The sequence below is a fragment of the Arvicola amphibius genome, chromosome 10, assembly GCF_903992535.2.
Source record: "Arvicola amphibius chromosome 10, mArvAmp1.2, whole genome shotgun sequence".
In the NCBI taxonomy this organism is placed as follows: Eukaryota; Metazoa; Chordata; class Mammalia; order Rodentia; family Cricetidae; genus Arvicola; species Arvicola amphibius.
The window spans coordinates 46,096,491-46,240,669 of NC_052056.1; the positions used below are offsets into that span (position 1 = coordinate 46,096,491).

General features: G+C 39.5%; 3 protein-coding genes, 1 long non-coding RNA gene and 1 pseudogene across 4 annotated transcripts; 4 read left to right on the forward strand and 1 right to left on the reverse strand.

Annotated features, from left to right (window-relative positions):
• The first annotated feature begins 17,427 nt into the window (after positions 1-17,427).
• Positions 17,428-30,598, forward strand: LOC119824240 (cell surface glycoprotein CD200 receptor 2-like). The gene is made up of 5 exons (XM_042055813.1): positions 17,428-17,500; positions 24,803-25,120; positions 25,234-25,482; positions 29,874-29,988; positions 30,577-30,598. Exons 1-5 carry the CDS (start codon positions 17,428-17,430, stop codon positions 30,596-30,598), a joined length of 777 nt encoding a protein of 258 aa, XP_041911747.1.
• Positions 30,599-38,250: 7,652 nt separating this feature from the next.
• LOC119824241 lies at positions 38,251-55,718 on the forward strand (annotated as a pseudogene).
• A 6,394-nt stretch (positions 55,719-62,112) lies between these two features.
• On the forward strand, positions 62,113-69,242 carry LOC119824242 (cell surface glycoprotein CD200 receptor 2-like). The gene is made up of 5 exons (XM_042055814.1): positions 62,113-62,139; positions 62,296-62,464; positions 62,688-63,005; positions 63,119-63,367; positions 69,124-69,242. Exons 1-5 carry the CDS (start codon positions 62,113-62,115, stop codon positions 69,240-69,242), a joined length of 882 nt encoding a protein of 293 aa, XP_041911748.1.
• Positions 69,243-87,230: 17,988 nt separating this feature from the next.
• On the forward strand, positions 87,231-110,704 carry LOC119824244 (cell surface glycoprotein CD200 receptor 5-like; the record flags this gene model as incomplete). Its single annotated transcript, XM_042055815.1, has 8 exons — positions 87,231-87,303; positions 89,439-89,759; positions 94,203-94,337; positions 101,876-101,976; positions 103,412-103,487; positions 104,588-104,902; positions 105,016-105,264; positions 110,601-110,704. Coding segments are annotated over exons 1-8 (1,374 nt in total), but the record flags the coding sequence as incomplete, so codon positions are not given.
• Positions 110,705-111,201: 497 nt separating this feature from the next.
• On the reverse strand, positions 111,202-113,831 carry LOC119825530. The gene is made up of 3 exons (XR_005287229.1): positions 113,694-113,831; positions 113,451-113,586; positions 111,202-111,240 (listed from the first exon to the last, which is right to left on the reverse strand). It is a non-coding gene; the product is annotated as an uncharacterized LOC119825530 (long non-coding RNA).
• Between the last annotated feature and the right edge of the window lie 30,348 nt (positions 113,832-144,179).

Consider the following 144,179-nt stretch of genomic DNA (forward strand, 5'->3'; position numbering starts at 1 on the left):
CCCACACACATAAAATACGAAGTATTTTCATCTAAAACTTGTTTTTAAATAAAAATCATCACATTTATTGTTCCTCTGTTTTAAATTAGAGCAAGAAATTGAAGCCATTTCTAATTTGAGATTAAAAACATCTTAAGCCCATGCAACCCTGAGTGAACACCAGTCTGAGTTGGAGATTTTGAATGATAAAGCATCAGGGTAGGTGCATCAGCTACAACAAACTACCACACTAGTGGGATTGTGGGGGCTCCTGGTTATTACCTCTGTGAAGGCAAGAATTTGATGAAGAGATACAGATAGTTACGCAGAAGTAAATTTAACAAACCCTATTAAGCACTTCAAAGATAAAATGGGTGTAGAAGCACCCCGAGTCCCATATTTTGAGTGTTAAGGAAGTCTTATGAATATTTGTGAGGTGGGTGACATATTCACTGGGCAAGATGACAGTTGTCTCTACCGAATCTTGATGGAGCAGAAGGATGGTACCTTTCAGATACCGTGACCCTTGAGAAAAACCCACAATGGGCGAAGTGTCAAAACCACAATGTAAAAGACATAACAGTGAAGCAGAGGTCTTTTGAAGATTCAGAGACTTTGCTAGCACACATGTTTGGGAAATCCTGGGAGCCTTAGATTATGGAACAATTGGAGGAACAGGGACCTTTACTCTAACTATAAAGAGACACGGGTACCAAAATACAGGTGTAATTTTATTATTATCTCATGTATAGCTTCTCAAGACTGCTCAAGGTCTCATGACTGTTTTTTGATTAAGACATTTGCTGCTCATGCTAAAATGTTGTCATTTTAAAAATTGTTGCTTTATCACTAAACAAATGTGAAGGCCCAATAATGTGAACCTATTTCCAGCTTGTCTGATGGTCAGAAATTTTGGAGGTTGCTAAATTTTGTTATTTTTAACCAGGGCTACACATCCTGACTCCTATGTTTTCTGTTTTATTATTTTTATTTGCACCTTTGTCCACCTTACTATTTTTCTTATCCCTATGCCCCTACTCTGGCAAGAGGTATTTTTTGTGGAGGCAGATCCCCAACAATTGAGACTGGGGTTTTAGTATAGGGTTTCTGTCTGTGCATACTGAAATAAGGCTTGGGATGCTGTATATGAGTTGATTCTCCAAGTTCCACAACTTATATCTGTCTTCTCATGAGTAGGGAAAGCTGATGGTGGGGGAGTCCGTGCTTGTGAGGAGGGCAGAATATTAGAAATGCTTTGCACTTTCTACTCCATTGTTTACCATGAACTTAAAACTAAAATACAACTGCTTTCTTTCCCTTTGCCTTTCTAAAGAACTTCATTTTAGCAGTAATTTTCTGGCATATCAGAATATGTAAGATACTCAACAAATTAAAAAGAACCATGTTAAATAGAGAGAGATATCTACATAAAACACTTATTTTAATGTCTGAAGTACTGTCCTCTAAGTTTTCTCAAGATTTACATGAAATTTTTAAATTATGTATAGGTACTTGTGTGTGTGTGTGTGTGTGTGTGTGTGTGCGCACATGCGCACATGAGCGCTATTGCCCATGGTGGCCAGAAGAGGGCTTTAGATCCTCTGGAGCTGGAGTTATGGGATGTTGTGAGCTGCCTGACATGGGTGCTGAGAACTGAACTCAGGTCTTCTGCAAGAGCAGTGTAATTTTCTGATTGCAGAATCATTTATCCTGTTCATATATATTTTTTAAAAGAAAAAGATAACTTTATCAGGCACAATGATACTAAAGGAATTCTCTAAAAAACAAAAATAATATTCAAGCCATATTCAAGAAGTAAGTCAATGTACATTTGTACTACTGTGTTGTCACCTTGACACAGTGTCCATTGACCTTGTATCACTTAAGGTAAGACATTATTTTATTTTAGTTTTTTTTGTGTGTATGTATATTTTGCCTGCATCTGTGTGTCTGTGCACCATGTGTGTTCAGGTGCCTGCAGAAATCACAAGAGACTCTTAGATACCATAGCATTGGAACTGCAGATGGTTGAAAAATACCTGATGTGGTTGCTGGGAATCAAACTCAAGTCTCTTTGTGAAAGCAATACAGGCTCTTGAGTATCAAACCTTCAATTTTTATCCATCTGTCTGTCTATCTGTCTGTCTGTCTGTCTGTCATTTTAGTTTTGTAGTCTTTGTTACAGATCTTTAGGTAGATATAGCAAATCCTATTGGTGCTCACTTTGGTTCACAGTGTTTGTTTCTCTTTGTGATGCTACTTATTTAAAAACAGCGAGATGAGAAAATGCAGAGTTAATGGGGCTAGTATTCATTCTGAATGAGAGAAACAAAATAGGCCAAATCCCATTAGAACCAAATTCTAACATCATCAAAACCGTTTAGAGACATTAATAAGTTAAACATTATTTTTTTTTGTTAGAGGTTAGGAAGACATAGAACCTGCAGTATTTGAACAAATTTGCATGTGGCTCAGATGAGAGATGAACAAAGGGCAGTATAGTCTAAACTAAGCTGAGTCTAACAACCTCAAGCTGTCACAAGGTGCTAACCGATATCTGCTTTATATGTATATATGTGGTATTTTTGCTCATGAAATTAATGCCATTACATGAAATGCTTGTATTTTGTGGTGGAAATATTTGTGATAACATCAGCCTGAACAGGAAATCCATGTGGGAACCAAGTGTTGAATGCACACTTTAGACAAGCTGGTCAGGAAGGGTCAGAGGGCTGTCCAAAGCAGTGGGGGATGGTGGTGCAAGTTGGCTGTAAAGGAAGGCAGAGACCAGAGAACCTGACATGTTCAAAAAGAAGAAGGCAAAGGCATGTGTGGCAAAAGGTTGTCACCTTGAAAATGGATACATCTTCCATGTAGTAGGTGGTCAATCTATCATCAATATAAATAGCAGAGTTTAGCTACTGAGGACAGCTTGGCTTTGAGGGTCTAGAGAATGCAGATCATTGTCAGGAACTGTGGTGTAGAAATGGCCCTAAACCATTTCAGAGCAAATCTGTTGGGTCACATCAGGAAAAATATTAGAATCAGAAGCCCGGAAGCTCTGTCCCTCCATCGGCAACAACTAAGTTGCCCCCAGTACACACTATCAGAACTCTGAGACTCAGTATAAGCAACGAGAGGAGAGCTGCTGGACTTTGGGAAGAGAGAGTTTGGCATCTTAACTCACTTACCTTCCACTCCCCTCCTGACTGGCTAGTGACCACTGAACTGGAAGCAGACTCAAGAGTTCTACTTTGCAGAATTGTCTTTCATTTTTATCTGTCAGAAATACAAATCTAAACCACCTTGAAGCTTCATTTTATCCATGCCAGAATGGCTGAGATCAAATAAACAAATTACAAATGCTGTCGTGAATGTAGGAAAGAGGAACCTTTCTTCACTGCTGGTGAGAGCATAAACTGGTGTGCTCACTATGGAAGTGAAGTTATCACATGACCTAGCTATTCCATTCCTGGGCGTATGTACACAAGATACAATATCACAGCAAAAAGGTACCTGCATATCCGTGTCTATTGCTGCATTATCCACAATAACAAAGAATGGAATGTTGATATACATCAACAGATAAATGTAATACACAATGAAATTTTATACTACAAAGACAAATGAAATTTGCTTGAGTATGAATCTGGATAGTGGTATATTAAATGAGGTACCTTAGAAAAAGCAACAACTAGCTTTTAATGTTTATATGCATGTAAATAAGGGGGCATGGCTGTGAGTGTGTAGAGATAGGAGACTATGAGATGGGAACAGGGAGTATTGAGAATGTTGAGGGGGTCACATGTGACATAAGAGTAGAAAGAAGCCCACTGCGGGTGAGAAGGTAAAAGGGAGAATGAGGAAGAGGGTTGTGGGTGGGAACCAACAAAACAAATTTTGTCTGAAAACTGCTATAATGAAACATAATTCTTTATATAATAATAAAAATAAATAATTGTATTTCTGTGTTTGGCTTGTCTGGTGACTTTCTAAGGAATGGACTCAGGCTCTTGCCTTTATTGCTTCTATTTTAGAACCATTTTAGAGTTGAAGCAGCCCCCTGAGTGGCATTTGTAAAAAGTCACTGACAGGTAGCTCTCTGGAAGAGTGATTAAATATCTTGGATAAGCAGGAGACAGACCAAAACTATCGGATGGAAGAGGCTGGGACTGAGAGGCAAGCAGGAAGTGAAGTCCCAGGCAGACACATGCATGAACTCTCTAGTGTCCACCTGCAAAGCCTGGAAAATGCTTCTTGAGATGCAGTTGCCTAATGAAATCAATGTCAAATCAGTAGCAGATTAGCAAGCTTAGTAGAAATGTCAGCAGGCACAAATAATGAGGAGTATAAACTTTAAAAATTAGTTTAGAAAATTGGCTAAATAAAAAGTACTGACCACTAGCAACAAAAATGACCACAGAGAGGGGAGAATTCGAATTCCAGGCAGCTGCATTATAGTATAATATGCAAATGCTTATTTTTAACAATTGAAAAAAACAAGAAAGGCAAAGAAACAGAAAATCATGGCCTATATATAGGGAAAGAGGAAGTAGGAAGTGCCTCTAAGAAAACAATGATAACTTTCATAATCATTAAAAAGTTAATTTAAGTGTTTTGAATATGTTTAAAGAGCCAAAGAAAGCCACAGTGGAACAAAACCAGAAGAGTACAAATCCATATAAAAGGTTAAATGTGAGAGGATAATCAAGTAGAAATTCTGGAGCTATGAAGAACAGTAACTAAGTTAAAATATTTTCTAGAGAAGCTCCATAGTGAATCTCAACATGCCAAGAAAGCAGAGAACATGACGAAGTACTGCTTGAACTGAAGAAAAATGAAAGAGCCCTGGATACTGCGGAATAGCCTTTAAGGGGATAATCAGCATTCTAAAGGAATGGAGAGAAAGAATCTGGCAGGAAGAAGATCTGAAGAAATGAAAAAGTCCCCAAATTTGGGAAAGACTTGGCTTTTTACATTCAATCTATTGAAGGAACTCCAAATATTATAAGCACAAAGACATCCACATTGTGGTGTATTGTAACCAAACTGTCAAAAGACAAAGGGGCTTCTGAGAGTTGCTGAAGAGAATAGCTCATCACATGCAAGGCTCTTTCATAGAATAAACAGGGACCATGAAGCCAAAAGGGCAATGGGATGATGGATGTAGGTAACAGTAAAGACCAAAACCAATAATTTCATTAGAATTAATCCTGGGAAATCTACCATTCTAAAGAAGGAGAATTTAAGACATTTCTAGGCCAACATTCCCCAGAAACAATAACCCACACATACCTGAGGAAGTAGGAATACTGATGAAGACAGTGTATAAAACGTACTAATTTAGGAGACAAATATGGGAAGAAACAACAGTAAGTCTATGTTAAATTGATGCACATGTCACATTAGTGACAGTAACAACATAAAGGTGAAAGATGAACTTCTGAAGGAGCTGAGATTTTCTCTATTATCACAACTAAGTTGATATTAATTCAAACTAGGTGGTTATGAATACAAGTTATTAACATTTACTTCTTAATTAAAGTAAAAGTATTTTCCTGCATGTATGCATATATGCTCTGTACTCACCGGTGCCCACTGAGGACAGGAAAGCGTATACGATTCCCTGTAATTGGAGTTACAGATAATTGTGATCTGCTGTGTGGGTGCTGGGAACTGAACTGGGTCTGCTTCAAGAGCAGCAAGTGTTCTCAGCTGCAGAGCTGGTGTGGGAAATCCTTCTGTATATGGTTGCTTTATTGGTTAATGAATAAAGCTGTTTCAGCCAGTGGCTTGGCAGAATAGAGCGAGGCGGGAATTCCAAGCAGATAGAGGAAGGAAGAAGGTGGAGTCTGGAAGACGCCAACGCTCGTGCACTGATACTGTTAAAGCATGAGACTCATGGTAAAATATAAAATAATAGAACTGGGTTAATTTAAGATTTAAGAGCTGGATAAAATAATGCCTAAGCTATTGGCCAAGCAGTATTGCAATTAATAGTTCCTGTGTGATTATTTCGGGTCTGGGTGGCGAGGAAATGAACGAGCAGCCTTTGCCTACACAGAGACATCTCTCTAGCTCTAAAATTTAACTATAATTATCATAACCTAAACCTCTAAAGGTAAATGAGAAAGAAAATAACACTAGAAAAAAATCAAATAGAGAAGAATCAGAAAGGAGTTGAGAAACAAATGATGTATAAAACAGAGAGAAAACAAATGAAACAAGAACAAGAATTAGTTCTTCCTAGACTAAAATTATGTTAATGATTAAACTTTTCAGTTAAAGGTCAGAGGTTAGCAGGATTAAGGAGCACCTAACATGATCCAATTATTTGTTATGTATAATAAGAGCATAACATTAGAATAAAGATACAAATATATTGCAAATGGAAGAATGGAAATATATATTTATGTAAATAGCAACCATCCTGTTTTAGTCAGGCTTCTCTAGAATCACAAAATCTATATAATGAACCTGTCTCATCTATATCTCCATCAAATCTCTATCTACACTTATCTAGCTCTATCTATCTATCTATCTATCTATCTATCTATCTATCTATCTATCTATCTATCATCTATCTATCTATCTATCTATCATCTATCTATTATCTATCTATCTATCTGTTGTATTTATATGTATATATGTATGTGTAGTGACATTTCAATTGTATTTTAGTAAATAAAGACTACCTGAAAAATCTGAGAGTAAAACAGTCCCACTGATCAGCCTTACAGACCAGGATATGGTAACATACACCTTTAATTCCAGTAGCCACAATGACACATACTTTTAATCCCAGTAGTCACACTAGTTGCCATAGAAATTGGATGGTGCATTCCTTTAATCATGGTGGTGCACACTTTTAATCCCATCCCTAGAGAGTAAAATGGGAGGAACAACTCTCAACACACTCATTTTAAGATTTCTAGAGACAGGATCACCATTTTGGTCTGAGGTTGAGGTAAGAGCCAGTGGCTGCCTGTTTTGCTTTTCAGATCTTCAGCTTGAACCCCAGTTTCTGGCTCTGAGCTTTTGTCAATCATGCTTCATGTATGTATATATGTGAATATGCATGTATGTATGTATCTTTTCTTTCTTTCTTTCTTTCCTTCTTTCTTTCTTTCTTTCTTTTTTCTTTCTTTCTTTCTATCCATCTATCAGTTCTCTTTTCTTTTTGTGTCTTTCTGACTGCAATAGGATAATGCAACAATAAGGCCCCCATTAAATGCAATCCCTCAGTCCTAGGCTTTGTAGCATTTAGAACCATGAGACAAATGCAGTTATTTTCTTTATGTTACTTAGTCTCTGCTATTCTGTTACACTGGCATGAAATGAACAAAAGTAGCAGTGTCCAGAGGCCATTCATAGATCAAGAGGAAAGGTTATATCCAGTGTCAAAGTCTTAGGCTGGAGCAACATCATTTGCAATGTGGGACAACAGTATCAGTTTTAAGTGGATGCCAACTCAAATTGATATGGGTCTTGCTGCTGTGGTTCCACTGCATTGTGTTTTAGGGTTGCTATTACTGTGACCAAAGTAGTATTACCACGACCAAAGGCAACTTGTGGGAGGAAAGGGTTTATTTGGCTTACATATCTCACATTATAGTCCAATTTGGGAGCAAGTCAGTAAGCAACAGTCCTCCACAAGCTCTGTATAAGCTCCTGCCTCCATGTCCCTCCCACCAACATCTCCTGCCTCCAGTTCTTGCTGTGGTGTCCCTCAAAGTGATGGCTATTCTTAGTTGTCAACTTGATTACATCTGGAATTAACTAAAAGAGAGAGAGAAAGAGAGAGGGGCAGAGAAAGAGAGAGAGGGGCAGAGAAAGAGATAGAGAAATAGAGAGAAACAGACACACAGACCCCACCCACATACATACACATACAGAGAGACAGACAGATGGAGAGAAATATCTCGGAACACACAGCTCTAAATGGAATGTCTCCATCAAATCCCTTCCCTCAGTGCTCTGGGAACTCTGCTGAAGAGAAGATGGAAAGAGTGGAAGAGCCAAAGGGGATGGAGGAAACAAGGAGAACAAGGCCCTCTAATCCAGCTAAGCAGTCTCACATGACCTTACAGAGACTAAAGCAGCAAGTGCAAGGCTACAGGTGTCTGCACTAGGTCTTCTGTGTTTATAGTATAGCTTTCAGTTTATTGTTTCATGGGACTCCTGAGCATGTGAACAAACAGGTCTCTGATTCTTGTGCCTTCTCTTAGGACTCTTCCTTCTGTTGATTTCCTTGTCTAGCCTCAGTGTCAGGGTGTTTGTTTTATTTTACTATATGACTATGGTCATATCTCAGAAGCTTGTTCTTTTCTAATGAAGACAGAAAGGGAGTGGATCTGGTTGGGAACCAAGGTGGGGAGGAACTGGGAGAAATAGAGGGAAGAGAAACTGAAATCAGGATATATTGTATGAGAAAAGAATCACTTTTTAATTAAAGTGGGAAATATGGTCAACCATGCCCAGGATCTTGTGACATTATTCATACTAAACAACATTGTAGGCCTATCCCCACCCCTCCCCCTTTCTTTTCAGACATGAGCCATTCCTACAGATTCAGCTTGTTGTTGCCCTGTTGTTGGGCACAAGGCCTTTGTGATCCTACATAGCAACTTTCTCCTTCTTGGAGATGTGAGTAAGTAAGTAAGAGACTTTCAGCTCTTCAAGTGTGTTTGTGCTCTGGTTTGTCATCACAGGACTCTAAATTTTCTAATACAGGAAGGGTCTAGTCCTTGCCTGCTTTCTATCTTCTGCAGGCTGCTGGCATCTTTGTTGGTTCTTAACTAGTAGAAGAAACACACCTCTGTCTTCGCCATGAATGTATCTCTGTATGCATGGTTATGCCCATTCTCCTTTTCAAATGGATACCAGTTACACTGGACTGGGGCCTAACCTATTCAACAACACTATATAGTTTCATTTTAACTAATTATAGAAGAAATGACTTTATTTAAAAATAAGGCAACGTTCTCGGGTATTGGGACATGATTTTAAAATATAAAGGTGAGGGCAGGCAGGCAAGTTAACCCTTGACAGGAAGTATTTGTTTAAAGTCACACATATCCTATGATCCATCACCTTTATTTGTAGGTATATATCCAAACACACGGGTGTTCTAGAGACCAGGAAGTATGTGCAGAAGCCAAGGGCAATGACATGGGATTTGGACACTACTACACATACTGGCTTTGGGGGGGGGGGAGGGCTGGCCTGTTTGGATGCTCACCTTCCTAGACCTGGATCGAGGGGGGAGGAACTTGGACTTCCCACAGGGCAGGGAACCCTTACTGCTCTCTGGACAGGAGAGGGAGGGAGAGTGGAGGAAGGAGGGAGGGTAATTGGGAGGTGGGGAGGAGGTGGAAATTTTTAATAAAAAAAATTCAAAAAAAAAAGAATCAAGCAATCTTTGTGTTAGTCACCAAATAAAGCAACTCAAATTCACTGAGAAACTGATGAATAAATGATGATATGGTCTTTGGTAAGTCCAAACCAGTGTGAAGGGACGAACTCAGTCAAGCATTTCATTTGTGTGGAGCTCAGTAACTGACACAGTAGGCAAATGGTGACAGATGTCAGAGCTGTGCTTGCTTCTCGAGAAGGAAAACCAAGGAAGAGCATATTAGGAACTTAGAATTAGCAAAATGTTAGCACCTCAGTTTGGGAATTTTTCAAATCTTTTTCTAAGTTCATGTAGATGAATAGGTCATCAGCTGTCCACACAATATTTGCTCATTTTCCAGTATATGACTTATTCTTTAAAACTGCATTACAAAGCAAATTGTCATAAAATATATCTTAATGTTTTAATATCATGAGAAAAATGAGTAAAGCTTTGGTTTCTTTCTTTATCACTCAGCAAACATCGCTGTCATTTTTTCCTGTGCAAGCTTAATCATCCAATAGCTTGTAAAATGGAGATGAAGACAAAAATTGTCAAAACAAGGAATGAATGTCACCCTTAAATCTGCTGAACTGAGTACAAACAACATTGATCTCAAAGGAGAGATTCACTGAGTCCATCCAGAGCTCATGGTGATTTGTGTTTAACTAGAAACCACTCCAGATGAACGCTGTGGGGAGGACGTCAGTCTTCGGGTTACTCATCCCTGTCACTATTTTGGTACCTGGTAAGTGTGACATTCTGAGGTTATTAAGAAATGGAATCATTCTTCAGGATAACTTTGGACTATGGCAATCCTCCTGCCTCAATCTTCTGACTCTTGGAGTTACAGGCATATACCTTTGTAGCAGGCTAACAGAAAAACTTTAACACTCTACAGGTTACTTTTAAGTTGATTATCTTTAATAAGCAGGTTTCCTATAAATATTCCACCAAAGAGATTATTCTGTTAATTGTTATCATGACTTTCAAGATGACTACCTGAAAAGAAATGTTTTAGTAGACTTCTTGCTTGCCCCACCTTTAAGATTGACACGTAATCAGAAAACAAAAACAAACAAGCAAACCAATATATATGCACATATATGTACATGCATGTGTTCACGTGCACACACACACACACAAAACCAACCAACCAACCAACAACAACAAAACAAAAACCAAAAAAAAATCTCTGAGGAGGGAAGCAGTGGGATCCAGAATAAAGTGGAGACATTGAACTCTGATAGGAAAGAGACAGTCCTCCATACTAAGGGAAGGAGGGACAAGGTGTCCTGGATGCAGGTCAATTTATAGTTTGGTGTCATAGACTATGGAGGCTACCTCAAAGCATCTTATGTAAAGCTATTGGAAGTTGCCAGTGGGAAGATAAATCTGTGATCCACTGAGAAAGCTGCTGATAATCTGTTCTTATTCTCCTAGACTTATAACTTTATATTTTTTTATTTCTACATTTTTATTTTTGGAATCTACATTTTTATTTTCTTATTCTTGGACTCTTCAGTGTCAAGAACCGGCCTTGACAAAAATACTTCTTACCACCATAGGGGCATGAGAATTGAGAAAATATAAGTAAAGAATATGAAGATGCATAAAAATAGTAAGACAGAAAACATAGAAAGTATTGGGAGGGCATTCCAGTGACTAAATTTTGAAATTCACCAGTATTTATTTCCCACAGCTTTTATAACCAGTACAAACTTGGGGAGAAGGTAACAAAAGACTTTATTAACATGATACAAAGGATAACTCACACAGTCGATGGTTTTATCACTCTGAGACATCAAAACATTACATTCTGTCCTCTAGGTAACTAAGGCACTCTAGTTTACATAAGCTGAAGACCGCCCTTCTCTAGGTGACCTCATAGATACACAAGAAGGAGTAGAAGTACATTTACATATCCTGACCACCTATCAGGATGGCAGGGAGCTATCTTAATTTCAAAAGAGCCAGGCAACCTCCCGAGTTAAGAGGTGTGATTATGTCTGTTAGTTTCCAAACTCTGACCAGAAGAAAAGGTGGAAATGGGCCTGCAGTTTTTGGCCTCCACAGTATGGTTGAGCATCCTTTGTGTATATGTCCAAGAAGGGTATTGCTGGGTCTTGTGGTAAGTAGGTTGATTCCCAATCTTCTGAGAAACTGCCATACTGATTGCCAGAGTGGTTGTACAAGTTTCCGTTCCCATCAGTAAAGGAGGAGTGTTCCCCTTACTCTGCATTCTGTCCAGCATAAGCTTTTATTGGTGATTTTGATCTTAGTCATTCTGACAGGTAAAAGATGGTATCTCAAAGTCGTTTTGATTTGTATTTCCCTGATGGCTAAGGTTGCTGAACATTTCCTTATGTGCCTTTCAGCCATTTTATTTTATTTTATTTTTTAATACAATCTCAAATTTATTGAAATACTTTAAGATAAGTTTTCTATCTTTAATATGACTCTAACATATGAAAAAATGTTGGCTGTGAAGAGTTCTATGTAGCTTCTCTCTATGATAGTAAACCATAAACCAATGTTTAAGTAGCAAAGATCTTCAATACCCACTTCTCAGCAGGTAAAAGAATTGTCGATAAACGTATTTGGTGTACAACCCTTTATCACAGATGAATTTTCTGGAATGATTCTTGAAGATTGGTCAAGACCACAGCATTCATTGTCCAGGCTTTCATAGTCTTCACACTGACTATGTTTAAAAACCTTTGGGTTTATGTTTTTATGCATGTGTATGAAACTGTCCTTCTCGGGCAGCATCTTTGAGGAACAAAAGGTACAATAAAAAAGAAAGAATGAAACACTGTATTTACATTAAGGTTGCTGATAGGATTAGGAGAAGGATAGCAGACAGAGCAGCAATTTGTTATGCTACAAAGCAGAACAGTGTAAATGCCAAGATGTTATAAAAAATGCCTTTCAGCCATTTTAAATTCTTCTGTTGGGAAGTCTCTCTTTAGACCTATACCCCATTTTAAAATTGAATTATTTGATATTTTGATTTCTAATTTCTTGAGTTCTTTTGGAGATCAGTCCTCTGATGTGGGGTTGGTGAAGATCTTTTTCCAAATCAGTAGGCTGCCTCTTTTTTTGTTGTTGTTGGGTCCATGGGAGTCTTGCAAAGATGGGGACAGACCACCAAAGTCTAATAACCCAGAAACAAACTTTATTCCAGAAATCAGATTCCAGGAAAACCAGAAACAAACTTAAAAATAAAAAACACTGTGGAACATAGAAGCTTATCAGCTAGCTGAGACCACAGCCAGAGGTGGTGTTTGTTAGGCTGTGGCCAAAGGCTGGTTTCTGAATCCACCTTTTCATAGTATGGGCACCAAGCATTAGGTCTGAAAAAAGGAATTTTTATGATCTTGCTCTGACCAGTGGGCTAGTCAACAGAGACCCTAAGAGGGGGGAGTGTGTTCTAACATCAATAGGTAACTAGGCAGCTATCATGAAATATGTTTCAGAGGGGATTACAGTGAATGTCACTAATTGTAAGAAAACAGATTTCTTTAACAATTAGTTAGAAAAAGGGACTGCTAGTAATATCAGAGTGTTAATAAATTAGAATAATTGGTTCTTAGGCTGGGAACTTAGAAAATAGCAGAAAGGTTTTCACACTATCTCATGGTAAAACTCAGATACAGATACTTTACAACCTTCCTTATCAAAGCTCATTAGTTAAAGTAGTGTTTGTACCTTGTCCACTGTCTCTCCTGGAACCTCCAGGCAGTATATACTGGAGCCTCTTGCCTCTCCTTTGATGGTGCCAGTTTCCCATAACAAGACAGTGCCTAACCCAGAGGTCACGTATCTCTGTCTCCTAAAGGTTAACTCAGTTCACATCTGTAGTTTATCAAGGATAGCCAGGACACTACTCTCAGAGAGAAGCTCCGGCCTTGTAAATAGAACAGCCAGATGTAAAATGAGACGACTTAAACTGACAGAAGCTTTAGCAGCTTTTGCTCCTTCAGCCATCAAAGAATTTATAAAGACAACACAATAGCATGCAGTATCTAGACTTTCTGTGTATTTTTCATCTTTACGTGGCTTTATTTTAAACTCTATTTTATTTTTTATTTTTGCTTCTTTTTTTGAAAACAGGGTTTCTTTGTGTATCTTTGGCTGTCCTTGAACTCACAGAAGTCTAACTGCCTCTGTATCCCAAGTGCTGGGATTAAAGGTATGTGCCACCACACCTTGTGCTCATAGAGATCTGCCTGGCTCTGCCTCCCAAGCATTGGGTTTAGGCAGGGTTGTCAGGCAGAGAATATGAGTAGAAGGAGAAATCTTGGGAAAAAATAAGGAGGAAGAGTATAGGCAGAGGCTGTTTACTCATTTTCTGGCTGCCTTGAGTCAAAATAATCACATGGAAATTGTATTATTTAAAACATTGTTTGGCAAGTTATCTTAAGCATATTGCTAGCTAGCTCATATATCTTAAATTGACCAATTTCTATTATTTTATATTTAACCACTTGACTTGTGGTTTACCAGCCAGGTTCTGGTGCATCTGTCTCCTGTGGCAGCTACATGGTGTCTCAGTGACTCCACCTACTTTCTCTCAGCTTTCAGTTTAGTTTTCCTGCCTAGCTTTATTCTGCCCTATTATAGGCCAAAGCAGCTTCTTTATTCATTAACCAATAAAAGCAACACATAAATAGAAGGACTTCCCACACTATAAGAGAAGAAGGAGTTAAGATTAAAAGTAAAATATAAAGAAGAAAAGGAAAAAGCCCAGAGGAAAAAATCTAGTTGGAATAATTTAAGAAAAACTGGCAAGAAACAAGTCAAGCTAAAGCCAGGCATTTATAAGAAAGTATAAGCCTCCATGTAATTTATTTGAGAGCTGGGTAGTGGGCCTCCTAAAGAACAAAAGAGCTTCAAAAAGTAAAAAAAAAGTAAAAGTATAAAACAAACATTACAGATTTCAGCCCTGAATTTGATTATTTCCTGCCATCTATTCATCTTGGTTGAGCTTGCTTCTTTTTGTCTTAGAGATTTCAGGTGTTCTGCTAAGTTGCTCATGAGATCTCTCCAATTTCTTTATGTAAGCTCTTAGTGATATAAACTTTCTTTTTAGCACTGCTTTCATTGTGTTCCATAAGTTTAGTTAAATTGTGTATTCATTTTCATTGAATTCTAGGAAGTCTTTAATTTCTTCATTTTTGACTTGACCCAATAATCAATCAGTAAAGAGTCCTTCAATTTACATGAGTTTGTAGGCTTTATGTTGCTTCCGTTGTTGTTGGAATGTAGCTTCTGGTCTGGTAGGATGCAGGGGGTTATTTCAATTTTTTTTTCTCTTGAGACTTGCTTTGAGTATATGGTCAATTTTGGAGAACGTTCCATTATGTGCTGAGATGAGTGTATATTCTTCTGTGTTGAGTGACATGTTCTGTAGTTTTCTGTTAGGTCCATTAGGTTCTTAATGTCTGTTAGCTCCAGTATTTTTTTTTTTTTTAGTTTTGGCTGAAGGACCTGTCCATTAGTGAGAACACGGTATTGAATTCTCCCACTATCAAGGTGTGATTTTAGCTTTAGTAACTGTTCCTTTACAAACATTGGTGTCTTTGTGTTTGGGATATAGATTTAAGAAATGAAATGTCTTCTTGGTAGATTTTTTCCATTAATGAGTACGTAGTGTTCTTCCCCATCTCTTTTGAGTAATTTTGGTTTGAAGTCTATTTTGTTAGATATTAGAATGGCTACACCAGCTTGCCTCTTAAGAAAATCTTTTCCCCACATTTTACTCTGAGGTTTATCTATCTTCGATGTTGAGATGTGATTTTTGGATGCAGCAGAAGGATAAATCCTGTTTTTGTGTCCACTCAGCTAATCTGTGTCTTTTTTTTCTCATTTTTTTTATTACAAATTTCCATCTCCTCCCCTCCTCCCCCTCCCCTCCCCTCCACCCATACCCCCACACCCTCCCTCTTCAGGCCAAAGAGCCATCAGGGTTCCCTACACTATGTTAAGTCCAAGGTCCTCCTAACTCCCCCCAGGTCCAGGAAGATGAGCAATCAAACTGACAAGGCTCACACAGAGCCCGTCCATGCCGTAATCTGTGTCTTTTTTATTGGGGAATTGAAACTATGGGCACTGAGAAATAAATATCAATGACCAATGATTAGTGGTTCTCGTTATTTTGTTGGTAGTCATGGCATTAGTGGTGTGGTGATATATGTGTGTATATGTGTGTGTGTGTTTTTCATTTTTTGATTTTGCTGGTGTGAGATTGTTTCCTGTGCTTTTATGGGTGTAATTAACCTTAGGCTGGTATTTTCCTTCTAGCACAATTTGTAGGACAGAATATGTGAATAAATATTGTTAAAATTTGACTTTATCATAAAATATCTTGTTTTCTTCGTCATAGTGATTGAAAGTTTTGCTGGGTATAGGTCTGCACTGGTATCCATGGTCTCTTAGATTCTGCAAGACATCTGTCTAGGGCTTCTGGCTTTTAGAGTCTACATTGAGTAGTAAGGTTTAATTCTAATAGGTCTGTCTATATATGTTACTTGGTATTTTTCTTTTGTGGTTTTTAAATTCTTTCTTTGTTCTGTAGGTTTTGTACTTTAATTACTATGTGGCAAAGGAACATTGTTTCATGTTCTATTGTATCTGTTGTTCTATAGTCTTCTTCTACCTTTACAGAAACCTCCTTCTTTTGTATAGGAAATGATTCTTTTATGATTTTGTTAATAATATTTTCTTGGTCTTTGGCCTGGGATTCTTCTGCTTCTTCTACTCCTATTGTTCTTAGGATTGGTTTATTCATGGTGTCCCAGAATTCCTTTGTGTCAAGAAGTTTTTAGATTTAATATTTTCTTTGACCAATGTAACTATTTCTCCTATTCTGTCTTCAGTGTCTGAGATCCTATCTTCAATCTCTTATATTCTCTTTGTGAAACTTGCTTCTGTATTTTCTGTTTGAATTTCTAAACTTTAAATTTGCTGAATTCCCTCAGTTTGGGTCTATTTATTGCTATAATTTCTACTTTCAGGACTTAAACAATTTTATTCATGTCTATTAACTGTTTATCTTCTCTTGTCTGTCTTTAACACATTTATACATTTATTCTGACTGCTTGTGTGTGTGTGTGTGTTTTAACTTTCTTCAAGGGGTTTGTTAATATCCTTCCATTGCTTGTGTTTTTTTATTTCTTTAAGTAATTTATTAATTTCCTCTTTAAGGACCTCTATCATCTTCATATAGTTAGTTAGTTTTAAGATATTTTTCTTGTGCTTCAGATATATTCAAATATTCAGATATATTCAAAGTCTCTAGTGTCAACATATTGTCCTGGCTGTTACTGATTGTGATCTTAGTCTGGCATCCAGGCAGCTTGTTTGGGGGTGATTATAAGTCTAGGTGCTTATTTATGAATTTGTCTTTGTTAGATGGAGCTTTAGTTCTTTGGTTTCTGTTTATTGCTGGATTTTTCAGTGTGTGATATCTGTGTGTTGGCCTGTTTAGTGGCCTGCTTGGCTGGTGTTTACACAGGAATGCCTGAGGTGTAGGAGGCTGGATTGTAGCAAGGAGTGGGGAAAGGAAGGCTAGGAAGGCATGGTCAGTGGAATTCAAAGAAGGCTTAAACCTGGAGGATGGGATGCACTACCTAGTGTTCTGTTGCAGTGCTAGGTAGGAGCCTGAGGGATTGCTTCTCAAGGATCAGAGATTGACAGTTTTCTTTGTATCCTTTTATTTTTTTATTTAATATCTTATGTACTTTTGTTGTCTCTTGTTACTTAGCACAGGGGTTCTTTTGTTTTTATACTTGAGATGTGCATTTACAATAAGTTCAATTCTACTATTTAAAAAAACATGATGGTGCCTCATATTAGATAGCAGCATAAGTATGTCAGGATAATAAAATAATTCTATTATTTTCTTCATGTGTCTTTAATTATTTCTTGGAAAGCATCTGTCTTAGGCAGTGAAGAGACACTATGACCATGACAACTCTTATAAAGGAAAAACATTTAACTGGGACTTCATTACAGTTTCCAAGCCTTACTCCATTATCTCCATTGGGAGAATGGAGGCATGCAAGCAGACATGGCAGCTGAGTGCTCTATATTTGGGTCTGAATATGCAGGCAGCAAAAAGAGGTAGTTACTGGGCCTAAGTTGAGCTTTCACCCAGATCTACATATTTCTTCCATCAAGACCACATCTGTAATCCCTCTCAAACGGTGCCACCTACTAATGACTACTTGTTTAAATATGAGCCCCTGGGGGCAATTCATATTCAAGTCACCTCAGCATGAGACTATCATAGAAAAGATTTTTGGAAATGGAGTTTGAAGTTGATTAAGGCTATTTTTTTATTTCTTATCCTAAATATGGTATATCACAATGTAACCCAGGCTGACCCCCAAATTCAGTGTGTGGGCAGCTACCCTGAAATTCATGATTCTCTTGCTTCCTCCTTTGTCCATCCTTGCCTGGCTTAGGGCTATTTTATTGTGAGAAATTCTGCAGAACCCAAGGAAAGGATGAATGTAGGTTTTAGGAACCATATAACCAGAAAGTAGACAGTGGAAAGGACATCTACCCTGCTCCTACCTCTGTTTTGCATCATTTCTGCTGTTCAGTCACAAGGTTGAAATCAGGAAAAGAGAGGATGAACTTTTATGTCCCTAAAGGTGTTGAGAACGACTGTTTCTTCATCTGTATATTTATTATTAGAGCAAATTGCTTCAATTAGGTGATAACTACTGTTTTAACTTCAGCACAATGGCTGTGCTTTAATCTACTGACATTCAGCCAGCATTTGCAACTTCTTGGTTACTGGCCTGCTTGTCTAGCAGCATCTTGGCCACTCAGGGTACAGCCTGGCAGGAGGCTTGTTCTCAGAGGCACTGGTTCTGGCACTGCCACTAAAGGTAGCTTTAATGAAACCTTTATCATTCTATTTATAAATAAGACTGAAGATTCAAAGGCTGGATTGAAAAAATGCTAGCTCAGAGAGGCTGGGTTATAACTATCTAACTTTCTTTCCTTGTTGGCATTTCCATAAAGCATGAGTCCTTCTCCACCAAAATATAAAAAAGCTTTGCCACTCTATCCCTTCTACTTCCTGTGTCTCTCTATCTTCACTGAATGCCCACTGATGCTCTATGATTAATTTCTGTATACTAGTTGCTAACTCAGTCTCCTGACCCATGATTAATTTTACTTAATCAATGCAAATGCAAACTTGGGGTTCACAGTGTAATCAAATAGTCCCTATCACTTCCTCCCTTTTGTCTAAATAAAAACAAAGGGTTTTAACTCTAATGCACTAAGAACATGTACAATAGCAATTATGAAATGATGACTATGCTCAAAATTCTCAGTTTACTGTATTTGGCAAGTTCAGAAAAGCGATTCTATTATCTATCCTATTGTGGGGAGTTCAATTTTGTTCCTAATTCACCTTCTATCTTAACTTGCCTTACCAACCCAAAACTATCTTCTTAGACCTCAAAACATTTTCTTAGATAAGTATTTTAAATTTATATGTTTCTCAACCTTATATAATTTATGCCTCTTTTGTGAGTTTCTTTTCTAAATATGGTAACAAGGAAAACTGTAACTCTAACTATCTCATCTTCAACTTTATCAGAGACCCGAGAAGGATTTAATATTACCTGAGTAAATAGGAAGTGCAGTGCAAATAACTTCCAAAGCTATAGAAATGACAGAAGCTGTTGACTGCCTGACAGTCTCCCAAGGTTTCTCTCTAACTTTGGGGCATCCATCTTTGGCCTTCAGACCTACAATGCATCTGACAGACTTTTCTGTGAAGCAGAAATTTTGAAGGACTGTGCTACCTTTATTGGCAAAGTTCAGCAGTCACCTTTTATGTCCTGATCATCCAATTTAGACAGCATACTCTCAGCAGTAGAGGCAAGAGCAATCTCATGGCCAATGGCCAACCTTGTCTCAACAAGAGCAATCTTAATGTGGAGGTTCTTTGAAGTTCATCATTCTTTTATGAAGTATATTGGTGCCTCCAGGATCAGACAAGTCTTATTGTCACAAAAATCCTTAGGTTATTGAGATATCTTAAATGCCATATTCTGTAGATCTCTGAAATATTTAAAGACCACCTATCTAATATATATATATATATATATATATGTATTATATATATATGTTTAACATTGAAAACATACTTAATATAACTCTGATTATTATAAATGACTAACTACTGCTCTATATTTCTTAATTACACATTACATTTTATTTTTTTTTATTTTTTTATTTTTTGTTTTTTTTCGAGACAGGGTTTCTCTGCAGATTTTTTTAGAGCCTGTCCTGGAACTAGCTCTTGTAGACCAGGCTGGCCTCGAACTCACAGAGATCCGCCTGCCTCTGCCTCCCGAGTGCTGGGATTAAAGGCGTGCGCCACCACCGCCCGGCTACACATTACATTTTAAATGATCTGTATAGTACTGTGCCTTAAACAAGAGTAAAAACATATGTACAGTATAAGAAGATAACCTTAATTTTCTATCAATATACAAAAATATCTTATACAAGAATGTAAACATATATAGAAAGTGTGTTCTATCAGAAATAACCTTAAATTTGTAACAAAATACAAAATCCATACTACTATAAAATATTGTATAGCAATAGATACTTTTTAGTTTAAAGTGGATTCTATAATCTATCCTTTAATTCTATCCTTTCTGTATCCTTTATCATATCCTTTCCACCCTTACATTTTTGAAAGAGATCCTTGAATCCAATGTCCCTTGCTTACTTTGCTCCCTTACCATGACCTATAACAATTTACAACCAATCTTCCTAAATGATGACAGACATTCAAAATTCACTGAGTGACCACCCCACCTTTTGGGAATGTGGGATTCATACTCTTAACATTTCTTCTGCTGTCTGGTGGTAATGGACTCTTTAGAAAGCCTGGAGAAAATCAGGATAATGGTTAAGTCCTGGAAGAGCTAGTTGTATTTATTTTTTTTAGTCTGTGGGCTATGAAAAGTGTAGGACTTACTTGAAATCTCAGATGGATAATCTGTCAGCCTGGACAATCTCAACTAACTGCCTTGAAATTGGCCTGAGAAATTTGTATTTCAAATTCAATTTTTGTGTGATGTTTGTTAGCTTAATGGTGTTATCATAATCCAGGTAGAATTGTCATTGTGGGGTCTCATCATCTTTGGGGAGACTTCAAGTGTCATATTAGGATTGGTCATGGTTCACTGCAGAAAAACATTTTAAAAGTCATATGCAGCAGATCTCAGAGAGCTTAAAGAGCCACAATCTATTAAGTATTCCAGGGTACACAAACTTAATTCATAGTTACCTAATTCAGACTCAGCCTGTACATGAAGCTAGATGAAGCCTATTTCTAGAATTAGTTAGTACTCTATATGACCATTAATATCATGACATAGTTTTAAAGATATATTTTTAACTTATTACTTTATATATTATTAACATATAATATATTATTAAATAAATAGTAGTATATAGATAAAATTAGACAATTATATAAAGTATATTATACGTGTTTATAATATATTATATATAAATTACAATATGTATAGTAATCTTATAGCTTTAGAAGTAATATTTATGCCTTAGTGATAGATAATAAAATAGCCCCTTAATTTTGGCTTTCTTTTGTCCCATATCAGGTGGCTTTTCTTACATGAGACAGAGATTTTGAATTTTCCTTTAACAATGTTGCTTGGGTTTGGATAAAGAGGAAGCCATGTTCCAACCCCAAAGCTGGCTTTGATTTTTAATTGAATTAGGACCATCAATAGACCATTTGACTTTTATGTTTATAGAGAGCATCAGAAACAAATATTTGGGAAGAATTATGAAATATTATCCTGTTAGAAATATACTATACAATTAGGACAATTTTATTCTTTTTCTTGGTACATTTTTCTCTGGACAATTCATCCTTCTTTTTCAGATGTCTCTTGTATCCAGTGATCTTCAGCTTCCTTAGTTGGATGCTTTTATTCTCCTGGACAGACAAAAACAAAACCTTTTCCCAACCCTAACTTTAGGGAGTTTCTTTTTTGTCAGGTTATATCTCTGTTAAGACAAAGTAGCCTTTTGGCAACAGGAACAGTGTTATATTTTAATAATAAAAGTTACTTTTATCATTATTATTTTCTTACTTGACCAAATGAAGGCATTTCTTAATTTTAGAAGTTATTTTTGATTGAACGACCAAGCTGTTCTATGAATCAGAGGTGTTGCCAGGCGGTGGTGGTGCATGCCTTTCATCCTAGCACTCAGGAGACAGAAGCAGGCAGATCTCTATAAGTTCAAGTCCAGCTTGGGCTACAGAGTGACCAGAATAGGTTCCAAAGTTACATAGGGAAACACTGTTTCAAAAAACAAAAACAAAAATAAATAAATGAATTAATTAATAAAGAGGTGTCTCCTGTTGGAATACGATGTATGTCAATCTTGATGGTATCCATATAATTTCTTCTCCTGTAGAAGCAAAAGCAATCATAAGACATCCTGCTTTCCATAAATTTTGAAAAAAGTTCTTAGAGCTTGAATTCTTAATCCAATTGTGGGCATAGCCAGTTAATATCTCCCAGCAAATTTTGAAAATAATTAAGAGTTTGCAATTGATCTTTCCTGATTTGTACTGTTGTGGTTGAATTTTCTGTAAACTTGTCTTATGTACTAAATAATTAATAGATTCTCTTCTTTGAGTTTTTTCAGGAGCAATTTGTAATCCCCAACAAGGCAAAATTCTCTTCATTAAATGTTTTTTTTCCCAAAGTATCTGTTTCTGGAAAGGCAAATTACAGATTGAGGAAACTGTTTACAAATTAGTTCTAATGGCTATTGTTAAAATATTGGCACAAGTGAGGCTCTTTAACATTCCCTGTGGAAGAATCTTTCAATGGTATATTTAACAGACTGGGAATTATAGGTAGGCACTGTGAAGGCAATTTTTTCTTTATCCTTTTCTTCTAAAGGTATAGTGAAAAAGCAGCCCTTTTAATCAATCAGCATAATAGACCACCCTTACATAATAATGAGGGCAAGGGAATTCCAGGCTGTAAAGAGCCCACTGGCTGAATCACCTTATTTATGGCTCTTAAATCTGTTAACATGCTTCATTTCTGAGATTTCTTTTTAATAAAAAATATAGGAGAATTCAAATGACTAGTCAATTCTTCAGTATACTGAGCATTTAACTGCTCCTGTACACCAACTGTTCTAATGCCTGTAATTTTTCTGATGTCAGAGGCCATTGTTCCACCCAACAGGTTTGTCATTTAACCATTTTAAAGGGTGGGCTGTTGGTAGGAAAGATCAGCAGCTGGTATGCCCTGCTTATGTACAACCTGCATAGTCAGTGACTCTTTTTGATAAAACTTTTTAATATTTCTCAGAAGCTTTTTGTTAATTTATGCTTTGTTTCTGAGATAGAAAAAGGAATGTTACTATGTGTTTCCCTTTACTGCAACAAATTATGTAACCATAAACTCATTGCTATGGTAGCCACATATGGTTTTTAATTTTCCTATCTGTCCTTCTGGCTCTATACACTCAGCCCATCTTGCACTTTGTTTTGCATAAGATAAAGTTCCAGTTCCTAGAAGTTGACCATTTACATGAAGAGGCAAATTTGGCTGCCAAGATTTTGGTGGAATCACTGTTACATCTGCACCATGTCTAACAAACCCTCAATTTCAATGCTATTTAATTTGTATTTTTATCTTAAGTCTTTGATCATCTGTAGAAGTTTCTCCAAATACTTGTTTTATGGTTTCTCCTGACTATTTTGTTTTATCTACCAAAACTGTTCTGTCATCCAGAGAAGTATAGCTTTTACAATAGGTATTGAGTCTTTTAATTGCTCTGTGGAGGGCTTTACCCAATTCTGACTGGGAATGATTGAACCAAATTTCACATTGGTGCCTGCAAGATGCTTCATAAGGCATTTCCTTGTAGCATAAGGGCTGGCTTGTTGGGTTTTCTGTCCTGCCCGGTACCCCACAGCCGGCAAGCCCCAAAGAAAATCACACAGAGATCTCCATAAGTTATAAAACTGATTGGCCCATTAGCTCAGGCTTCTTGTTAACTCTTGTAGCTTATATTAACCCATTGTTCTTATCTATGTTAGCCACATGGCTCGGTACCTTTCTCAGCTGGATAGATTACATCTTGCTTCTTCTGTGGTCTGGCAGGACTGGTGAGGACTGGGCTTCCTCCTTCCCAGCATTCTCCTGTTCTACTTCCTGTCTGGTTTACCTGCCTATACTTCCTGCCTGGCCAATCATCATTTATTTAAAACATGATTGACAGAATACAGACAATTCTCCCGCACTATTTCCTGATAACAAAGGATTTCTTTACCTGATCTTTGTGGATCTGCATTCTTTAGTCCAAATTAGTGCATGCCTACACTGGACCTGGCAAGGAGCTAAAATAAGGAAAGCAGGGTTACCATACAAACTATTTGACAAAATAAGGTCATTCATAAATGGGAAATAATAGATTAATATATTTAAAAAGCAACATCCAAGGTTTCAAATATCAGTGATGATTAAACTTTTAATTATTTCCTTACAATGATTTACATATTTAAACATTCTTATTTAATATTTTCTAGAGTCAAGTTGTATGAATGGGAGTCAAAAATCACAGAGTGGTTCACTCTGTGAGGCAGAAGGTACTGTTCCTCTCTATCCTGTGGCCAGTGCTGGGGGAATGGAGAGCTCACCTTGCTTAGAAACCGTACCTAATGCTTTAGCTTCTAGATAGACGTAGGATGAATGGGAGAATCTGGTGATGTGAGAGTTATGGCAGGAGAGACCTGAACGATGGCCTCTGCACCTTTGCTGTCTTAAGAGTAAGAAAGGCTATGGGATTAGCATCCTCCCGAGTCTGTGCTAAAGGACCCTTCGTTATCTAATTAGCTTACCTTTATTTGACGTGACTTGTCAGGACCTGAGGACCCCAAAGAGGCAAGTGACAATGAAATTGTACAGTTGAGATGGTTGATACAATGCCTATCAGAGTCAAGGCTCATTCACAGCGACTTCTGCTCCTGTTAAGGTGGTGACATCACTGACTCTTTTGTCACAGTGACTATAACAGATAATTTTGTTGAGTAATCACCACTCAGTAAACCTGTATCCATCATGGACTCTAAGTCAGTACACAGTTATTGGAGGTTTTTTGGTGAGAAATGCATGTAGCCCACAGGCCTTGAATTTTTAGTTTAGAAAGTGGATAATGTATTTAATTTTAATAGATTGAACATACAGAAACAAGAAATTTGAGAAAAATAATGTATTTCTGGAATACATTCAAAAGTCAAGCAATGCTCTAGTGTAACTTCATATACGCTGTTATGGACAAACTTAACACATGTTTCCTTTTCCTGTTCTTTTTGTGTGTGTCCAGTTAGCACTACACTGTTTGCACAGATGGGTGCAAAGGTTCTGCTGTGCTGCCCTGCTATTTCAATGACAGAAGCACTATTAGTAACATGGTTCATAGCCCTCAGAGGCCAGTCTCCCTGCAGAATATCCTACAGAGTAGAAACAAAGGAGATCAAGGAAACCAACTGTACAGACAAGAGAATCACCTGGGCCTTCACACCTGACCAGAGTCCTGACCTTCTGATCAATGCAGTGGCCCTCGATCATGACGGGCTTTATTCATGTGAAATAGTAACACCTATGGGGAATTTACAAAAAAGACATGACCTCCACGTGCTAGGTAAGTGACATGGTCACATATTGTGCTATTTCAGGTCACTAGATTGTAGATAGAAACAAACAACTTTGTAATTTGTTACCAGACTGAATCTTTTCTCCCTTCCATCTCCACAGTGCCTCCAGCAGTAACCCTGCTTCCGGGGGAAAACAGAACAGCAGTTTGTGAGGCAATTGCAGGCAAGCCGGCTGCGCAGATCTTTTGGACTCCAGATGGGAATCACGTCACTAAGAAGGAATCACACAGCAATGGCACCGTGACTGTCAGGAGCATGTACCACTGGGAACAGAATAATGTGTCTGCTGTGTTCTGCTTTGTTTCCCATCCGACTGGCAACCTGACTCTGTCCATAGAACTGAATCACGGTAAGTATCACCCTTTTTTCAATAATAAATACTTGATATTTAACTTTTTAGTGATCTATCACTTGCAGTTCTTATCAACTAGCTATAAAGTCAAGATGTTTTTATAAATTGTATATCAGGGTCAGTGATTTGGTAGAATGGTTCACAGATTTTAGGATGCTTTCTACTTTATCTGCCTCCTCTCTCTGTCCATCTATTATTCTCTCTCTCTCTCTCTCTCTCTCTGTCTCTTTCTCTTTCTTCCTTCTCCTCCTTTACCACCCTTCTCCTCCTTCCCCTGTCTCTTTGTCTCTATCCCCATTCTCTCCTTCTCTTCTGCTTCTCCTGTCCCTCTTTCCCTTCCCCTTTTTATGTTCCCTTAATAAAATTCCCTCCACCTGAGTTCTGTGTTATGGTGTAATATTTATGCCACTTTTTAAATCATAACAATAACATCTTTAATAAATGGTGTTGGGATAAATCAAAAAATCTTAATTGGTCAAGGGAAAAAAAAAGAAACCTGTCTCAAAAAAAAAAAAAAAACAGAAGATCTTTTGGTAAATTAAGAGTTCAGAGGTCAGAGGAAGTGACTTCTGGACATGACAGTGAGGGTCTCTAAACTCACAAGCTCCCAGCAATGAGTTTCCAGCACAAGCTGAAACCAATCAATGTTTATCATGGAGTGGAAAGGCACTCCTGAGTCCCTGCACTGACAAATGAGGAGCTAGGGACAGTTAACGGGTTCTTGAGGAGAGAGAGTCAGCTACCTTTGAGGCTGTTGTTCCTCTCGGCCCCAACTCAGGAGTATGTGGACAACAAAGCAAAGATGAAAAGTTGGTGGGGAAACAAAGCAGGGTATGCATCTGGTAGGAGTTAGGAGAAGGAATTGTGGGTCAATATGATCAAAATATATTGTATGAAATTCTCAAAACTCTTTTTTAAATAAAAAAGAATAATGCCTTTCAAAAGTCTAAAGTTTGCATGGGATGCCCTTCAGACAGAGGACTCAGAAGGCCTAAGGTGGATTTGACTTGAAAGCCTGCTCCCTGAAGACTGACATTCATAGTCACCAAAGGGGTGTGCAAGGTGCACCAAAATGGAAACAACTGGTAGTACCACCTAGCTAGGAAGCTTATGAACCACAACAATGACTAGCATGGCTGGTCACTAAGGTTGAGTAGTGGTAACCACATCTTGGTAGCAAACAAAAGCTGTCCAAATATATGCAAGGCCCAATCAATAGGAGGAAGATCATGTCTGGTACTAGAAACCTAGCCAAATATCCAAGTTATGTGAGGTATTGATCTTAGAGATGAGTGTACTACAGCCCTTCATTAAACATGAGTGATGTATATCTAAATTCAAAATACCCTATGTCCACCAATAAGTGTGGCTCTTAATTCTTTCCCAAGAAGGTTTTCTTTGTAATACAGAAAGACCATTACAGGACATTACAAATGGTCAAAATGCAGAGAACAGTGATCATAGGATGTCCAGTCCCCATGGATACATATAAAACACTATTCCTATACCTAATGCTTGGGGAATATTATAGAAGAGGGGGAAAATATTAAAAGAGCCATAGGACCAGGAAATCTACTACATGATTGTGTCTCCTCAACTTTCTGAATAGAACACCAGTAGCACAGACACTAAAGTTGACAGTTAGTAAATGGGACCTCCTGAAGATGAAAAGCTCTGTAAGGCAAAGGACACTGTAAATAAGACAAAGCAGCAGCCTACAGAATGGAAAAAGATCTTCAGCAACCCTACATCTTATAGAGACCCGATCTCCAAAATATATAGAGAACTCAAGAAACTAGACATAAACAAACCAAACAATTGATTTTTTAAAATGGGTACAGAACTAAACAGAAAATTCTCAACAGAAGAACCTCAAATGACAGATAAACTCATAAGGATATGATCAATGTCCTTAGTCATAGAGAAATTCATGTCAAACTGACTCTGAAATTCCATTTTACACCTGCCAGAATGGCTAAGATCAAAACCAGGAAGGACTGCTTATGCTGAAAGGATATAGTATAAGGGGGATATATCATCATTGCTGGTGGGAATACAAACTTATAAACCCATTTTGACAGAAAACTGGGAATTAATCTACTTCAAGATCCAGCTATGTCACTCCTGGGCATATACCCAAAGGGTGCTCAATCATGCCAAAAAGATACTTGCTCAACTATTTTTGTAGCAGCATTATTTGCAATAGACAGAACAACCTAGATGCCCCTCAACAAAAAATGGATAAAGCAAATGTGGTACATTTGCATAATGGAGTATTACTCATCTGTTACAAACAATGAGAAATAGGAAATTTGAAAGCAAATGGATGGAAATAGGAAAATATTCATTCTGAGAAATGTAATCCAGACCTATAAAAAGAAACAAGGTATGTACTCACTCATAAGTGAATATTGACTGTAAAAGAAAGCATATTCATGCTGTAATCCACAGACCCAGAGAGGCTAGGTAACAAGAAGGACCCAAGGTAAGACACATGGATGTTCCTGGGAAGGGGAGAAAGAAGAAATGTCATGGGTGGACTGGGCTTGCTTAGGTATGGGAATTTGAGGGATTGGTTTGGGGAGTAGATGGAAGTTGAGAATACTGAACAAGAACACTGGAAAGGGTGGCATTTGGGGATCAGGCAGAAATCTGATGCAGGGGAAAACCCCATGAATCTACAAGGATGATCCCAGGTAAGACTTCTAGCAGTAGTGGATACATAGTCTGACCTGGCCTTGTCCTATGGTCATATTGTTGACTACCCCAATTGTTATCAGAGAGCCTTCATTCAGTAATTGATGAAGACAGATATAGAGATCAGCAGCCAAACATTAGGCTGGGTGTCAGGAATCCTTTTGAAAAGAGGGAGGAAGGAGTGTAGAAGCCAAAGGGTACAAAGACTTCAAAGAAAACCCACAGAAACATTTAACCTGACTTATAGGATCTCAGAGTCTGAACCAACAACCAGGGAGGCTCTTTGGGACTGATCTAATATGTGACTGTTGTGTAGCTGGGCTCTGACACTGGGAGCATCACAGTCCCTAACACTTTGGCTGACTGGAGGAACCTCTTCCTCACACTGGATTGCCTTGTCCAACCTAAATACAAGGGAAGGCACTTAGTCTAATGGTAGTTTGATATGTGATGCTTTGATGATACCCATGGGAAGTCTGCATCTTTCTGAACAGGAACAGAGAAAGAGTGGTTTGGGGGGAGGTAGAGAGGATCTGGAGAGTAGGGAATGGGAGGAAAGGAGGGAAGGATAAACTGTGATAGTTATGTAAAATGAATGAATGAATAGATAAAAACATTTTTTAAAAAGATTGTGTTTCCTGGAACTGACAGGAAAGTTTCACCCATGAAACCTCAACAAGTCAACTGTCAATAGATATACAAGCAAGATAGCAGTAAATCTCATGGATCCTCACCCCTTGTGTTTGTTTGAATGTAATTGGCTCCCATAATGTCATAGGGAGCAGCACTATAATGAGGTGTGGCTATGCTGGAGTGAGTGTAGTCTTCTTGGAGGAAGTGTGTCACTGTGGGGGTGGACTTTGAGGTTTCCTATGCTCAGGAACCATCCAGTGAGGCAGCTGACTTACTGTTGCTTGCAAGATGTAGGACTCTCAGACCCAGCATCACATCTGCCTGCATGCTGCCATGCTCCCTGTCGTAACAAAAATGGACCAGACCTCTCAAACCATAAACAAACCACTCTAATTAAATGTTGTCTTTATAAGTGTTGTGATGGTCAGGTTGTCTCTTCACAGTGATGAAGACCCTAACTAAGACACCCCTAGACAAATTATAGATAACTAAGGGGTGCTGATTCAGGGGAAAAGTAATATTCCCTCAGAAATGGCCCCCTAATTGGTTATCCAATACCAAGTGGCCAGTTCTGAAATCATGTACATTCAAGCAACATAAACTAAGCAGATTTCATTTGCATATTATGTAAAAATAGGCAAAGAAAACAATTAAGAAAAAAGGGTTTAGGAATTTAAGAGGGAGCATTGGAAGGTTGGAGGAAAGAATAGGAATGGATAGAAATGATGCAATTATATTTTCATTAAAATAAAATAAAGTTTACATGTGAACTTTTTCCTTATATAACTGGGAAGTATTAATAATAATACTTTGCATGTATTCACTGTAAAATATTTGTTAATGCCTATCAATCATAAAATCTGGACTAGGTTACTAAATTTGATCATGAAATAATAGTATATGAGTGGTATTTGAAGTATAATAGATAATATTTTCTGATTTTGACATTCCCTAAAACTTTAAGAATACTGTAAGTGATTTTATAGTTGTTTGTCTTAATTCCTTCATTAGAACCATTATTGAACTGACTTGTCCTTTACCCTTTCCTGTAGTTACAGGTGTCACCATCCCGCTGCATTCTTTACTGATCATTCTCTATGTGAAACTTTCCTTTCTGGGGATTATTCTGCTCATCCTAGGATTTGTTTTCTTCCAGAAAAGAAATTATTTCAGGTAGGAACAGAAAACTACAATGTTAAGACTCCTAGAAAAGTTTGAGCTCACAGTGGACTGGGAAAGTATGTTATATGGCCGCATCATGGTTGTTCTCTCAGTTCTTCTTCAGCATGGGGTTTTCTTTAAATATTGGAGCACAGGCACAGAAAACCACAGTGCTAGCTAGCAAAGTTCTGTCTTGCTGAAGTTCTGAGGAGGGACTTAGCCTAGCCTTCTCTTTCAGAAACCAATGGTAGAAATGAAGTTGCAGGAACTTTATAAATTGATTTACAAGTTTCTTGACACCCGTAGGTTTCTGTTCATTTCTGCTTAATTGTATTTTATAAGGTTTATTTTGTTTATTTCTAGAAAATGAAAATATAGATTTCTGAAGCCCATTAGTCTGATGACACAGCACAAGAAAACAGCCATTTGCCATCAGCTTTCTCATTGACATCCATCTTACCTGCTCCTGATGTCTTCATGGTTGTTACATGTCGTATGACAGCCTGCGGTCATGCAGTATAAATATACAGACAAAAGCTTGGATCTTACCACCATACATGTGTGAATGGCTATCTACTATCTCCCTTCCCCACATTGCAGGTCAGAGAAGAAGAAGGATTAGCTAGTGGTGATCAACAGTGCTGACTGGATATTCTTCATCCACATCCTCCAGGAATAGCTTCTATTGATCTCCTGTTCCTAGATCATTTTACATGATTATAAATGTTACACTTTCAGATACCATGACAAGCAACACCTTCAAGTCAGCCACTAGCAGGCCTTTCTTGCTTTTTTGCTACCAAGTAGCTAGACAGTTGTCTTTTGAATTAATCATTGAATATATATGATGTGGGATTCCCCTCTGTATGCTGTCAATATGCTTTGTAACCATTTGTAAATAAAGAAACTGTTTTTGGGCTTCTTGCAGGGCAGAATAGAGATAGGAAGACAAACTAAACTTAATGCTGGGAGTCAGAGAGATGCCATGTAGCTGGCAAAGGAGACAGATGCCAGAACTTTACCCAGTAAGCCACAGTCTGTATGGTGACATACAGCATAAAAGAAATGAGTTAATTTAAACTACAAGTGTTAATAAGAAGCCTAATCTAATAGGCTAAACAGTGTTTTAATTAATACAGTTTTTTGCGTGATTATTTTGGGTATTGGTAGCCCAGAACGAAAAAGCAGTCTCTGCCAACATATATAGCTAGGAGCCATTTGTTTTTGTTGGTATTTCTGCATTAACAGTAGTAGATGTTAAAATTTGAGCCTCAAGAAAGCACTGCCAGTGTTATGGAGATAACGCTGAAAAACCCCTTACTCTTTTTTTTTTTTTTTGGTTTTCCAAACCCCTTACTCTTTAGAGCCCCAGTGTCTCAATCCCCTTGGCTGTCTGCACTGTGACTTACAGGGATTAGGATGAATCAGTGAGGGTAAGGGTATGATACTGGTGAACCCGAATAACTGTAAACCAAGACCTTGTCTTCACGTGACACAGATAGTAGTCCTATAATAAAAAATAAATTTTTAGTTAAAAGAATTATTTCTTGAGTAAAGTGGCAAGTGATTTGTGGTATTACCTTTATTTTTATTAGAAGTCTAGGTAGAAAATTAGGGACGGATACAAAAAGATACCTGAATCATAGCCTTAGGTAGTTCTTTAAAATTTTAAGCTTTGTCCATTGCACACTCTCATGTTGATCATGCCAGGGCAGAGAACAAAGAGGTGCTGCTCTAGGCTAATATTTTATTCTACAAACCTGTTCTCAGAGTAGTTTATATTCAGGGGTGACTAGGGAGATGAGAGGATTGTATTTGGGATAATTTATGAGTTTGTCCATGTCCAGGAATAGTAAGCCCACCTGCTCAGTCCTATGACCACACTAACTTGTAAGAAGCCTAGACAATGTAGGCTAGTTTTTTTTAAAGGAAAAAGTGTGTGGATTGGTGAACACTTCACAAATCTCTGCACACAATAAATGGCATGAAGTTTTATTGTGTTATTTTGTTGTAGAATATTTGTTAAGATGCGTTAACATTTGTTTATTCTCTGGAACATTTGTTTAATGATGCAAAAATGTGTTGCATTCTGTAAAGGTGTGTTACTGTGCCTGCCTCAATAACCTGATTGGTCTACTAAAGAGCTGTATGGTCAATAGTTGGGTAGAGAAAGGATAGGCATGGCTGGCAGGCAGAGTGAATAAATAGGAGGAGGAATCTGGGAAGGAGCATCCAATCACAGGAGTGAGAAAATCAGGGGAGGAGGACATCTGAGGCCAGCTACCCAGGTACACAACAAATGATGCATTCAGAAGTAAAGAAGGGATATAGGAAGGTAAATGCCCAGAGGCAAAAGGTAGACAGGATTTTTTAGGTTAAGAAAAGTGGGCTAGAAACAAGCCAAGCTAATGCCGTGCATTTATAAGTAATAAGACCCCATGTGATTTCTTGGGAGCCCACAAAGTGCAAAGAGCAAAAGCATAAAAGTAAAAAATACTAACAACAAGGAATAGTGCTAATATCAAAATTAGTGCCTATTTTGATAGTAGGTAATCAGTATGAGTCAAGCAATAAATAAATTCATAATTGACACTTAAACACATCTAAGGGAAGTTCTTTTTATCTTTTATTTTTCGTTCCAACTTCTTCATGTTTAAGTCAGTGCTTTAAGATTTAAGAGATCTAGTACTATAATTTTGTAACAGACTGGGAAATACAGGGTCAGAGATTACAAGTGTCTTGGTCATTGTCTCTCTTCCTAGTTCTACTTGTGAAAGATAATTCTCTTCATGACTGAATCTTCACCCCACCTCTTTTGTCTTGTTTCTAGTAGATGTCAAAGTTCTTTCCATAAGGAGTTTATGGACAGTCTTCATTCACTCCAAGTAGTTTACTCTGGCCAATAAAAAGATATATAAATGATAGTTTGTCAGTTTTGGGTTTGGGTCTCAAAAGATCCTGAGTGTTTCTGCTTTTTATTCTGTGGGAATATGTATGATCTACCCGCTGGAGGATGAGAATAGAAAGCAGCTGGTCCATGTCAGTCCAGCCTTTCCTCTCCCTGTTGAGTCAGCTCAAGGATCCAGGAGTGATCTTTCCTTCAGACTCTTGAGCAAGTTGAATCATGATCATCAAACATAATCCTGTGCTAATCCTAGACAAATGAACAGTCATTGTCAAAGATTTCCTGTGGTTTCTTATCAGCTAGCACATTTGTGGCATAAAGTAACTCACACATTACTCAATACCATAGCTCTAATTTTATAAGAACAGATATAGCTAAGAGCCTCTTTCTGTTTTCTTGCATTTGAGTCTGACCATTAATTAGGTCTGGCAAATAATATGGGTGACATTTTCATAACAGCCCTTTAAAGAGATAGGAGATTTTTTTTATTGATTTCCAGTGTATCTGTGCAATTGCAGTACTGGTGTGAAACCTGGAGGTCACAGAGTTACATAAGCCATGTATAGTTCTGTGAATGGAAGTTACTAATTGAACTAAAAAAAATGGAAGAACTTGGGCCTGATGGCCATAAATTTGCTCCACTAGCCCTAGACCATCCATTTATTATCTTGGTGTAATAGAGAATGAACCATGTCTTTCATAGCAATGCTATTTAGAATTTTACTTTGCACATAATTGATATTAATTCTAATTGAAATAAATACTTAACTGGTCGATTAGGAAGTTTACTATCATTATAATTGGTGGTGTTCTACTCATGTGCATATTTTGGATTATTTTTGCTTTTCTCTTAAATGTAATGCTCTTAGTGTTCCTGTTGCTGTGAAGAGATACCATAACCATGACAAATCTTATAAATTAAAATATTTAGTTGGGGTGGTTTGCTTACAGTTTTAGAGTTTCCGTTCATTTTCATCATTGTGGTGAGCATGTAGGCATGTAGGCATGTAGTGCTGGTACTAGTAAGAGCTGAAAGTCCAACATCTTGTAGACAACAGGAAGTCAACTGACACTGAGCAAAGCTCAAGTAAAAGAGACCTCAAAGCCTGTCCCCACAGTCACATACTTCCTTTAACAAGGCCATACCTACTCAACAGTGCTACATTTCTTAATAGTGCAAGTCACTTTAGAATTATGATAGCCAATTACATTCAAATTACCACATTCTACTCCCTAGCCCCCATGACAACACCATAGTGCAAACATTCATTAATCCAACTTTAAAAGATTTTTAAAAAATATCACAGTCTTGGCAATGTTTAAAGTTTTTTTTTTGTTGTTTTTGTTTTTTTTTGGTTTTTCGAGACAGGGTTTCTCTGTGGCTTTGGAGCCTGTCCTGGAGCTAGCTCTTGTAGACCAGGCTGGTCTCGAACTCAGAGATCCACCTGCCTCTGCCTCCCGAGTGCTGGGATTAAAGGTGTGCGCCACCACCGCCCGGCCAATGTTTAAAGTTTTAATGTTCAAAGTATTTTCTGAGATCCATGCAATCTCTTAACTGTAATCATCTGTAGATATCCAAACAAAAAAGCAGATCACATACTTCCAAAGTATAATGGTATGGCATAAACATACCCTTCCAAAACAGAGGGAAGGAAGCATAGTAAGGGAATACTGGACCAGAACAAAACTGGAAACCAGCTGGGACACTCCAAACTCTGCATCTCCATGTCTGATGTCAAAACACTCTTCAGATCTCCAACTCTGTTCAGCTTTGTTGACAGCAACATACATCTTTCGCTTGGGTTGGTTCCACTCCCTGTTAGCAGCTCTCCTTGACAGGTATCCCATGACTCTGGCATCTTTGACATCTTTCGTTCTCCCAGGAAATCTATGCTTCAACCTCACAGCTTCACACAATGGCCTCTCTACTAGGCTTCCATTCAGTTATACCCTTAGTATATTCCTGATCTCAGTAGCTTTCTGTAGGTATGGAGGCAAATTCTGTAACCTGTTTCTTCTATCCTTAACTCTTTTTTTTTTTTTTGTTCTTCGAGGTTTGGAATCCATACCTGAGGCAGAATATTGATGTGGCTTTTTTTTCCAGTTTATTTATTTTTTATTAAAAATTGCCATCTCCTCCCCTTCTCCTCCCCCTTCCCTCCCCTCCCCTCCACCCACACCCCCACTCCCTCCCTCTTGAGGCCAAACAGCCATCAGGGTTCTCTACACTATGTTGAGACCAAGGTCCTCCCAACTCCCCCCAGGTCCAGGAAGGTGAGCAACCGAACTGACAAGGCTCACACAGAGCCCGTCCATGTCGTAGAGACCAAGCCCATCGCCATTGTCCTTGGCTCCTCGGTCAGCCTCCACCATCAGCCACCCTCAGAGAATCCGATTTGGTCGCATGTTCCATCAGTCCCATTCCAAGTGGACTTGGTGGTCTCCCATTAGTTCTGTCCTGCCGTCTCAGTGGGTGAACGTGTCCCTCATGGTTCTGACTTTCTCATGATCTCTCTCCATCCGCTCCTCATCAGAACTTTGGGAGCTCAGTCCGGTGCTCCAATGTGGGGCTCTGTCTCTATCTCCATCCATCGCCAGGTGAAGGTTAAGGCTCACAGTGAGCTCGTCCATGCTGTAGAGTTCACATTCATTGTCGTTGTCCTTGGTTTCTCAGTCGTCCTCCACCATCAGCCACATTCAGAGAGCCCGGTTTGGTCCCCTGTTCCATCAGTTCCATTCCAACTGGACTTGGTGGTCCCCCTTTAGATCTGTCCCACTGTCTCAATGGGTAAACGCACTCCTCACGGTCCTGACTTCCTTGCTCATGATCTCCCTCCTTTTGCTCCTCATTGGGACCTTGGGAGCTCAGTCCGGTGCTCCTATGTGGGGCTCTGTCATTTTCTCCATCCAATGCCAGGTGAAGGTTCTATGGTGATGCAAGATATTCATGAGTATGGCAATAGGATCTGGACATTTCTGGTAGATCCGTGTCTATCACCATGCACAAAACTCAAGTCCAAATGGATTAAAGACCTCAATATCAATCTGAACACACTGAACCTGTTAGAGGAGAAAGTGGGAAGTACTCTACAACATTTGGGCACAGGAGACCGCTTCCTACGTATAGCCCCAGCAGCACAGACATTAAGGGCAACATTGAATAAATGGGACCTCCTGAAGCTGAGCAGCTTCTGTAAAGCAAAGGACACTGTCACTAAGACAAAAAGGCAGCCTACTGACTGGGAAAAGATCTTCACCAACCCCACAACAGACAAAGGTCTGATCTCCAAAATATATAAGGAACTCAAGAGACTAGACTTTAAAATGCTAATGAACCCAATTAAAAAATGGGGCACTGAACTGAACAGAGAATTCTCAACAGAAGAAGTTCGAATGGCCAAAAGACACTTAAGGGCATGCTCAACCTCCTTAGCAATCAGTGAAATGCAAATCAAAACAACGTTAAGATACCATCTTACACCTGTCAGAATGGCTAAAATCAAAAACACCAATGATAGCCTTTGCTGGAGAGGATGTGGAGTAAGGGGTACACTCATCCATTGCTGGTGGGAATGCAAACTTGTGCAACCGCTTTGGAAAGCAGTGTGGAGGTTTCTCAGGAAATTTGGGATCCACCTACCCCAGGACCCAGCAATCCCACTCTTGGGAATTTACCCAAGAGATGCCCAATCATATTACAAAAGCATCTGTTCAACTATGTTTATAGCAGCATTATTTGTAATAGCCAGAACCTGGAAACAACCTAGATGCCCTTCAGTGGAAGAATGGTTGAAGAAAGTGTGGAATATATACATGATAGAATACTACTCAGCGGTAAAAAAACAATGACATCTTGAATTTTGCATGCAAATGGAGGGAAATAGAAAACACCATCCTGAGTGAGGTAACCCAGGCCCAAAAAGATGAACATGGGATGTACTCACTCATAATTGGGTTCTAGCCATAAATAAAGGACATCGAGCCTATAATTCGTAAAAATCCTAGAGAAGCTATATAAGAAGGTGAACCCAAAGAAAAACATATAGTTATCCTCCTGGATACTGGAAGTAGACAAGATTGCCGGACAAAAAATGGGAACATAGGGGTGGGGTGGGATGGGGGGAGGGGGGATGGGGCGAGAAAAGTGTGAAGTGGAGGATGGGAAGAGCTTGGGGGAATAGGATGGTTGGGATATAGGAAGGGTGGATATGGGAACAAGGAATTATATATCTTACTTAAGGGAGCCATTCTAGGGTTGGCAGAGGCTTGACTCTAGAGGGGTTCCCAGGTGTCCAGGAAGACGCCCCCAGCTAGGTCCTTGGGCAGCTGAGGAGAGGGTGCCAGAAATATCCTTAACTCTTAAGCCAGAACCACATGACAAATTTGCCAAGTTCTGTTGCTCACTAGGACTGGAACATGGCTTCCTCATTTAATCACATCTGTTGTAAAACAGAATGAGAAACCTTGGCAGGTAAGAGCCAGAAGACTCCAGTAGGTGTGGGAGACAAACATGCCATGCAGGGGAAACTTAAGTAAGGAGTTTATTGAGAGAAGGGTAAAGGAGAGGGAAGAGGGAAAGGGAAAAACAGAGAGGAAGAGGAAGAAGGGGCAAGGACCAGCCTGCCTCTTCAGAAGATCAGTGGGTAAAAGAGAGAATGTGGGAGGAACTTTTCTCTTAAAGAGTCCGATGCTCATACAGACTACATAGTGATGTAGCAGCCATAGGAGCTTGGGCTGGATAGGTTACTGCCTGGGTTCATCCTACCAGGTGACAAGGGCCAGAATAATGACTGAATCCTAACTACATCTTCACCAGCTTTCTGTCCTTCAGTGCCTTAGCTTGGCTGTTCTGAAACTTCCTCTGTAGACTAAGATGGGCTCAAACTCAGAGATCTCCATTCTTTGCCTTCCCAGTGCTGGGATTAAAGTTGTAGCCCACCATCCCCAACTCTAAGCTTTCCTTTAGTTCTTTTTCACAATTTGGAAATGTAGCTGGGTGGGATCTTGCCCTGAATACACCACATCCTTTATTCCATTTCTTAATCTGTCTATCTTCTTAAATGCAGATTTAACTCCCTTCCACTTTCTGGTATACTTTTACTTCTCAAAGCAAGTTGTGATAAACATTTTAATATTTAATACTATAGACTTCAAAACAAATCCAAAGAAATGGGGTAGGACACTAAATATGCATCTAAGGGAAAATCAGCTAAAAAGACATTTCAGGTCTTAACATCTGTGTCCCAACATAAGTGCACCCACTTCTCAAAGAAATTACTACAGTTTAAATCATATAGTGACCCTCACACATTTATAGTGGGAGACTTCAATAGAGTCAAGTTGTATGAATGGGAATCAAACATCTCAGAATGGTTCATTACCTGAGACAGAAGGTACTACTCTTCATCTTGTGGCCAGCACTGAGGGAATGGAGAGTTCACCTTGCTTAGAAACAGTAACTAATGCTTTGGCTTCTGGAGAGACTTAGGATGAGTGGAAGAACCTGGTGATGTGAGAGTTATGGCAGAGGGACCCTGAATGATTGATGGCCTCTGCACTTTTGCTGTCTTAGAGTAAGAAAGGCTATGAGATTAGCACCCTCCCAAGTCTGTGTTAAAGAACCCTTCATTATCTAATTAGATGACCTTTATTTGATGTGACTTGTGAGGACCTGAGGACCCCAAAGAGGCAAGTGACATTGAAATGGTATAGTTGAGATGGTTAATACAATGCTTATCAGAGTCAAGGCTCATTCACAGCGACTTCTGCTCCTGTTAAGGTGGTGACATCACTGACTCTTTTTTCACAGGTGACTATAACAGATAATTTTGTTGATAATCACCATTCAGAAAACTTGTATCCATCACAGACTCTAAATCAGTACACAGGAGGTGGGAGGTTTTATGGTGTAAAATGCATGTAGCCCACAGACCTTGAATTTTTACCTTAAAAATGAATAATATATTTAATTTTAATTGATTGAACATACAGAAACAAGAAATGTGAGAAAAATTGAATATTTCTGGAAATCATTTATAAGCCAAGCATTGCTCTTGTGTAACGATGCTGTGGACAGACTTAACACAGGTTTCCTTTTCCTGTTCTTTTTGTGTGTGTGTCCAGTTAGCACTACACTGTTTGTACAGATGGGTGCAAAGGCTCTGCTGTTCTGCCCTGCTATTCCAAAGACAAAAGCAGTATTAATAACGTGGCTCAAGGACAATGACACTGGATTTGGACCATACTACACATACTAGCTTTGGGGGTCCTGGCCTGTTTGGATGCTCACCTTCCTAGACCTGGATCGAGGGGGGAGGAACTTGGACTTCCCACAGGGCAGGGAACCCTTACTGCTCTCTGGACAGGAGAGGGAGGGGAAGTGGAGGAAGGAGGGGGTAATTGGGAGGCGGGGAGGAGGCGGAAATTTTTAATTAAAAAAAACAATAAAAAAGGAAAAAAAAATAACGTGGCTCATAGCCCCCAGAGATCAGCCTCCCTACAGAATATTTTCCAAAGTAGAAACAAAGGAGACCAATGAAACCAACTATACAGACAGAAAAATCACCTGGGCCTTCAAACCTGGCCAGTATCCTGACCTTCTGATCAATGCAGTGGCCATCAATCATGATGGGCTTTATTCATTTGATATAGCAACACTTAAGGGTAATTTCCAAGAGAAACATAACCTCCAAGTGCTAGGTAAGTGACATGGTCACATATCGTGCTGTTACAGGTCACTAGATTTTGAGCTAGAAATAGATGCCTTTGTAATTTGTGACAAGACTAAACCTCGCTTTCATCTCTACAGGGACCCCAGAAGTTACCCTGCTTTTAGGGAAGAATAGAACAGCAGTTTGTGATGCAATTGCAGGCAAGCCAGGTGCACAGATCTTTTGGACCCCAGATGGGAATCACGTCACTAAGAAGGAATCACACAGTAAGTCACCTTTACTGTCAGGAGCACATGCCACTGGGAATAGAACAATGTTTCTGTTGTGTTCTACTTTGTCTCCCATTCCCCTGGCAAACAGACACTGTCCGTAGAACTAAACAGAAGTGGTAAGTAAATCTTTAATTTTTATGCCTTTCTTTCTTTGTTTGTTTCCTTCTATTTATTGTATTTGTGCATGTGCCATATAAGTATGTAGATGCCAGAGGACAATTTGTTCTTCTACCATATGGAATAGAACTCTGGTCCTCAGACTTGAAAGCAAATGTTTTTACCAGATAAACTATCCACAAGCCCATATACCTTTTTTTCTCTTCTTCTTCTTCTTCTTCTTCTTCTTCTTCTTCTTCTTCTTCTTCTTCTTCTTCTTCTTCTTCTTCTTCTTCTTCTTCTTCTCCTTCTTCTTCTTTCTTTTTTTAAAAACTGAGTTACTCACTATTACATGTATTTTCATGTAATGCTTGCTGGGACTTTCCAGTGTGGTACTCACCTTCTTGTATTAGTGAAGTACTTCTCTGGAAGAGTGATACTCTAACTCATGTTCAAGATGGAAGGGCAGATTTCTTCCCCACAAAATTCTTGGAAGAATATTTTGTTTTCCCCAAACTTTCTATATTCCATACCATCCATTACAACACTTTGAAAATACTGATGTTGATATTTATAGAGACTTAATACATGCTAGAATCTTGTGTGTTCTACATGCATTAATTCACTTAGCTATCGTATTTCAAGAAGACAATTAGTTTCAGTTTACAGAAAGAAAACTAATGCGTACAGGGTGGTGGTGTCATTTTTTATTGCTCCTAAGATGCATGTAGTCCCTGCTTTTTAGTATCTTCAGTGTAGAATGAGTATCAGTTATCTCATATCTCAGTGAAAATATACTCTAAAAATATATAGTCAGATGCAGAAGATGTGACAAAAAGAAGTTAAGCACCAGGAAAAGGTGTGATATGCTATCAGTGCTGTATTCCAGGCATGAAATGATCATTGAACTCTCAAACTCACAACAACCATGATTACATGGACAAGTAATCATCTACACAAGACTGGGAAGATCAACAGACTGTAATCGAAGGGTTAGGGCATCATAAGGTCCCACTTCTCTGTAAGGATGGATATGCAGCTAATGACTACTAAGGGAGGAAGCAATATTTTCCTTTTCAAAAGTTTATTTATTTTTGGTACATACACATATGGTGTGTTAGTACGTGTATATGTATGTGGTGTATCTATATGTATGCAGATATGCTTCTCCACATGTACACATGTGGAGGTTACAGGCTGTCTACAGATATCTTTCAATTGCTCTTCACCCCTTTTATTTGAGGTAGGGTCTTTCAATGAAACAAGAGTTTGATGTTTCAACTAGATTGGCTGATTAGCAACCCTGGGGATTTGCCTATCTCTGCCCTCCCCACTACTGCTCCAGTGCCATCAGAGTTGATCAGATTAGTGACATACAATGTGACATCTCAACAGGAGTAATATTGTGACCTCACTTTCTTCTTATCTGCTGGTCTATATTTACTGTCAGTTTTCTGCTAGTGCTGCTAATGGGTCCCCTTCTGGGTCACAGAGAAGGATAGAAAAAAGGGTTTGGGGAATAGATCTAGACAGACAAACAAGGTATTCCAGAACAAAATGTACCTTAAGAGAAATATCATGCCATGGATAATTGCCAAGGTTTTTCAATTACTTCTTTATATAATTAACATATTAATAATCAACCGTATCACTCAAGTCACAGGAAGTAGTTGTGGCAGAGATTGAAGCGAGATGTCTTACTCTATACTCTAAGCCCCTCAACTCAGGCGTTAATAGTCCTCTGTCACTATTCATAAGTTGCCCACTTTGTAAAACCCTAAGCTAGAAGTGTTTTTCTGTTCTTGCGCCTGTCATCCCTGGAGGTCTCACCTATCTCAGAAAAGGAGAGCCGTGTAAGTATATGTGAACAGAGTGATGTGTACAGCAAGCCAACTATGTAGCTCTAGCCCACAGGAGGAAATTGCATCACTGAGCAGAGTCGCAAAATGTGACTGCTAAGAGCGCAGATAACCGGCAGATCTGCTCTCTTGGTGATTTGTTTGGAGCAAGAGTCTGATCACTGGTAAGTAGGCTGGCATTTATGGTTTCAGTTATTGAACTTTTTCACTCACTGAATTATCTCTTCCAGAATCCAAATCGACTTAGATTGTATTTTCTCATTCTCCTCTCCATCTACTTCACTCCCTCTTTCATGCTTCTCTTCTCCAGATGTTGCAACGAGATTGGTCTCAGATCAATCATCTTCTGTCTTATTAGATAACATGGATCCACTGAAGAACTGGACTGCAATGTATAATGCAATAAATGCCATTGGTTGACTGATGCCTTTTGATAGGAATTACATTTACTCCTTTAAAGAATGGTAACCCCATCTTCTTTTGATTTCGCATTTATTTTGAAATACTCATAGGCACACACATTTATTCTCATATAACGCTAAACTCATCAATTTCTTCTTGGTTGTCTCCGGTCTGTTGTTAATTAATCATTGAGATTAACTTAAATGATTACATTTCTAAAAAGTTAGTTCTTTTATTTTTTCTCCTTTTCCTCTTAAATCATAGTAACTATGTGTTATTTGGGGGCAGCCTTTCCCCTCCTCTGTTATTTTTAATGACTGTTTTGACATTTCTCCTGTGGCCTGCGGTAGCAGAACTGTGGACTTGTAGACACAATGGCAGATATATGGTGAATGGAAGTTTGTGTGAATGCAGGATCCAGAGAGAGCTTCAGGATGTCTGTTAGGTATTCAAAGATTTAATTCTGATTATAGTAAGAGGAGGGCACTTTAAATGAAGGTGCCTACATATGAAAGGACGTAGAATTATGAAATTTCTCGTGGGCTGCAGAAGAAGTACAGTGGGGGTTGACTTGAGTAGAGCAGACTGACTGAGGAGTGTTAGGAGTGAGTGCTCCCACAGATGACTTCATGGAGGCTTAGTTTTTGATATAAATACATTGCTACTTTTAGCCTTAACTAAATTTTCTACTTCTTGTACTTTAGCTTATGAATCTGAAATGTTTACTGGGTTCTTCTTTGGGGATTTGAAACTTTCTCATTGATTTTCTTTCTTGTTTCTTATTGATTTTTCAAAAATACTTTCGTTTTCATTTTGACTGGATTTAGCATCACCCAGGAGACTAAGGTATCTCTAAGAGGGTTTCCAGAAGATTAACTGATAAGAAAGCCCCATCCCGACTGCTTATAGGTGGCCCCAGAGCATTGACTGAATAAAAGAGACAGGAAAAGCAAGTTATGTGCTGACATTTCCTTTTCCTCCAATTTCTGACCCACTCACTGTGGCCTGAATTGTTCCACTCGGCCACTCCCTTTTTGCCCTGTTGTGTTTGCTCCTCTGAAATAGCAAAGCATAAATAAATCTTCCCCATAATGGTTACTTTGTGTCGCTGTGAAAGAATATGGACAGGACAATTGAAGAGAAGAAAGGTCCATTTTGCCTCATTGTTTCAGAGAATTTCAGTCCATCTTAGCAGAGAAAGTGTCCTTCACAGTAGTGGGACTGTGTTGTGAAGAATCTTCATATCATGGCAGAGTAGAAAGGAGAGAAGGGACCAGAACATGGGTCCTGTTACACCCTTCAAAGCACTACCCGTACTGAAATGATTCTACCAAGTAGGCTTTTCCTCCTGAAACCCATTAGACCCCCCCAAATAGTACGCCAGCTGGGGAATAAATCATAGAAAACCTGAGCTTGGTGAGGACATTTTAGATTTATGCCACAGAACTCTCTTAAACTGTCACTTACTACCCTGTTATAGTGAATACAAGACTCTGTTATATAGTTATAATAATCACTCACATTTACTGTAGAAATGTTTACTAGTGGTTCTTTAGGAATTTAATTTTCTTATTTTTTAAGTGACATTTTATTTTTGTGAAAATGAGGCATGTGTTTTACATGAACTTCAAGCAATACATAAAACCATAAGTGCTTCAATAGTTTTTGGTCACATAAACTGTTAGAATTAGATGAATGATTTTCCATGAATATACAGGTAGGTTTATATCTTACATGGAAGAAAAACATTAAAAAATGCTTTCTCTCTGTGCCTGGTAAGATAGCTCAGTGATTAAGAGGACATTCTGATTTTCCAGAGGACCTGAGTTCTATTCCCAGAACCCACATGACAGCTCACAACTGTCTGCAACTCCCATTCCAGGGGGATCCAACACCATCTTCTGCCCTGCATGGGCATTGCACATGAGTGTGGGGAAAAAACATGCATGTAGGCAACACACCCACACACATAAAATACGAAGTATTTTCATCTAAAACTTGTTTTTAAATAAAAATCATCACATTTATTGTTCCTCTGTTTTAAATTAGAGCAAGAAACTGAAGCCATTTCTGAATTTGAGATTAAAAATATCTTAAGCCCATGCAACCCTGAGTGAACACCAGTCTGAGCTAGAGACTTTGAATGATAAAGCATCAGGGCAGGTCCATCAGCTAGAGCAAATGTAGTGGGGTTGTGGGATCTCCTGATTATTGCCTCTATGAATGGAAGAATTCAATAAAGAAGCACAGATAGTTACACAGAAGTTAATTTAGCAAACTCTAAAAAAACACACCAAAGAGAGATTAGAATGGGGTGTCCCAACGAAGATAAGCGTAGAAGCATCCTGAGTCCCATATTTTGAGTGTTAAGGAAGTTTTATGAATATTTGTGAGGTGGGTGACATATTCACTGGGCAAGATGACAGTTGTCTCTCCTGAATCCTGATGGAGCAGAAGGATGGTACCTTTCAGATACCGTGACCCTTGAGAAAAATCCACAAAGGGGGGAGTGTCAGAACCACAATATAAAAGAATAAACAGTGAAGCAGAAGTCTTTTGAAGATTCAGAGACTATGCTAGTACACATGTGTGGGAAATGTCCAGGAACCTTAGATATGAAACAATGGGAACAACCTACCTGTAGCCTCAGGGACCTTTACTCTTTCTTACTGTAAAGAGACATGGGTATCAAAATACAGGTGTACTTTCATTATTATCTCCTGTGTAGCTTCTCAAGGCTGCTCAAGGTCTCATGACTGCCCTTTGATTAAGACATTTGCTGCTCCTACTAAGAAATTCTGTCATTTTAAAAATTGTTGCTTTATCATTAAGCAGATGTGGAGGCCCCAAAATGTGAGCCTATTTCAAACTTGTCTGATGGTCAGAGAGTTTGAGGTTACTAAAAACTGTTGACAACCAGGGCTACACATATTGACTCAGGATGTGGTTACTTGCTTCTTTTGACAGTAAGATAGCCCATACAGGTAGATCCACTCCTTTCTGACAGATGGTCAGCATATGCAAGAATACTACTGCTCCTTCTTTTGTGTGTGTGTGTGTGTGTGTGTGTGTGGGTATTCCATTCAAACATTTCCACTTCCTCCCCTCCTCCCATTCCCCTCCCGCTCCCCCACTTACCCTCCTCCCTTCCCCTCCAGTCGTAAGAGATGGCAGGGTACCTTGCCCTCTGGGAAGTCCAAAGCCCTTCCCATTCCATCCAGGCCTAGGAAGGTGTGCATCCAGAAAGACTAGGGTCCCCAAAAGCCAGTACATGCAGTAGAAACAATTCTCGGTGCCATTATCAATGGCTTCTCAGTCAGCCCCCATTGTGAGCCACATTCAGAGAGTCCGGTTTGATCACATACTCATTCAGTCCGAGTCCAGCTGGATTTGGTGAGCTCCCATTAGATCATACACATTGTCTCAGTGGGTAGACTAACCCCTCGCAGTTCTGACTTCCTTGCTCATCTTCTCCCTCCTTCTGCTCTTCAACTGGACCTTGGGAGCTCAGTCCATTGTTCTGATGAGGGTCTCTGTCTCTACCTCCATCCATTGCCGGATGAAGGTTCTATGGTGATATTGGAGATATTCATCAGTGTGACTATGGGACAAGGCCAGTTCAGGCACCCTCTCATCTGCTGTCCAAGAACCTGCAGGGGACATCCCCATGGACACCTGGGATCCCCTATAGAGCCAAGTCTTTTGCCAACCCTAAAATGGTTCCCTTAACGAAGATATCTTCTTCCCTGCTCCTATATCTGCCCTTCCTCCATCTCAACCCTCCCACTCCCCCAAGCTCTCTCCAATCCTTTCCTTCTCCTTTCTCTCTCCCCCTCTCTCATTCTCCCACCCCACCCCCACCTCCACGCTCCCAGCTTTTGCCCAGTGATCGTGTCTGCTTCCAATTTCCAGGAAGATCTATATATGTTTTTCTTTGGGTTCACCTTATTATTTGGTTTCTCTAGGCTTGTGAACTATAGGCTCAATGTCCTTTGTTTATGGCTAGAGTCCACTAATGAGTGGGTACATACCACTCATTATCTCACTGAGGATAGTGTTTTCTATTTCTATCCATTTGCATGCAAAATTCAAGATGTCATTGGTTTTTTTTTTTTTTTTTTACTGCTGAGTAGTACTCTAATGTGTACATGCCATCTTACACCTGTCAGAAAGGCTAAAATCAAAACACCAATGATAGCCTATGCTGGAGAGGATATATTGCTGGTGGGAATGCAAACTTGTGCAACCACTTTGGAAATCAGTGTGACGGTTTCTCAGGAAATTGGGGGTCAACCTACCCCAGGATCCAGCAATAACACTCTTGGTCATATACCCAAAAGATGCCCAATCATACCACAAAAATATTTTTTGTTCAACTATGTTCATAGCAGCACTATTTGTAATAGCCAGAACCTGGAAACAACCTAGATGCCCCTCAATGGAAAAATGGATAAAGAAAGTGTGGAACATATACACATTAGAGTACTGCTCCTTCTTTTGTAACAGGAGGTTTGACATAGGGAATGGCTGCCTTTGGGATACTTGAACTAGGGTAGCTTAGCCCCATTAACAACAGAATGCTAATGACTTGATGTTTGAAAGTGTTAAAGCAATTAACTCTTTGAGTTGTCCTTTGTGTCATGTTAAAGAAGTCTTTTGTTGCCTTAATCCCCCTTTTTGGGGGGTATAAATGTGTATAAAAAATTAAACATTGGGCGATTTCAGTATTCACTGAAACTCCCTCTCAAAACTATCTTATGTCTTCTGTTTTATTTTTGTTGATGTGTTTGTCCTCTTTACTATTTTTCTTAGCATCTTGCCCCTAACCTGGCAAGAGGTATTTTTGTCGAGGCTGTAACCCAACAAGCAAAGGCTGTGGTTTGATTATAGGTTTTCTGTCAGTGTGGACAGAAACAAGGCTTGGCTGCCATATATGAGCTGATTCTCCCAGTTCTGCATCTTACATCTGTCTTCCCATGAGTAAGGATGCTGATGGTGATGGAGTCTGTGCTGGTGAGGAGGGCAGAGTATTAGAAATGCTTTGCACTTTTCACTTCATTTTACCATGAACTTAAAACTAAAATACAACTGCTCTCTTTCCCTCTGTCTTTCTAAACAACTTCATTTTAGCAGCAATTTTCTGGCCTCTCAGAATATGTAAGATACTCAACAAATCAAAACGAACTGTGTTAAATAGAAAGAGACATCTACATAAAACACATATTTTAACGAGTCTGAAGTACTGTTCTCTAAGTTTTCTTAAGATTTATTTAAAAAAATTAATTATGTATAAGCATGTGTGTGTGTGTGTGTGTGTATGTGTGTGTGTGGCATGCGCACATGCGCACAAGAGTGCTATTTTTCATGGATGTCAGAAGAGGGTTTTAGATCCTTTGGAGCTGGAGTTATGAGATGTTGTGAGCTGCCTGACATGGATACTGGAAACTCAACTCATGTCTTCTGCAAGAGAAGTGTAATTTTCTGATTGCTGAACCATTTCTCCAGCTCATATATATATGAAAAACATAACTTATCAGACTTGATGATACTAAAGGAATTCTTGAAAACACACGACAATAGTGAGCCATATTCAAGAATTAATTCAATGTACATTTGTTTGACTGTGTTTTCACTTTGACATACTGTTATTGAGCTTGTATCACCAAAGATAAGACATTATCTTATTTTATATGTATGTGTATTTTGCCTGCATGTGTGCATGTGCACCATGTGTGTTCAGGTGCCTACAGAAGCCGCAAGAGACTCTCAGATGACTTAGCACTGGAATTGCAGATGGCTGAAAACCACCTGATGTGGTTGCACGGAATCAAACTCAGATCTATTTGGGAAAGCAGTATGCGCTCTTGAATGTTGAGCCATTGATTTTTATCTATCCATCTATCTGTCTGTCTATCTATCTATCTTAGTTTTGTTCTCTTTGTTACAGATCTTCAGGTAAGATACAGCAAATCCCATCAGTGCTCACTTTGGTTCATTTCACAGTGTCTGTTTCTCTTTGTGATGCTATTTATTAAAACATGGTGAGATCATGAGACAATGGAGAGTCAACAGGGCTGTGCTCATTCTGAGTGAAACAAAATAGGCCAAGCCTCAGGAACAAACCAAATTCTAACTTATCATCAAAACCATTTAGAGGCGCTAATAGGTTAAACATTATTTTTTGTCAGAGGTTAGGAAGACATAGAACTTGCAGCATTTGTACAAATTTGTATGTGGCTCAGATGAGAGATGAACAAAGGGCAGTGTATTCTAAACTAAGATGAGTCAAACAACCTCAAGCCATCACAAGGTGCTAACCGATATCTGCTTTATACGTATCTATGTGGTATTTTTGCTCATGAAATTAATGCCATTACATGAAATGCTTGTATTTTGTGGTGGAAATATTTGTTATAACATCAGCCTAAACAGGAAATCCATGTGGGCAACCAAGTGTTGAATGTGCACTTTAGAGGAGCAGGTGAGGAAGGGTTAGAGGGCTGTCCAGAGCAGTGGGGTCTGGTGGTGTAAGTTGGCTGTGAAGAAAGGCAGAGACCAGAGAACCTGACATGTTCTAAAAGAAGGTAAAGGCATATGTGGCAAATGGTTGTCACCTTGAAAATGGATAAATCTTCCATGTAGTAGGTGGTTTATGTATCTTCAATATAAATAGCAGAGTTTAGCTTCTGAGGTCAGTGGGACTTTGGGGTCTAGAAAATGTGGATCGTTGTCAGGAACTGTGGTGTAGAAATGGCCCTAAACCATTTCAGAGCAAATCTGTTGGGTCACACCAGTAAAAATGGTAGAGTCAGAAGCCCAGAAGCTCTGTCCCTCCATCCAGGCAACAACTAAGCTGCCCCCAGTGCACATTATCAGAACTCTGAGACTCAGTATAAGCAATGAGAGGAGAGCTGCTGGACTTCGGGAAGAGAGGGGTTGGCATCTTAACTCACTTACCTACCAGTCCCCTTCTGACCGGCTAGTGACCACTGAACTGGAAGCAGGCTCAAGGGTCTTACTCTGCAGAATTGTCTTTCATTTTTATCTGTCAGAGATACAAATCTGAACCACCTTGAGGCTCCAGCTAATCCATGCCAGAATGGCTGAGATCAAATAAACAAATTACAAATGCTGACGTGAATGTGGGAAAGAGGAACCTTTCTTTACTGCTGGTGAGAGCATAAACTGGTGTGCTTACTATGGAAGTAGAGCTACTACATGACCCAGCTATACCACTCCTGGGCATATGTCAACAGGATACATCATCATAGCAAATGATAGCTGCACATCCATGTCTGTTGCTGCATTATTCACTATAGTAAAAATGGAATGTGTCTAGATGTACATCAACAGATAAATTTAATAAAAGTGATATATGTATACACAATGGAAGTACACAGAAATTTGTCTGAGTATGGATCTGGAAAGCAGTAAAATAAATATCTAACTTAGACAAAATAAGCCCTAAATTTTAATGCTTATATATACGTAAAGAAAGGGGCATGGCTGTGAGTATGTAGAGATAGGCGATTATTAGAAGGGAACAGGAAGTATTGAGAATGTGAAGCGGGTCACATGTGACATGGTGTAGTGTGAAGCGGCGGGGCTGCGTCCCGCCACCCGCCACCTGGCTAGCTTTACCCAAAATAATTACAGGGAAACTGTATTCTTTTAAACACTGCCTGGCCCATTATCTGTAGCCTCTTATTAGTTAATTCTCACATCTTCCTTTAACCCATATTTAGTAATCTGGGTAGCACCACGAGTTGTGGCTTACCAGGAGAGATCTTAACCTGCGTCCATCTCGGAGAGGAGCAGCATGGAGACTCACCACGCGACTGCCTGAAGCGTCTCCCCAACTCTACTTCCTTGTTCCCACAATTCTGTTCTGTCTACTCCACCTACCTAACTCTCTGTCTCTTAAAGGGCCAAGGCAGTTTTCTTTATTAATTAACCAATGAAAGAAACATAGACAGATAACTCTCCTCCATCAACATGGGAGTGGAAAAGAGATTACTGATGGTGGGAGAGCAAAAGGGAGGATAAGGAAGAGGGGTGTGGTGAGGGAGCCAACAAAATGAATTTTGTCTGAAAACATCCACGATACTAGGTCTCCAAATCACCCCTCAAATGCCCCTCAGTTCTAGTTGTCTTTCCCAGAATTCCATGTACCCTACCCCTCCCCACCTGATCCTGCTGCTCCCATTAGCCCTGCCTCCAGTCCACCCTTAAAATCTATTGTATTTTCTCCTCCAAGAAAGATCCACGTTTCTATAACTAACCTCGCTAGATCTATGGATTATAGTTTTCTCCTATTTATTTAATATCTAATACCCACATATAAGTGAATAGAATACATACCATATATGTCTTTCTGAGTTTGGGTTACTTCACTCGGGATGATTTTTTTCTACTTCTACCCATTTGCCTGCAAATCTCATGATGTCAGTTTTTTAAGGAGAGCTGAATAATGCTCCATTGTGTCAATGTACCACATTTTCTTATCCTGTTCCTCAATGTAGGAACCACCTTGGACATATACCAAAAGGACACTTCATCCTGTCACTAAGGCTCAACCATGTTTATTGTTGCTGTATTCATAATAGCCAGATACTGGAAACAAGAAAACTATAATTCATAGTCCTAAGGGTGGTTTGGAAACCTAGTATTGTGGAAACTTCCTCTGTGCTATATAGTAGGCTTCATTACAGAGATTCAGTGATAGTTCAACATATGAAAAAATCTGTCAATGTAATCCACCATATAAACAATCTGAAAAAAAATAACATGATCTTCTCATTAGATGCTGAAAAAAATCTTCTCATTATATTTTGAAAAAGATTAGGGATACAAGGAATATGCATAAACATAATAAAAACAATATACAGCAAAACAACAGCCAACATTAAACTAAATGGACAGAAACTCAAAATGATCCCACTGAAATCAGAAACAGGACAAGGCTTCCCACTCTCTCCATATCTATCTCCATATCCATCCCTGACTTCAAACTTCATGATAGAGCTACAGTCATAAAAACAGGTTGATATTTGGCATAAAAAAAGACAGGAGGACCAAAAGATTGAAATCTAAGACCTGGATATCAGCCAACACAACTAAGTACACCTGATTTTTGATAAAGAAGCTAAAATTATAAAATGAAAACATCTTAAATGAATGGTGCTGTCATAACTGGATATTGACATGTAGAAGAATGCAAATACATCCATATAATATCCCTATGTACTAAACTCAAGTCCAAATGGATCAAAGACCTCAACATAAAACCAACCACACTGACTCTCATGGAAGAAAAAGTGGGAAGTAGCGTTGAACACACAGGTACAGGAGAGCACTTCCTACATATAACTCCAGAAGCACAGACACTAGAACAACAATTAAGAAATGAAACTTCTCTAAACTGAGAAGTTTCTCCAAAGTAAAGAACATGGTCACTAAGACAAAATGGCAGCCTACATAATGGGAAAATATCTTCACCAATTCCATATCTGACATAGGGCTGATCTCCAAAATATACAAAGAACTAAAAAAACTAGGCATCAAAAGAACAAATAATCTAATTAAAAAATGGGTCATACACCTAAACAGAGAATTCACAATAGAGGAATCTCAAATGGCCAAAAGACACTTAAGGAAATTCTCAACATCCTTAGTCACCAGAGCAATGCAAAACAAAACAAGTCTGAGACACCATTGTACAGCTGTTAAAATGGCCAAGATAAAAAACACTAATGGATGACAATTTATGTTCAGAAAGGATGTGGAGTAAGGAGAATACTTCTCCATTGCTTCTTGAAGTGCAAACTTATACAACCGCTTTTGGAATCAGCATGGTGATTTCTCAGAAAATTGAGAACCAATCTACCTCAAGACCCAATAATACCACTCTTGGGCGTATACCCAAAGGATGCTCAATCATAGCAAAGGATATTTGCTCAATTATGTTTAGTTCATGTCAGCATTATTCATAATAACCAGAACCTGTAAACAACCTAGATGCCCCTCAGTGAAAGAATGGGTAAGGAAAATATGTTACATTTACACAGTGGAGTATTACTCAGTGGTACAAAATAATTTTTTTTAAATTTGCATGCAAATGGAAGGATCTAGAAAAAACCATACTGAGTGAGGTAACCCAGACCCAGAAAGAACATTATAATATGTACTGACCCATAAATGGCTTTTGAACATAAAGCAAAGAATAACCAGCCTACAGTCCACAACCCCAGAGACCCTAGACAACAATGAGAACCCTAAGAAAGACATAAAGTATGGGTCTGCCTAAAAGGGAGGAAAAAAAAAACAACATCTCTTGAGTAAGTCGGGAGTCCTGGGGGCAAAAGGGAAGATGGAAGGGGAGTGAAGAAAATGTTAGCTCAAACAGAAACAAAAAATAAAATCAAATTAAAAATATTTCATTAAAAGAGGAACTGCCATAAAATATATCTTAATGTTTTAATTTAAGCTTTTCCTTCTTTCTTCATCACTCAGCAAACATCACTGCCTGTGCAGGCTTAATCATCCAACAGCACAGAGAATGCAGATGAAGATAAGGTAGGGAAAATGTGGAAGAAAAGTCACCTTTAAATCTGGTGAATTGAACTCAAAGTTGACCTCAAGGGACAGATTCACTGAGTTTATCCAGAGCTTATGGTGATTTGTGTTTAACTAGAAACCACTCCAGATGAATGCTTTGGATAGGACCTCGGCTTTGAGGTTACTGATCTTCTTCACTATTTTGGCACCTGATGGGAATGGTAAGTGTGACATTCTGAGGTTTTTAGGAAATAAAATTATCTTTCAGCCTAAGACTGGACTATGACAATCCTCCTGCCTTTGTCTCCTGACTCTGGAATTGCAGGTTTGTTGCAGGTAACATAGCTACTCTAACATTCATACTTTAAAACCTTTCTTTTATTTTCAATTTTTTATTTATTTTACATACCAACCACAATATTCCCCCTGCCTTTCCTTAGGCTTCCTCCTCCTCCTCTTTTTTACCCCCTCCCCATCTACTCCTCAGAAAGGGCAGGCCTCCCATGTGGAATTACAAAGCCTGGCATATCAAATTGGGGAAGGACCTGCTTCTCCTCCCTGCATCAAGGCATCCCAGCATAGGGCATGAGATCTATAAAGCCATAAAGCTGATTATTTTCAATAAGCAGGTTTTCTACAAGTATTCCATGGAATAGATTGTTCTGTTACTCATTATCATGAATTTCAGGACATGAAACTCCCTAAAATAAGTATTTTACTAAGATGTCGTCTTTGTCCCATCTGTAAGATTGACAATATCCAAAAACAAACAAAAATGCAAACAAGCAAGCAAACAAACAAAAAATGAGAAAAATCTCTAATAAGGGAAGCACTGGGATCCAGAGTAAAGTGGAGGCACTGGACTCAGGTAGGAAGGGACAGTACTGCATTATAATAAGGGAACAAGGGACGAGTTGGCCAGGATGCAGGTCAATTTTCTGGGTTGGTGTCATAGCCTATGGAGTCTGTCTTAAAGCCTATGAGGTAAAGCTGTTGGAAGTTACCAGTGGAAAGAGGGGCAAGATAAGGAGCGGAGTCCATGAAATGACCATTTCATAGATGAGAAAGGCCGGGCTGCTAGCTAAAGAGGTGGAACTCTAGTCTGAGTTCTGCTTCACCAGAAACACAGATTCTAAGCAGACCAATCAGCATGAAAACAAATTAACTTTTCTCCCAAGAGAAAAATACCAGTGTATTTCCTTCTATGTCACAATGTATAATGCACAAGTATGACATAAAATATGAAATTTAATAGTCCATTTTCAACATTAAGAAAACATGAGAAGCATTTACATGAAGTAAATTTAACCATCGTCAAGTTTTTAAAAACTACTTACATATGTATTTAGTGTGTGTGTGTGTGCACCCAGGACACAGCACTTGTGTGAGGGTCACAGGACAACTGTAGGAGTTTGTTCTCTTTTTTCTACTTGGGTTCCAGGGTTCAAGTTCAGGTCATCAGCTGTGAATGCATATGCCTTTACCTGCTGACTCATCTTGATGGCCCCTAACCTTCTTATGTACTATGATCCAGGAAAAAAATCAACTTTGATAAATGTACCTGGGTCACTTGAAAAAATACACATTATGTACATTGGAATTGTTTTTATGAATGTCTCTTTGGTCACTATAATTGGTACTATTATTAATATGTTGTAGGTCTATACTACTTTTTAAAGTTCTGATTGCTTGGTCCATTTCTGAGGAAGAGGTGTCAAAACCTCCATGTATGATTGTGAAACCATCTATATATGTCTTTAATTTAGTTAAATTTTGCTTTATGTGCTTTGACATTTCAGTACTAGGTATGTACTTAATCACAACAGTTAACACTGTACAAATTTTAAAATGACTAGTATCCCTTTGTGCTTTTGAATAATTTTCCTTTTATTATTACAGACACAGGTTTCTTTCGTTCCCTCTTCTTCCTTCCCCTCTCCCATGTTTGTGCAGCTAATATTTTGCTGCCAGAAGCTTTTGGTGTAGTTACATGACATTTCACATTATCACCATTGATCCTGTAACTCCCTGTCAGACATGGTTAAAAGAATGACCCATGGGGAAGAGTCAGAGGCTAAAGGAAGAAAGGCCTTTTACCTCAGGTGCATTTTGTTTCCTGGGTTGTTCTTGGATGTGATTTCATGACTCTAGTGTTAAACATTTATATTTAATTTATGAGACATGTTTATTCTTGTTAGATGTCAGATCACAACTATATGATTCACAAAACCAATTTGGTGAAAAAATTGCTGAGTGCTGTCCTCAGTGGTCCCCGAATCTGGATATAACCTTCTGCCTTGCTTTCATGCTTTCCCAGATACAATCTACAATATGTGTCAGGCATTTGTATTTAAATTAGTCTGTCCTAAGAAAATTCTGGAAAAGGTCTGCTTTGTCAATATTTATTATGTGCTTACTGGCAATTATTTGCACGTTTTTTTATGAACTCAAGCAGTCTTCCCAAGATCCCTATTTCTTTGTTACATTAGTATATGAAAGTATATTCTTCCTTCCTTCCTTCCTTCCTTCCTTCCTTCCTTCCTTCCTTCCTTCCTTCCTTCCTTTCTTTCTTTCTTTCTTTCTTTCTTTCTTTCTTTCTTTCTTTCTTTCTTTCTTGTTCTGGCAATGCTTAAGCGTCTATGAGCAGCCTGTTTATGGCAGTTCTCCAGTTGTTCCTATCCTGGACTCTTTTGATATAGGGGTGACAGGAAGTTGAGGTGATAATTAGGACCAATATTTTAGGATCTCTTTGGAAAAAGGGTATAGACTCAAGTCTGGCTACTTCCTGCGGGCATGGGGCGACATGGGGGCGAGAGAGCTGGGTGTTGGTGGGTCCATGTTCAGTGGGAGGTGTGGCTGGAAAGGCATCCTGTTTGCTGTCATCACGAAGATGCCAGGCATTTGTTTCGTGAGAGAAGTAAGAAAGCAGGTGTCTAGGAGGAAAAATCTTGTTCTCATTGGCTCTATGAAACGGGGCTAGCCATGGGATGAGACGTAATAGCAGAGGAAACCAGATTTTAGTTAACAGGTGTCCTTGATCCACAAGAGTCGGGAGGTGTCCTTGATCCAGGAGAGCTGGTACCAATGAAGTCCTAGGAGCTGGTACAGGTGTTTTGGTGTTGTCCTGGGAGCATTTTGTAGGTTGTTCTTGATGTAGGCAGCAGTAATAACCTGGAAAATATACTTAAAACTGGCTGGGATTAAAATTAAAAACCTTGGATTTTTACCAGACCTGATTTTGGTGTAGTGATAGAACTTTTCCAGGTACCTGTAAGAGAAGTGGAACAGATTTTATGTCTTGGTGTCATAAGTTAGAAGGCTATTAGAGGAAATTGGGAACTCGGAACCTCTGAAGGTTGAAACCTGTTAATCATGGACAATGAAGCCTGTTAAAGAACAGTACCTTGAGCTGTCAAATGCCTTTAGACAGATCTGGGAGGAATAGGTGAGCAAAAAAAGAGATGGCTTTTGGCTAGCAGGCAATCCCAAGTCCTCTCTTGTCCTTGGAGAACATCAGTCTTTGAAGCAATATTTGCCATTAGCTGTTGAGTGCGAGAGGCCCTAAGATTTTTCCTGTGAGGGGAAAGATTTACTTAACCTGTCTTGGCAAGATAAGTAGATCGATTCCCTGGGTAAAAGGCCTCGTTTTGCTTCTGTGTGGGTGGCTTTGCAAACCCATAGCAAGCCTGGGGATGGCAGGTCTTCTGTCTTCTTGGAGAAACCATAGGGTGCTCCAGAAGCTGGCATGTCTCTGTGTTAGAAGCTCTATTATTGTTTAAATGCCATGATCTCAGATCTATAAAGGCACTTGAGAGCCAGGTACCATTACTGGGCATATAAACTAAACTTTTAGAGCTGTTTTAATCTGGAAGCATTTAAACACTGCCTGGCCCATTAGTTTCAGCCTCTTACTCACATCTTGATTAACCCATATCCAATAACCTGTGTAGCACCACGAAGTTGTGCCTTAATTGGGAAGATTCTAGCGTATGTCAATCTTGGGCCGGAGCTTCATCGTGTCTGTCTCCCTGGGGAGAGGCACGGCAGTCTGACTAACTTCCCAGCATTCTGTTCTGTCTACTCCACCCACCTAAGGGCCGGCCTACCAAATGAGCCAGGCAGTTTCTTTATTAACCAATAAAATAAACTCAAACAGAAGACCCTCCCACATCACACATACACAAAACTTAAATTCACATCACAAAAACCACAGTTACACACTTATAGAAACACATTGTGGCCACATTATTTTAACAGAGAAACAGATAGGATAGCTATAGGCGCCTGTGTCAAGGCGTTGCAAGAGAGAACAGAAACATAAGGATGTAACATTTATTTTGTAGAGTGGAAGGATGGGGTCGGGGGAGCGGATTTGCTGTTAGCAGAGAAGGGCGGGGCAGCAGTGGAGATGCCAGAGTGGTCTGAGCATGGATGGCAGAGACCAGGGAAACAGCTATGGAGAACATAAGGACGAGCACCCGGCCTGTGTCGGGGCCCATTAGAGCCTTGCTGTCTACCAGAACCGACAGAAGTTGGGGTGGGACTAAAGAGCTGTCAGTGAATGAACACACACACACACACACACACACACACACACACACACACACACACAGAGAGAGAGAGAGAGAGAGAGAGAGAGAGAGAGAGAGAGAGAGAGAGAGAAAGAGAGAGAGAGACATAGAGAGAGAGACACAGAGAGAGACACAGAGAGAGAGACACAGAGAGAGACACAGAGAGAGACAGAGAGAGAGAGAAGGAAGCAGGGGTGGGACAAAGCTCATGGTCGTGAATGAACAAAGAAAGAAAAGTGGAAGAGGAGGGAAAGAACGGGAAGAGGAGGGAAAGAAAGGGAAGAGGAGGGAAAGAAAGGGAAGAGGAGGGAAAGAACGGGAAGAGGAGGGAAAGAACGGGAGCGCCATACTTGAAAATAATGCAGGCTTTGGAGCTTTATTTGCTTTAAGTTAGATTGTTGCAATTTAAAAAGGTTTTTAAGTGCCCACTTAAGGACATTTGAAATCTGCTAGGAATTGCAAGGAACCCACTTTAAACGCATGCCTGTGACATGAGCCCATTGCAGTGCGTCCACTGGACCGGCACTGAGTCAGGAAACCAGGGTACATGAGAAATTGACTGGGAACATCTTCCATCACCCCCCCCCCCTCCAAAAAAAATCTCTTCTCAGCAGGAGGCCTGGCCTCTGCCATGTGTGTCAGGCTTTTGGCACAGGCCTTGTCTTCAACAAAAGCCCGAAAAGCAAATGGGTCACCCCAAAACCCTACCCGCTTGCAGTTTAAAAGGGGAACTCACAAAGTGAAGCCCAACTTGCCTGGTGGAGCAGGTGCTCAGGAAGGCCCATTTTCCAGCGTGGCCCTGGACTCCAGGCCCTAGGGCCTGGGCCCACAGGAAAAATTAAGGCCTCTCGGTGGACCTCCATCTTGTTAGGAAAAACATCCTAAGACGGGCGGCTCCACTGGCACAAAGAAATCCAATTAGGACAGATCAACTAAGTTAAAATGCCCATCGTTTTATTGACTACGGGGCTCTCGGGTGGCTGAGCACATGGCGGGGAGACAGGAAAGCAGGGAGCACATGCAAACCTGGAAACATGAGTTCCTCCTCTGGGAGCCCCCTTAAATACCCTGTGGGAGTGCTATGCTGGGATTTGGAGTCCAGATCAATGCAACTTCCAGGCCAGGGGCCTGGGATAGATACCAGGGGCTGGGGTTATGCTCCCAACTTAACAGTTACTAATCTTTCCCATGTGTCTACTGGCTATTTGACTATGGTTATTTTTGTAAAGTGTTTTCCCAAATAATCTTTCTAGTTTTTTTAAAAATGGTTTTTAATGCAATTGAATAGTTTATTGAGAGTTCTTCATGAATGCATGTTATATTATATCAAACAATTCTTTGGCATCCTATGACTTGTTGCAATGAGTCTGAGTGTCCAACCAGCCCTGGATCCCTGAGATAAATCCCACTTGTCATGGTTTATTACCCTTTTATAAGTTAGTGAATTTGACTGGCTAATAATTTGATGAACTTCTAATCCTTGGCCTTCTAACTGGAATTTACATGCCAAGTTACGATGTCCAGAGCCATGCAGGACTAGGGAACTGAACCCAAAACTTTGTGTCGGCTAAGCAAGCACTCTACCTAAGTCCTCAGCTCTGGAAACTTCATGCACTGAGTGATAGTGCCATTTCCAAATGTGACATAATATATTTAATTTCTAAAGAATATCTTGTTACTTTCCAATTTTTTGTCACTTACTATGCAAGCTCATATATATAGTCTAAGCAGCAGTGGGGAAGGGCTCTCTTTTCCCTGTATCCTTATCTGCATGTCTAATTAAAATTTCAATGTTTTACTTAATTAAAATATTATTACAATATTTCCCACTCCCCCTCCTACCTCTGGCCTGTAATTGTTTTCTAACTGGAGTAATATTTAATCTCAATGTATTTTCAATTTGCATTGCTATGATGGGTAGTCATATTGAACATTTTCATATGTTTTTTGTTCATTTACACTCCTTTTTTTAAGAATTGCCTGCTTGTTTCATTGACTCATTTGTTAATTGGGTCATTCGATTTTTTTGTTACTTTTTTGAATTTTTAAGTGTTCTCTGAGTTAGTCCTCCATTGGATATATAGTTAGCAAAGATGTCTCTTTCAGCCTGTCTTTTCACTCAATTATTTCCTTTGCTGTACAGAAACTTTCTAATTCCTTCAGTTGTCTTATTGCTCTAGCTGGTATTTCAAGTACTATATTGAATAGGTTTGCAGAGTGGGGAACTTGCCTTGTTCCTGATTTTAAGGGAAATACTTTGAGTTTCTATTCATTTAATTTGATATTGGCTACAGGCTTGCTGTAAATTGCTTTTATTATGTTTAGATATGTCCCTTATATTCCTTATTTCTCCAAGACTTTTTAAATGAAGAGGTGTTGGATTTTATCAAAGGCTTTTTCAGCATCTAATGAAATGTAGTTTTTTTTCTCTCAGTTTGTTTATATGGTTGATTTCATTGGCTGATTTTCATAAGTTGAACCATCCATGTAGTTCTGTGCTGAAGTCTATTTGATCATGTTTGATGATCTTGTTTATGTATTCTTGGATTTCATTTGCAATTATTTTACTGAGTATTTTTGCATCTATGTTGATGAGGAAAATTGGTCTGTAATTCTCTTTATTTTTTGAGTCTTTGTGTGGTTTGGGTATCAGGGTGAATGTGGCCTTGTAAAATGAGTTGGATAATGTTCTTTTTGTTTTTATTTTGTAGATAATTCGAGGTGTATTGGTGTTAGCTTTTGTTTAATGTTTGGTAGAATTCTGCTCTAAAACCAGTGCCCACAATCAACAAAAAGTACCCTAGAAAATTACACCCACATTGCCACAATATGGATTATGGATATTTTTCTTCATTTAGAGTATTGGTTACAAGTGTTTCTGGATAATGATCAGGAAGAAAGCTAAACAAAGGAGATTAGATTAGAGTTTTGTTTTAAAAATAAAACAAAAGAGGATAGTGCTGTGGGACAATGGTCTTGTAGACTGTAAATATTTGTCACTTGTATGGTTTAATAAAACGCTGATTGGCCAGTTGCCAGGCAGGAAGTATAGGCGGGGTGACCAGGCAGAAAGTAAAGGTGGGATGATAAGAACAGGAGAATTCTGGGAAGAAGAAAGGTGCAGTAGCTTCTTTTCTAAATTCCTCTGTCTGTGTGTGAATATTTTTACTTTTCTTTAGTAGATTTTTCTAAAGCTCGTATCTTTTCCATAGAAAAGACTTGTATTCTACCAGCCAAATTTTTCTTATTTCTTATTTATTGGTTAAGTCTGTCTAAAGATTTTATCTTAATCAGTAGTATTTCTAAAGCTTATATCTTATTAATAATAGGCTTATATCTTATCAATAAAATTATCTTATTTGTCATAGTCATCAAACTACATTTTTAAAGATAAAATATTAATTACCACGCTGATAGTAATTAAAATCTACAGTAGGTCAATTCCTGCTAAAAAGTGTATCCCTTCATTTAGATTTTACATTTTCATAACATCCATGGTAATATTACACAGGGTCCTCATGCCCTGCATTGTGATAGTCCCCATTTTTAAAGTTGGAAATACTTTTCTTTTTAATATTATTTAAGTATTCTTAAAGGACTTCACAGGTATCTCACCAAATCTGCTGACTTTTCACTTGTGATTGTTGTTGGCCAGCAAACTCAAGTCCCTCCCACAATTCCAAAGAAGGAGTCTCCTTTCCCAGAGTCCTGTCAAATGGCAGCTGACTCTTGTGAGTGCTCATGCAGAGAGACTCAGACAGCAACTGCAGCAAAATCAGCAGGCATGACTTCTTTGTCCCTGTGATCATGCCACACATTGACTCATCAAATGTTGGTTAAATTTCTGCCCTGTGTCTGCACCTTAATCAACTGCTATTTCAGCCAACAATTATTAATCCAGAAATACCGGCCTACTTTGCAGCAGCCATTAAGGTGGTAGTCTGGCAGAAATTCTGTTCCCGTGGGCACTGGCTCTCTCACTGCCACTAAAGGTAGCTTTAACAAAATCTCTACATTCTGTTTATAAATCAGACTCAAGATTCAAAGGCCAGGTTGAAAACCTGATAGCTCAGAGAGTCTGGGTCACAAATGGATAATTTCTCCTTGCTGGTGTTTCCAAAAAGCCCAGTCCTTCTGCTCTTGCAAAACAAACAAACAAAAATAGCTGTGCTCCTCCAAGTACCTCCCTCCTGGATGCTCTCTAAGGCTCTATGATTACTTTTTGTCAACTTGTTGGTAACTCAGTCTCTTGAACTATGGTTAATTTTATTTAATCAATGCAGATGCAAACTTCAGGTTCAAAGGGTGATTAAATATCCCCCAATTCTCCATCTGGAAAAAGGAGTTTAATCAAGTCAGCTCATGTATTATGCCTACTAGGCAAGGGGTTGGAAGACGGCAAGCAGAGCTACTCTACAAACTATTTGACAAAATAAGGTTGCTCATAAAAGGAAAATAATTGATTAACATGTAATAAATCTATTTTTAAAAGATGTTGAGAAAGATGTTGACATATGATGATACAACTTCTAATTAATATTTTATAATCATTTAAATATTTAAAACTCTTATTTAAATATTTTCTAGAGTCAAGATGCTCATGTATAGATTGGAATCAAATGACACAGAGGGGTTCATTACCCATGACAGAAGGTACTACTCTGCTTTATCTTTGGCCAGCACTGAGGGAATGGAGAGTTCACCTTGCTTAGAAGCAGTACCTAATGCTTGGGCTTCTGGAGATACTTAGGAGGAGTGGAAGAATCTGGTGATGTGAGAGTTATGTCAGGAAGGACCTGAACGATGGCCTCTGCACCTTTGCTGTCTAGAGTAAGAAAGGCTATGGGATTAGCACCCTCCCAAGTCTGTGCTAAAGAACCCTTCGTCATCTAGTTAGATGACCTTTATTTGAAGTGACTTGTGAGGACCTGAGGACAAATGACATTGAAATGGTATAGTTGAGATGGTTGATACAATGCTTATCAGAGTCAAGGCTCATTCACAGCGACTTCTGCTCCTGTTAAAGTGGTGACATCACTGACTCTTTTGTCACAGGTGACTATAACAGATAATTTTGTTGAGCAATCACCACTCAGCAAACCTGTATCCATCATAGACTCTAAGTCAGTACACAGGAGGTGGGAGGCTTTATGGTGTAAGATGTGTGTAGTCCACAGACCTTGAATTTTTACCTTAGAAAGTGAATAATGTATTTAATTCTTATAGATTGAACATATAGAAAAAAGAATTGTGAGAAAAATCAAGTATTTCTGGAATACATTCATAAGTCAAGAAAAGATCTACTGTAGCTTCATATACGCTTCTGTGGACAGACTTAACACGAGTTTCCTTTTCTCGTTCTTTTTGTGTGTGTCCAGCTAACACTACACTGTTTGTACAGATGGGTGCAAAGGCTCTGCTGTGCTGCCCTGCTCTTCCAGTGACAGAAGCACTATTCATAACGTGGGTCATAGCCCCCAGAGGCCAGTCTCCCTGCAGAATATCCTACAGAGTAGAAACAAAGGAGACCAATGAAACCAACTGTACAGACAGGAGAATCACCTGGGCCTTCACACCTGAGCAGAGTCCTGAGCGTCAGATCAATGCAGTGGCCCTCGATCATGATGGGCTTTATTCATGTGAAATAGCAACACCTATGGGGAATTTCCAAAGAACACATGACCTCCAAGTGCTAGGTAAGAGACATGGTCACATATCATGCTATTTCAGGTCACCAGATTGTAGACAGAAACAGACGCCTTTGTAATTTGTGACAAGACTGAATCATTTTTTCCTTCAATCTCCACAGTGCCTCCAGCAGTAACCCTGCTTCCGGGGGAAAACAGAACAGCAGTTTGTGAGGCAATTGCAGGCAAGCCGACTGCACAGATCTTTTGGACTCCAGATGGGGATCATGTCACTAAGAAGGAATCACACAGCAATGGCACCATGACTGTCAGGAGCACATACCACTGGGAGCAGAACAATGTGGCTGCTGTGTTCTGCATTGTCTCCCATCCGACTGTCAACCGGACTCTGTTCATAGGACTCAATCAAGGTAAGTGTTCCCTCTTTTAAAGAATAAATAATTTGATATTTAACTTGCTCTTTCACGAAAGAGAAGTGTTCTAATTTCATTCTGTTTGTGACAAATACTGTTGCCAAAACTACCTAGGGGAGGAGAGAGGAAAGTCAAGACAACTTAAGCAGGAACCATGGAGCTGCTTATCAGCTCATTGGACCTGTGTTACTATCTCACCTGCCCAGGGAGTGGGGCCACCATAGTGTCCTGGCTTCTTGGGCAGAACTAGGCAGTGTCAAGTAGACAGTTAATACTAACTAGGACATCAGATCTACTTCAGACACCAGTAACAAGTTTTCAGTTATCTATCACCTGCAGTTCGTATCAACTAACTAGCTATAAATTCAGGATGTTTTCATAAACTGTGTATCAGGGTCAGTGATTTGGTAGAATGGTTCACAGAACTGAGGATGCATTTTGCTTCATCTACCTCCCCCATCTTTCTTTCCCTCTGACTGTCTGTCCCCCAACTCTGCTTTTCTACCTGTTTCTTGGTCTTTCCACACTCTCTCTGCCTCTATCTTCTGATGCTACTGTCCATATGGTCAGTCCCTCCTCTCTTTCCTTCCGTCCTTCCTTCCTTCCTTCCTTCCTTCCTTCCTTCCTTCCTTCCTTCCTTCCTTCCTTCCTTCCTTCTATCCTTCCTTTTATGCTCCTTTTCCCTTAACAAAAATCCTTTCACATGAGCTCTGTGGCATGGTGTCTTTCTTGTGCCATGCACTGAAAAATGAGGAATTAGGGACAGTTCACGGTTTCTTGAGAGTCAGCTAGCTTTAAGGCTGTTGCTCTTCAAAGACCCCAACTCAGGACATTAATGGGCAACATAAATTGAAGCCTGTGTGTTATAAAAACAAGGATCAAAAGTTGGTGGGGTAACAAAGCTGGGCATGGATCTGGTAGGAGTTAGGAGGAAGAGTTGTGGGTGAATATGATCAAAGTACATTGTATGAAATTCTCAAGACTTTTTATTACATGGCTCTTTGGCTTGGAGAGGGAGGGAGTGGGGGTATGGGTGGAAGGGAGGGGAGGGAAGGGGGAGGAGGAGGGGAAGAGATGGAAATTTTTAATAAAAAAATGAGAAAAAAATTAAATAAATAAATAAATAAAATATTCAATTGAAAAAACATACTTTAATGGTCTGTGTAATGATCTGTTCTATCTCTTTAAGATACAAGCCACACCCACTCCCTCCCTTGCCCAATGAGGCAGGCAGATCTTTCTTCCTGCTTGCAGCCTGAGTCTCTTCCTTTTCCATCTCCCTCTCAAAGAGGCAGCTTCTGCCTCTCCCCACTTCTCCCCTTACCCCTAAAAAAAAAAGAATAATGCCTTTCAAAGGTCTAAAATTTGCACGGGATGCCCTTAAGACAGAGGGTTCAGAAGATCTAAGATTGATTTGACCCAAAACTGTCTTCCTGAACTAGTTTTCATAGTCACCAACGTGCTGTGCAAGGTGCCCCAAAAGGGAAGCAGTTTGCGGTGCCAACTATCTATGAAGTTTATAAACCACAGCAATGACCAGCAAGGCTGGTCCCTATGGTTCAATAGTGGTAACCACATCTTGGCAACAACAAAAGCTGTCCAATTTTATTCAAGGTCCATTCAATAGGAGGAAGATCATGCTTGGTACTGGAAACCTAGCCAGCTACTCAAGGTTAGTGAGGTCATTGATCTTAGAGACAAATGCACTACATCCCTAAGTTGAACCAGAGTAATGCTTATCTGAATTAAAAATACCCTTATGCCTACCAATAAGTGTGGCTCTTAACCCTTACCAAAGAAGCTTTTCTTTGTAATAGACAAAAACCATTACAGAATGTCACAAATGGTCAAAATGCAGAGAACAGTGATCATAGAATGTCCAGTTCCCAAGGATACATATACAACATAATTACTGTAGTGATAAGCAGTGGGCCGTGTTCCTACTGCCCCGCTCCCCGCCTGGCTAGCTTATGCCCCGAAATAACAACACACAAACTGTATTCATTTAAACACTGCCTGGCCCATTAGTTTCAGCCTCTTATTATCTAATTCTCACATCTTGCTTTAACCCATTTCTAATAATCTGTGTAGCACCACAAGTGGTGTCTTACTGGGAAAGATTCAGCATGTCTGACCTGGCGGCTGTCTCCATCGCATCTCTCTCAGAGGAGAGGCATGGCATCTGACTGAGCCATCTGCCTCACTTCCTTCTTCCTGTTCTGTCTACTCCACCCACCTAAATCCTGCCGTATCAAAAAGCCAAGGCAGTTTCTTTATTAACCAATGAGAGTCCTCCATCAAATTACTATGCCAATATTCAGTGAATAGTATAGAAGATGTGGAAAAACACTAAAAGAGCCATAGGACCAGGAAATTTACTATAAGTTTCTGTCTCCACAACTTCCTGAATATAACACCAGTAGCACAGACACTAAGGTCAACAGTTAATAAATGGGACCTCCTGAAATTGAAAAGTTTCTGTAAGCCAAATGATACTGTAAATAAGACAAAACAGCGGCCTACAGAATGAGAAAAAAAATTTTCACCAACCCCACATCTGACACAGACCTGATCTCCAAATAAATAAAGAACTCAAGAAACTAGACATCAACAAACCAAATAATTCATTTTTAAAAATGGGGTAAAGACCAAAACTGAAAATTCCCAACAAAAGAATCTCAAATGACTGAGAAACATCTAAGGACATGAATAATAAATATCCTTAGTCATAGAGAAGTGCAAATCAAACTGACTCTGAAATTCTATCTTACACCTGTCAGAATGGCTAAGATCAAAAACAGAAATGATTGCTTATGCTGGAGAGAATGTGGAGTAAAGGGGTACATAATCATTGCTGGCAGGAGTGCAAACTTATACAGCCACTTTGGGAATCAATTTGGCAGTGTATCAGAACACTGGGAATTAATCTATCTCAACATCCAGCTGTATCACTCCTGGGCATATACTTAAAGGATGCTCAATCATGCCACAATGACAGATGTTCAACTATTTTTGTAGCAGCTTTATTTGTAATAGCCAGAATCTGGAAACAACCTAGATGCCCCTCAACCAACTAATGGATAAAGAAAATGTGGTGCATTTGTACAATGAAGTATTACTCTTCTGTTAAAAACAATGAGGAACAGGAATTTTGAAGGCAAATGAATGGAACTAGAAAAACATGATCCTGAGAGAGGTAATACACACCTAGAAAAACAAACATGGTATGGATCCACTCATAAGTGGATATGATATTAACTGTAAAATAAAGGATAACCATGCTACAATCCACAGACCCAGAGAGGCTAGGTAACAAGGAGGACCCAAGGTGAGACACATGGATGTCCCTGGGAAATAGAAGATATATCTTGGGTGGACTGGGGGTGGGTGGGCATGGGCTCTTGAGGAATTGGCTTGGAAAGTGGGTAAAGTTTGAGAGTACTGAAAGAGAATACTGGAAAGGGTGGCTTTTGGGTATCAGGCAGAAACCTGATGCAAGGGTAACTCTCACGAATCTACAGGGATGATCCCAGCTAAGACTCCTAGCAATAGTGGATACATAGCCTGAACTGGTCATATCCTATGATCAGGTTGGTGACTACCCCAATTGTTATCAGAGAGCATTCATCCAGTAACTGATGAAAACAGATATAGAGATCGATAGTCAAACATTAGGCTGGGCACCAGGAATTCTTTTTTTAAAAAATTTATTTATTTACCAGGAATTCTTTTGCAGAAAGGAGGAAGGATTGCAGGAGTCAGAAAGTTCAAGGACATAAAAAAAACCCACAGACACATGTAACCTAGCTTATAGAAACTCACAGAAGTGAGTTGGGCGATAGCTCAGCCCGTTAAGCGTGCGGCGCTGGAGTGAGTGTGGTCCCGAGTTCAAACCCCGGGTCTGTGTGGTTCTGTTTCTGGGGCTGGAGAAATGGCTCAGAGGTTAAGAGCATTGCCTGTTCTTCCAAAGGTCCTGAGTTCAATTCCCAGCAACCACATGGTGGTTTACAACCATCTGTAAAGGGGTCTGGTGCCCTCTTCTGGCCTGCAGGCTTACACACAGAATATTGTATGCATAATAAATAAATAAATATTAAAAAAAAAAGAAACTCACAGAGTCTGAACCAACAACCAGGAAGACTGCATGGGACTGATTTAATATTTGACAGTTGTGTAGCTTGGTCTATTTGCTCAGCTCTGAACACTGGGAGCATGACTGTCCCTAACACTTTGTCAGGCTCAGAGGAATCTATTCCTCTCACTGGTTTGTTTTGTGCAGCCTAAATACAAGGAGGGGATCTTAGTGTTATGGTAACTTGGTATGTGATGCTTTGATGATACCCAGAGGAAGCCTGCCTCTTTCTGAACAGGAACAGAGGATGAATGGATTCAGGGGAGGTAGAGAGAAGCTGGGGAGTAGGGAATGGAAAGAAAGGAGGGAAAGGTAACAGTGATGGGTATGTAAAATGAATGAATGAATGAATGAATGAATAGATAAAAACTTTTTTTTTTTTTTTTTGGTTTTTCGAGACAGGGTTTCTCTGTAGCTTTGGAGCCTGTCCTGGAACTAGCTCTTGTAGACCAGGCTGGCCTCGAACTCACAGAGATCCGCCTGCCTCTGCCTCCCGAGTGCTGGGATTAAAGGCGTGCGCCACCGCCGCCCGGCAGATAAAAACATTTTAAAAGAAGTTTGTGTCTCCTGGAAATGACAGGAAAGCTTTACCCAGTAAACCATTAATAGGTATACAAGCATGGTAGGGGTAAAATCTCATGGGTCCTCACCCCTTGCGGTAGTTTGAATGTAATTGGATCCCATAATCTCACAGAGAACAGCACTATAAGGAGGTGTGGCTATGCTGGAGTGAGTATGGCCTTATTGGAGGAAGTGTATCACTGTGGGGGTGGACTTTGAGGTTTCCTATGCTCAGGAACCATCTACTGAGGCAGCTGGCTTACTGTTGCCTTCAAGGTACAGAACTCTCAGCCCCAGCACCATGTCTGCCTGCATGCTGCCATGCTCCCTGTCATGACAAAAATGGACCAAACCTCTGAAACCATAAATAAGCCACTCCAATTAAATGCTGTCTTTATAAGAGTTGCTGTGCTCAGTTTGTCTCTTCATAGCAGTGAAGACCCTAACTAAGACACCCCTAGACTAAGAATTATGGATAACTAGGGGTTACTGAGAAAGGAAGTATGCTTCTCCAGAGATGGCCCCCTAATTGGTTATCCAATATCAAGTGTCTAGTTCTGAAATCGTACACATTCTAGCAACACTAAATAAACAAAGCAGATTGCATTTGCATATTATATAAAAATAGGCAACTAAATCAATTCATAAAGAAGAGGCTAGGAATTTAAGAGGAAGCATTGAAAGATTCAAAGAAGGAGTAGGAATGGATAGAAAAAATGCAATCATATTTTTATAAAAATGAATTTAAGTTTGCATGAAACCTTCTTCCTTATATAACTGGGAAGTATTAACAATACTTAGTGTGCATCTATTCACTGTAAAATATTTGTGAGTGCCTATTAAGCACAAAAGGTAGACTAGGTTACTAAATTAGATCATGAAATAATGATATCTGAATATCATTTAATTTGAATTATAATTGATAAGGTTTTCTGGTTTGGGTATTCCCTAAAACATTAGGAGTACTGGAAGTGATTTTCCAGCTGTTTGTCTTAATTCCTTGAATTAATTAGAACCATTATTGAACTGACTTTTCATTTACCCTTGCCTGTACTTACAGGTGTCACCATCATGCTGCATTCCCTGCTGATCATTCTCTATGTGAAACTTTCCTTTCTGGGGATTATTCTGCTTATTGTAGGATCTGCTTTCTTCCAGAAGAGAGATTATTTCAGGTAGGAATAAAAACTGAAATGATAAGACTCCTTGGATGAAAACATTGTCAAAAGTTTGAGCTCACAGTAGACTGGGAAAGTATGTTATATGGCCCCATCATAGTTGTTCCTTCAGCTCTTCTACAGCACAGGCTTTCTTTAAATAAAGGAGCACAGGCTTAGGTACCCACAGTGCTGGCAAAGTTCTGCCTTGTTGAAGTTCTGAGAAGGGACTCAGCCTGGCTTTCTCTTTCAGGAGCCATTGGTAGAAATGAAGTTGCTGGAACTTTATGAATTTATTTACAAGTTTCTTGACTTCTGTGGGTTTCTGTCATTCCTGCTTAATTGTATTTTATAATATTTGTTTTTGTTTATTTCTAGAAAATGAAAATCTAGATTTCTGAAGCCCATTAGAAATCTATACAGTACAAGAAAACAGCCATTTGCCATCACCTTTCTCACTGACATCCAGCTTACCTGCTCCTGATGTCTTCATTGTTCTTAGAAGTCGTATGACAGCCTTCAGTCATGCAGTATGAATCTACAGATAAAAGCTTGGGTCTTACTGCCATACATGTATGAATGGCTATCTACTATCTCCATTCCCCACTTCTCAAATCAAAGAAGAAGGCTTAGCAAATGGTGAGCAACCATGCTGGATAGATTTCTGTCACTCACATCCTCCAGGTTAGCTTCTATCAACTTCCTGTTCCTAGCACATTTTATGTGATCATAAATGTTACACTGTCAGATATCATGACAAGCAAAATCTTCATGTTAGCCTCTAGCTAGATTTTTTTCCTTGCTTGCTGCCAAGTAGCTGGACAGTTGTCTTTTTTTAAAATTAATCATTGAATACATAGCTAGGAACCATTTTTTTATAAGTATCTCTGTAGTTTAGTAGATGTTAAAAGTTGAGTCCAGAGAAAGCACTGCCAGTGTCATGAAAATAACACTGGAAATCCCCTTACTGTTTAGAATCTCAGGGTCTCAATCCCCTTTGCTGTCTCCAATGTGATTACAGGGTTTGGGGTTGCCAGTGAAGGTAAGGGTAACATACTGTTGAACCATAACAAATGTAAACCAAGACCTTATTTTTATATAAAACAGATAGTAGTCCTATAATAAATTTTTTTTTTCAGTTAAAAGAATTATTTCTTAGGTAAAGTGGCAAGTGATTTGTGCAATTACTTTTTATTAAAAGTCTGGGTAAAAAATGAATGCCTGATACTAGAGGATACCTGGATGTCAGCCTCAGGTGCTTCTTTAAAAGTTCAAGTCCTGTCCATTTCACACTCTAGTGTAGTTGATCATGCCAGGGCAGAGAACAATGGGGTGCTGCTCTAAGCTACTGTTTTATTCTACAATTCTTTTCTCAGAGTTGTTTATATTCAGTTTTGACTAGGGAGAGGAGAGAATTGTATTTGGGATAATTTAGGAGTCTGTCCAGGAGTATTAAACCCACCTGTTCAGTCCTATGAACGCACTAACTTGTAGGAAGCCTTGACAATGCAGGCTAGTTTATTTGAAAAAGAAGTTTATGGATTGGTGCACACTTAGAAAATCTCTTCACATAATAAATAGCAAGAATTTTTATTGACTTGTGGAATATTTGCTCAGTTGTGTTGAATTTGTTTCTGCTCCAGAACATTTGTTTAATGATACGAAGATGTGTTGCATTTTTTTTTTACATTAGGCTAATTCTGTGATTAATTAATTCATTTGGTTAAATCTGTGTTTCCTGCATGAATAACAAGATTGGTCTACTAAAGAGCTGAACAGCCAACTGCTGGATAGAGAAAAATAGGTGGGACTGGCAAGCAGATTGAATAAATAGGAGGAGAAATCCAGGAAGTCGCATCAAAGAAGTGAGAAAATAAGGGAGGAGGACATGAGGGGCCAGCCACACAGCTACACAGCAGGGATGAAATAAGAAGTAAAGAAAGGTGTCTAGAAAGGTAAACGCCCAGAGGCAAAAGGTAGACAGGATTATTTAAGTTAAGAGAAGTGGTGAAGAAACAAGCCAAGCTATGCCCGGGAATTTATAAGTAATAAGACTCCATGTGATTTATTGGGAGCTGGTTGGTGAGCCCCAAAAGTACAAAGAGCAAAAACATAAAAGTAAAAACTACTAACAATAAGGAACAGAGCTCATATCAAAATTAATGCCTAGTTTAATAGTAGGAAATCAGTATGTGTCAAGCAGTAAATAAGTTCATAATTGTCACTTAAATACATCTAAGGAATGAGCTCTTTTTATCTCCTTTTTCATCACAACATCTTCATGTTTAAATAAGGACATAAAAAGTTAAGAGATCTAGTACTGTAATTCTGTAAGAGAACTAGGAAACACAGGTGCAGAGATTACAAGTAGCTTGGTTTGTTTTCTCTCTTCCCTGTTCTACTTGTGGAAGACACTTCTCTTCATAACTGAATCTTCACCCCACCTCTCTTGTCTTGTTTCTAGTAGATCTCAAAGTTCTTTCCACAAAGAGTTTATGGACAGTTTTCATTCACTCCAAATAATTTTCTCTGACCAATAAAAAGACACACGAATGGCAGTTTGTCAGTTTTGAGTTTGGGTCTCAAAAGTTCCTGAGTGTTTCTACTTTTCATTCTGTGGGAATATGGATGACCTACCTGCTGGAGGATGAGAAGAGAACACAGCTGGTCCATGTCAGTCCAGTCTTTCCTCTCTCTGTTGAGTCAGCTCAAGGATCCAGGAGTGAGCTTTCCCTCAGACCCTTGAGCAAACTCATTCAAAATCATCAGACATGATGATTCCTGCTAACCCTGACAAATGAACAGTCATTGCCATAGAGTTCCTGTGATGGCTTATCAGGTAGCTCATTTGTGGCACAAAGTAATTCACAAATTGCTCAATAACATCACTCCAATTATGTAAGGACAGACACAGCTAGTAGCCTCTTTCAGTTTCCCTTGCATCTGATCCTAACCAGGAGTTTGGGAACTAATAAGTGTGACATTTTCAGAACAGCCCTTTAGTGAAAGCAAAGGGTTTTCTTTTGCTTTCTAGTGTTGTCTGTGAAACTGCAGCACTCATGTGATGCCTCCAGGTCCCAGAGTTACTTGATAAATGGATTATGTTGAGGATGTAAGCTACTAATTGAAGAAAAAAATAACAGGAAACTGGAAGGACTTGGGCCTGATGACCATAGATTTGCCCCACCAGTCCTACAACTATCTTAGTGTAAGAGAGAAAAACCATGTTTTTCACAGTACTGCGATTTGATTTTTTACTTTGCAAATAGCTGGGATTAATTCTAATTGAAATAGTAGTTACATTGTCAGTTTGGAAGTTTATTATCATTAAAATTGGTTATGTTCTACTCATGTGCATATTCTGGATTATTTTTGTTCTTCTCTTAAATGTAATTCTCTTAATGTTTCTATTGCTATGAAGAGATACCATGACAAATCTTATAAAGTGTAACATCTAGTTGGGGTGGTTTGCTTACAGTTTCAGAGTTTCAGTTCATTTTCATCATTGTGGGCATGGTGGCATGCAGGTAGATGTGGTGCTGGAGCAGTAGCTGAGAGTCCTACATCTTGTAGACAACAGGAAGTCGACTGACACTGAACAAAGCCGAGTAAAAGGGACCTCAAAGCCTGCCCCACAGTCACACACTTCCTCCAACAAGGCCATACCTACTTCAACAATGCTATACCTCTTAATACTGCCAGTCTCTTTGGAATTCTGGTGGGCAATTTCATTCAAATTCCACTCCCTGGCCCCCATAACAATACCATAGTGCAAAATTCATTAGTCCAAATTTAAAAGACCCCATGGTTTTTGAAAAAAGTACACAGTCTCAACGAAGTTTGAAGTCCAATGTTCAAAGCACTTTTTGAGGTTCATGTAATCGAAGGGAGCATAACAAGGAAATACTGTACCAGAGCAAAATGGAAATCAGCAAGGCAGCTCCAAACTCTGCATCTCCATGTCTGATATCAAAACATTCTTCAGATCTCCAACTCGGTTCAGCTTTGTTGACAGCCACACACTTCTTTCTCTGGGGCTGGTTCCACTCCCTTTTTGCAGCTCTCCTTGACAGGTCTCCCATGACTCTGGTATCTTTGACATCTTGACAAGGCAATCTAGGCTACAACCTCACAGTTTCACACAATGGCCTCTCTACTAGCCCACCACTCAGTTACACTCCTGACACATTCCAGGGCTCATTGGCTTTTTTTAGTCCTTCCAGTGCTAGGATTAAAGTTGTATCCCACCACACCCAACTGTAAGCTTTTCTTTAGTTCCCTTTCACAAGTTGAAAGCTTAGGTGGGTGGATGTTGTCCCCAAATCACCACACCCTTTATTCCATTTCTTAATCTGTTTATGTCTTTGAATGCAGAATTTAGCTCCCTCTGTTAGGAATTTTTTTCTATGTTAAGATTTTTTCCTAAAGCGAGCTCTCTGCCAACACAAATATCCCAATAAAGCCAAATCATAGCAAGCCAAATTAAAGGAGATTCAAGTGTAATAGGATTCCTGTGCTCTCAGGTGGCCCCAAGGGAAACTGGGAAGCCACAAACGTGATCACTTGAGGAAAGAGAAAATACTATGAGGGGATTTTCTGGGGGAGCAGTTTAAATAGACTGGGGGAGTAGTCAAGATTTTGTTGGGCTACCTTGACCCTCCTCAGGGGAGGGGTCAAGTTTTTGGCGGGCCACCTTGACACTTCTCTGGGAAGGAGCCAAGGCTTGGTGGGCTGCCTTGACACTCCTCCAGGAAGGGGTCAAGGTTTGGTGGGCACAGGGGTGGGGCTTCCAAAGATGGAGGCCCAAGACCGGGACTTACATTCTAGACTGCTTGTATAAGGGGTGACAGGAAGCTGAGATGATATCTTGACTATCATTTAGGCTCTCTTTGGAAAATGGGCTTTGACTCAATTCTGGCTACTTCCTGTGGCCATGAGCCAACGTGGGGAAGGGGAGAGCTGGGTATTGTTGGGTCCATGCTCAGCAAGAGTTGTAGCTGGAAAGGCATCCTGTGCACTGTCATCCTGGAGACACCAGACAACTGTTCCTTGGGGGAGGTGAGAAGGCAGGTGTTGTGTGAAGTCCTGTCCATTGAAGTTTGAGAAACCTAGAAGTTAGCTACAGATATCTTGACACAGTAAATGTGCTGGGCAAGCAGGTATCACTGAGAAAGAATAAGAGAAAAATTGTCTTGCAAGAATGTAGGGCAGTGGAAAGTTTTAAGTGGGGAGGAATGGGTCCCGTCTACCCCCATAACTGAAAACGGTGAGGAGAAAATAAGGCCCGAGTAAAATGTTAGAACAGAAAAGGTAGCTCCCCTGTCCAAAAGAAAAGTAATGGACTTACCTGCTACCTGAAGCTTTACCTTAGGCTCGCATAGGGTTACGGGATATACCAAGTCTGGACAGCATCAATCCTCTGCAAGGATAAGAAGTTTGAAGGCTGGCACAGTATCACTTATCAATGTTGGTGAAGCTGGACCTTCATGAGGTAGCATAGAAGACAAGCCCGCATGGGGACATTGTGATTTCCAGTGTCCAGGTTGCTGGCAGATAGGTCATAGCCTCATAGGAGGCATAGTGCAATATCATGCCACATGGCCATTTAGGCCACACTTGCAATAGTCTGCCTGTGAGGTTGACTTAGGCTGGGCTCCATCAGGGTAGAGCCTTGTGATTGGCTTCCCTTGTCCCCCTTCCTTTGGCCTTAGGGCAGCTGCTAAGGTCTGAGCTGGCAGATTAACTGCCTTGTCTGTCCGGAAGACTCACCGTTTCTTCTTGGGCATTAAAAATTTTAAAGGCCATTTTCATTAATTCCCATATAGGAGTTTGGGGACCCTCCTCAGCCTTTTTTTTTTAAAAAAAACATTTTTCTAATGCCTGGTGCTGACTGAGAAATAAAATGGGTAGCCATGACCATGGCTCCTGCTGGGGAGGCTGGATCTAGACTGCCATACTGGACAATGATCTCTTGTAACCGATTTTTAAAAATGGCTGGATTTTTAAAGTTAACTACTTTTTTTCTGAGACCATTTCCATACCCTGAAGGAGGCAATGAAACATAATGTCTCTCCTCTGTAATGGAACTCTTTACTATATGCAGAAGAATTAGTAGAAAAGGAACCTAGCCACTTTTCTGAGTGAGATTTGGAAGAGAAAAGGGAATATGAACTTTCATAATGCTATTGAATCCCACAACTTCCCAGAGAGGGCAAAGAAGGGTGGAGCTGTGATGGGATCTGGTATGGAAGGAGACTGGGGAGGATTGGAAGGGGCTAGCCCAGTGCACAAAAGGTTTCCAAGGGTGGGAAGATGAAGTATCAGCAGGAGGGGGGAGGAAGGTGGGTAAGGTGGAAGTTGGCCTTAAACTTCTGGATTGGCAAGGGAGGGGGTAGAGAGGGATGGAAAGAAATGTAGAGAATGTTGTTCCACAGGATGGGGTTGGGTAGTGTGGGTTTAAGGGAGTGGGGGAGGGCCAATGCCTCTGGCTGCATGGTCCATCTGGAATTGTGGAGGTTCCATTTCCAGATGACTGGGAATTTGGAGGCATCACAGCCATAGAAACCAAGACTGGTGCTGCAAGACACTGGCTACTGAGGGAATGATGAGAGCACAGAACCCAAAAATCATAGACATATGTAAGCTCTGCCCATTTGTCCCTATGGCAATAAAAATTTACTAGGTCCCAGAGGACAGTAAGCTCAAGGCTTCCTTCTGGTGGCCATTGTGTCCCATTGTCAAGATAGTATTGAGGCCAAATCTTAGTACATAGGGAAATTAACCATTTGGGACAGATTGTATTGGACAATCTCAATTTATAAAGGTTTTGTAAGAGTCAGTCCAGGGATGTCAGCAAATCTGGCTTAAACTGCAAGTGCCCATTTTAAAATCTATGTCTGACTATGTGGCTTAAGTGTATTACAGCACATCTGCCAAAAAAACCTCTTAGGCCTAAATGGGGGCATGGAAATTGAATGATAGGCTTCCCTAAAGCAAAGAAAATCCACCTCATTTAGGCCTGGCCTAGCCACTGACATGGGACTCTTGGCTCGGGCCCACAGCTTCAACAAGAGTCCCATAATTGACAAGAGCAAACATGAATGGGTCCCCCAAAACCTTATTGCATAGACAAGAAAAAGGAACCCACCAAGACACAGGCACTGTAGTCCAGGAGCCGGTTTTAGGATGATGTAGATAGCTCAGATTGTAGACTAGGGTGCTTTTGACATGTGGACATAGGCCATGGAGAAAGGCTGCCCTATCTCGGTGGGACCTCCAGATGTTAGGAATTTGTTTCCTAATGCGAACTTTCTACCAACGCAAAAATCCCAATCAAGCCAAATCACAACAAGCCAAATTAAAGGAGGTCCAAGTTTAATGGGATTCCTGTGCTCTCTGGTGGCCCCAAGGGAAACTGGGAACCCATGAATGTGACCACGGGGGGCGGGTGGAGGACAGAAAGAGAAGAGACTATGAGGGGACTTTTCTGGGGATTAGTTTAAATGGACTGGGAGAGTGATCAAGTTTTTGGTGGACTTCCTTGATCCTCCTCCATGGAGGGGCCAAGCCTTGGTGGGCCACCTTGACACTCCTCCGGGTATGGGGCAAGGTTTGGCTGGCACAGGGGCGAGGATTCCAAAGATGGAGGCCTGAGACTGGAAGTTACACCTTCCACTTTCTTGTGTGCTTTTTCCCCTCAAAACAAGTTGTGATAATCATTTTAATTTATAACACTATAAACTAAATCAAAACTTATCCAAAGAGGTGTGTAAGAACACTATAAACACATCAAAGGGAAAAATAAACTAAACAAACATCTTAATTCTTAACGTTAATGCCCCAATTTGTCAAAGAAATATTATTACAACATAAATCACATAGTGACTCTCACATATTTATAATGGGAGACTTTAATACCTCTCTCTGACCAATTGACAGGTCATCAGAAAAAAACTAAGCAGAAATACTGGAGCTAACAGACATTATAAACTAAATGGATCTAATAGATATTTATAGACCATTTCACCAAAATACAAAGAATATGTCTTCTTCTCAGTACTTCATGGAACTTTGTCTAAAATTGACCACATACTCTGACACAAAGCAAATCTCAATAGATACAGGAAAACAGCAATAAATCCCTGCATCCTGCTGGATCACTACAGACTAAAGATGGATATCAGCAATAACAGAAGCAACAGAAAGCTTACTAACTCATGGAAACTGATCAACTCTCTACTGAATGGAAAACGGATAGAGACGAAAATACAGGAAGAAATTTAAGACTTTTTAAAATTGAATGAAAATGAATACACAACATAACCAAACTCATGGTTCACAATGAGTGTGGTCCTAAGAGGAAAGTTTATAGCACTAAGTACCTACCTAAAAAATCTAGGGAGATCTCACACTAGCAACCTAACAGTACAACTGAAAGCTCTATAACAAAAGGAAGCAAGTTAAGTAGAGTGGAGTAGATGGTAGGAAACAATCCAGCTGAAAGTCAAAGTCAATAAAATAGAACCAAAGAACCAATGCAACGTATCAATGAAAGAAATGTTGGTTCTTTGAAAAAAATCACTAAGACTGATAAACTTTTATCCAAATTGACTAAAAGGCATAAAAATGTTCAAATAAATAAAATCAGAAATATAAAGGAGTATGTAACAACAGACACCAAGACCATATTTAAAGGCTGAGAAAGGTGGAGCCTGTATCTAGAACTGCAGCTACCACACAGCTTACCATGAAAAAAACCACTCCATGTCAGAAAACAATTTCAGATACACAATAGGTGAGAATTAGATATAAAAGACCTCTACATGAGACACAGGGTGTTGAAATAATGTATGTAGTCTTGGGAGAGAGAAAAGAGTAAAGACAGTTATAAAAAGAAATAAATATTTTTTGGTTTTTTTTGTTTTTTTGTTTTGTTTTGTTTTTCGAGACAGGGTTTCTCTGTAGCTTTGGAGCCTGTCCTGGAACTAGCTCTTGTAGACCAGGCTGGTCTCGAACTCACAGAGATCCGCCTGCCTCTGCCTCCCGAGTGCTGGGATTAAAGGCGTGTGCCACCACCGCCCGGCTAGAAATAAATATTTTTAAACAGTAAAACAAAGTCTTTAAATAGGCAATAAAATAATATAAAACAAATAAGCCACATAAAAATGAAAATGCATGGCAAGTCTGGATTTTCCTGCAGTAATCTTTGAAGTTTCCAGGTAGAAGTTGGGGCCCCACAACAGCAAATCCAACTGGCTGATATGATGTCATGATGCTGATAGCACTACTACAAGACCTGTTTTTGGTTGCTCAAGGTGGTTCAAAGTTGGTTAGCTGAAATGGTGCACTTTTTTTTACAATATTTTGGCCAGACCTTCAAATTGGAACCTCAGAAAAACCCTACCAAATACTCATAGATTATTTGCAATTATACCAAACAGTAATCTTGAACCATAAACACCATTTTATTTTCACAGGATCCCATAGTAAGAACATCACCCCCATGACAGCTGGAAGTAATTTAGAAGACGATGTCCCCTCTCCCTACAAAGTTTGTCCTCAGGGTTAGGGACATCATTTAGGGGTTGATTATAATTGGTATAGGGTTGGAGGTTGGGGGGTAATTTTATAGGCTCAGGCATCTCTTTGAAAAAAAAAAGGCGGGAAATTGTTACCTAACACTATTGCATCTAAGTTTGTGACTGCTGTGTTTTGAACACCTGGAGGAAATACTACAGAAAATAAAGTTGCTTTATGATTTATAAAAGTAACTGAGTCAGCAAGATAGTGGGATAATTTGCTGTGCAAGCAGCTCCCAGGGGGTTGTGAAGATCATTTGCATTTTGCCAATTTTTTTTTTACTTTTTGTCATTCAACATAAAACCAGAAGTTTGTGTTTTAAATTTGTGTTTCAAAAGCTGTTCCAAGTATACAAAGAATCACTTCTAAGAATGCAGCAAACTCTTTTACTTGAGCATTGACATGGAAATTACAGTTTTCAGATTAAATGATACATGATTATGGTGGTTTGAGATAAAAAGCCTAGCTACTGGATAAGTTATAAACACAAAGCAATACAGACTGCCACTGATCAATGCATTTCTGAATCTGGTTTCTTTCAATTCTTTACTAGAATAAAAACAAGAGTGAGATTCTAAGTCAAAGTCTTGGCTAATAATGCTTTTAGTATTGCCAGCTGTGACGAGATAAAGATCCAAACACACTGATAAACTATCAAAATAAACATCACTTAAAATCCATTAGGTGTTTTGTAAGATTTTTTTCAAGTTTTATCTATTAAGTATAAACTTTCTTTATATAAAGAAAGTAATCCCTAGACTGGGAAGATGGCTCAGCCAGTAAAATACTTGCTGAATAAGAATGAGGATCTGAGTTCAGGTTCCCAGGAACCACATACAAGGCCAGACATGAACATTTGCATACACCACACACACACCAAAAGCAGGAGAAGGAGGAAGAGGAGTAGGGTGGAGAACAATCAGAAGAGTAGAGAATTACAGGCTTTATTTACTTCTGGTTTGCCTGATATCTTGAGCTTTAGGATGGATGATTAAAGGTTTTTCTTTTAAACCTCCCAGGTAGTGAATTTTGTCAAATGCTTTTTCCACATCTAATGAAATGATCATATGGTTTTTTCTTTCATTTTATTTATATGATGGATTACATTGATAGATTTTTGTATGTTGAACCAGCCCTGCATCTCTTGGATGAAGCCTACTTGATGATGATGGATTTTTTTATGTGTATTTGAATTTGATTTGCCAGTATTTTATTGAGAATTTTTGCATCCATGTTCATGAGTGAGATTGGTCTGTAATTCTCTTTCTTGGATGAGTCTTTGTGTGGTTTTGGTATCAGGACAACCTGTAACTTCATAAAAAAGAGTTTGGCAATGAGCCTTCTGTTTCTATTATGTGGAACACTTTGAGGAGAATAGGTACTAGCTCTTGAAAGTTCTGGTAGAATTCTGCACTAAAACCATCCAGCCCTGGGCTTTGTTTTGTTGGAAGGTTTTTGATGAGAGCTTCTATCTCCTCGTGGCTTAATAGGTCTATTTAAATTGCTAGACTGGTCTTGATTTAATTTTGGTAGATGGTATCTATCTAAAAAATGTCCATTTCTTTTACATTTTCCTATTTTGTGGAGTACAGGTTTTTGTAGTAGGACCTAATGATTCTTGGGATTTCCTCCCATGTCTGTTGTTATGTCCCCATTTTCATTTCTGATTTTGTTAATTTGGATGTTTTCTCTTTGCTTTTTGATTTGTTTGGATAAGGGTTTGTCAATCTTGTTGATTTTCTCAAAGAACCATCTCTTTGTTTCATTGATTCTTTCTATGACTTTCTGTGTTTCTCTTTTGTTGATTTCAGCCCTCAATTTGATCATTTCCTGTCTTCTATTCCTCCTGAGTGAGTCTGTTTCCTTTTTTTCTAGAGCTTTCAGGAAAGTCATTTTAGAGGGACAATGAGTCTTGCTTTACTGCCACAGGAATTATCCACACTGTTCTGGACAGAGAAAAGGAATGTGTTGTATAAAATGCACCATAAACAGGGTGCCTCCTTGGTCAGCAGTGCAGCTTCTAAGAGCTCCCTAGACTGTGTTCCCTGGTGTGCTTGGGGTACATGGCTACTGCTTGGCTAAGTTTCTTAAATCCAGGAGCAGTTTGTTCATTCACACTTGTATCTCCCACCATGGTGGCTCATCTGTTTGGGTCAATGAATACACAATGACTACAATAACTGGAGTTTGACATTCAGTGAATATTATCAACCTCTGAGGGAAAGATTTCTCAATTTCTCTCAATGACCACAAATGCACCGTTGATACAAACCAAGCCTTTTCATTTGGAATTATATAAGTTCCTTTTGTTAAAAGCTAGTGATTAATTGTGGGCTGGGACCCTACAGCCTCCCAGCTATCTAATTTAGAACTTTTCCATTTCCTACTTTACTGCTTAATCTAGACAACAACCACATACCAAAAATGGAAGTTTCCTTTAATTGGTATTCACAATCTCATTTTGCTTAGAACTTTAATATTTTGAAAAAACACGTAGCCAGTGCTAATGGCGATCGTGTTCCATTGAAGACATCTACAGACTGAAGAATGAGGCCCTGTCCTCCTCTGTTGGTGAAGTGCATCCTGTCACTCCTTCTCTCCATTACCTCAGAGAAGTCTTCACTGTTTTCACATCAGTGAGCATTCTCATCTTACCGTGTCATGGTGGGGTGGAGGTGAGGGGCTTCTAAGATATACTACACAGAAGTATTATAATCACGTTATGAAAAGGGGACATGTATGCTTGCCATAGGTACTTTTAGCATGAATTTTCAACCTGATTTGTTCAAAATCTAAACCTAAAAGGCTGGAGCAATTTAGATTTCTTTCAAGTTTAATTGTTCACTTTGAGAAAAACCTCAAGGTCTTGTAAGAATGGTAGCAGGGCGGAAGGAGAAGCAGGGACCAAGCGGCTTTGCACATCAGAGAGCCTGAAAGTGAAGAGCAGATTGGATGAGAAGCAAAACCACAGCACAGAGTCTCTGTTCACTTGCTCTCACGGAATCACTTAGGCTCTTCATCCTGTCCTCTCCAGCAGTTCTCCTGATTTTCCCCCTAAGATACTGCTGGGGCAGAGAATACCACCCAGCTCTGGAGATCCCTAGGAAGGAAGAGGAGCCTTCTGCTTGAGGAGTCTGCCCCTGCCTGATAGGTGCTGAGAATGAAGACACCGCCTGCCATGTTTGGGATTCCAGGGTTGTTTAGCAAACTGTTAATCCTCTATGTGGGCTTCTGGAGCATCCTTGGTAAGGCACCTCCTAAGAGGATTTCTTGTTTTCTTCCTCAAAGTTCATGTCGGTGATGGTTTTCCTTGTTGACCTTGCTCAGGGGACAGGGATGTTTATGTCCAGCGTATAGCTCAGTAGTTACCTTTGCTTCCTGAAAATACTAGAGGGTGCAAGTGAACTTAGAATATGGGGTTCACCTTCCTACAGAGCAAACATGGAATCCATAGCTTGGCCAAGTTTCCTGGAAGTCTGTCCTGATGCTAAGTAAAGATATTTTAGCAGACGTTATAAATGCTTAAGTACGAATTTGTCACCACTGCTTATGAAATCTCTCTGGCGTGTCATACTAATGGGAAATAAATCTCACGTTCTCTCCACATGGATGTCAGCAGGAAGCCGTGGCGTTTAATTGGGTGGGAAAGGTGTTGGATACTTGAGTTCATAGCTGTGGCTATGGTTACTCTCAAATAATGTTCAATCTAAATACAATCCCTCCTTGTTTTTGTGGGATGAACTACGAAAACACTGGTCAAGCATCACACTGTGAAGTAGAGCAGTGAGCGATGGTGGTGTTGCTTCATTGCTGAACGAGGTGATTCGTAAGCGGTTGCCAACTGAACATAGAAAGTGATTCTCCATATGTGATGCTGGCTCATCCCTACATAGCCATTTTGTTATCAAAACCTGCAGTTAGTTCTTTATCTTGCCATCTCTTGACACTCTGCTTCTGCACAGCAACATGCCCTTGAGAAGGGGAAAGCCTGTGGAGTGGTTAGCAGAGGTTTCTTGTTCCTCAGTTAATTCTGGGTTCAAGCATATTATAAGAAATGACCTCCCACCAGAACACAAGTTTCTTTTTTAAGAGAATTTTTTAATGATTTATTTAACTTTATTTTATGTGAAATGGTGTGAAGGTGTCAGTTTGCCCAGGAACTGGATTTATAGACACTTACGTGCTGTCATGTGGGTGCTGGGAATTGAACCTGGGTTTTCTGGAACATTAGTCACTCTTCTTAGCTGATGAGCATTCTCTCCAACCCCCATCCCTCTGAATGTGAGTGACAGTTGCATGGCTGTGGCAGACTGTATTTTGAATTCTAGAATTATGAAGTTTAGAATTCATCTCTGACGTCACCAGACCACCTATTTGCGGGAGAGTAAAACATCGCCTCAGTCATCTAAGCCCCTACTTATTATAGTCCATTACCTAGCTACAGCTGGAGTCAAATATTAAACTGAGTCTATTTAATTCTAAGGGATCAATTATGCACTGACCTCTATGGAACAAAGAAAAAAATTAATTCTGCATCACAATTGGGCTGTCCTCCATATTCCATTCTTCCACCCAGTGGAATTCATTCATTGTATTCATGCACATAAACTTGGTTACAGAATTGGATTCTTTAGTGACTCTGCCACCTACATTATAGAAACAGTTAAGTTTCTTTTCCATTCTCAGCCCTACTTTCATTTAAAAACATATAATAATTATACCTAAATGATGTGTCTTTGTTATGTCTATACTGACTAGCTAAGGTAAGTACATGAAATTAAAGCTTGATAAATGTTAATGGTAAGTTTGCTAATAGTTTTTTATCATCAGTACCTCCCACAAAATACAATTAGATGAGAATTAAGGTTTAACATAAGCACTTTAAGTAGTTCTGGTTTTAAACTTTTCATCATTTTTAAATTGTCAAGTACTATATGTATGTGTATGAAGTATGATACAGGCAAATATTTTAGAATGCTTAAATCAAGTGAACTAACTTGCCTATGACCTCACATACTTAATATTTTAAATCTATCTAGGTATTAATTTTAAAATAATAAGCTGCAGTTACTGTACTGCTACTGAAACTTTTTAATTCTGACAAGTGTTAACTTGATGCTCTGTGATCAATGTTTCCTAATACTTGTTTCAAAGGTAAAATAATAAAATACCTTGTATGAAATTTTTAGACCCAAATGTAATGAATGAAAATATATATAGAAAATGAAACAGAAAGATTTAGACAAGCGCTGTCCAGGTGTCTTATACAGCAGTTGATAAGGTGGATTACAGAGCTGCTAGGGAATGAATGGATTAGTGGATTACAGTGTCACTCTGAATTACGAATATAGACTGGATGCTGGGGGTATGACTCAGTGGGTAATGGGTAGAGGTGCTTGCTGTCAAACCTGAAAACTTGACTTCATATCCTGGGCTGCACATGATAGAAGGAGAAAACCAACTTCTGCATCCTGAAAGTTATCCTTTGACCTCTATACATGGGTTTACACATATACACACCTGTGCACACACACCTGTGCACAATACACACCTTGCACACACACAAACACTAAATAAATAAATGAAATAGAATAAATTTTAAAAGAACATAAGCTGAGAAAGGAGCATCTGGTGAAGTTTGAAAGTGAGGCTAAGTGGCAGAGTGCTTGCCTAACTTTGTGAGAGCTTAGGCTTTATCCTCAGCAACCTGCTGTCCCCTTCCTCCAAAAGGCGAAAGTGAAATATAATCTTTGGTAAAATATATTATTCTGAACAAAACTTATGGCAGTTCCATTCCTTAAAATTATACTAATGGCATAAAGAGCCTTTATATCTTGAAGAATTCCTATGACTGTCAACACCTACTGAGTAAAGTAGTATGTTCTCAAACTATTTATGGGTTGAATATATTTCCCCAAGTTATAGCAATGTGAAATGCTCAAGAGCTGTGCTTTTTGTGTTCCTCAAAAAAAGAAAAGAAAACAATAGAGGTGCTCTCCCCCAGTTTTAAGAATGCAATTTCTCTCCTGATGGAAAGAGTATAAACACCTGTGTCTCATGAGGCTAGAAAGTTCTGAGTGCAGGTGGAGATTGCTCCATCTTTGAGGGCCTGAACCACTCATTTAGTTGCAGTGCGACTGAAGACTTCAAATTGTGTGTGCGTGCAAGTGTGTGTGTGTGCTCATGTGTGTGCATACATGTGTCTGCATGGGTGTGCCCTCCTGTTTGTGCACGTGCATATGTGTGCATGTGTGTGTGTGTTTGTGTGTATGTTTTTGATCTGGAATAAAGGAGGTAGAAAATCTTTGATTGATCATTGATTATTGTAATAAAAATAGTCATAAGAAGGCCCAGTAAGGAGATAACATTACAGCTTGGTTCCTTTGAGAACACAGTGGCTAGGATCATGTTGCCTGCTTGGCCTTGCCTGTGTCTTCTTTCTCCTGAAGGTGAGCATTATGATGTTTCTGTGTGAAGCCACTTTTAAATTGTGTCAGAGCAGTCATACTCCAAGTCAGTCTACTATCCCTTGACAACGTAGCATGTCCTCACCTCACTTTACAATGTTTTCAGTTTTAAATTGTATTTATGTTGTATGGATGGATGTATTGGCATATGCATGTTGTGTGTGCCTATAGAGTCCAGAAAAAGGCATTGGATCCTGGGGAGCTTAAGCTACAGTGGCTATGAGCTTCCTGAGATGGATGCTGGGATCTGAACTTGGGACCTCTGGAAGAACATCAAGTGCTCTTATCTGCTGAGTTATTTCTGCAGTTCCTCTCTGTCTCATCTTCATGGTTCCAGTATTCCTGTTGAAATGTTCACATGAAATACTGGAAGCAGAGCTGCATCTTTCCCCAAATTCCAAATAGCTTTTGTGTATCAAAAAGTATCTAGATACTTATGCAAATACCTAGAAATACTTTCCTATGCTTCAGGATTTCCTGGATTGAGCACAATCAGATTAAGCTATGTGCTGATTGCCTCCTTAAATTGACTCAGTAGCATCACAGGGCTCTTTAAGTTCCTGTTACTTCCTTTACCGCACTATAAAATTGTCCTCTATTGTGTTACTGAAGTTGATTTGAAACTATCACCAAACATCCATGGTACTTTCCTACTTAACTTCCATTAACTGGATGCTTTTCTGTAACTTGGAGTTTGAACTTGCTGAAAGAAAAATGTTGAAAAGTATTTGCAATCAGGTTCATATGATGCGATTGACCTTCTGCTTGCTTTCTTGAACAATCTCTGTTGTGCAGTGGTTAAGAATGGGTGTCTAAAACAGCTTTGTCAGTAGACCATGGCTGTTATTGGTTATGAACAGCAGCTCTAGTCTTCAATTCCTCATCTAACAAAAGAAAACAGTCACGTGTTTCATTGAGGTGTTATGCCGACTAAGTGCCTTTTTTCTGGACAAATACCCAGAACGTTGAAGAGCATAAATACTGTGTCAATTTAGTTAAGAGTGATTATTTGTTATTGTTTTGTGTTATTTCAAACTTTAATTAGCTTTATTGTTTTCTTAAGTGGTATTGGGAAGTGATATTTCCTTCCAGCCTGGTTCCATGTCATCTGTTACCATCTTCAGTCGGAATGAGCGCTACTACGCTTACCTTTGGCGAGTTACTCAGTTTCTCTCACAGTGTCAGTAAGGGGAAGCATTTGTGATTTGTATTCACTTTTCTCAAGTTCTCAGTTCTCTTACCTTGAAATTACTTAATATCATATCCCTGTCTTATTGCTCTTGCCCTTATGGTTTATGTGTTCATCTCAGGATAGGAGTGTCTCATGTGCTTGTGTTTGTGTACATGTAGGGATGTCATTCTCTGCATCCTCAGAGTCTGACATGACATCCCTGTTAAACACGGATCAGGGAAATATCTGATGGACCAGGTAGGACAGTCACAAACAAAAACAAGTTTATCTGATAGGTCACTCTAATACCATTTACTCTTGCCTAATTGCCAAGTTCATCCAATGAACAGCCTGGAATTCACACCTATTACAAATAGTCTATGGTTCAGAAAACATTGGCAGGAGATTCATTCAGACTTTAGCTGGGTGGTCATGGCTCATTTCATTTTCTTCTGTAATATTATTAGAAAAGGAAAGTGAACTCTGGGGAACAATAGACAGTTTTGTTTTGTTTTCCCACAAACCATGTTTTCCACAGGTCAACCATGTCTGGAGTTTGAGAGGCACTGAAGTTCAGTGTGCTCTTTCCGTAGCAGACTGTATTAGGGAAGTGAGGAAATATATTGCAGGGAAGTGAAAGTGGACTTCACTGCACCTTTCTAAACAAAGTCTTACTGAGCATTGCAAGGAAACATCTTTCCCTGACATTTGTAAAACACAAACTGGTTTCTGATAGAATGAGAGGAGCTCACCAAACACTACTGTCAATGGCTTCTCTTCCTGAAAGAGATCTATGGACCTGGCATCTCTGGAAGATGAGGCCCTCTTACACCAGGTGGTCAGGGTTCCCTTGACTAGAAGCACCTGTAACTTGTCACCATGAATCTTTCTTCCTGGAGTCACCAAAAACTTTCTGTTGTCCACTGGAAATATTTATATATTATCTACCGACCTGACTGACAGACATTCACCATTGGAACATAGGATGGACAAGGCTCCATGAAGTGGCATGCATGTGAACCCTGAACTGTGGAGCAAAGACAAGGAACAATAGGGATGAAGGTGACATTTGCTACTGGTAGACTTACAATGAAGTACCAAGAGCCACCTTGGAAAGAGAGCCAAAGCTCTTTAGTTTGTAGTTGTGGCAAGCCTTGCTGGTCAGTCTTATTCCATAGCATTTCTATTTATATGAAAGAATTACATTTGTACAGCATTCCAGTTTCAATCTCTCTGTTTGTTTGCCTGGCACAGACCCACTCATCACAGACCACTGTTAATCCTGTGAAAGTAGCTAGGGTTCACTTTTCAGAACAGAGGTACTCGGGAAGTCCTTTGAAATTTTGTTTTGGCTGAAAGACTTAGAGTTTTTTTTATTGACTTTTGACAATTACTCAACTTATATGTCAGTTTTGTAAATCCATTTTAATATAAAACACTAACACTTGGCATTTATTGTTGTTAAAGTAAAATCTAAGTGTAGTGCCAAGAACTTTTCCTACATATTCCCATTCACAATAAATTTTTGGATAACAGCCTATGCCTTGGAGTGAGTAGTGTACCTGGGTTTAAATTTTAGTCCTGAGTCTGTCTCCCAATAGCTATCTATGATAGACAGCTTATTTGTTCTAGAATTCAGTTTATTCAGCTTAAATGCAAAAATAATACCAGTGATTATTTCACAAGCATTATTGTGATGGACTGAAGCAACACTCTGGGTGATTCCTCAATTAGGATGGTTCAGCTTGTAAATTATCAAAATTTTACAATGATTTGTAAGTGATATGAAATCAGTAGAAAATACACTTCAATCTTTGAATGTTGGTATTTTCCATGCTAGCAATGTGTGTTGCGATAGCCTTTTGCATTGTTGGCAATATCCCTGCTCAGCTATGCAATCACTATGGTAAACAGCCAATACCATCCAGTATACCATGTTGCCATCATTTTTGGTTGAGTGTATTCTAAACTTACATGAAGTACCAAAACTTTACTGAAAGAGACTTTATGTTACTTTATTTGGGCTAACTGCAGACTAATATATTTTGAATAAGTTTAAGGAAGGTTAGGTTTAGATCTGGTGCTTGGTAGACTAGGTTTACTAAATGATTTTGGCTTACAATAATGGTAAATCATGATGGGTGTATCAGGTCATAATTCTATCATAAGGGGTACTTCCATATATGACTCCCAAAAGTGCTTAGCACATAGTAAGAACCTGCGAATTGTTTGCCATCTTTCCTTTTGCCTGTTTTTGCCCTGGATGTGGGAAGGGTATGTGCACACTGATAAGGAAGGGTTAGTGCACTGTGTAACGAGTTATGAATGAGTAGAGGAGGTTCCGGAAATACCTGCCAAACATAGCTTAAACGGCACATCTGCTGCCTGGATGACCACTCAGGTCTCTGCTTGTCCACTTTAAGTATTTCTAGGGGAAGAAATACCACAGACACCATTGAGTATTTAAAGGCAAGTGGTATTGTAATGGATACACTTGTCCTATACAGCTAAATTTAAGAGATAGTCTTTAAATTCTTTTCCAAAATGACATGTCACAGTATCTATTGTACACTCCAGCCCTAGAAGAAACTATGTTCTTTAAAAAAACACCATGTGAAATCAAATTTAAATGTTTCACTAATTAACTAATTGTATGTTTGTCTTTTGAGACAAGGTTTCTCTGTGTAGCTCTGGCTGTCCTGGAACTTGTTCTGTAGAGCAGTGTGGCCTCAAACTCAGAGATCTGCCTTACTCTGCCTCCAGAGTGCTGGGATTAAATGTGTGCGCCTCCAGCACTCAGTGAAGCAATTTATTTTTAAAGCAAATATTGATTATGTGCAGCTATGGACCACACTGAGCTAGCAGAGATAAAATACTGAAAAATAGTATTGAGGAAGATTATGGAATTCTGCCTGAGAAATATTTGGTGGAAATAATTGCTATGGTATCTATCGTTCTTCAGGAAGATCATACTCATTCCAGTTTTCTTTTTGTGTTTTAGGTGGAAGGCCATGTCCAGTACAACTTAGAGTTCCCAGGCATTCGGAATATGCCACAGTGGGAGAGTACTTTAAAATGGAATGTCCTGTGATATATTGTGCTCAGAGACCTAATGTGATGTGGTGCAAGTACAGTGGAGGACACTGTTTACCTCTTGAGACTGGACCTTGGCAACATACTGGTTGGGAAGACAAGGACCAGGGTTCAGTTTTTACTCTCCATTTTGAACCAGTATATCCCAGTGACAATGGATCGTACAGTTGTTCTATATACTTTAATTCTGAAGTTATTAATAGCAACATAATAGCCCTGCATGTGACAGGTGAGTGCTCCACCCCAGACCATCTATAGCTTTTCCATCCTGTTGCTGTGAAAGAGGCAATCCCGACTTTCAGACACTGTGGTAAAAGTTGGAACACTTGTATCAGATCCACAGTCTACCTCATCTTCTAGGCTATGACAGTAATGAGGACATAAAGTATTTGTATAGGGGGAGAGAAGGGTGGGGTCAAGAACAGTAGAGGGAAAATAATGGAAGTTACTGGTTTTTTTATGGGGTCTGGCTTCCCTAGAGCTCTCTTTGTTGCCTAGGCTGTCACGGAACTCACAGAGATCCACCTGCTTCTGCCTCCCTAGTGCTTCCATTAAAGGTATGTGCTGCCACAGCAGGCCACTTACTGACTGTTCTTGTCATTAGAGATTAAAACATTTACTTGACAGGTTCAAAAGTGATCACAATGATGTTGTTTTCTTTTTCTTCATTGTTTTCCTGTTTTTGGTTGATTAGAATTTGCAGAAGTTATGTTCACATAAGCAGTAGATTTGTAGCTTGAATAAACAAAGAAATTAAGATGTAAAAATACCTGATTGTCATCAGCTTGGAAGACTCACTATTATAATGATGACATGCCCCAAGATTGAACATCATCTCCAACAAATCAAACTTAATTCTAAAATTCACATCATATTGTGTAACAGACCCCAAGTATCTAAAATAATCTGCATAAAAAAGAAAGATTTCTCTATTCCAAATTTCAGTATTAAAATACAGCTACTTAAATATTGTGGTGAGATCGGCATAGTAGAGCTGAGAGTGTAGAAAAAAAATTCTGTCTATGATTAATTGACTTTTTCTATTATTGTTATTTTTTGTGCATGGGTGTTTTAGCCGGCAATTATGTCCATGTACCACATACATGGCTGGTGCCTCTGGGACTGGAATTACACATGGTTTTGATCTTCCATGTGGATGCTGGGAATCGGAACCAGGCCCTCTGGAAGAGCCAATGCTCTCAACATCTGAGTCATCTCTATAGGCTCTCAATTTACTTTTGGTTGTTGTTGGTTTTTGTTTTGTTTTTTGTTGTTTTTTTGAAACTGTGTTTCAGTGTGTAGTCTTTTCTCACTTGAAACTCGCTGTGTAGACTAGGCTGTGCTGGAGCTCAGAGATCCCCCTGACCCTTTCTCAAATACTGGGTTTAAAGGTATGTGTCACCTTGCCCAAGACCCTCAACTGATTTAAATATAGGAAACTAACCTAAAAAATTACTTTTACATCAACCATACATCTGCATAAAAAACTAAATCTTGATCTTGGATTTTGTAAACATTTCCTAGATATTATTACAAAAGCATAAAACAACAGCAAAAGCGGGCAGAAGAGACTGTCACAATTCAGTATGTTTCTGCATCAAAGATTATTATCACAAATGAAAAGGCACCTCACAGAACATGAGAAAGTGTTTGCAAATCTCATGCTTCATGCGAGGCCGTTGCCCAGAATGTGTAAAGACTCTCCGGAGCTTTCTACCTACCTTCTTGGATCACTTCAGGGAGGAACCTTTCCAAGCTGAACAGTGCTGCTTTCCATTGCCCCATCTTTGTGTGTGTGCACATGCATGCAAGTACACATATATGTGTCTGCACATGTGTATATGTGGAAAACAGAGGTTGACATTTGGCGTCTTCCTCAATTGCTCTCTACCTTATTTTTTGAGACAAGGTCACTCGGTGAACTTGGGACTCGATGGAATTGTTAGGCTGGCTAGTCAGTGAGAAACTGAGATGCTCCTATTGCCACCTTAGCACTGGATTAGAGACAGGACCTGTCATCTTCTACCTCGTATGTGGATACTGAAGATTCAGCAGAGGTCCTCAAGCGCACACATGTGACTCATCTTCCCAGGTCCAGCCTTATCTCATATCCATCATCATCATTGCTATGCCATTCCCATCTACTTCAGAATATCCACTTTTATATCTATCATAATGATACTTTTCCTCTGTAAGGTCTATGTCCATCATTTATCACACATTTCCTTTCCCTGTGTGTTATATAAAAATATGTCCAGTTCCATCAAAACTTATAATACCTTACAAAATAGAAATCATATCTTGCTTTTGGGGATTGTTGCTCTTTTGTAGAAGTCAAATACATTTCTTTTTAGGATTAATTTAAATTTTAGATAAATATATAGTCTTCTTTAGGGAAATGGGTATTGCTTGGAAAAAGCAAAAGTATTTCTTTTATTTTTGAGCCCAAGAGTACTCAGGGAACTGCCTATGAAATGTGGAAAGAAATATGTTCTGGAACTATAACAATGCTTATAATTAGTAAAATTTGGAGAAATGATAGAAGTATTTTATTTTTCCCCTTGAAATATCTTTCTGAGGGGATACTTGGAATGCCCCCGATTTTGCATACAATTCATCTTTGCTTTTTATGTTCATAATAGAAATTGGTTTGTGTAAGGACCAATGTGTACAGAAGGAGGTTTGGGTGTTTTTGAGAAAGCATTTGTCTCCTAGAATGAGGAAAGGCATTTTGTAAAACAAAGCAGAGTACAAGGAGATTATCTTACAGAGCCAGGAACAGCCAGCCCGATATATATATATATATTGACTTATAGCTCTATGCTTCTCAATTGTCCTAAGTCAGTTTCTGATTGGGGACATCAGAAAAATGCAGAGGTCATTATCTGTGCAGGAAGATGCGTGTTGTATGAGAATGCAGGAAGTGAGAGGCACAGTCCAAAGACTGTTTCAAAATAAACACCTAGAATATCACCCCAAACTTCTTTTTTCTGTGGTCATCCACAGTCTCAGGAGCACCTGGAGGTTGAATATTATTATATCACAGGTTTCAGAGGTCACATATGGTCTATGTGTCCTTATGCCTGAAGAATGAGGAGGAGAGAATCAAAGAAGTCAGATGAAGGTTATACTGTGTTGACAGTAGTCTTTCTTTAGGCTTGGAAAAGAACTCCTTTGCTTTGTGTGCCATGATCTCAGAGTGAAGTTCCATGAATTATGCATGCTGAACTCGGCCTGGATTATTGGATTCTCTGTTGTGACAACAATGAAGTCCTCTCTAAATAACTCTGACCTTAGAGATAACTTTGAATACCACCTTAGTGTTTTCTCAAGCCATATTAATACTTAGTTTTGTTTTCTATTTCAGAAAGGACTCAAAATGATCCAGAACACCATCTAATAAGTAAGTATGAAACCAATCAAAATTAGCAAGTTTGTTTGATGATTAGATAAATAATGGAAATAAGGTCTTCTTAATTGGGTTTGTTTGTATTAGATTCTCTATTGTTTGCCATCAAACTGCCTCCCCACAGACAGCTGTGTTTGCTTCTTGGCTGCTTGCCCAACCTAAACAGCAGCTGCAGTACATTTGCTAACATTCTGTACCATTAAACTATATGATCATTGTATGTCCTCCTCAAATTACTCCTGATTGTTTATAACCTCAAAGAATGTATCTGGGGTCTGTGGGTGGGGGGATGTCACACATACAGTTCAATAATTTACTTCTCTGCTTTTGACAAATTGTTAATAGTAACCCCAAAGAAACAGTGTATCTTACGAGCAGGGTTAGGCCTGGTTAGTACTTGGAAGGGTGTGCAACATTTTCTTTATCTATTTTTCTGTTGATGAATATCTAAATTGTTTCCAGTTTCTGACTATTGTGAATAAAGCTGTTATGAATGTAGCTGGACAAATGTCCTTGTATGGTGGAGCATCCTTTGAGTATATGCCCAGGAGAGGTATAGCTGGGTCTTGAGGTAGGTCGATTCCCAATTTTCTGAGGAATCACCATATTGATTTCCACAGTGGCTGTACAAGCTCCATAGAATTCCTTCCAGGCTAATGTGGTTTGATGGAATAAGACCCATTGAAAGGTCTCTGCAACCTCAAAAAAAAAAAAAAAAAAAAAAAAAACCTTCCCCAGCTAAAAGCAGGAAGAAGTTTGGAGAGAACTTATGTGGAAGCCCCCTTTGTATGCTGTAATTATCATTAATGAATAAAGAAACTGCTTTGGACCTACAGTAAGGCAGAACTTAGGTAGGCATGGAAACCTTGACTGAATGCTAGGAGAAAGAAGGGCAGAGTCAGAGAGAAGCAATGGAGCTGCCACCAGAGTCAGACATGCTGAAACTTTGTCAGTAAGCCACTGTCATATGGCCATATACAGATGAATAGAAATGGGTTAAATTAAAATGTAAGAGTTAGCCAATAAGAAGCTAGAGCTAATGGGCTAAGCAGTGATCTAATTAATACAGTTTCTGTGTGATTATTTCATGTCTAAGCTAGCCTGGCAGCTGGTAACTAACAAGTGGCCTCCATTGAACAAACTGGTGCCAACGTGGTTGATTAAAATCCACTTAAAACCTAAGAGGGCTTGAAAAGGAATTTTAGACAGAAAAAAAACAGAGTATAACACAGCTTCTTGCTGTTTGCTGGCATCATGTCACAGATCCTTTAAGAGAAGTTTCACCTGTATCAGAAAAGAAACCACACTGTTTTGAAATGTTGGCTTTCTGGGTCATGCTACCAGTACAAACTTTGACTCTTTCAGGCAAGAGGTTCAGCTGCAGAGCATTTGAATGGGGTTTGTGAGCAGACTGCTGCAGTTTGCAAAATGGCAACATAGACTGGCTGTGTGCCTGAGAATGGGGCCATGTGCATGGCTCTCAGAGGTGCAGTGGCTCCACCATGCTGTTCTGGGCTGGCAAGCAAAAAGTACTGTATATACCATAGTAATGGCACAGCTTAAGTTTTAAGAGTGCTTAGCATTTTAAAAAGTGCTCCTGGACAGTAAAAATATTACAGATATGCAACAAAGAAAAATCCAAATGAGTCATAGTGTTAGATAAATTCACGTAGGCTTGGAAGAGAGAAGAAAAACAGTATTGAGAGTCATAAAATAAAGTTAATGATTTTAAAAAGGGTAAAGTTTTTAAAGAGAGAGAATACAGGTAGTCATAGATTAAAAGGAGTAAAAAATTAAACCATGTAAAAATGAAAAATTCACAGAGAGTCTGGATTATATATATTATTGTGTTATCTTTGAATTTTTGACTGTGAATGAACTAAGTACTGATGTAGGTGTGTCTTCTATCTATCTTATGATTTCATTGGTTAATTAATAAAGAAACTGCTTGGCCTGATAGGTCAGAACATAGGTAGATGGAGTAGACAGAACAGGATGCTGGGAGTGAGGCAGATGCCTCGGGCAATCACCATGCCTCTTTTATCTGGGTCAGATGCCCTGCCTCTCCTCTCTGAAACAGATGTAATGGAGCCAGCCACCAGGTCAGACATGCTGAATCTTTCCTGGTAAGACACCACTCGTGGTGTTACACAGATTATTAGATATGGGTTAGTCAAGATGTGAGTAAGAGACTGAAACTAATGGGCCAGGCAGTGCTTAAATGAATACAGTTTGTGTGTTGTTATTTCAGGGCATAAGCTAGCCAGGCAGCTGGGAGCTGGGCAGGAATGCAGCCTGCTGCTCTCCTCACTACAAAGTACAGAGAGACATTTCATTGTATGGGATACTAAGCTAAACCAGCTTGTATATTATAAAGGTATCATGACTTCCAAATTTGGGTCTAAGGATATGCTGCTTTGGAAAAGATGTTCTTCTCTTGTTTCCACAAAGGTTGAGAACCTGTGAATTGCTTCCAGACTGGTGTGATTTTATAGAACAAGACCCCCTGAAGGTCATTGTGAGCACCCCCTGCCAAAAAATTACTATGCCCAACAATCAGCAGGAAGCAGTATAGAGAAAACTATGCTGCTATTCCCAAATATTGTCCATAAATGTTTGTTTACATTTAAAGGGGGACATGATATAGATATGAATAATTTGCATTTGTATGGATCTTGGTTTAGTGACACAAATACAAGGTCAATTTTGTTATATATATATACTTCTGCTCTTGATTAAGGTATGGTGTTTGTGTTGCTCATTTAAGAATGTAATGTATAATTAAGAAATATAAGTTATTAAATATTCATCTATAATAGTCAACCTCATAGTCATGTTATTTAGATTTTCTAGATGTATAGAGTTATATTTCAGATAGATAGGTTTTCTTAAAATCTTTCAGAGTCTTTCAGAATATGACATTTTAAATGTTTTAATAATTTAAGACTTTTCATGACAATGAGACACATCTCCTCCCACCATTCTGTTCTGTTTACTATGCCTACCTAATTTTCTGTCCTATCAAAGGGCCAAGGCAGTTTCTTTATTAACCAATGAAAGTAACACATATACACTCCTCCATCAAGTGACAGCATCCTTTGACTTACAGAAGCTGGTCAGTTTCATTAGGTCCCATTTACTATTTTTGGTCTTAGTGCTTGTGCTATTGGTGTCCTATTCAGGAAGATGTCTCGTGCCAGTACATTCAAAGCTATTCCCCTCTATCTCTTCTATTAAGTTTATTGTGTCTGGTTTTATGTTGAGAACTTTAATCGATTTGACCTTGAGTTTTATTCAGGATCATAAATGTGGATCTATGTGCCTTCTTCTATGTGCTGAATCCAGTTAGGCCAACACAATTTGTTAAAGATGCTTTCATTTTTTTCCAAGTATATTTCTGACTTATTTAGCAAAAATCAGGTATCCCTATAAGAGTATATTTATTTTGGGTTTTTGGTTGAATTCCATTGATGAACCTGCCTATTTTTATTATTGTCATTTGAAATCAAGAATGGTGATATTTGGGAAGTTTTTTTTTATTGTACAGGACTGTTGCAAGGGAGAGGGTGCCTTGTTTGTCCCTGCCTCTCAGCTAGCTTACACCCAAAATAACCACACAGAAATTGTATTAATTAAAACACTTCTTGGCCATTAGCTCTAACTTCTTATTGTCTAACTCTTACATATTAGTTTAACCCATCTCCATTAACCTGTGTATCACTACCGGAGATCCTAACTGGCATCCATCTCAGGCAGAGGATCCATGGCTTCTCTCCTACTCTGCTTTCCTCCTCCCAGCATTCAGTTCTGTTTTTTCCTGCCTACTTAAGTTCTGACCTATGAAAAGTTCAAGGCAGTCTCTTTATTCATTAACCAATGAAAGCAACACACAAACAGAAGGACCTGCTACACCACAGGACAGTTTTAACTATCCTGCGGTGTTTGTTTTTCCATATGAAGTTGAATATTGTCCTTTCAAAATATGTAAAGAATTGTGTTAGGACTTTGATGGGGATTTCATTGAATCAGTAGATTCCTTTTTGTAGGATGTTCCTTTTTACTATGATAATCCTACCAATCCATGACCATGGGAGATCTTTCAGTTGTCTGAAATCTTCTTCAACTTCTTTCTTCAAAAGAATCAACTTTTTGTCATACAAGACTTTCACTTGCTTGGATAGAGTTACCCCAAGTTATTCTGTCTTATATAAGATTATTGCGAATGATATTTTCCCCTGATGTCTTTCTTAGTCCATTTATCATTTATACAAAGGAGAAATACTGATTTTTTTAGTTAATATTGTCTCCAGATACTTTGTAGAAAGTGTATATCAGCTATAAGAGTCTTGGTGGATTTTTTAGACTCATTTATGTCTACTATCATATCATCTGAAAATATAGATACTTTGACTTCTTCCCTTCCTATTTGTGTCCCCTTGATCTCCTTCAGTTATCTTATTACTCTAGCTAGAAATTCAAGTACTATATTGAATAGGTGTGCAGAGAGTGTAGAAACTTGCTTTGTTCTTGAATTTATTGGAATTGCTTTGAGTTTCTATCAATTTAATTTGATATTGGCTATAGACTTGCCATAAATTGTCTTTATTATGTTTAGATATGTCCTTTGTATCCTTTCTCTTGCCCATATTTTTTAATGAAGGGGTATTGAATTTTATCAAAGCCTTTTTAAGCATCTAATGAAATGATCATGTAGGGCTTTTTTCCCTCTCAGTTTATTTATTAGGTTGATTTCATTGGTTGATTTTCATAAGTTGAATCATCTCTGTCCTTCTGGGATGAAGCCTGTTTGATCATGTTGCATGATCTTGTTGATGTATTATCGGATTCAGTTTGCAAGTATTTTACTGAGTATTTTTGCATCTATGTTTATGAGGAAAATTAGTCTGTAATTCTCTTTATTCTTTTGAGTCTTTCTGTGATTTGGGTACATCAGGGTGACTGTGGCCTCATAAGATGAATTGGGCAATGTTCCTCTTGTTTTTATTTCGTGGAATGATTTGAGGGGTATTGGTGTTAGCTCTTGTCTGAATGTCTGGTAGAATTTTGCTCTAAAACCATTTGGTCTTAGGCTCTTTTTTCGGTTGTTGTTGAAAATCTTTTAATGACTGCTTCAATTTCAATAGGTCTGTTTAAATTGCTTATCTGATCTTGAATTAACTTTGGTAAGTAATATCTATTGAGAAAATTATTCATTTCTTTTAGATTTTCCAGCTTTATGGAGTACTAGTTTTTAAGTATAACCTAACAGTTCTCTGGATTTCCTCAGTGTCTGTTGTTAAACCCCTTATTATTTCTGATGGTATTTATTTGAATAGTCTCTCTGATTTTTAGTTAGTCTAGATACTGGTTTGTTTATCTTAATGACTCTTTTCAAAGAACCAACTCTTGGTTTCGTTGATTCTTTGTTTTTTATTTTATTGATTTCTGTTGTACAATATTATTTCAAGGTGTGTTGCTTTTATTTATATTTTCATTTGTTTAACTCTGTGAAGCTGTGATTCTTTGTCAAAAACACCTGATGGTCTAAAAAGAGCTGAATGGCAAATCACAAGCAGGAGAAAGGAAAGGGGAGCTGGCAGGCAGAAAGTATAAATAGAAGGAGAAATCTTGGGGAAGAAAGGAGAAAGAGAACAAGATGAAGAGGATGCTAGGGGCTATCCAACCAAGCATAGAGTAAGCATGAAAGTAATATATTAAGAAGGAAAGGAAAAGCCCAGAGGAAAAATCTAGTTGGCATAATTTAAGTTAAGGAAAGCTTGCAAGAAACAAGTCAAGCTAAAGCCAGGTATTTATAAGAAAGTACAAGCCACTGTGTGATTTATTTGGGAGCTGAGTGGTGAGCCTCCTAAAGAACAAAAGAGGCCCAAAGAGTAAAAAGAATAAAAGTAAAAAACAAACAATTACAGATTTCAGCCCTGAGTTTGATGATTTCCTTCCATCTACTCCTCTTGGGTGAACTTGCTTTTTTGTTTTGTTTTTAGAGATTTCAGGTGTGCTGTTAAGTTGCTCATGAGATCTCTCCAATTGCTTTATGTAAGCTCTTAGTGCTATGGCTTTTCCTCTTAGCATTGCTTTTATTGTGTCCCATAATTTGGTTATGTTGTGTATTCATTTTAATTGAATTCTAGGAAGTCTTTAATTTCTTTATTTTTGGCTTGACCCAATAGTCATTTGGTAAATTGGCCTTCAGTTTCCAAGAGTTTGTAGGCTTTGTGTTGCTTTTGTTGTTGTTTGAATGCAGCTTTAATCTGTGGTGGTCTGGTAAGATGCAGGAGCTTATTTTAATTTTCTTTTATTTGTTGAGACTTGCTCTATGAATGGTCAATTTTGGAGAATGTTCCACATGGTGCTGAGAAGAATGTATATTCATCTGTGTTGGGTGAAATGTTTTGTAGATACCTGTTAGGTCCACTAGTTGTTAAATCCAGTGTTTCTTTATTTAGTTTTTGTCTGAAGGACCTGTCCATTAGTGAGAGCAGGGTATTGAATTCCCCCACTATCAATGTATAATTTTAGCTTCAGTAATTTTTCCTTTACAAAGACAAGTGTCATTGTGTTTGGGGTATAGATGTTCAGAATTAAAATGTTTTCTTATTAGATATTTCATTTGATGAGTATGTAGTGTTCTTCACCATCTTTTTTGATTAATTTTGGTTTGAAGTATATTTTATTCGATATTAGAATGGCTACACCAGATTGCTTCTTAGGTAGTTTGTTGGGAAAATCTTTTTCCCACTTTTTACTCTGAGGTATATCTGTTTTTGGTGTTAAGATGTGATTCTTGGATGCAACAGAAGGATAAATCCTGGGTTTTTTGTATGTCCATTCAACTAATCTGTGTATTTTTATTGAGGAATTGAGATTATTGATATTGAGAGCTATCAGTGACCAATGATTGTTGGTTCCTGTTATTTTGTTGGTTGTCAGGGAAGTATTGGTGTGATGTGTGTGTTTCCTTTCTTTTGATTTTGCTGGTGTGAGATAGTTTCCTGTGTTTTCATGGGTATACTTAATCTCTTTAGGTTGGAGTTTTTCTTCTAGCACCTTTTGTAGAGCTGGATTTGTGAATAATTATTATTTAATTTTGACTTAATCTTGGAGTATCTTGTTTTCTATATCTATGGTGATTGAAACTTTTGCTAGGTATAGGTCTGGGCTGGCATCTGTGTTTTTTTAGATTCTGCAAGGTCTCTGTCTAGGCCCTTCTGTCTTTTAGAGTCTCCATTGAGAAGTAAAGTTTAATTCTAATAGATCTGTCTATATATGTTACTTGTGGTTTTTTAACATTCTTTCTTTGTTCTGTAGGTTTTGTATTTTAATTATTATGTGGCAAGGGACATTGTTTTATGTTCTATTTTATCTGTCATTGTGTAGTCTTCTTCTACCTTTTCAAGAAACTCCTTTTGTTTAGGAAATGATTCTTATATGATAGTATTGAAAATTTCTGTAACCATCTTCTTCACCATCTGAGTTCTTTGCCATCTCTTTTGATTAATTTTGGTTGGAAGTATATTTTATTTGATATTAGAATGGCTACACCAGCTTGCTTCTTAGGTAGTTTTCTGGGAAAACCTTTTCCCCACTCTTTACTCTGAGGTATATCTATCTTTGGTGTTGAAATGTGATTCTTGGATGCAACAGAAGGATAAATCCTGTTTTTCTGAGTTTTTTACCTGTGATTCTTCTCCTTCCTCTAGTCCTATTGTTCTTAGGTTTTGTCTTTTCATGGTGTCCCAGATTTCCTTTGTGTTAAGAAATTTTTATATTTACATTTTCTTTGACCAACATAACTATTTCTTCTATTGTGTCTTTAATGCCTGAGATTCTCTCTTCCATCTCTCATACTCTGTTGGTTTAACTTGTCTCTATAATTTCTGTTCAAATTCCTAAACTTTAAATTTGCAGAATTCCCTCAGTTTGGGTCTCTTTATTACTTTTATTTCTACTTTATGTTTTGAACAGATTTATTCATATCTGTCAACTGTTTATTTTCTCTCGTCTTTCTTTAATGGATTTATTCTATTACTCTGACCTGACTGCTTGCATGCATGTGCTCATGTGTTTGTGTGTGTGTGTGTGTGTTTGTATGTGTGTGTGTGTGTATGTATGCGTGTGTGTGTGTGTGTGTTTAATTTTTTTCGTTTCCTTCCAAAGTGTTTTCCTGGATTTCTTTAAGGAATTTATTCATTTCATCCTTAAGGACCTTTATCATCTTCATATAGTTAGTTTTTAGGTCTTTTTCTTGTGCTTCAGATATGCTCAAATATTCAGGGCCTCCTATCATAGGATAGTAGGACTTTAGTGTCGACATATTGTCCTACATGTTAGTGTAGAAGGAGCAGTGGGGCTGCCTCCCGCCACCCGGCTAGCTTTACACAAAATAATTACACGGAAACTGTATTCTTTTAAAACACTGCCTGGCCCATAGTTTCAGCCTCTTATTGGCTAATTTTCACATCTTCCTTTAACCCATATTTAGTAATCTGTGTAGCACCACGAGGTGTGGCTTACCAGGAGAGATCTTAACCTGCGTCCATCTCGGAGAGGAGAAGCATGGAGACTCACTATGTCGACTGCCTGCAGTGTCTCCCCAACTCTCCCAGAATTCTGTTCTGTCTACTCCACCTACCTAATTTTCTGTCTCTTAAAGGGCCAAGGCAGTTTTCTTTATTAATTAACCAATGAAAGTAACATAGACAGATAACTCTCCTCCATCATGTTAGTGTTTGTAATCTTAGTCTGGCATATAGGCAGCTTTGTTTAGGGGTGATTATGGGTCTAGGTGCTTAGTTACAGGTTTGTCTTTTTTGAGTGCATATTATGTTCTTTGGTTTCTGTTTCCTCCTGTATTTTAAGAAAGTGTGATGGGTGTGTGTTGCCCAGTTTTCTGGCCTGCTTAGCTGGTGTGTTCACAGGGAATGCCTGCTGGTGTGGGAGGCTGGGATTCAGCAAGGAGTGGAGAAAGGAAGGCCAGGAGGGGATGGCCAGAGGAATCCAAACAAGGCATAAGTCTGAGGTAGGGGAGGCTCTACATGCTGTTCTGTTGCAATCCTAGGAAGGACCATCAAGAATTGGTTCTCAAGAAACAGAAAAAAACAGTTTTCTTCGTATCCTTCTCTGTTTTTAATTGAAGATCTTATGTGCTTTTGTTGTCTCTTGTTACTTGGCATAGGATTTTTTTCTTTTATACTTGAGATGTGCATTTACAATTAGTTCAATTCTACTATTAAAGAACACGATGATGCCTCATAGTAGCATAAATATGTTAGGTAACAAAATAATTTTATTCTTTTCTTCCTGTCTCTTTAATTATTTCTTGAAAAGCATCTGTCTTAGGCAGGGAAGAGATACCATGAAGGTAGCAACTCTTATAAAGGAAAACATTTAATTGGCCCTTGATTACAGTTCCAGAGCCTTACTCCATTACCTCCATCATTGTTAGAATGGAAGCAGGCAGGCCGACATGGCAGCTGAGTGTTCTATACTTGGGTCTGAATCTGAAGGCAGTAGGAAGACATAGTCACTGAGTCTAAGTTGAGCTCTTGAAACTCCAAAGTCCACCCACAGCAACACACTTCTTCAAACAAGACCACATCTTCTAATCTTTCTCTAATAGTGTGACCTACTAATGACTACTCGTTTAAATATATACGTGATCTTGCTGCACACTGGAGCACCAAATGTTGGTTAAATTTTGGCTCTGTGTCTGCACCTTAATCAACTGCTATTTCAGCCAACAACTGTTACTCCACAGTTATCGTCCTGCATCTCCATCTGCAGCCACTAGGGTGGCAGCCTGGCAGAAAATCTGTTCCTGCAGGCACTGGCCTCTCACTGCCACTAAAGGTCACTTTAACTAAGTCTCTACATTCTGTTTATAGATAAGACTCAAGATTCAAAGGCTGGGTTGAAAACCTGCTAGATCAGAGAGGCTAGGTCACAACTAGATAATCTCTCCTTGCTGGTGTCTCCAAAAACCCCTGTCCTGCCCTTCCATATCAAAACAAAGAAAGATGTGCCACTCCAAATCCCTCCCTACTACTTCCTGTGATTCTGTTTCTTTTCTTCGTGCCTTCTAATGTTCTATGATTACTTTCTGTCAACTAGTTGCTAACTCAGTCACCCGAACCATGGTTATTTTTATTTAATCAATGCAAATGCAAACTTTGGGCTCACAGTGTGACTAAATATCCATGAGTAAATGACATCTGGAGAAAGGAGTTTAATCATGTCAGATCATGCATTGTGCCTAACCGGCAAGGGGCTGGAAGAAGGAAAGCAGGGCTACTCTACAAATTTTTGACAAAATAAGGTTCCTCATAAAAGGTAATACTTTCTTAGTATGTAATAAATCTATTTTTAAAAGATGTTGAGAAAGATGTTGACATATGATGATACAACTTCTAATTACCATTTTATAATCATTTAAATATTTAAAACTCTTATTTAAGTATTTTCTAGAGTCAAGATGTTCAGGTATGGACTGGAATCAAATGACACAGAGTAATTCATTACCCATGACAGAAAGCATTATTCTTCTCTATCTTGTGGCCAGTTTCTGGCTTTAATTAGAGGATGGCATGCGGAGGAAGGAGTTTAACCAAGCTATCTTATGTGGTATGCGTACACTCGAACTGTCAAGGAGCTGGAAGAAGGAATGGAAGGTTACTCTACAAACGATTTTTACAAACTAAGGTCATTCATAAATGGGAAATAATGGATTAATATCTTAAAAATGTAATTTCCAAGGTATTAACATGTCAGTGATGATTAAATTCTTGCCTTATAATTATTTAAACATTTAAACATTATTATTTAAATATTTTCTATAGTCAAGTGGTATGAATGGAAGTCAAACATCACAGAATAGTTCATTACCTGAGGCAGAAGGTACTGTTCTTCTCTATCTTGTGGTCAGCACTGAGGTAATGGAGAGTTCACCTTGCTTAGAAACAGTAACTAATGCTTTGGCTTCTGGAGAGATGAGTAGGAGGAGTGGAAGAATCTGGTGATGTGAGAGTTATGGCAGGAGGGAACTGAACGATGGCCTCTGAACCTCTACTGTCTTAGAGTAAGAAAGGGTATGGGATGAGCACCTTCCCAAGTCTGTGCTAAAGAACCCTTCGCCATCTAGTTAGATGACCTTTATTTGATGTGACTTGTGAGGACCTGAGGACCCAAAAAAGGTTTAAGTGACAATGAAATGGTATAGTTGAGATGGTTGATACAATGCTTATCAGAGTCAAGGCTCATTCACAGCGACTTCTGCTCCTGTTAAGGTGGTGACATCACTGACTCTTTTTTCACAGGTGACTATAACAAATAATTTTGTTGAGTAATCACCACTCAGCAAACCTGTATCCATCATGGATGTTAAGTCAGTACATAGGCAGTGAGAGGTTTTACAGTACATGATGCATGCAGCAAACAGGCACTGAATTTTTACTTTAGAAGGTGAATAATTTATTTAGTTCTAATAGACTGAACACACAGAAACAAGAAAGGTGAAAAAAAATCAAATTTATCTGGAATACATTTATAAGTCAAGCAATGCTCTTGTGTATACACTGTTGTAGACAGACTTAACACAGGTATCCTTTTCTCGTTCTTTTTGTATGTGTGTCCAGTTAACACTACACTGTTCATACAGATGGGTGCAAAGGCTCTGCTGTGCTGCCCTGCTATTTCAATGACAGAAGCAGTATTAATATCGTGGGTCATAGCCCCCAGAGGCCAGCCTCCCTGCAGAATATCTTACAGAGTCAATACAAAGAACAATGAAGCAAACTGTACGGACAGGAGAATCACCTGGGCCTCCACACCTGATCAGAGTCCTGACATTCTGATCGATGCAGTGGCCCTTGATCATGACGGGCTTTATTCATGTGAAATAATAACACCTTCAGGGAATATCCAAAAGAGTCATGACCTCCAAGTGCTAGGTAAGTGACATGGTCACATATCGTGCTATTTCAGGTCACCAGATTGTAGATAGGAACAGACACCTTTGTCATTTGTGACAAGACTGAATCTTTTCTCCCTTCCATCTCCACAGTGCCTCCAGCAGTAACCCTGATTCCAGGGGAAAACAGAACAGCAGTTTGTGAGGCAATTGCAGGCAAGCCGGCTGTGCAGATCTTTTGGACTCCAGATGGGGATCACATCACTAAGAAAGAATCACACAGCAATGGCACTGTGACTGTCAGGAGCACATACCACTGGGAGCAGAAAAATGTGTCTGCTGTGTTCTGCTTTGTCTCCCATCCAACTGGCAACCAGACTCTGTTCATAGAACTGAATCAAGGTAAGTGTCTCCCATATTTAAAGAATAAATGCCCTGCAGGGTATAGACTCAGGTAAGGTCTTTCTCAGAAGGACTTTGGTTGCTAGGTAATTAAGATTTTTAAAAAGTCAACAAGTGGGAATTCATGAGATTAAGAAGTTTCTGGGGCTGGAGAGATGGCTCAGTGGTTAAGAGCACCGCCTGCTCTTCCAAAGGTCCTGAGTTCAATTCCCAGCAACCACATGGTGGCTCACAACCATCTGTAATGAGATCTGGCGGGCGGGCATACATGGAGGCAGAACGTTGTATACATAATAAATAAATAAATCTTTAAAAAAAAAAAAAGAAGTTTCTGAACTGCAAAGGAAACTGTTAACTGACTGGAGAGGTAGCATACAGATTTGGTGGAGGATTCAAATCCAGAATATGCAAGTAATTAAAAAAATGAAATACACCAGGAAAAGAAACAACCAAATTTAAAAATGAGCTATGAAACTGAATAGATTGTTCTTGGAAGAAGACATACAAATGGCCTAAAAATATTTTTAAATGTCTCACTATCCTTAGCCATCAGTGCAATGCAAATTAAAATTACTTTGAGATTTTTGTCTTAATTCAGCCATAATGATTAATATTAAGATAAAAACAATAAATGTGAGGAGTGGGGAAATTTCATGTACTGTTGGTGGGAGAACAATTGGTGCTCACATGGAGATCAACGTGGCTGTCCTCAGAAAACTAAAAATAGATCTTCCATATGACCAAGCTCTTCCACTCCTGGGAACATAAAAGTACTCTGACTACAGAGCTATAGGCCCATCCATGTTCATGGATGCTCCTTTCCTAGGATGTGGACACAGCTTAGATGTCCATCAGCTGATGAGTGATCAATGTCTGTGAGTGAAAATGGCAAGGATGTTATGGAGGCTACTAACTGCTTCTGGTTGATATAAGTTACATAAGGAAACATGTACCTGGTATTTCAATTGAGGCTAAGAGTTCCTGCATGGGGAATCTTAAAGAAGTCTTTTATCATTTACTAAAGTGTAAAATCCATGCACAAATATTAAAGAATAAATGGAGAACCTGAATAGGGTTGTAAGCTGCTGCGTTTCAACCATAGCTGTTTATTCCTAATGGGTAAAAACAAACAAACAAAAAACATCCCTTCCTTGGTCACTTCCATCCCTAATGAAAACCCTGCCTCTTGAACCAAAATGTGCCTCTCAGTTGGCTAGCAGACCAGTGACAGATTTCCTGTAACAGTGAACTCACAAGCTACATTCTGCATAATGGACGTAGAATAAAACTGCCCTCTGAATTTAAATCATCCTACTCGTAGATCACTGCAACTCTCATGGCTCTTCAGAGAGGTCACTTTTAAAGTGAATAGTAGATAGAGCAGAAACTTTCAACTGGTCAAGGGAAAAAAAGGCAGAAAAATTTTTGGTAAATTCTGAGGTAAGGACAGGTCAGAGGAAGTGACTTCTGGACATGACAGTGAGGGTCTCTAAACTCACAAGCTCCCAGCAATGAGTTTCCTGCACAAGCTGAAACCAATCAATGTTTATCATGGAGTGGAAAGAGACCCCGAGTCCCTGCACTGAAAAATGTGAAACTAAGGACAGTTAATGGGTTCTTGAGGAAAGAGAGCCAGCTCTCTTTTAGGCTGTTGTTCCTCACAGGCCCCAACCCAGGAGTATATGGGCAGGATAAACTAACTGAAGTCAGTGTGTTATAAAAACAAAGATTAAAAAGTTGTTGGGGTAACAAAGCGAATGGGGATCTGATAGGAGGTAGGATGAGGAGTTGTAGGTGAACATGATTGTATGAAATTCTCAAAACATTTTTTAAATAAAAAAGAATAGCACCTTTCAAAAGTCTAATATTTGCATGGATGCCCTTCAGACAGAGGACTCAGAAGATCTAAGTTAGATTTGATCTAAAAACCTCCTCCCTGAAGACTAATTCTCATAGACACCAAAGTGCTGTGAATGGTGTCCCAAAAGGGAAGCACTTGGTAGTACCACCTAGCTATGAAGCTTATAAACCACAACTATGACTAGCACGGCTGGTCCCTAAGATTCAGTAGTGGTAACCACATCTTGTCAGAAAACCAAAGCTGTCCAATTATATTAAAGACCCGCTCAATTGGAGGAAGATCATGCCTGGTACAAAAAACCTAACCAACTACTCAAGGTTAGTGAGGTCATTGATCTTAGAGACGAAGGTACTATAGCACTTTATTAAACCAGAGCATTGATTATCTGAATTAAAAATACCCTTATGCCCACTAGTAAGTGTGGCTCTTAACCCTTACCAAAGAAGCTTTTCTTTCTAATAGACGGAAACCATTATAGAATGCCACAAATGGTCAAAATGCAGAGAACAGTGATCATAGGATGTCCAGTTTCCTTGGATACATATACAACACAATTCCTTTACAAAGTTCTCTGGGAATATTATAGAATATTATTAAAAGAGCCATAGGACCAGGAAATCTACTATAAGATTTTGTCTCTTCAACTTCCTGGATAAGACACCAGTAGCACAGACACAAAACTCGACAATTAATAAACAAGACCTTCCTGAAGCTGAAAAACTTCTATAAGGCAAAGGACACTGTAAATAAGACAAAACAGCAGCCTATAGAATGGAAAAATATCATCACCAGCCCCTCATCTGATGGAGACCTGATTCCTGAAATATATAAAGAACTCAAGAAACTAGATATCAAAAACAAAATAATCCATTTTAAAAAATAAGGTACAGACCTAAACAGAAAATTCTCAAGAGAAGAGCCTCAAATGACTGAAAAACACTTAAGTATATGATCAATATCCTTAGTAATAGAGAAATGTAAGTCAAACTGACACTAAGATTCCATCTTACACCTGTTAGAATGGCTAAGAACAAAAATAAAAATGGCTCCTTTTTCTGGAGATGATGTGGACTAAGGGGAACACGCCTTCATTGCTGGTGGAAGTGAACACTTATACAGCCACTTTGGGAATCAATTTGGCAGTTTATCAAAAAAACTGGGAATTAATCTACCTCAAGACCCAGCTATATCATTCCTGGGCATATACCCAAAGCATACTCAATCATGCCACAAAGACACTTGCTCAACTATGTTTATAGAAGCATTATTTGTAATAGCCAGAACCTAGAAACAATCTAGATGCCACTCAAACAAAGAATGGATAAAGTAAATATGGTACATTTGTGCAATGGAGTATTACTCATCTGTTAAAAATAACGAGGAACAGGAAATTTGAAGGCAAATGGATGGATCTAGGAAAAAAAATCATCCTGAGAGAGGTAATCCAGACCTAGAAAAGCAAACAAAGTATGTACTCACTCATAAGTGGATTTTAACTGTAAAACATAAAATAACCATGTTAAAATCCACAGACCTAGAGAGGGTAGATAACAAGAGGACCCAAGGTGAAACACATGGATGTCCGTGGGAAGGGGAAATAGAAAAGAAGTCATGGGTGGAATGGGGATGGGTGAACACAGGAACTTGAGGGATTGGTTTGGGGAGTGAGTGGAGGTTTAGAGTACTGAAAGAGAAGACTGGAAAAGGTGGATTTGGGGAATCAGGCAGAAACCTGATGCAGGGGAAACTCCCACAAATCTACAAGAATGATCCCAGTTAAGACTCCTAGCAATAGTGAATATCTGTCCTGAACTGACCATGTCCTCTGATCAGATTGCTGACTGTTGTTATCAGAGAGCCTTCATCCAGTAACTGATGGAGACAAATATAGAGATCCACAGTCAAACATTAGGCTGGGGGCCAGGAATCCTTCTGAAGAGAGGGAGGAAGGTTTTTTTTTGGAATCAGAGAGTTCAAAGATATCAAAGAAAATTGACAGAAACATGTAATCTGGCTTATATAAACTCACAGAGTCTGAACCAACAACCAGGGAGCCTGCATGGGACTACCCTAATATGTGACAATTGTGTAGCTTGCTCTATTTGTCAGGATCCAAACACTGGGAGTTGTGACTGTCTCTACCTCTTTGGCTAGCTCTTAGGAACCTATTCCTCACACTGGATTTCTTTGCCCAGCCTAAACCTAAGGGAAGGCACTTAGTCTATAGGTAATTTGATATGTGATACTTTGATGATATCCATGGGAAGTCTGCCCCTTTCTGAACATGAACAGAGAAATAGTGGATTGGGAAGAGGTAGAGAGAGCTGGGGAGTAGGGAATGGGAGGAGAGGAGAGAGGGGTAACTGTGACAGGTATGTAAAATGAATGAATGAATGGATAGATAAAAAACTTTTTTAAAAATATTGTGTCTCCAGGGAATGACAGGAAAGCTTCACCCATGAAACCTCAACAAGTCAACATCAATAGATATACACACACGGTAGCCGTAAATCCCATGGATCCTCAACCCTTGTGTTTGTTTGAATGTAATTGGCTCCCATAATGTCATAGAGAGCAGCACTATAATGAGGTGTGGCTATGTTGGAGTGAGTGTGGTCTTCTTGGAGGAAGTGTGTCACTGCAGGGATGGACTTTGAGGTTTCCTATGCTCAGGAGCCACCCAGTGAGGCAGGTGGCTTACTGTAGCTTTCAAGATGTAGGACTCTTAGCCCCAGCACCACATCTGCCTGCATGCTGCCATGTGCCGTCATGATGAAAATGGACCAAACCTCTGAAACAAGAGTAAACAAAGCACTCTAATTAAATGTTGCCTTTATAAGTGTTGCTGTGGTCAGTTTGTCTCTTCACAGCAATGAAGACCCTAACTAAGACACCCCTTAACTAAGAATTACAGATAACTAAGGGGTGCTGGGTAGGGGCAGAAATAATCTTCCCTCAGAGATAGCCCCATAATTGGTTATCCAATAACAAGTGGCCAGTTCTGAAATCATGTACATTCAAGCAACAAAAACTAAGCAGATTTCATTTGCATATTATGTAAAAAATAGGCAAGAAAGACAATTAAGAAAGAAAAGGTTAGGAATTTAATAGGGAGCATTGGGAGGTTGGATGAAGGAATAGGAATGGATGGAAATTGTGTAATTATATTTTCATAAAAATAAAGTTTACACAGGAACTTTTTCCTTATTTAACTGGGAAGTATTAGTAATAATATTTTGTACCTATTCACTGTAAATATTTGGTAATGCCTATGAATCATAAAAGCTCGACTAGGTTGCTAAATTTCATCCTGAAATAGTAGTATATGAGTAGTATTTGAAGTATAATTGATAAGGTTTTCTGATTTTGACATTCCCTTAAGAATACTGTAAGTGATTTTAAAGCTGTTTGTCTTAATTCTTGATTTAAACTATTATTTAACTGATTTGTCCTTTTCCCTTGCCTGTAGTTACAGGTGTCACCAGCATGCTGCATTCCCTGCTGATCATTCTCTATGTGAAATTTTCCCTTATTGGGATCATTCTGCTCATCCTAGGATTTGTTTTCTTCCTGAAGAGAAATTATTTTAGGTAGAAACAGAAAACTGAAATGGTAAGACTCCTTAGATGAAAACATTCTCAAAAGTTTGAGCTCATGGTGGACTGGGAAAGTCTGTGCTGTGGCCCCATCATGGTTGTTCCCTCAGCTCTTCTTCATCCCCAGGCTTTCTTTAAATAAAGGAGTCCAGGCATAGTTGCCCACAGCGCTTGCAAAAGTGTCTACTTGCTGCAGTTCTGAGGAGGGACTTAGCCTGGCCTTCTCTTTCAGGAACCAGTAGTAGAAATGAAGTTGCTGGCCCTTTATGAGTTTATTTACAAGTTTTTTTGACACCAGCGAGTTTCTGCTCATTCCTACTTGATTGCTTTTTTATATTGTTTATTTTGTTTACTTCTAGAAAATGAAAATCTAGATTTCTGAAGCCCAAAGTCTGATGATACAGCACAAGAAAACAGCCATTTGCCGTCAGCTTTCTCACTGACATCCAGCTTACCTTCTCCTGATGTCTTCATGGCTATTAGAAGTCGTATGACAGCCTGTGGTCATGCAGTATGAATCTACAAACAAAAGCTTGGGTCTTATTGCCATACATGCTATGAATGGCTATCTACTCTCTCTTCCCCACCTTATAGGTCAAAAAAGATGGTTTGGCAAATGGTGAGCAACAGTGCTGGATGGAATTCCTTCACACACATCTTCCAGGAAAAGCTTCCATCGACCAGCTGTTTCTAGAACATTTCACATGATCATAAATGTTACATTGTCAGATACCGTAACAAGCAACACCTTCAAGTCAGCCACTAGCAGGCCTTATTTCTTGCTTGCTTGCTACCAAGTAATTGGACAGTTGTCTTTGAACACATATGACATGGGATTCCCATCTATATGCTGTGAATATGCTTTGTTATCATTGATTAATAAAGAAGCTGCTTTGGGCCTCTGACAGGGTAGAATAAAGCTAGGCAGAAAAACTAAATTGAGTGCTAGGAGAAACAAGGAGGAGTCAGGGAGATGCCATGTAGCTGCCAAAGGAGACAGATGCCTGAACTTAAACCAGTCAGCCACAGCCTTGTAGCAACCCACAGCATAATAGAAAGGGGTTAATTTAAGATGTAAGAGTTAGTTAATAAGAAGCTTAAGCTAATAGGCCAACGAGTGTTTTCATTAACATAGTTCATGTGTCATTATTCATGTTTGATTATTTCGAGCCTGGGTGACTGGGATCTAACACGCAGTCTCTGCCTACATATATAACTAGGAACTATTTTTTTTGTTCTTGATATATCTGCACTTTAGTAAAAGTTAAAAGCTGAGCCCAGAAAAAGCACTGCCAGCATCATGAAGATAACACAGGAAATCCCCTTACTGTTTAAAGACCCAGTGTCTCAATCCCCATGCCTGTTTGCATTGTTACCTACAGGGGTTGGGATGGTCAGTGAGGGTAAGGGTAAGATACTGGTGAACCCTAATAACTGTAAACCAAGACCTTGTCTTCACATGACACAGATAACAGTCTATAATCAAAAGTACATTTTTAGTTAAAGGAATTATGTCTTGGGTAAAGTGGCAAGCAATTTGGGCTGTTGCCTTTATTTTTATTAAAGGTCTAGGTAGAAAATTAATGCCTGGTACAAGAGGATACCTGGGTGGTAGCCTCAGGTGGTTCTTTAAAAGTTTAAGTCCTGTCCATTTCACACTCTAGCGTAGTTGATCAGGCCAGGGCAAAGGATAAAGTGGTGTTGCTTTAAGCTACTCTTGTCTTCTACAACTTTGTTCTTAGAGTAGTTTATATTTAGTTGTGACTAGGGAGAGGAGAGGATTGCATTTGGGATAATTTATGAGTCTGTCCCAGAGTAGTAAGTGCACCTGCTCAGCCCTATGACCACACTAACTTGTAGGAAGCCTAGACAATGTAGGCTAGTTTATTTGAAGAAAAAGTTTGTGGATAGGTGCACACGTAGCAAATCTTTGCACAGAATAAAGAGCAGGAACTATTGTGTAATATTTGTTAAGATGTGTTACATTTGTTTATATTCTGGAACATTTGTTTACTGATGCAAAAATGTGTTGCATTCTTTTATTTTGCATTGGGTTAACTGTGAAGTTGTGTTACTTAGCCTGCATGAATAATCTGATTGGTCTACTAAAGAGCTAAACAGCCAGTAGCTGGGCCAAAAAAGGACAGCCAGGGCTATCAGGCAGAGTGAATAAATAGGAGAAGAGATCTGGGAAGGAGGATCAAAGCAGTAAAAAAATAAGGGAGGAGGACATCAGGGCCAGCCACCCAGCTACACGGCAAGGATGGAATAAGAAGTAAAGAAGGGTGTGTAGAAAGGTAAAAGCCCAGAGACAAAAGTTAGACAGGATTTTCTAAGCTAAGAAAAGTGGGCGAGAAACAAGCCAAACAAAATTCAGGCATTTATAAGTAGGAAGACTCCATGTGATTTATTTGGGAGCTGGGCAGTGGGCTCCCAAAAGTGCAATGAGCAAAACATAAAAGTAAAAACAACAAGAAACAGTGCTAATATCAACATTAATGCCTTCTTTAATAGGAAATCAGTATGTATCAAGCAGTAAATAAATGCATAATTGTCACTAAAACACATCTAAGGAATAAACTCTTCTTATCTCCTTTTTCATTATAACTTTTTTATGTTTTTTTAATGTTCAGTGCATAAAGAGGTAAGATCTAGTACTGTAATTCTGTAATAAACTAGGAAATACAGGGGCTGGGATTATAAGTAGCTTGGTTCATCGTCTTTCTTACCTGTTCTACTTGTGGAAGACAATTATCTTCATGACTGAGACATTACCCCACCTCTCTTGTCTTGTTTCTAGTAGATCTCAAAGTTCTTTCCATAAAGAGTTTATGGACAGTTTCTACTCACTCCAAGTAGTTTTCTCTGGCCAATAAAAAGGTACATAAATGTCAGTTTGTCAGTATTGAATTTGGTCTCAAAATTTCCTGAGTGTTTTTACTTTTCATTCTGTGGGAATATGGATGACCTACCTGCTGGAGGATGAGAAGAGAACAGAGCTGGTCCATGTCAGTCCAGTCTTTCCTCTCTCTGTTGAGTCAGCTCCAGGATCCAGGAGTGAGCTTTCCCTCAGACCCTTGAGCAAGCTCAATCAAAATCATCAGACGTGATGATCCCTGCTAACCCTGACAAATGAACAGTCATTGCCATAGAGTTCCTGTAGTTTCTTATCAGCTAGCATATTTGTGGCATAAAGTCACTCACACATTGCTCAATAACATCACTCCAATTACATAAGGACAGACACAGCTAGTAGCCTCTTTCAGTTTTCCTTGCATCTGAGCCTGACCACTAGCTCTGGAGAATGATATGTGCGACATTTTCATAACAATTTTTAAAGAAAAAGAAAGGTTTTATTTTGCTTTCCAGTGTGTCTGTGAAACTGCAGTATGATGTGATACCTGGAGATCCCAGAGCTACATGAACCATGGATAATACTGAGGATGGAAGCTACTAATTGAAGAAAAAAAACAGAACAATGGAAGGGCCACAGATTTGCGCCACCAGCCCTAGACCATCCATTTGTTTTCTTGGGGTAATAGAAAATAAAACATTTTTTTCACTGCACTAATATTTGGAGTTTTACTTTGAGATTAATTCTAATTGGAATAAATACTTAGTTGGTCAACTAGGAAGTTTACTATAATTAAAACTGGTTGTGTTCTACTCATGTGCATATTTGGTATCATTTTTGTTTTTCCTTAAAGGTAGTTGTCTTAGGGTTTCTATTGCTGTGAAGAGATTCCATAACCATGAAAAATCTTATAAAGTATAACATTTAATTGGGGTGGCTTGCTTACAATCTGAGAGTTTCAATTCATTGATGGAGGAGTGTCTATGTGTTACTTTCATTGGTTAATAAAGAAACTGCCTTGGCCCTTTGATAGGCAGAAAATTAGGTAGGTGGAGTAAACAGAACAGGATGCTGGGTAGAAGGCAGTGAGACAGTCACCATGAAGCCAGTCACCAGGTTATACATGCTGAATCTTTCCCGGTAAGCCACCACGTTGTGGTGCTACACACATTACTAAGTATGGGTTAAAGCAAGATATGAGAGTTAGCTAATAAGAGGCAGAAACTAGTGGGCCAGGCAGTGTTTAAATAAATAGTTTATGTGTTGTTATTTCGGGGCATAAGCTAGCCAGGCAGCTGGGAGCCAGGCGGGATGAAAAGCAGGCCTGCTCGTCTCATCACTACAATTTATTTTCATCATTGTGGGCATGGTGGCATGCAGGCAGATGTGGTGCTGGAGCAGTAGCTGAGAGTCCTACATCTTATAGACAACAGGAAGTCAACCGACACTGAGCAAAGCTCAAGTAAAAGGGACCTCAAAGCCTGCCCCACAGTCACACACTTCCCCCAACAAGGCCATACCTACTCAACAGTGCTATACCTCTTAATACTGCCAGGCTCTTTGTAATTATGGCATCCAACTGCATTCAAACTACCACATTCTACACCCTGACCCCATACCAATACCATAGTGCAAAATCTGTTTAGTCCAACTACAAAAGACCTCATAGTTTTGAAAAAAATCACAGTCTCAAAAATGTTTTAAATTTCAATGTTTAAAGCATTTTCTGAGATTCATGAAATCTCTTAACTCTAAACATTTGTAAAAATAAAAATAAAAAATCAGATCAAATACTTCTAATATATAATGGCACAGCATATATACATTACCCTTCCAAAACATAGGGAAGGGAGCATAGCAAGAAAATACGGTACCAAAGTAAAACTGGAAACCAGTTGGGCATCTTCATGTCTGACATCAAAACACTCATCAGATCTTCAACTCTGTTCAGCTTTGCTGACAACACACTTCTTTCTCTTGGACTGGTTCCACTCCCTGTTAGCAGCTCTCCTCAACAGGTATCCAATGACTCTGGCATCTTTGAGTTGTAATCTTGAGCTCTCCAAAACAATCTAGGCTTCATCTTCATAGCTTCATGCAATGTCCTTTCTACTACGCTTCCATTCAGGGATACGCCTGACACATTCCTGGCCTCAATGCCTTTCTTTAGGTATGGAGTCAAATTCCATAACCTGTTTCTTCTATCCTTAACTCTAAAGCCGAAACCACATGGCAAAGGTGCTTACTGGGGCTGGAATATGGCCTCCTCATTTAACTACATCTGTTGTAAAACAGCATGAGAAACCTTATCAGGTGAGAGCCAGAGGACTCCCTGTGGGTGGGAGACAAATATGCCATGTAGGCAAAGCTTAAGGGAGGAGTTCATTTACAGAAGAGTAAAGGGAAGGGAAGAGGGAAAGAGAAATACAAAGAGGAAGAGGAAGAAGAAGGGGCAAGGTCTAGCTTGACTCTTTAGAAAAGCCATGGGAAAGGAAGAGAAAAATGGATGGAGCTTCTCTCTTAAAAGGAGCATATGGTAATGTAGCAGCCATAGGAACCTGGGCTGGCTAGGGTACTGCCTGGATTCATTCTACCAGGTAACAGGGGACCAGTATAATGCCTGAATCCTAGTAAAGCACGAAACAATCCCACACCAGTTTGGATTCAAAGGGTTATTTATTTGAGGGGAAAACTTACAGAACACCATCCTACACGACAGCCAGGAAAGGAGTCTAGTCTCTGGAGCAAGAGAGAGAGTGGAGGGCTGTTGCTGCTTTTTAAAGAAAAAGAGACCATGCCCCAGTGGGCTGGTGTCTCAGTGACTATTGGCTGAAGTAGCAGAAGGAGCTCCTGCAGCACCTCCCGCTTTTGTTTTAGTAAGAGAGTTCTAAACCTACTACGAAACTGTATACAATAAGAACAAATATCCTATTCTAACTAGCTTAGGACTTGTATAATAGATAACTTGGCCCAGTCATGAGAGGAAAGTAATTACATTTATATAGTCTTCAACCCCATCAAAGATCTGAGAAGGGAAATAATGTTACCTGAGTAACAACTTCCAAAACATGCAAATCACAAGAGACAACTGGTTACCTGGGCAATCACCCAAAGTCACCTTTGCAGCATTGAAGCAACCAACTTTGGCTAAGGGCTAGAATAACTGACAGATTATTTTTAAAGGCAAGAAAATTTTCAAAACCATCTTACCCTGTCTTGGCAAGATTTGACAGTTCTGCTTATCCATTTCTGGATGCTATGTATTTTGTCAGTAGTTGAGGTATGGGCAGTTCCTTGCCCAGAGGCCAGTTTTGCCAAGAAGAGGACAAGCTCCAAGTGGAGTGTCTTTGGTGCTCAACAAACTCTAGTGAATAGATCGGTGTTGCCAGGAGCGATTTTGTCTCACTACCACAGAACTCTAAGTTAGATTAAATTCCATTTTCTTCAGCTCTTTGAAGAGGTTGAAGATTATTTATACAGAATATAATCTCTATGTATCTAAAGAACCTGATTAGTCTAACTATAAATATGGCAAACATAGATGATTATTGATCTACAATTCTTAATACCTATCTAACTTAAAGACTAAGAGAATAAACAACTATGCAATAAATGAGGACAATGACCTCCAAATGTAAACAATGTACAAGTATACATTGCAATATGGTGTATATATATATATCAATACATAAACAATATATAAGTATCTTAATCAAAAGTAGAAATGTACACTGCAATATGGTAAATATATATATCAATACTATATATATCAATACATAAAAATGTTTTAAACAGAGGTAGAAGCATGCATGCATAATATTTAATATAATTTAACTTTGTATCCATATACAAGAATCTATGCCAATGTAGTTATCTATAAACAATAACTCACAAATACCAATCTATTATCCCATCATCCAATTTTCCTTTTTTTTTCAAAAAGATCCCTGAGCTTATAAAATTCCTCCTCCAGCCCTCAACCATATACTGATTATAATCAACCCCTATATGATGTCCCTAAACTTTAGGACAAATTTTGCTGGGAGAGGGGAAGTCTTCCTCTAGAATTACTTCCAGCTGTTATGAGGGCGACATTCTGGGGGATACTGTGAAAATAAAATGATGGTTAAATTTCAAGATTAATGTCTGGTAAGATTGCAAATATTCTCTTGAGTATTTTGTGGAGGTCTGGCCAGAATGTTGTAAAAGATGTGCACCATTTCAGCTAACCAAGTTGGAACTGTCTTGTGTGGTTGGTACCCAAAATTGATACGGACAGTAACGCTATCAGTATCATGATGTCATATTAATCAGGCAAAGTTGTTGTTATGGGGCTCCATCTTCTTCCTGGAAACTTCAAAGATTACTGCAGGAAAATTCATTGTTCATTGTAGAAAACTTAAACATTAAGTATATAGACATATACAGAAATAATATATTCAATAAAAGGTATGATAGATATTGTTGGGAGCAGTGGGAACTCCAGCCAAGAAATAGGAGGCAGAGGCAGGTGGATCTGGAGTTCGAGGCTCCAACTTTTGGACTTGGGTAATAGTTACATATGAGGCAACCTTTTGAGCACTTATAGGTGCGAAATCATAGTACCCTGCTCCTTGCTCTGAATCGTGGAAAGCTTAGGGCCTCCTGGTGTTGTCCTTTCAAAATGCTCTGCTTACCCTTACCAGTCTCATGTTACTGCCCTGTGGTCTCATTATCTGGAATGAGAACCTGAGGAGATGTTGGGATCAGTGAGACCCCAGATCCTGAATTTCTTGTAATCCCCTGATCTGAGTGCCTACAGCTGCTCTGAGCACAAGACCTTCAGGAGTTCCTGATGGCAGGAGAGTGGTTTCTGGTGGCTTTGGCTGGGGCGTGGCTATCTCTATATAATCTTCCCCTGAACACAATAAAGGGGGCATCCTTGGGGAATTCAAGGATGACCCATGTCGCTGCCTCTCTGTCCGTGTGTATCTATGTATTTTAACCTCCAGCCCCTTTCCTGAAGCTCAGTAACTGGGTAATAGCATACCGAGCGCAGACACAGGGGTACGGTGTGCAGCAATTGGAGGTCCCACTGAGATTTCAGCAAGATATGAAGAAAAAGAACCCTCATTTGGCGATGGATTGAGATAGAGACAGAGACCCACATTGGAGCACTGGACTGAGCTCCCAAGGTCCAAATGAGCAGAAGAAGGGAGAACATGACCAAGGAAGTCAGGACTGCGAGAGGTCCGTCCACTCACTGAGACAATGGGACTCATCTAATGGGAGCTCAGCAAGGCCAACTGGACTGGGACTGATGGAGAATGTGATCAAACCGGTCTCTCTGAACGTGGCTGACAAGGAGGGCTGACTGAGAATCCAAGGACAATGGCACTGGGTTTTGATTCTACTGCATGTACTGGCTTTGTGGGAACCTAGTCTGTTTGGATCCTCACCTTCCTAGACCTGGACGGAGGGGGGAGGACCTTGGACTTCCCACAGTGCAGGGAACCCTGACTGCTCTTTGGACTGGAGAGGGGGGGAATGGGGAAGGGAAAGGAAAATGGGAAGAGGGGAGGAGGTGAAAATTTGTAAAAATTATATAATTTAATAAAAAATAATAAATAAAAAAGAAATGAAAAGGACATAACAGACATAAAGAAAATCTGAGAATTATAAGGCTGTACTTTAAAACCCTGTATTCTGTCCAATTAGAAACTTAAAAAAAATTTTCTTCATAAGTCTCAGTTACCAAAGCTAAATCAAGATCAGATAAACAATTTTTTTTTTGATTTTTCGAGACAGGGTTTCTCTGTAGCTTACAAGGCTGTCGGATAAACAATTTAAACAGACCTTAATTCCTAGTGAGATAGAAGCAGTCATTGAAAGTCTTCCAATAAAATAGCAAGCAAATTAACAAAAATATCCTAGGGCCATATGAATTTAGTGCAGAATTCTACCAGACTTTCAAAGAAACATCATCACCAATATTCCTCAAATATTCCACAAAATAGAAAGATAAGAAAGTTTGCCCAATTCATTTTATGAGGCCATAGTTATCATGATGCGCATACCACATAAAAACCCAACCAAGAAAGTAAATTACAGATCAATTTCCCTTATGAACATAGAAGCAAAAATATTCAATAAAATAGTGGGAAACCAAATCAAAGAACATATTTTAAAAAATCATCCAATATGATTAAGTAGATTCATTTCAGGGATGCATTAAAAATGAAAATCAATAAATATAATCTACCATATAAACAAGTTGAAACAAAAACTATATCTCTTTTAGGTGCCCTTTGACAAACTCCAACACTCCTTTATAAAAAAGGTTATAAAGAGCCTGTTGGTAAATGCCTTTAATCCCAGCACCTGGGGGGTAGATCTCTGTGAATTTGAGGCCAGCACAGTCTATAAAGCAAGTTCCAGGACAGCCGTAACTGTTATACAGAGAGTCCCTGTCTTGAAAAATGAAAAGAAAGAAAAAGAAAGAGAAAGAAATGACAGCCTATAAAATGGGAAAATATCAACCCCACTTCTGACAGAAGGCTGATTTCCAAAATATGTAAAGAATTAACATAACCAGATATCCACAAAGCTAATAATCCAAAGGAAAAAATGGGGTAGTGTTGTGGGATCCCCCTCTGTATGCTGTGAAGACCATTGGTTAATAAAGAAACTGCCTTAGGCCTGTGCAGGGCAGAATAGAGGTAGGCGGGAAAACTAAACTGAATGCTGAGAGAAAGAAGGCAGAGTCTGCGAGAAGCCATGTAGCCCCATCAGAGACAGATGCCAGAATCTTGTCAGTAAACCACAGCCACGTGGTGATACACAGATTAAAAGAAATGGGTTAAATTAAGATATAAGAGTGAACCAATAAGAAGCTAGAACTAGTGGGTCAAGTAGTTATTTAAATAATACAGTTTCTGTGTTTCTGTGTGGTTATTTCAGGGCTGAGCAGCCTGTAACAAACAAATGGCCTGCTACAACAAATTGGTGCCAATGTGGCTAACTAAAATCCACTTAAAACCTGAGAGAGTTTAGGAAGGAATTCTTGGCACCAAAAAAAAAAAAAAAAAAAAAAAAAAACCAAAACAGAAAGAAAAACAAAAGAAAGAAAAGAAGAAAAAACAGAGTTAAGCACGGCTTAATGCTGCAGCTCCTTTAAGAGAGCCTTTCGTGATTCCGTGACAGCAGGAAAAAGCTGTGCAGTTTTGAAATGGTGGCTTTCTCAGTCATGCTGCCAGCATGAACTCTGGCTCTTTCAGGAGGCTGAGCACTTAAATGGGGCTTCTGGGCAGCATGGTGCAAGTTACTTGGTTGCAGCATGGGCCAACTGGTTATCAGAGTTGAGGTGCTGAGGATGGCTCCCACCTGGTAGTCTAGGGATTATTCTGCTCATTGGAGGATTTGCCTTCTTTCAGAAAAGAAATTATTTCAGGTAGAAACAGAAAACTGAAATAGTAACACTAATTAGTAAAAAAAATTGTCATAAGTTTAAGTTTACAGTGGACTAGGAAGATATGTTATATGGCCCCAGTGTGGTTTTTCCTTCTGCTCCTCTTCAGCATCAGGTTTTCTTTAAAGAATGGAGTCCAGACATAGATACAGCACAGGCAAGAGCGTCTGCCTTGCCACAGTTCTAACTGAAGAGGGACTTAGCCTATCCCTCTCTCTCTCAGGAACCAGTGGTAGAAATGAAGTTTCTAAAACTTTTATGAGCTCATTTACAAGTTTCTTGATATCTATGAGTTTCTGTTTATTCCTGTTTAATTGTATTTTTGTTGTTTACTTTTGTTTATTTCTAGAAAGTAAAAATCTAGATTTCTGAAGCCCATAAATCTGATGACACAATGTAAGAAAGCAACCATTCGTAATCACCTTTGTTGACATCCAGCTTACATGTTCCTGATGTCTTCATGTTTGTTAGAAGTCATGTGTCACACGACAATCATGCAGTATGACTATACAGGTGAAGTTTTGGTGTTTACCATCATACATGCTATGAATGATTATCTACTCTCTGCCTTCCCCACTTCTCAGATTGAAGAAGAAGATGGCTTAGCAAAAGGTCAACAACTGTGCTGGGTGTATTTCCTTCACCCACATCCTCCATGAATGGCCTCCTCCACCAACTTCCTGTTCTTAGATTCATTTTATATAATCATAAATGTTACACTTTTAGGTGCCGTGAGAAGCAACACCTTCATGTCAGTCACTAACTGGCCTTCTTTGCTTGCTTGCTACCAAGTAGCTAGACAGTTGCCTTTTGTAATTATCATTAAATAGCTAGCTAGGAGCCATTTTTTAGCAGTATCTCTGCATTTTAAAAGTTGGACCCAGGGAGGTACTGCCAGTATAAAGAAGATAACACTGAAAATTCCCTTACTATTTGGAACCCCATTGTCTCAATTCCCCTTGCTGTCTGCTTGGTGACTTACACTGAAGTTAGAATGGATCAATATGGGTAAGGGTAAAATACTGGTGAACCCTAATAGCTGTACATCAAGAAGAAAAAAATGAGGCTTGAGATTAGCAAATATCTGCACACAATAAAGAGTAGAAGAATGCTATCAAGATTAATGTCTACTTTAATAGAAGGAAATTACCATGCGTCAAGCAGTGAATACATTCATTATTGTCAAACATATCTAAAGGATATGCTCTTTTTATCTCCTCTTTCATTGCAATGTCTTCATGTTTAAGTCGGGACAGAAAAGGGAAAGAGATATAATTCTGTAACAGACTAAGAAACACAGGGCAGAGATTGATAGTAGGTTGGCTCATTATCTTTCTTCCCTGTTCTACTTGTGAAGACAATTTTCTTCATGATTCTACCTTCATTCCTCCTCTCCGACATGTTTTTTTACTAGACCTCAAAATTCATGGCTCTGGTTACTCACTCTAAGTAGTTTTCTCTAGCCAATAAAAAGATACAGAAATGGCAGTTCTTTAATTTTGAGTTTGGGTCTCAAAAGGTCCTGAGTGTTTCTACTTTTCATTCTGTGGGAATATTGGTGACCTACCCACTGGAGGATGAGAATAGAACCCAGTTGGTCCATGTCAGTCAAACCTTTCATTTCTCTGTTGAGGCCAGCTCAAGGATCCAGGAATTAGTGTTCTCTCAGACCCTTGAGCAAGCCCAGTCAAGATCATCAGACATGAGGCCATGCTGATCCTGGACAAATGAACAGTTATCGCCATAGCGTTCCTGTGGTGGTTTGTCAGGCAGCACGTTTGTAGCATTTAGTAACTCATACATTGCTCAATAACCCAACTCCAATTTATAAGTAACTCATACATTGCTCAAACATAACTCCAATTCTATAAGTAACTCATATATCGCTCAATTACATAACTCCAATTTCATAAGGACAGACATAGCTGTCTTTTTTAGTTTCTTCTGCATCTGAGACTGACCATTAGCTCTAGCAAATGAGATGTGTGATATTTTTAGGACAATCCTTTAAAGAAAAGGAAGGACTTTCTTGCTTTTCAGTGTATCTGTGGAACTGCAGTACTGGTGTGATACCTGGAGGTCCCAGAACTACTTGATCCATGGATAATGCTGAGGATGGAAGCTACTAATTGAAGAGAAAAACAGAACTTGGCAAGAACTATGACCATAGATTTCACCCCACTAGCCCTAGACCATCCAATTGTTGCCTTATGTAATGGAGACTAAACCATGCTTTTCACAGCACTGTTATTTGGAGTTTTACTTCACACATAGCTGAGATTATTTCTAATAGAAATAAATACTTAATTGGTCACTTGGGAAGTTTACTATCATTAAAATTAGCTGCGTTCTACTCATGTGCATGTCCTGGATCATTTGTGTTCTTCCCTTAAAGGTAATGGAGTAACAGTTTCGGGAGATAGGGATGGTGGGTCAGAGAGTCATCTCCAGGGCAATCTTAGAAGAAGTGTCACTTGTATAGGGTGAAGAAAGGCTTGTGGTGGGAAAGTGCTTGAAATCTACAGATGTGAGAAGGTGATCCAGTAGTTAGTCTCCAGACATTTGAAGACATGTCTGTGTTGCAGAATTGGGGAGAATAAAAACTGCCATGGGCTCCCAGGAAGGATCTGAGCAGATGGCGGTGGGGGGGGGGGGTGGAAAGGAATTGAAATAGACTGGACTCATCACTTGTCAGAATAGCAAACACCCACTGCCACAGTTTTGGATGTGGTGTTAGCAGAAAGGGCAAAAGGCCACACAGCCACCTGATCCAACCCCCCTCATCTTCCTAGCTCTACACAGATGCAAAAAGTTTCTTTTGTTGACCATGCATGCACATATACACAGATATATGTATATATGAGTACATGCTCATGAATGTTTATATATTGTGATGCCCCCTTGTCAGAAACTAGATTAACTTGCTCATATGTTTCCAAAATATTAGAATTTACCAAATAAATTCATAAAGTATGCTGTTCCATTGATAGCAATTTGCCAGGTAGTACCAAATCCTTTGATAGCTGACTGAGGCAACCTACTATCTTTTTGTTCCAATCTTAACTATTAATATTCACTGTCAGATCATTTTTTACATATCACACTGAAAATGTCTATGTATCCATATATGTATGTGTGTATACGTATGCATCTATATCATTTATCATCTGTCTATCTACCTATTATCCATCCATATATCTATTTATCTATCTACCTACCTATCATCTGTCTGTCTGTCTGTCTGTCTATCATTATCTATTATTTACCTGTGAAGGTTACAGAATGTGTACAAAGGGATAAAAAGGCTGTAGCAGACTAAGAAGTTCCAAAGAGGCCTAACTATGAGGCACAAACAGAAACTGATAAGGGTTGCTAGAAGAGTCTTCAAGGAGAAGAAGGGTTGAATAACTAAACATCGAAAGTCTGTCAGAGATACTGGTGTTGCTACTGTAGAGTCAAGTTGTAAGGGCAGAGTTCAACTGTCTGAGAGTTGAGTCAAGTTGTATAGCAAGTTGCAGACTAGGGAAGAATCAGATGGTCCAGATAGATGAATGGTGGATGGATTGACTGATGGCAGTTATACAGTAGGCCACATCCACAGCGAGGACCAAGCCAAGCTGCAGCCCCTTTCACAGTCAGGAATTTTGTGCCTGTTGTTTCCTTGACTCACACACAGAATGCTGGATGACAGGTTGGTGAGGGTGTTGCTAGGTGTCCTTCTCCTTCTGCAGTCCCCATGAGGATGTCTTAATCTTCCCTTATTCTGGTCCATTCAATATGTCCTTGGGCCTTGTTTTCCTAGTGTGACTTTAATATTTGCATGTAATCCCCATTGGCTTTCATAAATGTGTAGGGTGGTGTGACTCTTACTCTTGGGACTGGGTTGACTATCAGCTTTCTGCGTGTCACCGGACAGGTGGTGATGTTTAGCCTTGCTTCTACACCCACAAGGAGTCTGATGCTCTTGTGCAATGGAGTCCCTCGGAGTAAGGCCTGGCCTTGTGAACTCCTGTTTTATACAATATGGTGTCACTCAGGTCAGGCCAGTCCGATCACAACACTATCTTACACTAAAATCAATATGGTCTCAGACTGAGGAAAATTGGAAGGCTCAGCCCAGTTGAGAACCACTAGGTGGTGCTTCGGCTTAATTCTTTTTACCATTTTACAGCAAACTAAAGTCAGCTTTGCCTCAGGAAAGTCGTCCTGTATTTCTTTATAGTTCCATACAACAAGCCTACACCTCCTTAACTCTGTAGCTTTTCTTGGGTGGCGCTTGGAATAGCTACAAGAGGAGGAGGCGCTAAACTTCTACTTAAGAAGAAAAAACATCTTTTCAGTTCCTAATGGTACACTGCTCTTTTCTCCTAATTGTAGTAGACGCAGTTTGCTTACCAAATGGTAAGTTGGGAGTGGATATTCACACTCGCGGGGAGGAGGGTCATTAAACTATCTTCTTAGTTCAGCCGAGATTAGTACTCATTGCTTCAGATAGAGAGAAGGGCTTGGTAGAGTCAATGGCTTGGGGTAAAATTAGCTCTCCTTTTCCACTCCCTAGGCTCTCACCCATCATGTCTAGAGGCACATATGGTATTCTGACGCTGGAAGGAAGCTGCAGATAAATTAGGTCAACTTCCGCATTTTCTAAAAGAGGAAACCGAGACTCTCAGATTCAGTGGTCATGCGGTGTTACTAAGAAGTCAGATGCCCTGTCTTATTATTCACCAAGAGAACACAGCTACTTTCCGAGGCCACGCCAGAAAGGGCACTCACAGAGGCAAGGAACTGGCCATCACTACTTTGGACCGTGTCTTATTCACAAGGCCTGAAAGCCCCCACCTACCTCATCTCTCTTGTCTGATTGGCCCAGTTCCTGTGATAGCTTGTTATCTAATCCCCGGAAAAGAAGGGAAGATACTTATCTGTTTAGACCTTTGCAGAGCTGGGTGGAACTGGGCGGGGCCGGGCGGGGCCGGGTGGGGCCGTGCCCAGGTAGGCTTTAGAACAATCTTTTACCAGTCACAGATCCTTGTGGGAGAGCAGCACGTGGAGACCTGCAGCAACGTGCCAAAGACGGAACTGGAGGATGTGTGTGAGGCCTTGCTGATGAAGATTGTGACGGGGAAACTGAGTTAAAATATGCATAAGAACTCCACAGTGGGAAAGCTCAGGGAAGAAAGGCATAGCAGGAAGAGAGGATGGCCTGGGCGGGTCAGGGTGGGTCTCCATCAGGGTGACAGAAACTGTATTATTTCCTCACATACATCTTGCATTTCAGGAATTCATTTGGTAGCAGAAGACAGTTTTTAAGAACGCCAGCCATGTTCTGCAGGCCCAGCTAATCTCGATGAATTTATAAGGTTCTCTGAACAGAATATCCAAATCTTCTAACCGATTCATCCACCACTGATTTGAAGATCAAACGAGGAGCCGAGAACATTGGCTCATATGTAGTAAAGAGCCAAAACGGGGCTGCGACAGGCACGGGGTCTGCTGGGTGAGGTTGATGGAGAAGGTAGGCCTTCCTCTCTGAGCAGTTGACCCCGGTATTGCTCAAGGATCTCTCCCCGTTCTGGTTTCCCACCATGTAATCAGAATACAATTCTTACTATTAGGCCAGCTGAAGAGAGGGTTTTGAAGATCATCTCTATCTGGTTATTAATGTTTCTGCAAAGGACGCTGAAAAATCTTATCTTTCAGCCTATCAGCTCCCAAAGGGACTTCATGTCTGCACAAGCACCCAGGAAAGCGTTCAGTGCATGGTTCCCTGCTACTCCTGCCTCCCCCCCACATCGTGAGACTCTGAGAGCTCACACATGGATAGAAATAGATAGGCTCCCACGGCCAGTACATCCTTGTGAGACTCTGAGAGCTCACACATGGATAGAAATAGATAGGCTCCCACGGCCAGTACATCCTTGCACTGTGACGCCCTAGTGATTTAGTAATTGTGTGAGAGAGAAGAAGCTGGTGGCCAGCATTGCAGAAAAAAGCTCTCGGGTGAATCAAGAGTATCTACAACTTTAACCAGAGGAAGAGAGAAAGCATCCACAGACTCAAATTTATCAACAGTAAAGGGAACACAATATATCAAAACAGAGGAATCGTGAAGTTCAACTAAATATTAGGGATTTTAGGGAAAGAGAAAATAAATCACCTTGCAAATTGCTGGGATGGTTTGCTTGTGAGTAAGAAAAGGATCCTAACTGGGAGATAGTTATATATGAGAGACTGATCATACTCTGTTTTCTAATAATGTGAAGAAAATGCTTGTGTACATCACACTTTTCAGTTTCTTTTCTGAAAACAGAGTGCCAGAGGCCTCTGGATGAGAGTGGTCTATGGTTAAGATGAGATTTACCATCTTTCTGAAAGGTATCATGTCTACCATGCAGCCTCCTGAGGTTCCAAGGCAGCCACAGAACCTATAAGGAAAATGAATATGATGTGGTTGTCAAGCCTTTAAAAGAACATGAACACCTCTATAGATCCAAGTGAGGCTGTGCACTGTGGGACAATGGCCTTTTATCCTGTCACTTGTATTATTTTTAATAAAACACTAATAGGCCAGTAGCCAGGCAGGAAGTAGAGGCCGGGCAATGAGAACTTTGGGAAGAGGGAAGTTTCAGTCTGCAGTCGTCACCTAGACAGAGAGGAAGCCAAGATGTGACTGCCTCTGCGAAAAAGGTACCAAGCCATGTGGCTAACACAGACAAGAATTGTGGGCTAATATAAGTTATAAGAGTTCATAAGAAGCTTGAGATACTAGGCCAATCAGTTTATAATTAAATGCAGACCTCTGTGTGATTTCTATGGGACTGAACGACTGAAGGACTGGGTAGGACAGAAACCTCTGTCAACAGCTGTGTGGGACCTAGGAGTCAGGCAAGGTCGTATTTTTTTTTTTTTTTTTGCAATTCCTCATGGTTTATTTACAAGCCCCAAATTTCTTCATTCCCAGTTTTAAAGCTTTTGGCCTCAGGATATCATCCACAGCATATCCCCTTTGAAGAAACCCTCCCACAGACCTGCCTGGTCCACGGAATGGAAAATTACGACATCATTTACAAGACAGTGAAAACAAAGCAGCAGCTCAAGATACCAGCTCCAAAAAGCTACAGTGAATGTCTTGGGACTAGAACGAATGTTTCAACAGCTCCCAGGCCAGCAAGAAGCATCTGTCTTCTGTCATTTCCCCCACGCATTGTAAAATGTGCACAGAAAGGCAGCCACGCCAGCAGAGGTAAAGGAGTTCAGTTGTCGGCAACATTTTCCACCGTTCCCTTACAGCTAAGGCCTCCAAACCCATTACCTCCCAACCACCTGTCAGTGGATGGTACTGACTGATGCAGGACAAAGTGGCGCATCCCTTTCCATTAAAAAGAAAAAAAAAGGCAAAAACTGCAAGGTCCAATTTTACAAGATAGGAACTATACATGCCCAACACATGTGAAATAATATTCAGCCTACACATTAATTATCAAGGCAGTGGCAGTTTTAAAGATGTCATTTTCATAAATAAAATTATACTACTAAACCTTCTGATGGAATCTATGGTTGAGAGAGGGAACAGGACAAGCAGCATCTGATAGAAATACAGGCTGAGACAGCAGAGAGCAGTTTTCATGCCTGGGCTATCAGTTCTGCCTTCAGTGTGTACTGAATAAAGCCATTCACATGTCCCAGGGAAATGCTACAGCACGGTATAAAACAGCAGAAGGAGGGGAACCATGCAAAGGGGCTACCAAAGGCAGACTCAGACATAGCTGATCCTACTGACCAATATGACCTGCAAGAAGCCATGATCTTACTTCATTTTTTTCCACAGAAGTCATTTTCTGGCCTGCTTACAGATTTATTTAGCAGCCTAACAACACCAGAACTTATGAAAGTTTGTAACTTGAGAATTAATTAAAAGCATATGAGAAGAAGAATGAAGCATTACATCCAAGCTCTGCCCTGGACATGTCTCCTCAATTATTTTGGAAAACAATATAAAGTCTGATATTTATGACTAGCTCTTACTTTTATATCTAGTTTTGATTCCATGCACGTCATAGTGTATGCAGAATTAATTCTTTGTCCTTCATGTCCCTTCTTTAGCTGAGAAGGCTTTACAATTAAATTTTCTTTTCTTCTCTAGATGTTTCTGCTTCTCAAAGTTCAGAAAAAAATAAAATTATTTTTAGAATGATAATAAACATTTACATATAAGGCTACTGACGAGGAAGCATCTAGCTAGATGGTCATTTCATTTGTAATTCCTACTAACTGTTGGAAGACATTGCTGACTTACCAGAGGACTCCGCCTCCTCATGACCTAGCAGTTTATCTCAATAAGCTCAGTAAAATGGAGCTCTCTCCCTCTAGCAAAGCCTCCTGGCCTCATCTGGAGAACGTCCCTGGGACTGTAGAACTGACCTTATCTAAAAGCTGTCTCTAAAACCAGACGTCTGATTCATCTTTAGCTTTACCTTTGACCCAGATCTCTGCTGAGAGGACTTGCGCTAGTGGCTCTGCTATAGGACCCTGCTGCCACATACCAAGCTTTGTGACAGGAGCATGCCACTTACTGGAAATTATGGTTCACCCCTGTAGTATTAGGAGAGGCAGGCTGCTTGTCGTCCCGTCCGCCTGGCTCCTGCTGACCAGCTAGCTTATACCCGAAATAATTACATAGAAATTATATTAATTAAAACACTGCCTGGACCATTATCTCTAGCCTCTTATTGGCTAACTCTTACATATTTGTTTAACCCATATCCATTAATGTGTATTGCCACTTGACTGTGGCTTACTGGCATGAGTCTAACCAGCGTCCTTCTTGGACAGGAGAATCTTGGCGTCTGCCACACTTCCCTTCTTCCCAGCATTCTGTTCTGTCTACTCTGCCCACATGAGGGCTGCCCCATCAAAAGGCCAAGGCAGTTTTCTTTATTCAGCCAATGAAAGCAACACATAGAGAGAAGACCTTCCTACACCATGCCGCCAATCCTATATATGCCTTATACTCTAGAATAAAATTGAGCCGATTCACTGCCTGTCTCCCAGAGGTCTGTCTCCATCCATACTCATGGGCTGCCACAGCCTTCTGTGGCTCCTTCTTCCCTTGGGAAAAAGAGGAATCCCACAACTACCATTTGAGACCCCCAAGCTGCTCAAACCTACTGATGCTTACTTATAATGGATGAAGAGTCTGGCCTTTTGGGCTTTGTCTTTACATAACACGACTCAGCGTTTTGTCCTTTAAGCTGTGGTTTAGAAGACAGATCCAGTCAGCCAGAACAACACACATCCTGTTGAATTCATATATTTTCATGTCTCCGATTCTTCCCAGGAGACTTTTTTTGCACCTGCTATGATGCAGTATGCTTACAGTAATAGTCTGTTCAAGTCATAAAGATGCTCATTGAGGAATATTTGATAACTGATCAGATCTCTGTGGCTGGAAATTCAGTCTCAGGAGATGAGGAGAAAAAAAGCAATCTACCAAGGAAAGGCACTAATATCACCAGTACTGAACTGCAGGGAATGCCATAGATTACGGTGTCACCATAGTGCCACTGGGCTTTGGAAACATCCCCTCAACTCCTCAGCTGCATCATTAGCTCTTAATTCAAGATCCTAGACAGGCAAGTGCCTGGAGCACTTTTTCAAAGCCCAGCTGTCAGAGACATGTACAAAATAAGCAATTGTCTTGCCTGTCTTGGATCCACCTCTTACCAGAACCAGAAGTAGCTTCCCCTTCTCATAAGCAGAGAAGGAACATTCAGAGGCCAAGAACTTTTAAAATCCCAACGATGTCTGTCATATTAGGGATTAAAGCCCAACATTTTTCAACTCATGATTCTGAAAGACATGTAAACAGCAGCCCTCTAAATCCTGACTTTAATTTTCTTACCTGAGCATATTAGTTTTCTATTGTTGAATAACACCATAGCCCTACATTTAGTAAATTAATACAAAAATAGATTTATTACTTCACACAGGTTGAGGAGTTCTTGGATCTGAATGGGATGATTCTAAGCTCCCCTAATTAAGAGGTCAGTTGCAGTCACATGAAGGCATAAAATGGCTTCAGGACCAGCTCTGAAGATGACCCACTCACCTGCTGAGCAGCAGGAACTGTGCTCCCTCCCATGTGTCCTTCTTCTCAGGCCCACATGGCTTCAGGGCATGGTAGCGTTTAAGACCCAGTGGCGAGTAGAGCAGATGCTGCAATGTCTTCAGTGACACTTCTGCAGGTGTGCGGCTTAGGACTGGTCAGTGCTGGACAGGACCGCACTGGGACATCAACAGTGGGATTTAAACTGTATAGAAACTTGGGTTTGAGGCCAAGCGATGCTGGTGCAAGCCTTTAATCTGAGCATGTGGGAGGCAGAGGCAGGTGGGTCTCTGAATTTGAGGCCAACCTGATCTCCAAAACAAGTTTCAGGACAGCCAAATCTACCCTTAGAAACCCTATCTTAAAACACCAAAATAATAATAATAATAATAATAATAATAATAATAATAATAATAATAATTAATATTTTTTAAAAGAAACGGGTTTGAGAAGTTGATTTCATAGTCATAGAGGAATGTCAAGTAGGGCTACTAGCAATTTGTCTCTGAGATAGGTATACTCACCTGAGATGAAGTAATCATTTGAAGCCCAAAGAGCTTGCTAAATATATTAAGCTTGAATCATTAAACAAATCCAAGAAATTCTAATAATATTAAGTAATTCAAGAATCTCTTTCAATTAAAGCCAATTTGGAATCTCTTCATTGAAATGAGCTTTTTAGGACTCTTCCAGAGTTGTCAGAATGAAATAAAAAATTAGAAAATTAAGATTTGCAGTATTATTTGTCTGATCAGTAAGTTTTTAAAAAACTAGATTCTTTTTGCTTAGACTTAAAAGGAGTCATGCAGTTCGAGACATATGTCATAGAGGACAAAGACCATTGTTCTTCATGGCCTCAGATGCACCTTCACTTCGTTTTCTTATTTAACTCCATTGCACTTAACCGGGTCATGATTAATTCTATTGCTGTCATAAAATCAGTGGAGAAGGAAGACAATTTGTGTGAATTTTTTCTATGTAGTCCATTTGGGCTTCTGTCACAGAAAATCCCTAGTTATTACAGTTCTGGGAGTCAAGGAGCTCTCCAGAATCTCTCTCTCTCTCTCTCTCTCTCTCTCTCTCTCTCTCTCTCTCTCACACACACACACACACACACACACAAAAACATACACACACTCTACCTTTATGACTTAATCAATTTCTCAATGCCTTTTTTCTATTACTATCACCTTTGGAGGTTAAGATATCAACATATAAATTTGGGGACAACACAGTCTATAGTACACACTTTTGGGGTGGTTAAATAAGTAATGTTGCATCTGATATGAGAAGAAAGAAAGAAGGAAAGGAAGGAAGGAAGGAAGGAAGGAAGGAAGAAAGAAAGAAAGAAAGAAAGAAAGAAAGAAAGAAAGAAAGAAAGAAAAGGCTTTCCAATAATCAGTCTTTCATGGCACAGGCTGGATACCAGCTGAATCAGCAGACAGGCTTGTTTTCTTGTCCAACAAGGGAAGGGGATTTACTGAGATCAGAGCGTGCCGAACATTTGAACACCTCAAATCAGTTATAAATGAGGAGTATTCCTACTGCTGAACACAGGATGTGCTAGAGTGTACTGTGAAAAGTCGTGGTGGTTATAGATATTCGGAGACCCCTTTGAACCAATAGAAGGGTGACTAAACTGGAGCTTGCATCAGTCACATGCTACAAGGTTTATTATTAAGCATTTAGATAAGCCTTGAGCTTATTAAACCATTGGTAGCTGGAAGTAGGACATGGTAGCAATAATTATATTGAGATAGCAGAGCTCTGTATCCATCTGTCCTGATAAAAGAGGCAGATGATCAACACATGATGTGAGACCTGGACCATGATGGAGACTCCAGGAAATAGTCTACCACACTATGTCCATGGTAATGGGAATAATGAAGGAAATCTGAGCTTTCTCCAAAGACAGAGCTGGTTAGTCCAACTTTGAAAGAGGAACAAAGAGAACTCAGAACTCAGAACAGAGAGAACTGGTCTAGTTAGACATTAGAGACAAGGAAACTCTTCTAAACAACATGTGACCATAGACCATAATTAGATAATCTACAACCTTAATGATTAATTAGGAAAAGGAGACAGAAGCCAATACTCATGGAGACCCATTTCATATTCATTAATCACCTTATTAATCTGATGATGTCAGATGCTAGATGGATGTTTTTATCTGTTTTACAGTCAAAACACCGAAGTTCCAGTAGAAGTGGCAGAGAATGGACTATATCCCAAAGTCTCACCACAATACTATTGCCTTCTAGATTTTCTTATTCCAAGAGAACTGGAAGGGGATGAGAAAGAGGAAGTTAAATTGTTGAGGAATCGTAAATCTCCAGAAGGAACAGGAAAGTGACTTCACAAACAGGAGAAAGAAATAAAGTTCATAAATTATAAGACCCCTTTTTTGAAGGCACAGCACAATTTGCATGCTCAATACAGGGAAAGCTGTCTGGAACTATGCTGGAAGCTTCCTTCTTCCTGGCTAGTTTCCGTAGTCCCAGGAAGTCTGCTATGGGATAACAGGGGAGAACTGAAGTCTTGTAGAAAACAAAGAATACTTTTCTGAACCACCATATATAGTTGACTGGTTATGTAGATACCCTGCAGTATTGTTAGGAGGCTGAAAGAAACATGACGACGATTCCTCTTTTATTTGAGAGAAGCGGAAAGTATGTTCCTTTTAAAACTATACTTTATTCCTATGCCCTCTTTTGAACCTTTAATTCTTTAAAATGGTACTCCCCTGGCATGAAGGAAGGAAACTGAGGAATGGCATCACATGATCCTAGAGACGAAAAGCTTGGCCTCTCCTTTAGTATGTCTCATGATAACCTGATATGCAGGATGAACAACTACTTTTCAAATAAACATATTGCATGGACATCTAAAGTCTCCACTACAAGTAAGAATAGGCATTGGCTCTGCGGGTCTACCTCTGTGGCCTCATTGTGAGGATATGTTTCACATCTTAGGATATTCGAGTCATGTGGTCTGGCTGAATAGTTCTAACAAATTGAAATAGAAAAAATGCAGCCAAAAGCTTTAAATAATTTGTCTAAGAACTGCAATTGAACATATGCAGGCTGCGAGGTGACCAAACTGCAGACCAAGGATAACTACAGCTTATTCCATGAGGCTATGTGGTTCATGACTGCACAGTGGACTCTTCTTCCCATGTAACTTACCCAGAGAGGCACTAAGACTATGCTGCCCAGTCTTGTTAGAATGTTTAGCCCCCACCCCCACCCCCTTTCAGCTTTTGGCTCAAAATTCTGATGACATCAAAGTCAAACATCCCTGTCTTTCCAGGAGTAGCGAAAAATCTTGTTTGTTGAAGTTTATGACACAGGTAAACCATTCAGTCTTTTGTGCTGGCTAAGAAAAGTGCTGGTGGGCAAAACAAAATGACTACTGGAATCCAGTGTTCAAGTGATGCTTAGCTCTAAGTGCAGAAAACCAGGTTGCAAAACAATGCTAGTCAAAAGAGAGAAGGGCTTTTGATAGTCACCATGGCTCAATGCAAACCTGCTTGTTTTTCCATGCTTAGCAATGCAATGCCATCTGTGTTTTTTTAATTTTCTGTAGCAGTGACAAAATCCTTAAGAAGATCAACTTTATAGAGCAGTAGTTTGTTTGGGATCCCAGTATCAGAGGGTTCCACAGCCACAGGTCCTGTTGATTTGGGCTTGTGGCAATATCATACATCATGATAATGGGACCTTGTAGTGAAGAAAGACTGTGTATTTATGTCAGGTAGGAAGGGAGGTAGGTATGAACAAACACAGGACTCCCCAATTCCTCTCCAGGTACCCATTCTGAATCTACCTTTTAAATGTTGCATCACCTCCCCATAACACCACAGGCTGGGACCTAAGCATTTAGGCTATGGGCCTTTAAACATGCATTTAGACCCAAACCATACATGACCTTCTATGAAATACTTGTATACCTAGAAGGTGAACAGTAAATACTGATAATATATTATTTACCTCAGTATGTTTTAGTTCCCTTTATGTTGTCTCATAGCATATTACAAATATGAAGATCTCTCAGTTTAGTATACATAGTCTTAAATTTTTACCATTTGTTGCCTTTTATTTTATGAATAAAAAAATTGAAGCTTTTACAATCGTTTGAAAGTAGTTCTACATCCTTTTCCTGTTAGTAGATTATCAGGGGAAAACACTAGAATTTGTTTATGAAACCCAGATAGCTCAACCGAATTCTGAAGGCTGTTCTAAACTCTGCTTCAGGGACACTCCGTGGTCTGTAAGGTGCAGTTCAGACTAGATAATTCTTACCTAAGTCACTTCTTCTCTGACGTTCTAGGCTTTTGTGGAACCTGAATAAAATTAGGATAGCTCATATTATGTGTACTGGAAGAAAACAGCCTGGAAGACACACAATTACCTGATAACAGTAATCACCTTTGAGAAGCTAGCCTTAAATTCTATTTGTTTCCCTTGTGTGGAGATTATAGTGGTGTATCACCATCCCCAGCTATAAAAATCAAATCTAAAACCCATTATCTTTGGGTTCAGATTTTCCTGCCAGGAGAAGGGATGAAGAGGACTTAAGCATTATCTGTAGTATTAAAATTTTTTAATATGAATGTATTTATGGGACCAGCAAGATGACTCCGTGGGTAAAGGCACTTGCTGTACAAACGTGATGACCCAACTTGATTCTCATCATCCATGTAAAAGGTATGTGGTGGTGACACCTGTAATCCCAGCACACCTAGGAAGATGAAAAAAGGACAGGAGAATTGCACAGAGGTTCATGGGTCACCCAGCCTGGAGTACACAACATGATGGAAGTGAGGGAGATCTTGTCTCAGGTAGAAGGAGAGAATGGATTCCTGAAATTTGTCTGACCTCTACACAAGCACCATAGCACACACGTACCTTCATTCACCCTCACACATTTTCCACCCCCCTCTCTCTCTCTCTCTCTCTCTCACACACACACACACACACACACACAAATAGCAAAAATTTGAAAAGAATGTATGATGTTTTAGACATAATTGTTTCTTTTTTATTGTTTAGTAATTGAAGATCATAAGAAAAATTACCTCAAGCATTTACTCTTCAATGAAGTTGAAATCTGGGATATTTTCTTATGGACTATGCTATGTACGATCTATGTATATTGTATATCCTATGGACTGGAATACCAACCAGTTGATTGATTTGAAGCCCTGAAGAACTCCGGCTTTCCTGAGCCTTATCATTTAATTTATGTACCAATGGAAACAACAGGCCTTGAAATTCTCCCATGTCTCAAGTGTTCAGAAATTGTGACTCACACTCTGTTCAAGTGAAGGTAGTTAGGAGTTAAACAGGGGCATCAGTCTTCCATTTCAATAAACTTAAAAGCACAAGGTCTATGAAGGTAGTGACACTTTTCCAGGAACAGATAATCACCTCAATCACGACTGTCCCTCTTCTGGGGAGCTGCTGTTTGCCCCTGCGCAGAGCAGACTACAGCTGCAGAGCCTGGCTATAGTTCTTACACTGGAATATGCTTCGAAGTCTATCCCTCCTGTCAGGAGTTAGCAATTGGGGAAAACACAAACACCAGCTTAACTATGGTTGTTATTTTTAACAACAGAAAATAAAGGAATAGAATATGAAATTTGATGACACATAGTGCCACCTAAAAGTCGAAAGGGGAAGATATTCTGCATATCAAGAACGTAAGAATCAAGGCCAGCGAGATGGCTCAGTAAGTAAAGGTGATTGCTACCTAGTGAGGGGACCTGAGTTCTATCCTTGGACTGACCTGGTGGAAGGGGGGAAGTTGTGCACATACACTCTCTGCCAACCCCCATTTCTGCCTCTGAATAAATAAATAAACACAGAGAGAATAAATATATACATGAAAATGAAAAGAAACGAGTTGTGAAATTTGTCTGAAGATGTCTCAACATAAAGGTTGACACCTCCGTTTATTCTCTTATGATCTGTCCTCTTGAAATGAAGGTCTGAAGTTTCAAGGGATACACAAGTTCATGTACTGAGCCAACCGAGATGTTGCCTAATATTTACTTTTCCAAACAGCTGGTTCTGTTCCATATTCTTTCCTATTTTCTTAGATCCTCTCAGAACTCTGAGCAATGACGCCTGCTGGTCAAATGAAGGGCTGAAGGGGTCTGCTCCTTTCGCCTCTCCAGGAAGTGCTGGAGTGAAAATTCAAGCCTATAACTTCCAGCTCAACCAACTGCCTTTTTTCTTAAGGTTGGAATTTTACTAACACCAGGGGCTGCTTTATTTCAGCAGACAATGAAGCCCTTGAATGAAGTTCGCCCTCAGATAGACACACACCTTTCAGTCTGGGTTAACTGGTCTTAGGACATTTGTCAAGCAAATCGCTATGATTTCAGGTGTTTTTATATGTGGCTGGGAGCCATCTGGTCACATTAGCAAAATAAACTGTTTCTAAATAATGTCATATGTGAGCCAACAAAAGGTCCATTCTTTCACGTCTTCTCAGCCCACCCCCAGTCTTTTCTGCACTCCTTTTACTGACCTGAGTAATTTAATAATGTCTGAGCATGCTGAGGTAATGGTTTCTCCACTACAACTCATGCTTCTGAGGAAGAAAGAATCATTGCTGAATAAAATACACTCTTTTATTTTGAATTTTTAAGTTCAGAAAGAACCAGAAAGAAAAAAAGAAACTAGGCATTGCATAAGGGTATGTATTGTCATATGTGGCAGGAAAATAAATTGAAAGAAAATATTTAATAGCAGGGCAAATGTAAAAGTGGCAGATATCTGAGAAATAGAAAGCAAGAAAGTACACGAGAACAGATGTTTTTAGGCTGGTGATTTACAAAAATTTCTGATCTTCTGTGTGTAAGAGCTTCCTGCATGAAAAAACCAGGAGGTGAAGAAACCAGAAGGATTTGTCTTCCACTGGAAGGATTGTCTTGTTGTCTTGTCAGTTTTGTCGAATAAACAAAGAATTAAAGGTTAAGAGAATTCAAACCCAAATCTCCTCCCCACCCTCTCATTTTGTGTTTTTGGAATTGTGCTCCTCCCCTCCCTCTTCTGGAGAAGGTGGTACTCAGTTAGTCGGCTTCCTAGTGCTGGGCAAGCGAAGCATAGGCTGGGCATCTGGGATGAAGACAGACTACAACTGTTGTCTGACTTAGCCGCTCATTGTTTATTTCTTGGCTGTCTAGTGCCAACTACCATTGATTCCATCTGGATGACTATGTCTGATTTGTACTGCTTCAAAAAGAGTGGTCAAGACAATGGGGGACAGAAAAGTTCCATCACTTTCCAGAAGGTAGTTTCGAACAAATTGGTTTGGTTTCTGATCTCTGGTTTTTGTGTCAGAAATGCCACAGTTCTTAGCTTTGTTATGACCTTCACTGGAGGTTTAAAGAGATTGTGTGTGAACAGTGCCTTCACTTTCAGTTAACGGTAGTTCCTTGTTAATAGTGTGGTCTAATGAATTCCTTACCCCACTAAAGAATGCTTTAACATGTTGCCATTTAATTTTCAAAGAAAATATGCCTCCATCCTCTATGAATAGAAGCTCCTGGGGGAGGACTAAAGATTTCTCTGGAAAGATTCTGAAATTTGCTCTTCCTTCCTCAGACTCCAAACAAAACTGTTGGTTTAACCAGGCTGCCGAGCTACATACCACAGTGCCTTAGGCTGGGCGGTGAAGACCTAGAACTGGTAAATATAACCTGTTTGCACTGAGAAGACAGAGAGCTAACCCTGGTTGCCCCTGGCAGAACATTTTGTTTGGCCACAATATTTGTCAAAGCTACAAAACACTCTAGTTCTTTTTGTATACAATGTGCTTATTCTTGACTTTACCCTGCTCGCTATTAAAGCTTGTCTATGCCATAGACACCTCTAACACACACACACACACACACACACACACAAACACACCCAATATGTACAGTAGTGCATACATGGAACTACTCTAAAGTACTCTATAAACAGAAAGCAACCTTTTGTAAAATAATAGAGACTATTTTAGATTTTATTTTCAGCTATGAACTACTAGGGTCTCCTGGGGATGCCAGTTTCCAGAATTTCTCAAGTATATACCTAGTTTTCCTGAGAAGAACTCAGATCCTCTTCATATTAGATTTGTTGTTGTTTTGTTGGTAATTTCTTTTTCATTTTTTTTGTTGGCTTTTTGAGACAGGGTTTCTTTGTGTAGCCTTGACTTGGAACTCACGCTATAGACCAGGCTGGCTTCGAGTTCACAGAGATCTGTCTGCCTCTTCCTCCCGAGTGCTGGGATTGAAGCAACTATCACTGGCTGTGCTAGGGTGTTTTAATGATCCTCTTCCATCTACCACTAACAGATAAATCTATAAAGGTCTTGGTGAGGTAGACACATGAAAAGTTTGCAGATGGGCCCAGAAAACCAGCAATCTGAGTTGGGAATCATGAAATACACAACTTAACCATTTGCAAAACCTGACATAGATACCTCATCCCTCTGATCCCCAGTTTAAATCTAAGAGAAATCTGTGAATAGTAGTCAGAGACTAGAAAGGAAGGACTGCTGCTGACTGGACCAAAGTGAAGTTAAACAACAATGCTCTACTGAAAAAAAATATAGAACCTGAACCTAGAGAAATAGCTCAGCTGGTAGGGTGCTTTCCTAGCATGCATAAGACTACATGAATAAACAGAGCGTGGTGGCAAACACACACACACACACACACACGCACACGCACACACACACACACACACACACACACACACACAATCCTTTCACATGCCAGAGTTCAAATTTCACAGTAGATGAACGTGTCCAGTTAGGGAGGTCATGTCACAGGTAACCCATGCCCAGTGGCAAGGAAAGCAGCACTACGTGGTAAAGTGACCTCATTTTCCCTTCTCTGGGTTGAGAGTAAACAAGCAACAGGAGGTGAGTGTGCAGTCCACCCAGTGCCAGGGCTCCTTCCCTCCATTCCCTGGCTGCTAATTTTGCTGCTTTTGCAAAGGCCACTGCTGCTTCTGGCAGGAGCCAGGTAAACCAGGGCTTGCCTTTGGTTTGTTAACCCAATATTATTGCTGACATTCTGGAAGATGAGGAGTGGGGCAGGAAAGGGTCCCCCAGAGGTTTACTTCTCAGAAAAGCTTTGAGACCAGAGTCCTGGCAGGCTAGTTACATCTTCCACCAGGTGGGCAGGGGTGAGTGGGGACATGGGACAGCTCATTAGGGAAGGTGGTCTTAGCCGACTTTAGGAGGCAACCTGAGATCCCAAAGTTGCCATGCAGGATGTTATCTTCATGGTGAGAAGATCAGCTCTTGAGTATTCTACTGACAAGAAGGGAGAGCACTGGGAAATGATGAGAACAGTGTCTCTAAGAACAGGCGCAAGCCCAGTATTTCAAGCTCACTGTGCTTCACACTATTCTCTTTGTAGAAGTGTGTGAGACCCAAGAGGGCAGGAGGAGGGGTGTTTAAAAGATCTCATTGTTTTGAGTTGAAATACCAGCACTTTAATCGATCATTGCCATACTTAAAGGATCCTGTTAAACACACATCTGGGTGTTTTGCTAAGACACCTTGACATATTTTTTTGTGCAGTATGTCTTCCTCTCTCCTGCAGGAAGGATTTGCTTGGGTAGAGGAGTGTGCTGTGCATACAGAGAGCAAACATCACCAGCGGCAATGGTTCTTTCTGACTTTTGTGTCTGGGCAGACTGGCGTCCTTGTGGGTCCCTTGCATATGAAGTAGGTGGAGGAGAAGTGAACATTCTTTAAGAAGGGCAGTTTCTCAGATGGTAAACAGATGTGCTCATTCCCTGCAACATAAAGAGGAACAGGAAGCTGTGTCTAAGGAGTCTGAACACTTACCCAGGCTTCTACCTCAGCTTTGACTTCTCTGTCTACACACACCACTCGGACACCTTGACAATGTTCACTGGGCAAAGCACGTCTCAGAACCAAGACTTGACTTTCCTATGTTTCCAGAAACAGACTATTGAATTCTAGCTGGAGACTGAGGCACATCCTCTTCCCTCCCAATCCATGGGTGAACATAAAGACCTTGAAGAAGCCACAACTACATTGGGGATCCTGAAGACTGACCTTGACTGAACACAATATTTTGACTATAGCGAGACAGGATGCAGATTGATGCCAACATTTTCACAGGCTGTCTCCACTAGTCATTTACTTCCAACATTAGCACCGTGTAGTAAGGAGCAGTGGGCTGCGTTCCCGCCGCCCGGCTTTCGGCCGCCTGGCTAGTTTATGCCCCAAAATAACAACACACAAACTGTATTCATTTAAACACTGCCTGGCCCATTAGTTCCAGCCTCTTACTCACATCTTGATTAACCCATATCTAATAATCTGTGTAGCACCACGAAGTGGTGCCTTACCAGGAAGATTCTAGCGTACATCTATCTTGGGCTGGAGCTTCATCGCATCTGACCCAGAGAGCAGAGGCATGGCGATTTATTAACTTCCTTTCCCAACATTCTGTTCTGTCTACTCTGCCCACCTAAGGGCTGGCCAATCAAATGAGCCAGGCAGTTTCTTTATTAACCAATGAAATCAACTCAAACAGAAGACCCTCCTACATCAGCATGGGACCTCACATTCCTGTGACAATTAAGCAAAGCTCCTGGAACGTATTGCTAAGTTTAGTAGACCTCTTGTCTCCACCAACCCAAAGGCTAAGACTGCTACAGCATCTGGAACCTATAGAAGAGAGACACCCAGTTTTCTGTAGCCCACTTACTTAGTGTCCCACCAATGTATTAGCAAGTAAAAGTTCATATGCCTTCTTCCACAGTGGAGTGTGTTATTCAGGGAAAACTGAAAAGTTTCAGACCTTTGGTCATTCATATTTGGCTCAGACTAAATGATCCCTTATTCCTTTGGAGCAAGAGCTCTGTTTTAATGTCAACACTAGTAATGACCATGGTTGAATTCCCTCTCTCACCTTAGTAGAGGCTTGTCCAAAAAGAAAACTTACCCTCTACCCACTTAGATTTAGCATTTGTGGGCCTGAAAAATAAACTAGCAAAAATACAAGAGGAAATTCCCAGAAAGAAAGTGGTTTGAGAAGATGTTTGGAGTTTGGAGATAATATCCCTTCTTTATGGGGCAGGGTATTGAGAGAAAGGGAACTTACAGGAAAGCAAACAAATCTAAGGAAAGGTAGTGAACCCTTGAGAGAATAGATGGGAGATGCTGAGAGTTTTGTAGCGATGTCTGTACAGGGGGCTTTTTATCCTGATGCCAAGTTCTCTGTGATAATCAGCATTGGCTGATTAAGACCCAGATTCAAATTCCAACACTCATATGTTGGCAAAGAAGCATCTGTAACTCCAGATCTAAGGGATCCAATGCCCTCTTCTGGCCTCAGTGGGCACAGTACACATGTAGTGTGCAGAAATCTATGTAGACAAAACATCCATATACATAAAGAAACAGACCTGTGTGTTATGAAACCCTCAAAAAGGGAATTATAACAGTTGAAATATTTGGGGGAATTCTGCTTTTTTTTGATTTTTCAAGACAGGGTTTCTCTGTAGCTTTGGAGTCTGTCCTGGAACTAGCTCTTGTAGACCAGGCTGGCCTCGAACTCAAAAAGGATTCTGCTTTTGAGTGAAGGCAATAATTCTAGACTATGCCACAATGAAAAGAGTGTGTTCTTTAATACTGTTATCTTTTTTTCACTATGTGCATTTATTGTATTGTTTACTGTGCTGCATGAGGGCATTTTCACAAAGCACATATTATATACCGAGCATATTGGATTTTGCTTTTGAGTGAAGACAATATCAGGGTCACTTGCTAATTCTATATACCAGGATGGTAAAATTTTTAGGGGTCAAATGCTTCAGAGAAAATGGTTTTTCCTTAAGGGTGAACAGAAACTTCAGAGTTTCTTATATTCTGTGACAACCTGAGTCACAGTAGAATTGAGCACACAATGAGGCTACATCTTAGTAAGTGAAAAGCCCCAAACAAGTGTGGAGATGGTCGATCATGCTGTTTGCACAGTTAGCCTGCGAGTAAACAGACATTCCTCCCAGAAGGAGGTTTTAAATGTTCTTTCAGAAAAGGCAATTTTACAACTTTTTCTCTTGGTAGCATCTTCTTCAAAATTATCCATTATTGTACTGTAGGGGATGCCCTGGAGGGATGCAATTTGGATTTCTAAAGGTGCCAGCGGAAAAAGAATGCAGAAAGTTCCAATTACACACAGTATGTTTTCTTTCAGATCACAACTCTACATGGAAATAGGAATAATTTTGTTTTGGCTTGTGGATCTGGGATAACTATGTGGGAAGGGGTCATCTCTTCTACTAGTCTGGTCTCCTGAGCTTTAATCTGTGGAAGTTTCCGTTAGATATGCGGTCCTATCATTAGTTATCCTTAGCCTTCGGAGAAAACCACAAACACCATATCCACAGTTGGGGAAGAGCTCACTGCCCTGGTAGAATTGAATACATCTGACAGCTCTTTCATTCTGCTTCATGCTAAAAAATGTAGTCTCATTAGAATGGAAGCATTCTTTGTATATTATTTAAATATAAATAGACTCCACATATGTCCACAGAGAGGATATTGGTATATAATCGTAAAATACATGTGCATGTGCATTGTGTGAAAATACAGTGTTTTATCTTCTAATGAAGAAATTTCAGAATTTCTTCTATCATGTTCCAACTTCCACACACGGAGGTCAGTGCTGTTTAATATTAGAATATTCCTTTCTTCCTAAAGATAATAAAATTCTGAATGACACTGAGAAGACTGTTTATATATCTGCATAACTGAGGACTTGAACTTTATTTAGGGGGATCTTTGGCTTCAGCGCAGTGTAGAGAGATGGATACTGTATCTGGCAGAGCTGTGTGTCAGCCTTACAAAATAAACTTCTGATAAAACTGCAATCCCGTCCTTGGCTTCACCACAATTAGATATGAGACTCAAAATGTCTGCAAAGTATTTTCACATAGCATAAATGTATTCGCAAGGGAACTAGGGAGATATGTGGGTCTCTTTGCTGAGTGCACTTTAAAGTTGATTAGACC

Coding starts and splice junctions, on each gene's coding strand:
- LOC119824240 (XM_042055813.1), top strand. CDS start 17,428: ATGGAGGCATGCAAGCAGACATGGCAGCTGAGTGCTCTATATTTGGGT. Junction 17,501..24,802: donor TATGCAGGCAGCAAAAAGAG/GTAGTTACTGGG, acceptor GTGTGTGTCCAG/TTAGCACTACACTGTTTGCA. Junction 25,483..29,873: donor GTCCATAGAACTGAATCACG/GTAAGTATCACC, acceptor CTGTAGTTACAG/GTGTCACCATCCCGCTGCAT.
- LOC119824242 (XM_042055814.1), top strand. CDS start 62,113: ATGGCCTCTGCACCTTTGCTGTCTAGA. Junction 62,140..62,295: donor CTGCACCTTTGCTGTCTAGA/GTAAGAAAGGCT, acceptor AATGCTTATCAG/AGTCAAGGCTCATTCACAGC. Junction 63,368..69,123: donor GTTCATAGGACTCAATCAAG/GTAAGTGTTCCC, acceptor CTGTACTTACAG/GTGTCACCATCATGCTGCAT.